We start from the raw sequence: 140,478 nt of genomic DNA, 5'->3' as shown, positions 1-140,478 counted from the left end.
CTTGATACAAGGGTGACAGGGTTTAAGAACTACCCCTTGATACAAGGGTGACAGGGTTTAAGACCTACCCCTTGATACAAGGGTGGCAGGGTTTAAGAACTACCCCTTGATACAAGGGTGACAGGGTTTAAGAACTACCCCTTGATACAAGGGTGACAGGGTTTAAGAACTACCTCTTGATACAAGGGTGACAGGGTTTAAGAACTACCCCTTGATACAAGGGTGACAGGGTTTAAGAACTACCCCTTGATACAAGGGTGACAGGGTTTAAGAACTACCCCTTGATACAAGGGTGACAGGGTTTAAGAACTACCCCTTGATACAAGGGTGGCAGGGTTTAAGAACTACCCCTTGATACAAGGGTGACATGGTTTAAGAACTACCCCTTGATACAAGGGTGGCAGGGTTTAAGAACTACCCTTAATACAAGGGTGACAGGGTTTAAGAACTACCCCTTGATACAAGGGTGGCAGGGTTTAAGAACTACCCCTTGATACAAGGGTGACAGGGTTTACCCCTTGATACAAGGGTGACAGGGTTTACCCCTTGATACAAGGGTGTCAGGGTTTAAGAACTACCCCTTGATACAAGGGTGTCAGGGTTTAAGAACTACCTCTTGATACAAGGGTGTCAGGGTTTACCCCTTGATACAAGTGTGTCAGGGTTTAAGAACTACCCCTTGATACAAGGGTGGCAGGGTTTAAGAACTACCCCTTGATACAAGGGTGGCAGGGTTTAAGAACTACCCCTTGATACAAGGGTGAGCTGACAGAAGGACTAAATCTTACGGTCGCTGATTTGACTTTGTCCAATGCAAACACGTCTTGTTTCTAATCACTTGCGTCTATCCTCATACAATGGAATGGTATTTATTGAACGAGAAACACGTCGATTACTTCCCATGTGTCGCACTGTATTTATTGAACTACAAACCTAACCCTAACCCTTTGTGCCTAAAATCTCCAAAAAAAAAACAAAAAAAAAACAACTCACCTGACTTGTATCTGTCCTTACTTGTGTAGAAACATAGTTATCCCACTTGATTTTTGATTCGAGATTTATTTCATCGTGAAACTTGAAGAAACATTTGTTTAATAATATATCACACGCACGTGAAATGTTTGTGTTGAGTTGTTTTATTGGAGTCGTGTACATCAAGCTGCAACAGGTGTTCTGTTAAGTGTACAACCCACCTGTGCTGTGGAACATCCCTAATCCTAATCCTAATCCTTGTCGTGTGCTCGGCTCATCCGACACGACAACAGTTATGACGTAGTTATGACGTATCCCGTCCTGCTCTACACCAGTCACTCAACTGTCGAGTCACATTTCTCCCCAGTCACATTTCTCCCCAGTCACATTTCTCCCCCGTCAAGTTGCTGTGTTGCTTGACACAAAAGTGCCGAGACGTTGCGACACTCCTGTCAGATGGTACGGTTTCACTTTGATGTGGAGGGTAGGGCGACCAGGGGAGGGGGGTGAATTGAATAGATAACACAGCACACACACGAAAAACGAGTTACGGGTCTTAGACTGGATCACTCTAGCGGAACTTTGTGCCATGTATAAGCCCTGTGTGTTATGACACACATCCACGTATACGTTATGCATGAGTTATTTTCTCCTGGCCTGTTGGAGTTGGCTCCCTTAGCTTTGAACAGTGCGACGACTTGAAAGTAAACAGGTTTCAGGTTTACTTAGTTCCAGCATGTTGACTTAATATCAGGGAAATGTTGTCAATTTTATTTCGACTTTAATCATAACCATTCAGAAATAGAATTGACCCACCATAAATTAATTATTACCGGGATACCAGTAGAGATAATCAACGGGGTGGGGGTATGCTAATATCCCCCCTACCCCCAAACGGACGTATCCCAAATTATTATTATATACATTAACCAAACAGTTATTTTATAAGAGCAACAACTATTTTATATTGTTTGAATAGGGTGAATGATTTCGCATAAACAAATGTTGGCTTAAAATGGTCTGAATAAAAATGTTATGTCTAGCGCTTCAAGAGACGGATAATGGATGGATCTTGTATTTCAGAAGTGGGTCATACGGCATCCCATCATTCACATCCCATACATTTTTCATAAGCTGCCCTTTGAAGAAAGACACAGAAACTGTAAAGGGGAGCAACCTAGTATAATTTATAAATTGATTTCAATTCCATAGTTCTTTCCCTTAGTTTAAGCACTTCGATCAATAAACTGAAAGCCGCTATAAAATAAAGCAATGCGACTATAACTGAATTTTTCTCGTTAAGTGGTACACGTAAAACAACTTCAACGTAAAACAACTGTGCACAACATGGAAATAAACACATGTTTACACACATATAGTATTGTATTATGTGTTATAGTTAATATTGGATCTAAAGGCTTAAGTGTGGCCTACAAACGGCTTCATATTACTGGGGTGACGGGGGGGGGGGGGGGGGGGGGTTGGCTCGCTTAGGGCAATTTAGGCGATGTGTATGGAGGGAGGGGCTCAGAATCTGTGACATTACTCTAAACATTAAAAAAAAATATGTGAGAAACTAAATACCACGGTCTTTTTTTTAGCTTTTCTTTATTAAAATAGTGTAATAAAATTAATTTATGTTTAAATGTTTTGTTATTGAAACCAAGTAGGCTTAGGATTAGCTTACAAGATAATCTTTAATTTGAGTAACAATTCAATTAATTCATCTTTAAATCTTTTCAAGATAATCTTTAATTTGCGTAACCATTCAATTAAATCATCTTTAAATCTTTTGTAAGAAAATGAAATCTTTAAAAAATAAGGAAAAAATAGAAAGATAAGTAACATCGTGAGTAAAATGTTTGTCATACAAATAGGACATGTCGTACAAATAGGACATGTCCTACAAATAAGACATATCATACAAATAAGACATGTCATACAAATATGACATGTCCTATTTGTATGACATGTCATACAAATATGACATGTCATACAAAACGACTACACAGGGGCGTCGCGATTTCGGGTGTCAGCCTGTGCCGTCCGCACCCCCCCCCCACCCGGCCTCGTGACGCCTCTGTATCTACATTAAATTGTCATTGTACAAAACTAGACATCTTATGTGATGGTTGTAATGTGACTGATAACTTCAGTCATGCTTTTAAGTCATATAGCACGTGACTTGCGTTTGACCAATCAAAGAGAGATGCATCGAATGGGTTGTCAAAATAGAGAATGCATAGTAGTCACAATAATAGAACAATAAATGTAATCAATTTTAATTGCTGACCGCATTTCACTGATTTACAAAGTACTCATATTATATTGATACTGACATTTTTTTTTGCTACATGTGAAAACAAGAGTCGTTTTTATTTGCTTGCAAAAAAAAAAAATCTTCCAACATAAAATTTAACAGTTGCATATTTTATTTTTACAAAATATATAAAAGTATGTATTTTTATATCAAATGTTTTACAATCTAAAATTAATGATGCTCCTATTACCATTGCTTTGAGCTTCAAAAATTCATTTCACTTGTGAAAATTCTTGAATTACTGACTTACAGTAGGCCCCTACTTGATGTCATACAAATAATAGATCACATGCCTAAACCAAACCTAAACATAATCCAATAAGTTGTGCTATACATTTTAGAGAATTTGTATTAAAGATTCTGGTATTTTTCCAACAGGAAATTTTGTAGATCAGCCCTAACATGAAGAAATTTATGCCACAAGGTGAGCCCAAGTCGTGTACAGGACAGCTAACCCTAACCCTAACCCTATGCCACAAGGTGAGCCCAAGTCGTGTACAGGACAGCTAACCCTAACCCTAACCCTATGCCACAAGGTGAGCCCAAGTCGTGTACAGGACAGCTAACCCTAACCCTATGCCACAAGGTGAGCCCAAGTCGTGTACAGGACAGCTAACCCTAACCCTAACCCTATGCCACAAGGTGAGCCCAAGTCGTGTACAGGACAGCTAACCCTAACCCTAACCCTATGCCACAAGGTGAGCCCAAGTCGTGTACAGGACAGCTAACCCTAACCCTATGCCACAAGGTGAGCCCAAGTCGTGTACAGGACAGCTAACCCTAACCCTAACCCTATGCCACAAGGTGAGCCCAAGTCGTGTACAGGACAGCTACGAGGGCGGTGAAACAAGGGCAGGTAACTTTTGGCCCTGAAGATAAGGCCAGGAGTTTGCTGATCTTGTCTGCTGTTCCGTTGTTAGGTAAGGGCGGGATCCCAATGATGGAACACATGATGGTGTAGATGTCAACAGCATTGATGTAGTCTACGGTAGATGTGGGTTTAAAACCTGTCGCATAAATATTGATATATTGGAAATCTGATTAGTATATAAAATGTTTTTTTTAACAAGGTCATTGTGATGTCTAAATAATTTAAACAATGGTAGATTTCGCAAAGATAAATAGACTACAGAAATCGTGGAAGTTAAAAAAATATTACTTTGCCAGATTTAAAATTTAAAAAATGTTACTTGGCCCAACAGCGTAAAAGATGCCTCTCATGTCAACTTCGATGTTGTCGTATCCATGACTACCGAGAAATGTGGAGTTGTTTTTCCTGGGATAGGCTCGGAGTGGCTAAAAGCGGAAATAACATTGTATTAGCTGTTTGACTTGTAGGCATTAATAACATTGTATTAGCTGTTTGACTTGTAGGCATTAATAACATTGTATTAGCTGTTTGACTTGTAGGCATTAATAACATTGTATTAGCTGTTTGACTTGTAGGCATTAATAACATTGTATTAGCTGTTTGACTTGTAGGCATTAATAACATTGTATTAGCTGTTTGACTTGTAGGCATTAATAACATTGTATTAGCTGTTTGACTTGTAGGCATTAATAACATTGTATTAGCTGTTTGACTTGTAGGCATTAATAACATTGTATTAGCTGTTTGACTTGTAGGCATTGGGTTAGGGTTAGGGAATAACATTGTATTAGCTGTTTGACTTGCATGCATTGGGTTAGGGTTAGGGAATAACATAGTATAAGCTATTTGACTTGTAGGCATTGGGTTAGGGTTAGGGAATAACATTGTATAAGCTGTTTGACTTGTAGGCATTGGGTTAGGGTTAGGGAATAACATTGTATTAACTGTTTGACTTGTAGGTATTGGGTTAGGGTTAGGGAATAACATTGTATTAGCTGTTTGACTTGCATGCATTGGGTTAGGGTTAGGGAATAACATAGTATAAGCTATTTGACTTGTAGGCATTGGGTTAGGGTTAGGGAATAACATTGTATTAGCTGTTTGACTTGCATGCATTGGGTTAGGTTTAGGGAATAACATAGTATAAGCTATTTGACTTGTAGGCATTGGGTTAGGGTTAGGGAATAACATTGTATTAGCTGTTTGACTTGCATGCATTGGGTTAGGGTTAGGGAATAACATAGTATAAGCTGTTTGACTTGCAAGCATTGGGTTAGGGTTAGGGAATAACATTGTATTAGCTGTTTCATTTGCAGGTATTGGGTTAGGGTTAGGGAATAACATTGTATTAGCTGTTTGACTTGTAGGCATTGGGTTAGGGTTAGGGAATAACATTGTATTAGCTGTTTGACTTGTAGGCATTGGGTTAGGGTTAGGGAATAACATTGTATTAGCTGTTTCATTTCCAGGTATTGGGTTAGGGTTAGGGAATAACATTGTATTAGCTGTTTGACTTGTAGGCATTGGGTTAGGGTTAGGGAATAACATTGTATTAGCTGTTTGACTTGTAGGCATTGGGTTAGGGTTAGGGAATAACATAGTATAAGCTATTTGACTTGTAGGCATTGGGTTAGGGTTAGGGAATAACATTTTATAAGCTGTTTGACTTGTAGGCATTGGGTTAGGGTTAGGGAATAACATTGTATAAGCTATTTGACTTGTAGGCATTGGGTTAGGGTTAGGGAATAACATTGTATAAGCTATTTGACTTGTAGGCATTGGGTTAGGGTTAGGGAATAACATTGTATTAGCTGTTTGACTTGTAGGCATTGGGTTAGGGTTAGGGAATAACATTGTATTAGCTGTTTGACTTGTAGGCATTGGGTTAGGGTTAGGGAATAACATTGTATTAGCTGTTTGACTTGTAGGCTTTGGGTTAGGGTTAGGGAATAACTTTGTATTAACTGTTTGACTTGTAGGCATTGGGTTAGGGAATAACATTGTATAAGCTATTTGACTTGTAGGCATTGGGTTAGGGTTAGGGAATAACATTGTATTAGCTGTTTGACTTGTAGGCATTGGGTTAGGGTTAGGGAATAACATTGTATTAGCTGTTTGACTTGTAGGCATTGGGTTAGGGTTAGGGAATAACATAGTTTAAGCTATTTGACTTGTAGGCATTGGGTTAGGGTTAGGGAATAACATTTTATAAGCTGTTTGACTTGTAGGCATTGGGTTAGGGTTAGGGAATAACATTGTATTAGCTATTTGACTTGTAGGCATTGGGTTAGGGTTAGGGAATAACATTGTATTAGCTGTTTGACTTGTAGGCATTGGGTTAGGGTTAGGGAATAACATTGTATTAGCTGTTTGACTTGTAGGCTTTGGGTTAGGGTTAGGGAATAACATTGTATTAGCTGTTTGACTTGCAAGCATTGGGTTAGGGTTAGGGAATAACATTGTATAAGCTATTTGACTTGTAGGTATTGGGTTAGGGTTAGGGAATAACATTGTATAAGCTGTTTCATTTGTAGGCATTGGGTTAGGGTTAGGGAATAACATAGTATAAACTGTTTGACTTCACCTGTAGGTATTGGGTTAGGGTTAGGGAATAACATTGTATAAGCTGTTTCATTTGTAGGCATTGGGTTAGGGTTAGGGAATAACATAGTATAAGCTATTTGACTTGTAGGCATTGGGTTAGGGTTAGGGAATAACATAGTATAAGCTGTTTGACTTGTAGGCATTGGGTTAGGGTTAGGGAATAACATTGTATTAGCTGTTTGACTTGTAGGCATTGGGTTAGGGTCAGGGAATAACATTGTATAAGCTGTTTGACTTGTAGGCATTGGGTTAGGGTTAGGGAATAACATTGTATTAACTGTTTGACTTGTAGGTATTGGGTTAGGGTTAGGGAATAACATTGTATAAGCTGTTTGACTTGTAGGCATTGGGTTAGGGTTAGGGAATAACATTGTATAAGCTGTTTCATTTGTAGGCATTGGGTTAGGGTTAGGGAATAACATTGTATTAGCTGTTTGACTTGCAAGCATTGGGTTAGGGTTAGGGAATAACATTGTATAAGCTATTTGACTTGTAGGCATTGGGTTAGGGTTAGGGAATAACATAGTATAAGCTGTTTGACTTGTAGGCATTGGGTTAGGGTTAGGGAATAACATTGTATTAACTGTTTCATTTGTAGGCATTGGGTTAGGGTTAGGGAATAACATAGTATAAGCTATTTGACTTGTAGGCATTGGGTTAGGGTTAGGGAATAACATAGTATAAGCTGTTTGACTTGTAGGCATTGGGTTAGGGTTAGGGAATAACATTGTATTAGCTGTTTGACTTGTAGGCATTGGGTTAGGGTCAGGGAATAACATTGTATAAGCTGTTTGACTTGTAGGCATTGGGTTAGGGTTAGGGAATAACATTGTATTAACTGTTTGACTTGTAGGTATTGGGTTAGGGTTAGGGAATAACATTGTATAAGCTGTTTGACTTGTAGGCATTGGGTTAGGGTTAGGGAATAACATTGTATAAGCTGTTTGACTTGTAGGCATTGGGTTAGGGTTAGGGAATAACATTGTATTAACTGTTTGACTTGCATGCATTAATAACATTGTATTAACTGTTTGACTTGTAGGTATTGGGTTAGGGTTAGGGAATAACATTGTATTAGCTGTTTGACTTGTAGGCATTGGGTTAGGGTTAGGGAATAACATTGTATTAGCTGTTTGACTTGTAGGCATTGGGTTAGGGTTAGGGAATAACATTGTATTAGCTGTTTGACTTGTAGTCATTGGGTTACTACTTGAATTGTAGGTATACTACTATTATCAGTAGTACTACTACATAAAATTCTTTCGGGAAACTAAACATTGCATCAGTGACAATTGAAAAAAAAATATTGAGGTTTTTTAAGTTTTAACTAGATTGTAACTATTTTATTAGGCCTTATGAAGTAGTTTTTTTTAAGTTTTAGAATACAAATCAAAATGTAGTTTTTCAAGTAATGCTAAACTATTCAATCAATTCAAGATCTGCTGCGATAGCATAAACAATTTATTATATCAATAACGACAACTCTGATGACCCCTAATCTTTGTACAACTAACATGGATTATGGTCCATCCAACGTCTGCAACACAAGTGATGTCAGCCACGTATTTGCCGTTCTTGTAATGGAACCGCTCAGGTATGTCCGACCGTTGAAACACCTTCATCTGGGGACTCAGGTTGGCGAGAAGGGAATACACCTAAACACACACACACATCAAGGTTGGTGAGCAGGGAATACACCTAAACACACACACACACATCAAGGTTGGCCAGCAAGGAATACACCTAAACACACACACACACATCAAGGTTGGCCAGCAAGGAATACACCTAAACACACACACACACACACACACACCTCAGGTTGGCCAGCAGTGAATACACCTAAACACACACACACACATCAGGTTGGTGAGCAGGGTATACACCTAAACACACACACACACATCAGGTTGGCCAGCAGGGAATACACCTAAACACACACACACACATCAGGTTGGTGAGCAGGGTATACACCTAAACACACACACACACATCAGGTTGGCCAGCAAGGAATACACCTAAACACACACACACACACATCAGGTTGGCAAGCAGGGAATACACCTAAACACACACACACACATCAGGTTGGCCAGCAAGGAATACAGCTAAACACACACACACACACATCAGGTTGGCCAGCAGGGAATACACCTAAACACACACACACATCAAGTTGGCCAGCAAGGAATACACCTAAACACACACACACACACATCAGGTTGGCCAGCAGGGAATACACCTAAACACACACACACACATCAGGTTGGCAAGCAGGGAATACACCTAAACACACACATACACATCAGGTTGGCCAGCAAGGAATACACCTAAACACACACACACACACATCAAGGTGGTGAGCAGGGAATACACCTAAACACACACACATCAGGTTGGCCAGCAGGGTATACACCTAAGCACACACACATCAGGTTGGCCAGCAGGGAATACACCTAAACACACACACACATCAGGTTGGCCAGCAGGGAATACACCTAAACACACACACACACACACATCAGGTTGGCCAGCAGGGAATACACCTAAACACACACACACATCAGGTTGGCCAGCAGGGAATACACCTAAACACACACACACACATCAGGTTGGTGAGCAGGGTATACACCTAAACACACACACATCAGGTTGGTGAGCAGGGAATACATCTAAACACACACACACATCAAGGTTGGCCATCAAGGAATACACCTTAACACACACACACACACACATCAGGTTGGCCAGCAGGGAATACACCTAAATTCTGGAAATGTCAAAAAAATTTCAATAGAAAAATAATGCACTAGGTCTAAGGCAACTCCTAGGCTTGCTAGTCGCTGATGCAGAACTTCACGTTTATAAACCGATTAAGTCACACTTGTTTGATCCCCAGTAAATGCCCCCTACCCCAAAACTCACCTAATTCGTAACGTTAACAGTACACATTACTTTTGTCACTTTTAGAAAATTAGAACATTCTCGCACTTTGACCCCTCACCTAAACGTGTATTACATGTGACATGCACATGTGACCTACTTTATCCCGTGCCCCTGTGTCGGGTGTGTAGATGCTGACCACCGCCCCAACGTCTCGTATGGTCACATACAGCCCAGGGTCGCTGGTCAAGGCAGGGGTCAGGTCAATGGTTCTAGAGGTGTCCACGGGGGTCATGCCGTGGTCAGAGATCAGGATCAAGTTCACCTGGAGGGTCAAGGTGAGATGGATTGACGACAAGGTCAAGGTGAGATGGATTGACGACAAGGTCAAGGTGAGATGAATTGGCGACAAGGTCAAGGTGAGATGGATTGGCGACAAGGTCAAGGTGAGATAGAATGGCGACAAGGTCAAGGTGAGATAGAATGGCGACAAGGTCAAGGTGAGATGGATTGGCGACAAGGTCAAGGTGAGATAGAATGGCGACAAGGTCAATGAAAATGTTTACCTTCTGGCTGACGATCTGGTCAAGAAAACTTGACAACACCGCGTCAAGGTCACGTAGAGTTTGACCTAGTTCAGGTGAATCTGGGCCGTACTGGTGACCCACCGCGTCCGACTTCTCATAGTACACGGCTGTGGGTGAGATCTATGGGTTTAGCCGTACCAACAGCCACAAGATTCGAAAGAAAATAATGTCACACAATATGCAGCAAAAACCCACCTCCACCCAATATAAGTAACAGCCCCTCCACACCCACCAACGACACCCCCCCCTCCACACCAACCAAAATCATAACGACCCCCTCCCCCAACACACACACACGCACATCAAAACAAAACAACCAAAGTACCAACGGACATTCATCGACTCGAATCTTATCAACAGTTAACCGATTCTAAATCTAACCACGACAAAACGGATGGCTAACACCTGACTCTCTGGAACAAACAGGTAGCCTGCAGACAGACAGATAGCCTGCAGACAGACAGGTAACCTTCAGACAGACAGGTAGCCTTCAGACAGACAGGTAGCCTGCAGACAGACAGGTAACCTGCAGACAGACAGGTAGCCTTCAGACAGACAGGTAGCCTTCAGACAGACAGGTAGCCTGCAGACAGACAGGTAACCTGCAGACAGACAGGTAGCCTGCAGACAGACAGGTAGCCTGCAGACAGACAGGTAGCCTTCAGACAGACAGGTAGCCTTCAGACAGACAGGTAACCTGCAGACAGACAGGTAGCCTGCAGACAGACAGGTAGCCTGCAGACAGACAGGTAACCTGCAGACAGACAGGTAGCCTGCAGACAGACAGGTAGCCTGGAACCAATGACAGATCTCTAGTGGATGAGGCAACACATGCCAAGGAAACACGGAGGGCAGGAGGGCAGGAGGGCAGAAGGGCATCAAACGTTGTCTAAATTGTGACAAACGTCTAAATTGGAACAAACGTTGTCTAAATTGTCTAGACGTTGCAATCTATACCCATCTGAGTAGCAAAGTATTTGGGAGAGAGGGGGGGGGGCGCACTAATATATGAAGCAGCGCAAAAAGAAATCCTGCAAATCGACCGTTACACATGCAAGTATTTATCTCAAAGACGTTTGTGTGATGTAAGTTTTCTTTTCTGCTGCAAGAATAATGTAACAAAACCACATGCATGCCTGACGTTGACAAAACCACATGCATGCCTGAGGTTAACAAAACCACATGCATGCCTGATGTTAACAAAACCACATGCATGTCTGACGTTAACAAAACCAAATTCATCTTCAGACTTGACACAGTTTAAGTACAACTCATTACCATCCGATTAGTCTCGACAAGAGCATGCATAAATAATTAAACAAATCTACGTTTTGCTTCAGTCGTTTAAAAATTAATTAACTTATCATTTTTATGACATTACAAAACAATGACTGACATGTGGACAACAACAACCACTGACATAAGTACAACAGCCACTGAAATAAGGAAAACAACAAACACTGACATAAGAGCTTATGTTACCTGTGAAGTTAGTGCTCCCATTATGTTACCTGTGATGTTAGTGCTTCCATTATGTTACCTGTGAAGTTAGTGCTCCCAGTATGTTACCTGTGAAGTTAGTGCTCCCATTATGTTACCTGTGAAGTTAGTGCTCCCATTTATAAGCAAGAGCCTATGTTACCTGTGAAGTTAGTGCTTCCATTATGTTACCTGTGAAGTTAGTGCTCCCATTATGTTACCTGTGAAGTTAGTGCTCACATTATGTTACCTGTGAAGTTAGTGCTCCCATTATGTTACCTGTGAAGTTAGTGCTCCCATTAGTCAGCAAGAGCCTATGTTACCTGTGAAGTTAGTGCTCCCATTAGTCAGCAAGAGCCTATGTTACCTGTGAAGTTAGTGCTCCCATTAGTCAGCAAGAGCCTATGTTACCTGTGAAGTTAGTGCTCCCATTATGTTACCTGTGAAGTTAGTGCTCCCATTATGTTACCTGTGAAGTTAGTGCTCCCATTATGTTACCTGTGAAGTTAGTGCTCCCATTATGTTACCTGTGAAGTTAGTGCTTCCATTATGTTACCTGTGAAGTTAGTGCTCCCATTATGTTACCTGTGAAGTTAGTGCTCACATTATGTTACCTGTGAAGTTAGTGCTCCCATTATGTTACCTGTGAAGTTAGTGCTCCCATTAGTCAGCAAGAGCCTATGTTACCTGTGAAGTTAGTGCTCCCATTAGTCAGCAAGAGCCTATGTTACCTGTGAAGTTAGTGCTCCCATTAGTCAGCAAGAGCCTATGTTACCTGTGAAGTTAGTGCTCCCATTATGTTACCTGTGAAGTTAGTGCTCCCATTATGTTACCTGTGAAGTTAGTGCTCCCATTCGTCAGCAACTGGATACTGTCACCCATGTCTAATCTGAACTCCTCCAGAGTGGGGACGCCCCTGTACTCCCTACAGTAGGTTGGTGTGACGCCCCTGATGGTCACCTCACAGCCTGGCCAGCGGAACATGTAGCAGGTTTTGTTCTGTTGAAAACATGTCGCTGTGTTAGAACTTGTTGCAAACATGTTGCTGTGTTAGAACTTGTTGCAAACATGTCGCTGTGTTAGAACTTGTTGCAAACATGTCGCTGTGTTAGAACTTGTTGCAAACATGTAGCAGGTTTTGTTCTGTTGCAAACATGTTGCTGTGTTAGAACTTGTTGCAAACATGTCGCTGTGTTAGAACTTGTTGCAAACATGTCGCTGTGTTAGAACTTGTTGCAAACATGTTGCTGTGTTAGAACTTGTTGCAAACATGTTGCTGTGTTAGAACTTGTTGCAAACATGTTGCTGTGTTAGAACTTGTTGCAAACATGTTGCTGTGTTAGAACTTGTTGCAAACATGTTGCTGTGTTAGAACTTGTTGCAAACATGTTGCTGTGTTAGAACTTATTGCAAACATGTCGCTATGTTAGAACTTGTTGCAAACATGTTGCTGTGTTAGAACTTGTTGCAAACATGTAGCAGGTTTTGTTCTGTTGCAAACATGTTGCTGTGTTAGAACTTGTTGCAAACATGTCGCTGTGTTAGAACTTGTTGCAAACATGTTGCTGTGTTAGAACTTGTTGCAAACATGTTGCTGTGTTAGAACTTGTTGCAAACATGTTGCTGTGTTAGAACTTGTTGCAAACATGTTGCTGTGTTAGAACTTGTTGCAAACATGTTGCTGTGTTAGAACTTGTTGCAAACATGTTGCTGTGTTAGAACTTGTTGCAAACATGTTGCTGTGTTAGAACTTATTGCAAACATGTCGCTATGTTAGAACTTGTTGCAAACATGTTGCTGTGTTAGAACTTGTTGCAAACATGTCGCTGTGTTAGAACTTGTTGCAAACATGTCGCTGTGTTAGAACTTGTTGCAAACATGTCGCTGTGTTAGAACTTGTTGCAAACATGTTGCTGTGTTAGAACTTGTTGCAAACATGTTGCTGTGTTAGAACTTGTTGAAAACATGTAGCAGGTTTTGTTCTGTTGAAAACATGTCGCTGTGTTAGAACTTGTAGCAAACTTGTCGCTGTGTTAGAACTTGTTGCAAACATGTTGCTGTGTTAGAACTTGTTGCAAACATGTTGCTGTGTTAGAACTTGTTGCAAACATGTCGCTGTGTTAGAACTTGTTGCAAACTTGTCGCTGTGTTAGAACTTGTTGCAAACATGTTGCTGTGTTAGAACTTGTTGCAAACATGTTGCTGTGTTAGAACTTGTTGCAAACATGTTGCTGTGTTAGAACTTGTTGCAAACATGTTGCTGTGTTAGAACTTATTGCAAACATGTCGCTATGTTAGAACTTGTTGCAAACATGTTGCTGTGTTAGAACTTGTTGCAAACATGTCGCTGTGTTAGAACTTGTTGCAAACATGTCGCTGTGTTAGAACTTGTTGCAAACATGTCGCTGTGTTAGAACTTGTTGCAAACATGTTGCTGTGTTAGAACTTGTTGCAAACATGTTGCTGTGTTAGAACTTGTTGCAAACATGTCGCTGTGTTAGAACTTGTTGCAAACATGTCGCTGTGTTAGAACTTGTTGCAAACATGTTGCTGTGTTAGAACTTGTTGCAAACATGTTGCTGTGTTAGAACTTGTTGAAAACATGTAGCAGGTTTTGTTCTGTTGAAAACATGTCGCTGTGTTAGAACTTGTAGCAAACTTGTCGCTGTGTTAGAACTTGTTGCAAACATGTTGCTGTGTTAGAACTTGTTGCAAACATGTTGCTGTGTTAGAACTTGTTGCAAACATGTCGCTGTGTTAGAACTTGTTGCAAACTTGTCGCTGTGTTAGAACTTGTTGCAAACATGTTGCTGTGTTAGAACTTGTTGCAAACATGTTGCTGTGTTAGAACTTGTTGCAAACATGTTGCTGTGTTAGAACTTGTTGCAAACATGTCGCTGTGTTAGAACTTGTTGCAAACTTGTCGCTGTGTTAGAACTTGTTGCAAACATGTTGCTGTGTTAGAACTTGTTGCAAACTTGTCGCTGTGTTAGAACTTGTTGCAAACATGTTGCTGTGTTAGAACTTGTTGCAAACATGTTGCTGTGTTAGAACTTGTTGCAAACATGTCGCTGTGTTAGAACTTGTTGCAAACTTGTCGCAGTGTTAAATAAGAACTATATTTCGGGCATTTCCAAAGAACAAACAATTGCTAACGACAATAAACAAAATATATTTCTTTTATAAAATGGAAAAGGTTAGACCGATAAAAGAACAAGAGACTATGAGGGACTGACCGATAAAAGAATAAGGGACTATGAGGGACTGACCGATAAAAGAATAAGGGACTATGAGGGACTGACCGATAAAAAAATAAGGGACTATGAGGGACTGACCGATAAAAGAATAAGGGACTATGAGGGACTGACCGATAAAAAAATAAGGGACTATGAGGGACTGACCGATAAAAGAATAAGGGACTATGAGGGACTGACCGATAAAAGAATAAGGGACTATAAGGGACTGACCGATAAAAAAATAAGGGACTATGAGGGACTGACCGATAAAAGAATAAGGGACTATGAGGGACTGACCGATAAAAGAATAAGGGACTATAAGGGACTGACCGATAAAAGAACAAGAGACTATGAGGGACTGACCGATAAAAGAATAAGGGACTATGAGGGACTGACCGATAAAAGAATAAGGGACTATGAGGGACTGACGTATAATGAATCGTTTTGTCCAGTTCTCGTTTCAGTTGACATACATTCTTTGGCTAGTTATCTGTGGCTAGTTATCTGTGGCTAGTTATCTGTGGCTAGTTATCTGTGGCTAGTTATCTGTGGCTAGTTATCTGTGGCTAGTTATCTGTGGCTAGTTATCTGTAGTGATTTGTATGATATCAGCGGCTATTGTTAAAACGGTTGATTTAAGCCAGACCCAATCAAAACCGAGTTGATCCCAAGAGAATTGTTAGTTGACCTCCGACCTTGTGCGCTAGTGTGCCCGCCCCTGACAATATGTGTAGCCGACCCCACCCTCGCACGTTGCGAGAACTTACAAGCCGTGTAGCCGACCCCCACCCTCCCACGTTGCGAGAACTTACAAGCCGTGTAGCCGACCCCCACCCTCCCAGGTTGCGAGAACTTACAAGCCGTGTAGCCGACCCCACCCTCGCACGTTGCGAGAACTTACAAGCCGTGTAGCCGAGACCCACCCTCGCACGTTGCGAGAACTTACAAGCCGTGTAGCCGACCCCCACCCTCCCAGGTTGCGAGAACTTACAAGCTGTGTAGCCGACCCCACCCTCGCACGTTGCGAGAACTTACAAGCCGTGTAGCCGACCCCCACCCTCCCACGTTGCGAGAACTTACAAGCCGTGTAGCCGACCCCCACCCTCCCAGGTTGCGAGAACTTACAAGCCGTGTAGCCGACCCCCACCCTCCCAGGTTGCGAGAACTTACAAGCCGTGTAGCCGACCCCCACCCTCCCACGTTGCGAGAACTTACAAGCCGTGTAGCCGACCCCCACCCTCCCACGTTGCGAGAACTTACAAGCCGTGTAGCCGACCCCCACCCTCCCACGTTGCGAGAACTTACAAGCCGTGTAGCCGACCCCCACCCTCCCACGTTGCGAGAACTTACAAGCCGTGTAGCCGACCCCCACCCTCCCACGTTGCGAGAACTTACAAGCCGTGTAGCCGACCCCCACCCCCCCACGTTGCGAGAACTTACAAGCCGTGTAGCCGACCCCCACCCTCCCACGTTGCGAGAACTTACAAGCCGTGTAGCCGACCCCCACCCTCCCACGTTGCGAGAACTTACAAGCCGTGTAGCCGACCCCCACCCTCCCACGTTGCGAGAACTTACAAGCCGTGTAGCCGACCCCCACCCTCCCACGTTGCGAGAACTTACAAGCCGTGTAGCCGAGACCCACCCTCGCACGTTGCGAGAACTTACAAGCCGTGTAGCCGACCCCCACCCCCCCACGTTGCGAGAACTTACAAGCCGTGTAGCCGAGACCCAGATGGGCTCCCCACCCTCCCACGTTGCGAGAACTTACAAGCCGTGTAGCCGACCCCCACCCTCCCACGTTGCGAGAACTTACAAGCCGTGTAGCCGAGACCCACCCTCCCACGTTGCGAGAACTTACAAGCCGTGTAGCCGCCCCCCACCCTCCCACGTTGCGAGAACTTACAAGCCGTGTAGCCGAGACCCACCCTCCCACGTTGCGAGAACTTACAAGCCGTGTAGCCGAGACCCACCCTCCCACGTTGCGAGAACTTACAAGCCGTGTAGCCGACCCCCACCCTCCCACGTTGCGAGAACTTACAAGCCGTGTAGCCGACCCCCACCCTCCCACGTTGCGAGAACTTACAAGCCGTGTAGCCGAGACCCACCCTCCCACGTTGCGAGAACTTACAAGCCGTGTAGCCGACCCCCACCCTCCCACGTTGCGAGAACTTACAAGCCGTGTAGCCGACCCCCACCCTCCCACGTTGCGAGAACTTACAAGCCGTGTAGCCGACCCCCACCCTCCCACGTTGCGAGAACTTACAAGCCGTGTAGCCGACCCCCACCCTCCCACGTTGCGAGAACTTACAAGCCGTGTAGCCGACCCCCACCCTCCCACGTTGCGAGAACTTACAAGCCGTGTAGCCGAGACCCACCCTCGCACGTTGCGAGAACTTACAAGCCGTGTAGCCGAGACCCAAATGGGCTCCCCACCCTCCCACCAGTGGGCGTGGTATTGCTCCTTGTTGGTTCCGATGAGGAAAGATTCGTTCCTGGCAGTGTCATACATGTAGTTCCCAGTCATACCGTGGCTTTCTGTGTGTAGACCTGGGCAAACATACACACTTGTCATTACCGTGTACACAATTGTCATTAGCGTGTACACACCTGTCATTAGCTTGTACAAACTTGTCATTAACCTATAGACGCCTGTCATTAGCATTTACCCTCCTGTCATTAGCATTTACCCACCTATCATTAGCATTTACCCACCTGTCATTAGCATTTACCCACCTGTCATTAGCATTTACCCACCTGTCATTAGCATTTACCCACCTGTCATTAGCATTTACCCACCTGTCATTAGCATTTACCCACCTGTCATTAGCCTTTACCCACCTGTCATTAGCGTGTAGTAGTTGGGGTAGGAGAGGGTGGGGAAGTCACTTTTCATGTACCCACCTGTCATTAGCGTGTAGTAGTTGGTGTAGGAGAGGGTCGGGAAGTCACTTTTCATGTACCCACCTGTCATTAGCGTGTAGTAGTTGGTGTAGGAGAGGGTCGGGAAGTCACTTTTCATGTACCCACCTGTCATTAGCGTGTAGTAGTTGGTGTAGGAGAGGGTCGGGAAGTCACTTTTCATGTACCCACCTGTCATTAGCGTGTAGTAGTTGGGGTAGGAGAGGGTCGGGAAGTCACTTTTCATGTACCCAGCTCGTACTCCAAGGTCACGAACACGCTGGAAACTTTTAAGGTTGAACTGTGGATAAAACAGGTCGATTGGTGTTGCTGGTGTCGCTACGTAGGAACTGTTGCTGTTGATGTTGTCATTGTGGTATTGTTGCTGCTGATGTTGCTACATAGGTATTGTTGCTGTTGATGTTGTCATTGTGGTATTGTTGCTGCTGATGTTGCTACATAGGTATTGTTGTTGTTGATGTCGTTGTGGTATTGTTGCTGATGATGTTGCTACATAGGTATTGTTGTTGTTCATGTCTTTGTGGTATTGTTGCTGATGATGTCGCTACATAGGTATTGTTGTTGTTGATGTTATTATTGTGGTATTGTTGTTGTTGTGGTATTGGTGTTGTTATTGTGGTATTGGTGTTGTTGATGTTGTTGTTAGATCAGTTTTTGATGCTATATACATAAATCACTTTTGAAGATTTAGTGTTATTAATGATTTATAAAATGCGATTAAAACTTTCTCATATAATCCCTAATCCCTTACTTTCTCATATAATCCCTAATCCCTTACTTTCTCGGCATAATCCCACCTAAATCCGTCAAGCAGTACAACCAATAGGGGTTCTGACGTTGTCATGGCAACACATGACCACGTGACACAGGCAAGCATCGCGAGCTCAAATGACGTCATAGTTCAACAGGAAGCTGTTTGCTGTCGTCAATATGTGAAGCAGTTTGCTGTAGACAATATGTTAAGCTGTTTGCTGTAGACAATATGTGAAGCTGTTTGCTGTCGTCAATATGTGAAGCTGTTTGCTGTCGTCAATATGTGAAGCTGTTTGCTGTAGACAAAATCAACACCTGCAGCATGAAAAACTCGGCCTGTCCTCATTATTTGAGTAAGCAGATAATGACCAAGTCAAAAAATCAGTTTGAGTCTTTTAAGTCAGCAGATAATGACCAAGTTTAAAAAAAAAAAAATTAAATCGTGCAGTAATGGACGCAGCAGTGTTTGAAGAGTTGGGTTCGACCAATATTGTTGACCAATATTGTTGACCAATATTGTTGACCAATATTGTTGACTAATATTGTTGACTAATATTGTTGACTAATATTGTCGACCAATATTGTCGACCAATATTGTTGACTAAGAAAAAAAAATTTATTTAGATTCACACATCAACGTGGTCGTAAAATAAAAAGTAATTATAAGAAACTTAAGCCTGGAAATAATTCAGATTAAAAATGTACAACATCAATGTTATAAAAGTTGAAATTCAAGAGAACTCGAAAATATTGTTTTGAGTTTAAGGCTACATTTCTAATTATTTTGATAACGCCTAAGTTATAACCCGAAGCTTCACTTTTGAAGGACGAGCATTGATTGGCTGTACAGTAACTCCGTGATCGATATTCTAAAACAAAGTTAAAAATAAAAGAAAAACCTCATATTAATTTGTACTCAAAAATTTACCGATAAAAATTGTTTTAAATAAAATTACTTTTTAAAACCAAATGTCCTAGTTCAGCCATGATGGTTGTCATTTTGTGTGGTAAAATATGCAAACAACAAAATTGATTTTGCATATTTACTTTCTCGCAATCGGAGTATAGAGTAAGTACTAGTGCGAAAAACTGAAATCGATATTTTCACAAAGCTCGACGTTTCACACATCCCTGATTGAAAGAAACCAATTTTACAATCTTTTCTGTATATCTGTGTGTGTCTCTGTGTGGCTGTGTGTGTCTCTGTGTGTCTCGGTGTGTCTGTGTATATCTGTGTGTGTCTCTGTGTATCTGTGTGTGTCTCTGTGTATCTGTGTGTTTGTGTGTATCTGTGTGTGTCTCTGTGTATCTGTGTGTGTCTCTGTGTATCTGTGTGTTTGTGTGTATCTGTGTGTGTCTCTGTGTATCTGTGTGTTTGTGTGTATCTGTGTGTGTCTCTGTGTATCTGTGTGTGTCTCTGTGTGTCTGTGTGTTTGTGTGTATCTGTGTGTGTCTCTGTGTATCTGTGTGTGTCTCTGTGTATCTGTGTGTTTGTGTGTATCTGTGTGTGTCTCTGTGTATCTGTGTGTGTCTCTGTGTATCTGTGTGTTTGTGTGTGTCTGTGTGTGTCTGTGTATCTGTGTGTGTCTCTGTGTATCTGTGTGTGTCTGTGTGTTTGTGTGTGTCTGTGTGTGTCTCTGTGTATCTGTGTGTGTCTGTGTGTTTGTGTGTGTCTGTGTGTGTCTCTGTGTATCTGTGTGTGTCTGTGTGTTTGTGTGTGTCTCTGTGTGTCTCTGTGTATCTGTGTGTGTATGTGTGTTTGTGTGTGTCTGTGTGTGTCTCTGTGTATCTGTGTGTGTGTCTGTGTGTTTGTGTGTGTCTGTGTGTATCTGTGTATCTGTGTGTGTCTCTGTGTATCTGTGTGTGTCTGTGTGTTTGTGTGTGTCTGTGTGTGTCTCTGTGTATCTGTGTGTGTCTGTGTGTTTGTGTGTGTCTGTGTGTTTGTGTGTGTCTCTGTGTGTCTCTGTGTATCTGTGTGTGTCTGTGTGTTTGTGTGTGTCTGTGTGTGTCTCTGTGTATCTGTGTGTGTCTGTTTGTGTGTGTCTGTGTGTGTCTGTGTATCTGTGTGTGTCTCTGTGTATCTGTTTGTGTCTGTGTGTTTGTGTGTGTCTGTGTGTGTCTCTGTGTATCTGTGTGTGTCTGTGTGTGTGTCTGTGTGTGTCTCTGTGTATCTGTGTGTGTCTGTGTGTTTGTGTGTGTCTGTGTGTGTCTCTGTGTATCTGTGTGTGTCTGTGTGTTTGTGTGTGTCTGTGTGTTTGTGTGTGTCTCTGTGTGTCTCTGTGTATCTGTGTGTGTCTGTGTGTTTGTGTGTGTCTCTGTGTGTCTCTGTGTATCTGTGTGTGTGTGTTTCTGTGTGTCTGTGTGTGTCTGTGTATCTGTGTGTGTCTCTGTGTATCTGTTTGTGTCTGCGTGTTTGTGTGTGTCTGTGTGTGTCTCTGTGTATCTGTTTGTGTCTGTGTGTTTGTGTGTGTCTGTGTGTGTCTCTGTGTATCTGTGTGTGTCTGTGTGTTTGTGTGTGTCTGTGTGTGTCTCTGTGTATCTGTGTGTGTCTGTGTGTTTGTGTGTGTCTCTGTGTGTCTCTGTGTATCTGTGTGTGTCTGTGTGTTTGTGTGTGTCTGTGTGTGTCTCTGTGTATCTGTATGTGTCTGTGTGTTTGTGTGTGTCTGTGTGTGTCTGTGTATCTGTGTGTGTCTCTGTGTATCTGTGTGTGTCTCTGTGTATCTGTTTGTGTCTGTGTGTTTGTGTGTGTCTGTGTGTGTCTCTGTGTATCTGTGTGTGTCTGTGTGTGTGTCTGTGTGTGTCTCTGTGTATCTGTGTGTGTCTGTGTGTTTGTGTGTGTCTGTGTGTGTCTCTGTGTATCTGTGTGTATCTGTGTGTTTGTGTGTGTCTGTGTGTGTCTGTGTGTGTCTCTGTGTATCTGTGTGTGTCTCTGTGTTTCTTTGGACATAATAACTTGAGTACCGTACATCTTAGTTGATGAAATGGCATATAGAAGTATAACATCAAATGTGTAGTTCTGTATAAACTTTTCAGCGATTTCCGGTAACCGGAAGTGGAACTTATTATACTTTCGGTTTTTCAGAATCCTATCAATTGAGTACTATTTCTGATAGGTCATCGAATTTTCATAAATAAGTAAAATATGTAATTCTCTGTTATCTATCAAATTTTGAATAATTTCCGATTATCGGAAGTAGTAATTTACGCTATTTCTAATTTCTCAAAAACATATGAATTTATAAAGTACTAATGATCCGCACTATTATACACACATTGCTTGCTGTTCACTTGGTGCGAAGTTCTCTTTTCTACGAGATTCTATTCTATTTTAAAAAGTTTAAGTAAGTAAATATTGATTAAAAGAATGCCTATATCCCAAGTTGCCATACTTAGTAGTGTTATATAAGAATATTCGAGAAAGTTCAGGGGATATCACTCCCGCTTTATGTAAAATTGTGTTTTAAAACATCAAATACTTCCATGTTAAGCCCGCCATAAACAGTCATGTTTGTATAACAATATTTATTTAAATAACATCGTATAGCCTTTAAAAATATTTCCTTCAACATTTCGAGAGTATTCAAGACCGCGTCCATTGAAATAACTAAGGGAAATAACTCAGTGTTAGTTTTCAGCCTAGTGAACTGCGTTTTGTTTACCAATTTTTACAGGTGGTGTGGATGCTGTGAGGTAATCAAATTCTCCATTTCTGACGACAACAAATTTAAGTACATGGCGCATTATAACAATCACTTATATTGAAGATGGATTTCAACTTATATAGGCCCTCAGTAGGCCTTTATCACCTATAAATCTATCGTTAATATCCATCGACTTGTCTACTATGTAAACCAGGGGTCTCCAAACTACGGCCCGCGGGCCGCATGCGGCCCGCGAGGTCCTCTCATCCGGCCCGCGGAGCTCTTTTTGTCCACGGAAAAAAACGTTTGTTGATGATGGCTAAGGAACTTTGCCCAGAAAAATCAAAGACATGCCTGGAAGAAACTGGCCCCCGAACTGAAATTTGATAGGTAATGCGGCCCTCGGACTGAAAAGTTTGGAGACCCCTGATGTAAACTATAGAAGAACTAAAGAAGGAAAATGGTTACTAGAAAGTATAACAAAGGCTTGTAAAAAACGTTTTATTTCACATTAAAGCAGGAAAGCCAATCACATTGTAAGCATGTGCACTTACTTTTTCCTTATAGATGTTAGTTTTTTAAGGCAACTTCAACTAAACCAAGTAAAAACATTTTAAAGAAGATTAGATAGTTATCTAATATTTAGCTGGTGTGTTTCACACAGCTTGTAAACAAATACAGGTGTGTTGTTCTTACCTGAGTGCTGGGGTCAAGTGGGGAGCTGTCAAACACGGCACAGGTACACGCCGTCTCCTGACACGGCTAATCAAGTCATGGCAGCATAATTACATGGCTAATTAACTTACAGAAGTTAATGAAGGTCAGAGCGGAATAAACATGTTCTCTGGTCTTCTGTTGGAGCTGTCAATCAATGACACGGCCCCGCCCACACATACACACGTGCCAGTGTGTTGTTGCGCTCTGTGAAACTTGCACTTTAAGTTGTTTACAGATATTTGACTCGTAAAGACCACGTGACAGTTCTATCATGGCCGCTACAATATGAAAACAGGATGTGGCTCTCAGCCCATCCGTGGGGGGGAGGGTAGGTCACGGGGAGAAGGTGGAAGGAAGCCAGTGTGTGTATACTGACCTACACAGTGTGTATATACTGACCTACACAGTGTGTATATACTGACCTACACAGTGTGTATATACTGACCTACACAGTGTGTATACTGACCTACACAGTGTGTATATACTGACCTACACAGTGTGTATATACTGACCTACACAGTGTGTGTATACTGACCTACACAGTGTGTGTATACTGACCTACACAGTGTGTGTATACTGACCTACACAGTGTGTATATACTGACCTATACAGTGTGTATATACTGACCTACACAGTGTGTATATACTGACCTACACAGTGTGTATATACTGACCTACACAGTGTGTATACTGACCTACACAGTGTCTATATACTGACCTACACAGTGTGTATATACTGACCTACACAGTGTGTGTATACTGACCTACACAGTGTCTATATACTGACCTACACAGTGTGTGTATACTGACCTACACAGTGTGTATATACTGACCTACACAGTGTGTGTATACTGACCTACACAGTGTGTGTATACTGACCTACAGAGAGTGAACCTATAGACCTACACAGTGTGTGTATACTGACCTACACAGTGTGTATATACTGACCTACACAGTGTCTATATACTGACCTACACAGTGTGTATATACTGACCTACACAGTGTGTATATACTGACCTGCACAGTGTATATACTGACCTACACAGTGTGTATATACTGACCTACACAGTGTGTATATACTGACCTACACAGTGTGTATATACTGACCTACACAGTGTGTATATACTGACCTACACAGTGTGTATATACTGACCTACACAGTGTGTATATACTGACCTACACAGTGTGTATATACTGACCTACACAGTGTGTATATACTGACCTACACAGTGTGTATATACTGACCTACACAGTGTGTGTATACTGACCTACACAGTGTGTGTATACTGACCTACAGAGAGTGAACCTATAGACCTACACAGTGTGTGTATACTGACCTACAGAGAGTGAACCTATAGACCTTCTGAGTGTGTTGTATACCGACCTACAATACGTTAAGCATCGGGTTAGGTCAGGTTAAGCCCGGTTAGGCCCGGTTAGGCCAGGTAAGGCCCGGTTAGGCCCGGTTAGACCCGGTTAGGTTTATTTAACGAACACAAAAATAGTTGAGGGAAAGAACTCGTGGGCAGGGAATCATTTTCTCAAATTAAACACAATTAAACACAAGTTAACACAAGTTAACACAAGTATTAGCTGAAGGATGTGTCTTCAAGTATGTAAACAATGTGAGACGTTTGTTCAAGATTTATTGTCCTGTTCCTGTTTCACGATACCAATCACGATACCACACGACGATACCACACTACGATACCACACATTGACTGATATTCGTCAGAACAAAATCTATTCTAGCGTCGGTGCTGAAAAAAAAACGAGATATTTTTTAAGCTTTATACTCCAGTCTAAGTGAACTTTATACTCCAGTCTAAGTGAACTTTATACTCCAGTCTAAGTAAAACTTTATACTCAAGTCTAAGTAAAACTTTATACTCCAGTCTAAGTAAACTTTATACTTCAGTCTAAGTAAACTTTATACTCCAGTCTAAGTGAACTTTATACTCCAGTCTAAGTAAAACTTTATACTCAAGTCTAAGTAAAACTTTATACTCAAGTCTAAGTAAAACTTTATACTCCAGTCTAAGTAACCTTTATACTCCAGTCTAAGTAAACTTTATACTTCAGTCTAAGTAAACTTTATACTCCAGTCTAAGTAACCTTTATACTCCAGTCTAAGTAAATTTTATACTCCAGTCTAAATAAAACTTTATACTCCAGTCTAAGTAAAACTTTATACTCCAGTCTAAGTAAAACTTTACACTCCAGTCTAAGTAAAACTTTATACTCCAGTCTAAGTAACCTTTATAATCCAGTCTAAGTAAGCTTATACTCCAGTCTAAGTAAACTTTATACTCCAGTCTAAGTAAAGTTATGAAATGGACGTTGGGACATTTTTAAAATACAAATGTAATACAGGCCTAGGCGTCTTGTTTCTGCATTTTTCACAACGTGATCGCTAGTCTGATCTAAACCACAAATTAGTCCTAATGCGTTTTAATTAGTCCTTATGTTAATGACAGTTTCAATTAGAACCTAAGTTTTTGACAGTTTTTATTAAAACATTGCGTTAATGCTCTTTAAATTGTTAGCAATAATAAAATATAATCTTAATTTAATGCAAAGGTTTTAAAATATGGGATAACAAAAAGCTACTTTTGATTTTTTTCAAGAGTCGGTTAATCTTGAGTGATGACCCATTATTTGGGGCGGGGCGGAGTCCGAGAATGGAACACATGATGTTGTAGGGGTCGACAGCATTGATGTAGTCCACGGTTGACTGGGGTTTGAAACCTGGGAACAGAAGTTGCTCTAGCAGTTGCTGAAGTTGTGACAAATCCTATGTGACATTTCGGATGGGCTGTCCGAAAAGTTGGACATAATATGGTTCATCTGTGTGGTAGAATGGTCACCCTTACTTAGGGTGTCGCCTAAGATTGTAAACTTCATTATTGTTTAAGATGGCTTAAACATTAAAAACTTCATTATTGTTCAAGATGGCTTAAACATTAAAAACTTCATTATTGTTCAAGATGGCTTAAACATTAAAAACTACATTATTGTTCAGATGGCTTAAACATTAAAAACTTCATTATTGTTCAGATGGCTTAAACATTAAAAACTTCATTATTGTTCAAGATGGCTTAAACATTAAAAACTACATTATTGTTCAAGGTAACTTAAACAATTAAAAACTACATTTACTTTCCTTTGATGTGATACCAATTTTATTTATCAAATTTAGTCGGTAGCCTAAAAAATGATTTGAGAAAAAACGCGTTTGTTTTTAAATGGCTACGATGATAAGACTGAAACTCAGTGATACGGTGGGTTAGTTTTAAAGGAGTGTTGTTGCCGACCGTTCAGCAGAAATGTGTCGTCTGTGTAACACATATGGTTACCAGCCAAGGGGGGATAAGAATAAAGTTGTAATTCATTGGGTTGCGGCCCCTGTAGGTCCGCAACTGTTGTAGTTTTTTTTTTTTTTTTTTTGCATGCTCTTCGGTGAGCGATTTAACCTGTGTCCCTTGTCATGTGACTTAAGATTATGGGAAGTTCGTGCCTAGCTGTGTCTGAGACCCAAGGCTGCTGTCTGTGGACACGGAGGGTGACGGTACCTAGAGGTAGATCATGACAATGTAGACCTAATGAAGGTAATATTATGTTTTATATTACTGTGCTACTCCTACTAGTGCTGCATGTTGCAGACTAGGGGTGGAGTATCTTTGTTAGATTACTTTTCTGTATTATTCCTGCTAGTGCCGCATGTTGCGCACTAGTTAGGTGTGTAGTATTTATTTAAGTAGTTCTTGCTGTGCTGCGTATTGGCAGTAACATATTTTATTGACCCGTGTATGTTCGTAGCCTACACGTGGTATTGTCATTGATGTAACCTTTTGTTTACATTTGTTTTAGGGCTACAGTTTCCTTATTCATTATTCATCTCTAATCGTCGTTTACTACTGTTCTTCTACATCGCCGTTAATGGCTCGATGTAATGTGAATAAAGTCAATTAGTGGACAACAGCGTCGCTTCAATTTGTCCTAAATCTCAGGGTCAGCCCGTCTTAACCACAAAACCTGAGTGGGTAAAAAAAGCATCCCCACTGAGTGAGGGTTACATCTGCTAGATTTATTTCCATTCAAATACATGGCGGCCAAAATGGGCGGGCTTAGTTAGATGATGTCTAGATTAAGTTATTTTTTCATGTTTTGTTTTTATCCTGTATGCTTTCAAAAAAAAAATAATAATGAAATTATTTTAGTAGGATGCAATATATAATTTTCTATAGTTTACACTACTTTTGAGTAAGTTTACAACAATGTTAAATAAAGCAATTCACATTTTGCTTACTTTTATTATGTTCTGCTTGATATTATCAGCGACTAGATTAAAAAAAAAATGTACAAATGGCAATTTTGCGTCAAATACGAATCGCCCATTCTTAAAATTAGATCAGTATCGTTGAATAATATAAAAAAATAACGATTTTAAGAATATATTTCTGAAATGATCATCAAACATTGTTTAAATAACGAAATCACGGTATCGTCGTTTTCGGCAGCCATCATTATCATGACGACGGTAAAAAATGTAGGTCAAGTGACAACCTGCCCTTACTTTATCTAACACCCAACAACTAGATTATCTCCCTTACTTGGTGCACCAACTAGATTATCCCCCTTACTTGGTGCACCAACTAGATTATCCCCCTTACTTGGTCCACCAACTAGATTATCCCCCCTTACTTGGTGCACCAACTAGATTATCCCCCTTACTTGGTCCACCAACTAGATTATCCCCCTTACTTGGTTCACCAACTAGATTATCCCCCTTACTTGGTCCACCAACTAGATTATCCCCCTTACTTGGTCCACCAACTAGATTATCTCCCTTACTTGGTCCACCAACTAGATTATCCCCCTTACTTGGTCCACCAACTAGATTATCTCCCTTACTTGGTGCACCAACTAGATTATCCCCCTTACTTGGTCCACCAACTAGATTATCCCCCTTACTTGGTCCACCAACTAGATTATCCCCCTTACTTGGTCCACCAACTAGATTATCCCCCTTACTTGGTCCACCAACTAGATTATCTCCCTTACTTGGTCCACCAACTAGATTATCCCCCTTACTTGGTCCACCAACTAGATTATCTCCCTTACTTGGTCCAACAACTAGATTATCCCCCTTACTTGGTCCACCAACTAGATTATCTCCCTTACTTGGTGCACCAACTAGATTATCCCCCTTACTTGGTCCACCAACTAGATTATCCCCCTTACTTGGTCCACCAACTAGATTATCCCCCTTACTTGGTCCACCAACTAGATTATCCCCCTTACTTGGTCCACCAACTAGATTATCTCCCTTACTTGGTCCACCAACTAGATTATCCCCCTTACTTGGTCCACCAACTAGATTATCTCCCTTACTTGGTCCAACAACTAGATTATCTCCCTTACTTGGTCCAACAACTAGATTATCCCCCTTACTTGGTCCACCAACTAGATTATCCCCCTTACTTGGTCCACCAACTAGATTATCCCCCTTACTTGGTCCAACAGCATAAAATATTCCCCTCATGTCTGCTTGATTGTTGTCGTACCCGTGACTGGCGACAAATGTGGAGTTCTTCTTCGTTGGGAAACCGGAGAAAGGCTGAAATACAGTCAACATTGGGGAACCACAACATTGGGGAACAAAAGGGTGAAATACAGTCAACATTGGGGAACCACAACATTGGGGAACAAAAGGGTGAAATACAGTCAACATTGGGGAACCACAACATTGGGGAACAAAAGGGTGAAATACAGTCAACATTGGGGAACCACAACATTGGGGAACCAAAGGATGAAATACAGTCAACATTGGGGAACCACAACATTGGGGAACCAAAGGATGAAATACAGTCAACATTGGGGAACCAAAGGATGAAATACAGTCGACATTGGGGAACCAAAGGCTGAAATACAGTCAACATTGGGGAACAAAAGGATGAAATACAGTCAACATTGGGGAAAAAAAGGATGAAATTCAGTCAACATTGGGGAACAAAAGGATGAAATACAGTCAACATTGGGGAACAAAAGGATGAAATACAGTCAACATTGGGGAACCAAAGACTGAAATACAGTCGACATTGGGGAACAAAAGAATGAAATACAGTCAACATTGGGGAACAAAGGGATGAAATTTAGTGAACATTGGGGAACAAAAAAAAATACAGTCAACATTGGGGAACCAAAGACTAAAACACAGTCAACATTGGGGAACCAAAGACTGAAATACAGTCAACATTGGGAAGCCAAAGGCTGAAATACAGTCAACATTGGGGAACTGAATGTTTCGGTTTTCCAATTAGATTTCGCTTGAAATCTAAAGTGCATCCTTGAGTTCACCCAGCTCTGACGGGTACCTGACTCAGGTTAGGGAAGATAAGGCGGATGGGCATAGTGCTGACCACATGATTGATTCGTTATTCAAAACGTTGGTTATTCATTTTCGATTAATTAATACCACATTCGATTGGGGATTAATAATTATTGATAATCAAAACCACACTCAAGTGAGGGTTAATCATGATTAACCGCAGACAGATCTATTAAAGAAGAGAAATAACTCCAACTGACATGAATTATGGTCCATCCCAGGTCAGCCACACATGTGAGAGGGGAGACATGCTTTCCATGCTTGTAGAAAAACCTGCTGGGAATGTCCGACTTTTTGTAGACTTTCATGTGAGGGCTAAACGTCTTTAGTAGGGTGTACACCTAGTGGGAAATTTTAAAGCGTGATTTACAAACTACTAACTGTAGAGCACGCGATGGTCTACTAGATTAACGAACTCATTGTCTTATTCAATTTTTTTTTTAAATGAATACAATCATGTACATTAAATAGATATATTTTTAAACAGCATTCACATACGATAATGAAACGAATGTCTTTAAATATAATATTGCATGACTATAAATATAATACATACAAGAGTTGATCTCTCATACAATTTCAGTAATGGGAATTCATGTGTAAGTAAATATGAGTACCATCCATTTTACATCAGTACACATACATGCATATACAGATATATATATATATATAGAATATATATATATATATGACGTTGGGGGGGGGGGGGGTTGTGTGGGGGGGTTTGTGTGTGGGGGTTTGTGTTTGTGGGTTTGTGTGTTGGGGTTTGTGTGTGAGGGTTGGTATGTGGGGGTTTGTGTGTGGTGACTTGTGTGGGGGGTTTGTGTGTGGGGGTTTGTGTGTGAGGGTTGGTATGTGGGGGTTTGTGTGTGGTGACTTGTGTGGGGGGTTTGTGTGTGGGGGTTTGTGTGTGGGGGTTTGTGTGTGGGGGTTTGTGTGTGGGGGTTTGTGTGTGGGGGTTTGTGTGTGTGTGTTTGTGTGGGGGTTTGTGTGGGTGAATTTGTGTGTGTACGTGAGGTGTGAATGAGCCCAAGTACACGTGACCTGCCAAGTCCGTTGTTCCAGTGGTCAGCAGTTGCAGGCTCTCGTCTAGAGCATCCTGGAAGTCTTCCAACGTCTGCTCGTATGTAAAGTTACGACAGTAGGTTGGTGTGATGGTCACCTCACACCCCGGCCAATAGAACATGTAGCTGCTTTTCTTCTGGTGCGTAAAAAGTTTGTTCATCAACATAAGTTGGTTCATTCTGGGATTTATTTTTAGATGGAAGGTGATTATTTTACCAAAAGAAAACTACATCAAGTAGCGCCAGATGTTTATTTCAGTGTACATCATGTCACGGAGAATTATTGGATAGAAGTCGGGAAAAAATTAGTTCCAATATTTGGGGTTTTAATGTTGGAATATCAGCATTTTAAAAATACATCAAAACTGATGCGTCAATAAGTATAATAAGTTGCTTGTCAAATAGAGAAAAATTAATAAACACATACACAGCTCACACAAACACAACAATGCACCTGTACACACACAAACAACGGTACCCACCAATGACCCACCTGTAGACCCACCAATGACCCACCAATGACCCACCAATGACCCACGTGTAGACCCACCAATGACCCACGTGTAGACCCACCAATGACCCACCTGTAGACCCACCAATGACCCACCAATGACCCACCAATGACCCACGTGTAGACCCACCAATGACCCACCTGTAGACCCACCAATGACCCACCAATGACCCACCAATGACCCACCAATGACCCACCTGTAGACCCACCAATGACCCACCTGTAGACCCACCAATGACCCACGTGTAGACCCACCAATGACCCAACTGTAGACCCACCAATGACCCACGTGTAGAAATACCAATGACCCACGTGTAGACCCACCAATGACCCACCTGTAGACCCACCAATGACCCACCTGTAGACCCACCAATGACCCACCTGTAGACCCACCAATGACCCACCTGTAGGTATACCAATGACCCACCTGTAGATATACCAATGACCCACCTGTAGACCCACCAATGACCCACCTTTCTCCACACCCACCTGTAAAACAGCTGTAACCCATAGAGGCTCCCCACCGTCCCACCAGTGGGCCTTGAAGGAGTCTTTGTTGATGCCATTGAGGAAAGCCTCGTGTTTGACGTCATCATACATGAAGTTGCCTGTTATACCGTGGCTTTCTGTGTGAAGACCTAGACAAATGTCAAGGACATTGAAAGGTCGCGGGTATACCTGGACACAAGGGCAATACATTTCAAGGTCATTGAAAGGTCGTCTATATACCTGGACAAGAGAGGCAACAAATGTCAAGGTCATGTACAGATCAGTTCAATTTTGCCACATTAGGTGACGTCTAAACATGTATGCTAAACAAATAATACCTGCAAGTGTTGAACCATTTGTTATTCTCGGCTCACCTGTCATAATAGTGTAGTAGTTCGGGAAGGAGAGGGTAGGGTAGTCACTTTTCATGTAGCCAGCTCTTGCACCAAGTGTATGAATGCGCTTCAAACTCTTCATGTCAAACTGGTGATTTTTATATATATCTAATATATAAAGCTCAATTCTGTATGTAAAAATAAATTTGTTTGTCGTGGACATACTTCAATGGATTTAAGTGTTAGACTATTATCGTGCGCATTTGTCTAAATTTATGAGTTAAAAAATTACTATTGAAAGTGTTGGGAAATAATTTTCATTTTTCAAACTGATAGTAATAATTGTCGGCATGTTCATTAAACACAATTTTAAAAAAATATCATCTTTTACAAAAATTCTAATTATGTCTTTATTTAGTCCTATAGCGCAAACTTCCCTTTGATAAAATAGGAAAACACAATTACTTCCCTTTATAATTAGTGGAAAAGAATTTACTTTTTATTACTTTGTTTTGGTGTTGGGAAAAAAATAATTACATAATTAGCGGGGATTGATCAAGAGAAATGTTGTAGGTATTTTACGGATAAGCTTGGAGTATTATAATTGTTCATTTGGTTTGGTTTGGCAACTACGTTCGTTTAAGTGAGTGCAAAAGACTATGAATAAGTTGGGGTACTTTAGTCGTTTATTAAGCTGAAACAGGCGATTCTGCCCCGGGCTAGACTGTGAGCACTTTGCGTTTATGTTCGCGTTTGTGTTTTCATTGTGTTTAGGTTGGGTTTGCGTTAGTGGTTGCGTTTTGATTTGGTTCGTTTTTGTTCTTTCTTTTTTCGTTTTCGTTTGTGTTTTTTTCTTTGGGTTTGTGTTTGTATTTGGGTTTGTGGTTGGTTTGGCGTTTGGATTTGGTTTGTTTTCGTTTGCTTTTTCGTTTGTTTTTTTTTCTTTGTGTTCGTATTGGTGTTTGTGGTTGTGGTTGGGTTTGTTGTTAGGGTTTTGTTTTCGTTTGCTTTTTTGTTTGTTTTTTATTTGTGTTTGTATTGGTGTTTGTGGTTGTGTTTGTTGTTAGGTTTTTGTTTTCTTTTGTATTTGTAATTGTGTTAGCGTTATGTTTGCGTTTTGTTGTTTTGGTTTTGGTTGGTTGTGGTTTGGGTGGGCAATGCCGGGTTTATGATGATTACTAAACACACAGGTAATGGTCTTTAACAGAAAGGTTTTTCACAGAAGCCAGAGCAGGGCCTGACCGGGACGCCTAGTATATATATATATATATATATATATATATATATATATATATATATATATATATATATATATCCAACAAAAACTTACCTTGTCCACGTAGCCCCACCTGACACCATCCAACAAAAACTTACCTTGTCCACGTAGTCCCACCTGACACCATCTAAGAGAACAACGAGAAGTTTCTGGGACTGCAACGGTTTGAGCTCTACACAAGACCACGTGATCCAGGCCAGAAGAAACAAAGCGCGAGCTATCATCTTGTAAAAGCTGGTGAAAATTGAAATGTTTTTTTACATTCTGTCTTCACGTATTTGATATGTCATAGATATTTGCTATAAGTCATGCAACAAACAACACTTATTTTTCGTTAAATAATGGATGTAGTGTAAGATTTTTTTTTAATTCAAACGCATCGTACTAAAAAGAAACCGGGAGTGATCTCCCCTTAACTTTCTCGAATATTCTTATATAGGGAATGGCAACTCGGGATATAGACATGATTTTAATCCATTTTAAATTACTAAAAATTTAAAAAATAGAATAGAATCTCGTAGAAAAAAGATTTGCACACCAAGAGAAAGCACAAGTGCATAATACTGCGGAATATTATTAGTACTTTATACATTCACATGCGTTTTTTGGAAAATCGGAAATAGCGTAAACTACTATTTCCGCTCAACAGAATGTACTCAGAATTTGTCAGAAGGTAGAAAATTAGACCTTTTACTTACATGTGAAATTTCATTTATCTATCTGAAATAGTACTCAAGTTTTGAAAATTCAATGCAGAAAAAAAATTCCACTTCCGGTTATTGGAAATCGCTCAATAGTCGATACGTATCTACGATTTTGATATAATACTTATATATGAAATTTCATCGACCTAGCTGTAACAATACTCAAGTTATCGTGTTTACAGACACACACACATACACACATACATACATACACACACTCACACTCACAGACATACGGACAAGATTGCAAAACTATGTTTTCCGACTCAGGGAGGTGTAAAACGTCGAGATTTGCAAAAATCTTTTTTTTTTGCACGATTACAATATAGGCTGTTGCTCGTAAATTTTAAACTCCACTAATTTCAAATAAAATTATACCACAAAAAAACAGGATTTTTTTCCCTACACATTGATACCAATTTTGTGTCTCTAGCTTAATTAGGAGCTAAGATATGGCCTTTTAAAAATTTGTGGGCGTGGCTAAAACAGCTTAGACCTTCGTCATTCAAGTCTATGTTACGCAAGTAAAAAAGTTGGCACCGATGGTTTTTTTCATTGCATCATCACGGATTCGCATTTTTCGAAAAATTAAAAAATTATAATTGTATTGCATCATCCCAGATTCGCATTTTTTGAAACTATAAAAAATTATAATAAAAAAAGACTTTCTCTATACTTCGTATACACGAGAAAGTAAAATATGTTACTTTAATTAAACGTTAGGGTGTTCGTTGGTTTCAATTGTCAGTAACATTTTATTAACTACTTTATAGTTGGTGATACTACAGGTATTGTAAAGCTACACATTTAGTGAGGCTACATGTATAGTAAGGCTACATGTACAGTGGGGCTACATGTACAGTGAGGCTACATGTACAGTGAGGCTACATGTACAGTGTGGCTACATGTACAGTGAGGCAACATGTACAGTGAGGCTACATGTACACTGAGGCTGCATGTATAGTAAGGCAACATGTATAGTAAGGCTACATGTACAGTGAGGCTACATGTACAGTGAGGCTACATACACACTGAGGCTACATGTACAGTGTGGCTACATGTACAGTGAGGCTACATGTATAGTGAGGCTACATGTACACTGAGGCTACATGTATAGTAAGGCAACATGTATAGTAAGGCTACATGTACAGTGTGGCTACATGTACAGTGAGGCTACATGTACACTGAGGCTACATGTACACTGAGGATACATGTACAGTGAGGCAACATGTACAGTGAGGCTACATGTACACTGAGGCTACATACACACTGAGGCTACATACACACTGAGGCTACATGTACAGTGAGGCAACATGTACACTGAGGCTACATGTACAGTGAGGCTACATACACACCGAGGCTACATGTACACTGAGGCTACATGTACACTGAGGCTACATACACACTGAGGCTACATGTACAGTGTGGCTACATGTACACTGAGGCTACATGTACACTGAGGCTACATGTACACTGAGGCTACATGTACAGTGAGGCTACATACACGATGAGGCTACATGTACACTGAGGCTACATGTACACTGAGGCTACATGTACAGTGAGGCTACATGTACAGTGAGGCTACATGTACAGTGTGGCTACATGTATAGTGAGGCTACATGTATAGTAAGGCTACAAGTATAGTGAGGCTACATACACACCGAGGCTACATGTACACTGAGGCTACATGTACACTGAGGCTACATGTACACTGATGCTACATGTGCAGTGAGGCTACATACACACTGAGGCTACATGTACACTGAGGCTACATGTACAGTGCGGCTACATGTACAGTGAGGCTACATGTACACTGAGGCTACATGTATAGTGAGGCTACATGTACAGTGAGGCTACATGTACACTGAGGCTACATGTACAGTGAGGCTACATACACACTGAGGCTACATGTACAGTGCGGCTACATGTACAGTGAGGCTACATGTACAGTGAGGCTACATGTACAGTGAGGCTACATGTACAGTGAGGCTACATACACACTGAGGCTACATGTACACTGAGGCTACATGTACAGTGAGGCTACATGTACAGTGAGGCTACATACACACTGAGGCTACATGTACAGTGAGGCTACATGTACAGTGAGGCTACATGTACACTGAGGTTACATGTACACTGAGGCTACATGTACACTGAGGCTACATGTACAGTGAGGCTACATGTATAGTAAGGCTACATGTACAGTGAGGCTACATGTATAGTGAGGCTACATGTACAGTGAGGCTACATGTACAGTGAGGCTACATGTACAGTGAGGCTACATGTACAGTGAGGCTACATGTATAGTGAGGCTACATGTATAGTAAGGCTACAAGTATAGTGAGGCTACATACACACTGAGGCTACATGTATAGTAAGGCTACATGTACACTGAGGCTACATGTACAGTGAGGCTATATGTACAGTGAGGCAACATGTATAGTAAGGCTACATGTACACTGAGGCTACATGTATCACTTTAAAAAAAAAAAAAGCAGAATACCCTTTAAAATTTACTATGTGAGTATGGGGGATTCTTTCCCTTTATTTGGAAGTGATCAAAAAGTGAAACTGTAATCTGGAAACGTTGTGTTGATATTCATTCATTCATAATCTCAAATAAAATGTGCAAACCACTCAGTGAGATGTGCTCTTCAGTTATTTAACGTGTAAATCAGCAGTCATTAGCTGCACTATTGTTAGCCTTTTAGAGCCACATGACTTTAAGTTTAAGTCTAAGGACAAAATATAACATGCCTTTTTTCAAATTTGAATATTCTAATAAGAATTTATTTGATATCTTTAGGTTATTACTGAATTTTTGTTGTACATAAACTCACATGTTGTCATCGTTGAATGATACACAGCTATTAATTCAATCCAGCTTCTGATTCTTTGTAAATTGTGGCCATTTGTTGAATTTAACCACTTATAATTGTTCCCCTTTTGAGTTTTTCTTTTGGTTTTTGTACATATCAAACTTAGCTCCATCACATATTTGCCATTATGTAAATTATTATTAACTTAAAATATGTTGTAATTTGTTTTTGGAAACTAAAAGTTTAAAAGAATTTTTTTTTTATAGTTTAAACATGCATAGTTATAGGAAAAACGAAACGTGACGGCACATGGAACATACTAGGCATGCTGCCCAGCTTCGCTTAGGCTTTCGAAAACATTGAGAATTTGAATGCTTAATTAATTCGCCCGAGGGTCGGTCTACGACCTCAGGAGTTATGAAGAGGTTCCTACATGGACATTTTTTTTTTCGATTTATAGCTCTTATAAGGCGCCGGTCAGTCGAAGTCAGTTTTGACCCCCTCATCGTAGACTTTTCGGCCAACCGGCCCCCGTGTTCTGTCGCCCCAAGGCAAGATCCTGCCAAATTTGAAGCGCCTGCGGCACCGGGAAGTGCCCTATCGGACACCCGACAATCTAGATCTAGATCTAGAATCCTAAGGGAATTTATTTTTTAAGTTTAGCCCGAGCATAATAAAAAAAATACATTATCCAAGTTGACTTGCTGTGTCTCGAACCCGCACCACCTGCGTGGTTTATAGTACACTAACATCTCCGCTATTTAGGCACCTTTTAAAATACGGAGAATGAAACACGTATTTTAAAATCTTAACTTACGCGAATATGCCTATTCTTTCGAATTAATTTTTTTTATCCCAAATTAGCCAGTTCCAAACAAAGATTTTGTATAAAATAAATGTAAGCCCTGCTAGGGGGGGGGGGGGATACCTTAAATCTACTCTACCCTTCCCTAGGCTTATCTAACTAACTACCGTCCGGTCAGTGCAAGCCCGGCTAAACCCAGGCTGGTTAATAACCTAACCTTAGTCTAAATTAAAAACAAAAAAACTTTTAACAATCATATAAAATTTATTTAACAAAATATGGAACCAAAAGTTATTATAAAAAAACTAGAATCTAGATCTAGACAAAACAAAACACTCAAGACATACAAAACAAACAGAACTCAACGAAACAAAACATTACGTTTGACCATTTGATGGTGTTGCGCCGACTTATGATGTCTAGGATGGTCCAGGCCCTGACACACAGAAACCTCCCTTCATCCATTCTCGACATCCAAAAGTCCACACCAAACAAAACACTACGTAAAACCACTACGTACAATACGTTACGTATACAATACATTACGTAGAAAATACGTACACAACAAACTTTTTACACCAAACAAAACAATTCATATATAACAAAACAATTCATATATAACAAAACACCCAGCCAAGTTGCCCAAGCAACCTCACTCCACGCGTGAGGTGCGCCACGCGCCCACACAGAAACCGACCCTATCTAAATCTTGCCGCGGGTCAAAAAAAGGAAGAAAATCGTCCGAGCGGTCAATTTATACTGACCGCTTCGGGTGGGGACCCCGTGGCCGTTCCCCATTGGACCACCATGCACTCCCAGATTCGCAACAAATAAAATAATACAAAATAATCCATTCACCCGCTCACATTCACCCCTTTTAAAAATCTTACAGTCCCTGTAAGACAAAAAAATGCATATAACAATCTTAAAATAAAACATGCACCCATCTCTTACATTCGAATACGCCTTTATTTTTTATTTTTCTTCTTTAAATAAAATTGTGGTTATACATTTAAAACATCTAACATATTATTTTCAACAAAAGTCCGTATAAAGTTCTCCATATATCGCTGCCGATTCTGACGTGATGTCCGGCGAGAATATTTTGCGGACAGACAGAGGGAGAGAAGAGCGCACACAGCCTTTTATATATAAGGATAGTAGAAACGAGTCTGAATCCGGAAAAATGCACACAATAAATTGACGTCATTGATTCTCGAGTAAACAATGAATTAAAAGGCCATAGTAATGACGTCATCGATACTCTGCAATAAAAACACTGGCATTACCGCCTAATGGACGCGAGCGAGAAAGTATTCGAGAGACCCATTAGTTACAATTAATATGGTTATAAAATCCAGTATGTCTGCTTTTTTTCGGACTTTACTAAAGATTGGATGTATTTGATGTTTTTAATATTTTCGGTAACTAAATAAAAAGTAAAAAAAAAAAAAGCAAAAAAAACAATTTGGTTTTCACGTGTAATGGCGAAATAAACAATGGCATCCTGCTATTAGATAGGCTGCCATAAATTTTATTGTACACATTGTAAGGTAAAAATGAAAAAAACTAGGTCATGGGGTTTAAATTTATTTGCATTGTTATTTAAAAACTTGATCTGTAAAGTTTTGTAAACAAATAGTTATCGATCACTGAGTTACTGTACAGCCAATCAATATTTGTCTTACGAAAGTGAAACATCAGGTTACAAATTACGATCGATGAAAATAGAAATGTAGCCTTAAACTCAACAAATTAAATTATTTTTACGGTCTAAATCTAAAAAAAAGCACGTTTTTATTCCATGTCGACAACTTGATGGAAGGATTCTCGTCAACTCACTTGCATCCATTCATTTGTCTAATCTTAAAAGTGGTTTGTGTGCATAGTTTCTTTCATGTATCTTTTCTTGTAGGGGCGAAGCCACTCTCCCCCCCCCCCCCCCCCTCCAGGGTAGAACGTCTAATTCCCCCCCCCTAAAAAACCCAAATATAATTTATTTAGAAAAAAATATCATTTTACCAGTGTCGTCGCCCCCCCCCCCCCCCCCCCGAAGAATTGTATTCGCCCTTGCAAAAATTCAAGATCTAGATCTAGATTCATAACTTTTTCTTAAGACAAGTTTTAAAACTTCTTGAAAAAAAATTATGTGATAATTGACCCTAAGGTGAATTTCATGACGTCACAATTAGACCCGCGTACTCTTGCAGTAATTCCACCAAGTACGCCAATTACGGTCCCACTAATCCAGGGATTACATTAAGTCTTATCCGTTCATACCTAGCTAGACTCAATTAAAGACTTCAAGCTGATCTCTTAGATAACAAGCAACTCCACAACTGGGCTTATGGGGTGACTTGCCGTGAAAGTTGGATCAATACGTATTGTTTCATCAGCACAAAGCCTACTATGTCTAATCATATACACAAACCTGCTATTCTTTGACGTCTGCCAGCTCTCTTCTGCCCGAGTTTTTGCACTTGACCAGAGGTGACCCTAGAAATATTCTCAACACATTTACAAATTTGAAAACGTAATACTGTTCTGGAGACGCCTCTGATTTCTAACAGCTTTACCTAAAGTTTTTGTCAATGTTGTGTTGACGGCTAGGAGATTTTTTTTTCCACTTCTTCAAGTTAAGCCAGCAGAAATCTTGTAGTAAACCCACGTCAACGATAATAAATTATGTTCTGTTTCAGTAAACGATAGAGTAGATAACGAAGATAAAAAGAAGATTGAGCCGATATGACAATGTCTGTGTATAGTACAGCCCATTCCGTTAAATACCAGACAGAATAAGAGGAGTCTGCTCATTTGTCTCCATGTCTTAGCACTTGAGAACATTTATAATTTGTATTTCAAATAGGAGATAAGACTATCTTAGTCAGTTTCGTTTGTGTCCATTGGAAAATTCGGTCTCTTGAGAGGTAGGGATGAACACGGTTACACATTTTGAAGTTAGAGTTTGTGTAGCATTACATAACTCAGAGAGTGTACCATGACTAATGAAGGTTGTTGTACAAATTTGTAACATAATTGATTTATAGACAGTGGGTTGACGTAATGGCTTTCTGTATTCAATTCATATCAGTCATCCCCCCTCACTCCTGCTGGAGTAAGGGCCACCAACTACAGCCAGAGTTCTCTGTCCTGCTGGAGTATGGGCCACCAACTACAGCTCTCCAGAGTTCTCTGTCCTGCTGGAGTATGGGCCACCAACTACAGCTCTCCAGAGTTCTCTGTCCTGCTGGAGTATGGGCCACCAACTACAACTCTCCAGAGTTCTCTGTCCTGCTAGAGTATGGGCCACCAACTACAGCCATAGTTCTCTGTCCTGCTGGAGTATGGGCCACCAACTACAGCCAGAGTTCTCTGTCCTGCTGGAGTATGGGCCACCAACTACAGCTCTCCAGAGTTCTCTGTCCTGCTGGAGTATGGGCCACCAACTACAGCTCTCCAGAGTTCTCTGTCCTGCTGGAGTATGGGCCACCAACTACAGCTCTCCAGAGTTCTCTGTCCTGCTGGAGTATGGGCCACCAACTACAACTCTCCAGAGTTCTCTGTCCTGCTGGAGTATGTGCCACCAACTACAGCTCTCCAGAGTTCTCTGTCCTGCTGGAGTATGGGCCACCAACTACAGCTCTCCAGAGTTCTCTGTCCTGCTGGAGTAAGGGCCACCAACTACAGCCAGAGTTCTCTGTCCTGCTGGACTATGGGCCACCAACTACAGCCAGAGTTCTCTGTCCTGCTGGACTATGGGCCACCAACTACATCTCTCCAGAGTTCTCTGTCCTGCTGGAGTATGGGCCACCAACTACAGCCAGAGTTCTCTGTCCTGCTGGAGTATGGGCCACCAACTACAGCCAGAGTTCTCTGTCCTGCTGGACTATGGGCCGCCAAATAAAGCTCTCCAGAGTTCTCTGTCCTGCTGGACTATGGGCCGCCAAATAAAGCTCTCCAGAGTTCTCTGTCCTGCTGTCTAGTCATGATTACTGAGGTTTCTCTGATGTTATTTTTCTACCATCCGCCCCCTGATGTAACCGTCATTTTACGATGACAATAGAGATGTATGACGTCACAGGACCTGTTCTGTTACATTCTATCGCACCGAGGCACTGAAATATCAACATCAACATCAAGTTTTACTTCAGCACTAAAGGGTGACACAGCGACATAACCATTGTACTACAGTCGACAGTCAGGCTACAATTTACCTTCAGTTTCTGTAGACAGTCAGGCTAGTTTTGTATTTAAAATGCTACAATTTACCTTCATTTTCTTAGAGTTCTTAATGTGGTTAAACCATAGACAAACTAGTCACATAACTGACAAACTAGTCACATAGCTAACAGACAAACGTTTACTTCCAGAAAACAAAACATGGATCAACGAATCTTTCTTCTCTTCACCATCATTACCTTGTCAACTGCTGAAGTGCAAACAGGTTGTTGTATTTTCTATCAAACTGTTGTTGCTGTTCTTTCTATCAAACTGTTGTTGTTGTATTTTCTATCAAACTGATGCTGTATTTTCAATCAAACTGTGGTTGTTGTATTTTCTATCAAATTATTGTTGTTGTTGTTGTGTTTTCTATTAAACTGATGTTGTATTTTCTATCAAACTCTATTTTCTGTTATTGTATTTTATGTACTTCTGAGTAGCTTGTTATTAGTTGACCTGAAGCTATTGTACGGCAAATAAAAGTTCCTTTACTAATGGGTTAGGGTTAGGGTTAGTTCCTTTACTAATGGGTTAGGGTTAGGGTTAGTTCCTTTACTAATGGGTTAGGGTTAGAGTTAGTTCCTTTACTAATGGGTTAGGGTTAGGGTTAGTTCCTTTACTAATGGGTTAGGGTTAGTTCCTTTACTAATGGGTTAGGGTTAGAGTTAGTTCCTTTACTAATGGGTTAGGGTTAGTTCCTTTACTAATGGGTTAGGGTTAGGGTTAGTTCCTTACTTATGGGTTAGGGTTAGGGTTAGTTCCTTTACTAATGGGTTAGGGTTAGGGTTAGTTCCTTTACTAATGGGTTAGGGTTAGGGTTAGTTCCTTTACTAATGGGTTAGGGTTAGGGTTAGTTCCTTACTTATGGGTTAGGGTTAGGGTTAGTTCCTTTACTAATGGGTTAGGGTTAGGGTTATTTCCTTACTTATGGGTTAGGGTTAGGGTTAGTTCCTTTACTAATGGGTTAGGGTTAGGGTTAGTTCCTTTACTAATGGGTTAGGGTTAGGGTTAGTTCCTTTACTAATGGGTTAGGGTTAGGGTTAGTTCCTTAGCATTTACCCACCTGTCATTAACCTTTACCTACCTGTCATTAGCATTTACCCAGCTGTCATTAGCATTTACCCACCTGTCATTAGCATTTACCTACCTGTCATTAGCATTTACCCACCTGTCATTAGCCTTTGCCCACCTGTCATTAGCATTTACCCACCTGTCATTAGCATTTACCTACCTGTCATTAGCATTTACCCACCTGTCATTAGCATTTACCCACCTGTCATTAGCATTTACCCACCTGTTATTAGCCTTTACCCACCTGTCATTAGCATTTACCCACCTGTCATTAGCATTTACCCACCTGTCATTAGCATTTACCTACCTGTCATTAGCATTTACCCAGCTGTCATTAGCATTTACCCACCTGTCATTAGCATTTACCTACCTGTCATTAGCATTTACCCACCTGTCATTAGCCTTTACCCACCTGTCATTAGCATTTACCTACCTGTCATTAGCATTTACCCAGCTGTCATTAGCCTTTACCCACCTGTCATTAGCATTTACCCACCTGTCATTAGCATTTACCCACCTATCATTAACCTTTACCCACCTGTCATTAGCCTTTACCCACCTGTCATTAGCATTTACCCACCTGTCATTAGCATTTACCCACCTGTCATTAGCGTGTAGTAGTTGGGGTAGGAGAGGGTCGGGAAGTCACTTTTCATGTACCCAGCTCGTACCCCAAGGTCAAAAACACGCTGGAAACTTTTAAGGTTGAACTGTGGATAAAACAGGTCGATTGGTGTTGCTGGTGTCGCTACGTAGGAACTGTTGCTGTTAATGTTGTCATTGTGGTATTGTTGCTGCTGATGTTGCTACATAGGTATTGCTGCTGTTGATGTTGTCATTGTGGTATTGTTGCTGCTGATGTTGCTACATAGGTATTGTTGTTGTTGATGTCGTTGTGGCATTGTTGCTGATGATGTTGCTACATAGGTATTGTTGTTGTTCATGTCGTTGTGGTATTGTTGCTGATGATGTCGCTACATAGGTATTGTTGTTGTTGATGTTGTTATTGTGGTATTGTTGTTGTTGTGGTATTGGTGTTGTTGATGTTGTTGTTAGATCAGTTTTTGATGCTATATACATAAATCACTTTTGAAGATTTAGTTTTATTAATGATTTATAAAATGCGATTAAAACTTTCTCATATAATCCCTAATCCCTTACTTTCTCATATAATCCCTAATCCCTTACTTTCTCGGCATAATCCCACCTAAATCCGTCAAGCAGTACAATCAATAGGGGTTCTGACGTTGTCATGGCAACACATGACCACGTGACACAGGCAAGCATCGCGAGCTCAAATGACGTCATAGTTCAACAGGAAGCTGTTTGCTGTAGACAATATGTGAAGCTGTTTGCTGTAGACAAAATCAACACCTGCAGCATGAAAAACTCGGCCTGCCCTCATTATTTGAGTCAGCAGATAATGACCAAGTTAAAAAATCAGTTTGAGTCTTTTAAGTCAGCAGATAATGACCAAGTTAAAAAAAAAAATTAAATCGTGCAGTAATGTACGCAGCAGTGTTTGAAGAGTTGGGTTCGACCAATATTGTTGACTAATATTGTCGACCAATATTGTCGACCAATATTGTTGACTAATAATGTTGACCAATATTGTTGACTAAGAAAAAAAAAATTATTTAGATTCACACATCAACGTGGTCGTAAAATAAAAAGTAATTATAAGAAACTTAAGCCTGGAAATAATTCAGATTGAAAATGTACAACATCAATGTTATAAAAGTTGAAATTCAAGAGAACTCGAAAATATTGTTTTGAGTTTAAGGCTACATTTCTAATTATTTTGATAACGCCTAAGTTATAACCCGAAGCTTCACTTTTGAAGGACGAGCATTGGTTGGCTGTACAGGAACTCCGTGATCGATATTCTAAAACAAAATTAAAAATAAAAGAAAAACCTCATATTAATTTGTACTCAAAAATTTACCGATAAAAATTGTTTTAAATAAAATTACTTTTTAAAACCAAATGTCTTAGTTCTGCCATGATGGTTGTCATTTTGTGTGGTAAAATATGCAAACAACAAAATTAATTTTGCATATTTACTTTCTCGCAATCGGAGTATAGAGTAAGTACTAGTGCGAAAAACTGAAATCGATATTTTCACAAAGCTCGACGTTTCAGACATCCCTGATTGAGAGAAACCAATTTTACAATCTTGTCTGTATATCTGTGTGTGTCTCTGTGTGTCTGTGTGTGTCTCTGTGTGTCTCTGTGTATCTGTGTATCTGTGTGTGTCTCTGTGTATCTGTGTGTCTCTGTGTATCTGTGTGTGTCTCTGTGTATCTGTGTGTGTCTCTGTGTATCTGTGTGTGTCTCTGTGTATCTGTGTGTGTCTCTGTGTATCTGTGTGTGTCTCTGTGTATCTGTGTGTGTCTCTGTGTATCTGTGTGTCTCTGTGTATCTGTGTGTGTCTCTGTGTATCTGTGTGTGTCTCTGTGTGTTTGTGTGTGTCTCTGTGTATCTGTGTGTGTCTCTGTTTATCTGTGTGTGTCTCTGTGTATCTGTGTGTGTTTCTGTGTGTTTGTGTGTGTCTCTGTGTATCTGTGTGTTTGTGTGTATCTGTGTGCGTCTCTATGTATCTGTGTGTCTCTGTGTATCTGTGTGTGTCTCTGTGTGTCTGTGTGTGTCTCTGTGTGTCTCTGTGTATCTGTGTATCTGTGTGTGTCTCTGTGTATCTGTGTGTCTCTGTGTATCTGTGTGTGTCTCTGTGTATCTGTGTGTGTCTCTGTGTATCTGTGTGTGTCTCTGTGTATCTGTGTGTGTCTCTGTGTATCTGTGTGTGTCTCTGTGTATCTGTGTGTGTCTCTGTGTATCTGTGTGTGTCTCTGTGTATCTGTGTGTGTCTCTGTGTATCTGTGTGTCTCTGTGTATCTGTGTGTGTCTCTGTGTATCTGTGTGTGTCTCTGTGTGTCTCTGTGTATCTGTGTGTTTGTGTGTATCTGTGTGTGTCTCTGTGTATCTGTGTGTGTGTCTGTGTATATGTGTGTGTCTCTGTATCTGTGTGTGTCTCTGTGTATCTGTGTGTGTCTCTGTGTGTGTCTCTGTGTGTGTCTGTGTGTGTCTCTGTGTGTGTCTGTGTGTTTGTGTGTGTCTGTGTGTGTCTGTGTATATGTGTGTGTCTCTGTGTATCTGTGTGTGTCTGTGTGTTTGTGTGTGTATGTGTGTGTCTCTGTGTATCTGTGTGTGTAAGTGTGTTTGTGTGTGTCTCTGTGTGTCTCTGTGTTTCTCTGTGTATCTGTGTGTGTCTGTGTGTTTGTGTGTGTCTGTGTGTGTCTCTGTGTATCTGTGTGTGTCTGTGTGTTTGTGTGTGTCTGTGTGTGTCTGTGTATCTGTTTGTGTCTCTGTGTATCTGTTTGTGTCTGTGTGTTTGTGTGTGTCTGTGTGTGTCTCTGTGTATCTGTGTGTGTCTGTTTGTGTGTCTGTGTGTGTCTCTGTGTATCTGTGTGTGTCTGTGTGTTTGTGTGTGTCTGTGTGTGTCTCTGTGTATCTGTGTGTGTCTGTGTGTTTGTGTGTGTCTGTGTGTGTCTGTGTGTGTCTCTGTGTATCTGTGTGTGTCTCTGTGTTTCTTTGGACATAATAACTTGAGTACCGTACATCTTAGTTGATGAAATGGCATACATAAGTATAACATCAAATGGTTTTTCAGAATCCTATCAATTGAGTACTATTTCTGATAGGTCATCGAATTTTCATAAATAAGTAAAATATGTAATTCTCTGTTATCTATCAAATTTTGAATAATTTCCGATTATCGGAAGTAGTAATTTACGCTATTTCCAATTTCTCAAAAACATATGAATTTATAAAGTACTAATGATCCGCACTATTATACACACATTGCTTGCTGTTCACTTGGTGCGAAGTTCTCTTTTCTACGAGATTCTATTCTATTTTAAAAAGTTTAAGTAAGTAAATATTGATTAAAAGAATGCCTATATCCCAAGTTGCCATACTTAGTAGTGTTATATAAGAATATTCGAGAAAGTTCAGGGGATATCACTCCCGCTTTATGTAAAATTGTGTTTTAAAACATCAAATACTTCCATGTTAAGCCCGCCATAAACAGTCATGTTTGTATAACAATATTTATTTAAATAACATCGTATAGCCTTTAAAAATATTTCCTTCAACATTTCGAGAGTATTCAAGACCGCGTCCATTGAAATAACTAAGGGAAATAACTGTGTTAGTTTTCAGCCTAGTGAACTGCGTTTTGTTTACCAATTTTTACAGGTGGTGTGGATGCTGTAAGGTAATCAAATTCTCCATTTCTGACGACTACAAATTTAAGTACATGGCGCATTATAACAATCACTTATATTGAAGATGGATTTCAACTTATATAGGCCCTCAGTAGGCCTTTATCACCTGTAAATATATCTTTAATATCCATCGACTTGTCTACTATGTAAACTATAGAAGAACCAAAGAAGGAAAATGGTTACTAGATCTAGAAAGTATAACAAAGGCTTGTAAAAAACGTTTCATTTGACATTAAAGCAGGAAAGCCAATCACATTGTAAGCATGTGCACTTACGACTTTTTCCTTATAGATGTTAGTTTTTTAAGGCAACTTCAACTAAACCAAGTAAAAACATTTTGAAGAAGATTAGATAGTTATCTAATATTTAGCTGGTGTGTTTCACACAGCTTGTAAACAAATACAGGTGTGTTGTTCTTACCTGAGTGCTGGGGTCAAGTGGGGAGCTGTCAAACACGGCACAGGTACACGCCGTCTCCTGACACGGCTAATCAAGTCATGACAGAATAATTACATGGCTAATTAACTTACAGAAGTTAATGAAGGTCAGAGCGGAATAAACATGTTCTCTGGTCTTCTGCTGGAGCTGTCAATCAATGACACGGCCCCGCCCACACATACACACGTGCCATTGTGTTGTTGCGCTCTGTGAAACTTGCACTTTAAGTTGTTTACAGATATTTGACTCGTAAAGACCACGTGACAGTTCTATCATGGCCGCTACAATATGAAAACAGGATGTGGCTCTCAGCCCATCCGTGGGGGGGGGGGGGGGGGTTAGGTCACGGGGAGAAGGTGGAAGGAAGCCAGTGTGTGTATACTGACCTACACAGTGTGTATATACTAATCTACACAGTGTGTGTATACTGACCTACACAGTGTATATATACTGACCTACACAGTGTGTGCATACAGACCTACAGAGAGTGAACCTATAGACCTTCTGAGTGTGTTGTATACCGACCTACAATACGTTAAGCATCGGGTTAGGTCAGGTTAAGCCCGGTTAGGCCCGGTTAGGTTTATTTAACGAACACAAAAATAGTTGAGGGAAAGAACTCGTGGGCAGGGAATCATTTTCTCAAATTAAACACAATTAAACACAAGTTAACACAAGTTAACACAAGTATTAGCTGAAGGATGTGTCTTCAAGTATGTAAACAACGTGAGACGTTTGTTCAAGATTTATTGTTCTGTTCCTGTTTCACGATACCAATCACGATACCACACGACGATACCACACTACGATACCACACATTGACTGATATTCGTCAGAAGAAAATCTATTCTAGCGTCAAGGCTGGAAAAAAAATCGAGATATTTTTTAAGCTTTATACTCCAGTCTAAGTGAACTTTATACTCCAGTCTAAGTAAAACTTTATACTCAAGTATAAGTAAAACTTTATACTCAAGTCTAAGTAAAACTTTATACTCAAGTCTAAGTAAAACTTTATACTCCAGTCTAAGTAACCTTTATACTCCAGTCTAAGTAAACTTTATACTTCAGTCTAAGTAAAACTTTATACTCAAGTATAAGTAAAACTTTATACTCAAGTCTAAGTAAAACTTTATACTCAAGTCTAAGTAAAACTTTATACTCCAGTCTAAGTAACCTTTATACTCCAGTCTAAGTAAACTTTATACTTCAGTCTAAGTAAACTTTATACTCCAGTCTAAGTAAACTTTATACTTCAGTCTAAGTAAACTTTATACTCAAGTCTAAGTAAAACTTTATACTCCAGTCTAAGTAAAACTTTATACTCCAGTCTAAGTAAAACTTTACACTCCAGTCTAAGTAACCTTTATACTCCAGTCTAAGTAAAACTTTATACTCCAGTCTAAGTAAAACTTTACACTCCAGTCTAAGTAACCTTTATAATCCAGTCTAAGTAAAACTTTACACTCCAGTCTAAGTAAAACTTTATACTCCAGTCTAAGTAAAACTTTATACTCCAGTCTAAGTAACCTTTATAATCCAGTCTAAGTAAGCTTATACTCCAGTCTAAGTAACCTTTATACTCCAGTCTAAGTAAAGTTATGAAATGGACGTTGGGACATTTTTAAAATACAAATGTAATACAGGCCTAGGCGTCTTGTGTCTGCATTTTTCACAACGTGATCGCTAGTCTGATCTTAACCACAAATTAGTCCTAATGCGTTTTAATTAGTCCTTATGTTAATGACAGTTTCAATTAGAACCTAAGTTTTTGACAGTTTTTATTAAAACATTGCGTTAATGCTCTTTAAATTGTTAGCAATAATAAAATATAATCTTAATTTAATGCAAAGGTTTTAAAATATGGGATAACAAAAAGCTACTTTTGATTTTTTCAAGAGTCGGTTAATCTTGAGTGATGACCCATTATTTGGGGCGGGGCGGAGTCCGAGAATGGAACACATGATGTTGTAGGGGTCGACAGCATTGATGTAGTCCACGGTTGACTGGGGTTTGAAACCTGGGAACAGAAGTTGCTCTAGCAGTTGCTGAAGTTATGACAAATCCTATGTGACATTTCGGATGGGCTGTCCGAAAAGTTGGACATAATATGGTTCATCTGTGTGGTAGAATGGTGACCCTTACTTAGGGTGTCGCCTAAGATTGTAAACTTCATTATTGTTCAAGATGGCTTAAACATTAAAAACTTCATTATTGTTCAAGGTAACTTAAACAATTAAAAACTACACTTACTTTCCTTTGATGTGATACCAATTTTATTTATCAAAGAGATAAAGAGATGCCTGGAAGAAACTCTGAGAGTATTATTCCTGCTAGTACCGCATGTTGCACACTAGTTAGGTGTTAAGTATTTATTTAAGTAGTTCTTGCTGTGCTACTTATTGGCAGTAACATATTTTATTGACCCGTGTATGTTTGTAGCCTACACGTGGTATTATCATTGATGTAACCTTTTGTTTACATTTGTTTTAGGGCTACAGTTTCCTTATTCATTATTCATCTCTAATCGTCGTACTACTGTTGTTCTACATCGCCATCATGGCTTGATGTACTGTTGAATAAATTCAATCAGTGGACAACAGCGTCGCTTCAATTTGTCCTAAATCTCAGGGTCAGCCCGTCTTAACCACAACTCCTGAGTGGGTAAAAAAAGCATCCCCACTGAGTGAGGGTTACATCTGCTAGATTTATTTCCATTCAAATACATGGCGGCCAAAATGGGCGGGCTTAGTTAGATGATGTCTAGATTAAGTTATTTTTTCATGTTTTGTTTTTATCCTGTATGCTTTCAAAAAAAAAAATAATGAAATTATTTTAGTAGGATGCAATATATAATTTTCTATAGTTTACAATACTTTTGAGTAAGTTTACAACAATGTTAAATAAAGCAATTCACATTTTGCTTACTTTTATTATGTTCTGCTTGATATTATCAGCGATTAGATTTAAAAAAATGTACAAATGACAATTTTGCGTCAAATTCGAATCACCCATTGTTAAAATTAGATCAGTATCGTTGAATAATATACAAAAATAACGATTTTAAGAATATATTTCTGAAATGACCATCAAATATTGTTTAAAAAACGGAATCACGGTATCGTTGTATTCGACTGCCGTTATTACCATTACGACGGTAAAAAATGTAGGTCAAGTGACAACCTGCCCTTACTTTATCTAACACCCAACAACTAGATTATCTCCCTTACTTGGTCCACCAACTAGATTATCTCCCTTACTTGGTCCAACAACTAGATTATCTCCCTTACTTGGTCTAACAACTAGATTATCTCCCTTACTTGGTCCACCAACTAGATTATCTCCCTTACTTGGTCCACCAACTAGATTATCTCCCTTACTTGGTCCACCAACTAGATTATCTCCCTTACTTGGTCCAACAACTAGATTATCCCCCTTACTTGGTCCAACAAAAAACTTGGTCTAACAACTAGATTATCCCCCTTACTTGGTCCAACAACTAGATTATCTCCCTTACTTGGTCTAACAACTAGATTATCCCCCTTACTTGGTCCAACAGCTAGATTATCCCCCTTACTTGGTCCAACAGCATAAAATATTCCCCTCATGTCTGCTTGATTGTTGTCGTACCCGTGGCTGGCGACAAATGTGGAGTTCTTCTTCGTTGGGAAACCGGAGAAAGGCTGAAATACAGTCAACATTGGGGAACCACAACATTGGGGAACAAAAGGGTGAAATACAGTCAACATTTGGGAACCACAACATTGGGGAACAAAAGGGTGAAATACAGTCAACATTTGGGAACCACAACATTGGGGAACCAAAGGATGAAATACAGTCAACATTGGGGAACCACAACATTGGGGAACAAAAGGGTGAAATACAGTCAACATTTGGGAACCACAACATTGGGGAACCAAAGGATGAAATACAGTCAACATTGGGGAACCACAACATTGGGGAACCAAAGAATGAAATACAGTCAACATTGGGGAACCACAACATTGGGGAACCAAAGGATGAAATACAGTCGACATTTGGGAACCAAAGACTGAAATACAGTCGACATTGGGGAACCACAACATTGGGGAACCAAAGGATGAAATACAGTCAACATTGGGGAACCAAAGGATGAAATACAGTCAACATTGGGGAACCAAAGGATGAAATACAGTCAACATTGGGGAACAAAAGGATGAAATACAGTCAACATTGGGGAACCAAAGGCTGAAATACAGTCGACATTTGGGAACCAAAGACTGAAATACAGTCGACATTTGGGAACCAAAGTCTGAAATACAGTCGACATTGGGGAACCAAAGACTTAAATACAGTCGACATTGGGGAACCAAAGGCTGAAATACAGTCAACATTGGGGAACCAAAGGCTGAAATACAGTCAACATTGGGGAACCACAACATTTGGGAACCAAAGAATGAAATACAGTCAACATTGGGGAACCACAACATTGGGAAACCAAAGGATGAAATACAGTCGACATTTGGGAACCAAAGACTGAAATACAGTCGACATTGGGGAACCACAACATTGGGGAACCAAAGGATGAAATACAGTCAACATTGGGGAACCAAAGGATGAAATACAGTCAACATTGGGGAACAAAAGGATGAAATACAGTCAACATTGGGGAACCAAAGGCTGAAATACAGTCGAAATTTGGGAACCAAAGACTGAAATACAGTCGACATTTGGGAACCAAAGTCTGAAATACAGTCGACATTGGGGAACCAAAGACTGAAATACAGTCGACATTGGGGAACCAAAGGCTGAAATACAGTCAACATTGGGAAACCAAAGGCTGAAATACAGTCAACATTGGGGAACCAAAGGCTGAAATACAGTCAACATTGGGGAACCAAAGTCTGAAATACAGTCAACATTGGGGAACAAAAGAATGAAATACAGTCAACATTGGGGAACAAAAGGATGAAATTCAGTCAACATTGGGGAACAAAAGGATGAAATACAGTCAACATTGGGGAACAAAAGGATGAAATTCAGTCAACATTGGGGAACAAAAAGATGAAATACAGCCAACATTGGGGAACAAAAGGATGAAATACAGTAAACATTGGGGAACAAAAGGATGAAATACAGTCAACATTGGGGAACCAAGACTGAAATACATTCAACATTGGGAAGCCAAAGGCTGAAATACAGACAACATTGGGGAACTGAATGTTTCGGTTTTCCAATTAGATTTCGCTTGAAATCTAAAGTGCATCCTTGAGTTCACCCAGCTCTGACGGGTACCTGACTCAGGTTAGGGAAGATAAGGCGGATGGGCATAGTGCTGACCACATGATTGATTCGTTATTCAAAGTGTTGGTTATTCATTTTCGATTCATTAATACCACATTCGATTGGGGAATAATAATTATTGATTAATCAAATCCACGCTCAAGTGAGGGTTAATCATGATTAACCGCAGACAGATCTATTAAAGAAGAGAAATAACTCCAACTGACATGAATTATGGTCCATCCCAGGTCAGCCACACATGTGAGAGGGGAGACATGCTTTCCATGCTTGTAGAAAAACCTGCTGGGAATGTCCGACTTTTTGTAGACTTTCATGTGAGGGCTAAACGTCTTTAGTAGGGTGTACACCTAGTGGGAAATTTTAAAGCGTGCTTTACAAACTACTAACTGTAGAGCACGCAATGGTCTACTAGATTAACGAACTCATTGTCTTATTCAATTTTTTTTTAAAATAAATATAATCATGTACAATAAATAGATATATTTTTAAACAGCATTCACATACGATAATGAAACGAATGTCTTTAAATAAAATATTGCATGACTATAAATATAACACATACAAGAGTTGATCTCTCATACAATTTCAGTAATGGGAATTCATGTGTAAATAAATATGAGTACCATCCATTTTACATCAGTACACATACATGCATATACAGATATATATATATATATATAGAATATATATATATTTATATATATATATATATATATATATATATATATATATATATATATATATACATATATATATATATATATATTTATATGCAGCTTGGGTGGGTGGGGGAGTGTTTACCTTATCCACAGCAGCTGGGGTGGGTGGGGGAGTGTTTACCTTATCCACAGCAGCTGGGGTGGGTGGGGGAGTGTTTACCTTATCCACAGCAGCTGGGGTGGGTGGGGGAGTGTTTACCTTATCCACAGCAGCTGGGGTGGGTGGGGGAGTGTTTACCTTATCCACAGCAGCTGGGGTGGGTGGGGGAGTGTTTACCTTATCCACAGCAGCTGGGGTGGGTGGGGGAGTGTTTACCTTATCCACAGTAGCTGGGGTGGGTGGGGGGGTGTTTACCTTATCCACAGTAGCTGGGGTGGGTGGGGGAGTGTTTACCTTATCCACAGCAGCTGGGGTGGGTGGGGGAGTGTTTACCTTATCCACAGTAGCTGGGGTGGGTGTGGGAGTGTTTACCTTATCCACAGTAGCTGGGGTGGGGTAGTGTTTACCTTATCCACAGCAGCTGGGGTGGGTGGGGGAGTGTTTACCTTATCCACAGCAGATGGGGTGGGGTAGTGTTTACCTTATCCACAGCAGCTGGGGTGGGTGGGGGAGTGTTTACCTTATCCACAGCAGCTGGGGTGGGTGGGGGAGTGTTTACCTTATCCACAGCAGCTGGGGTGGGTGGGGGAGTGTTTACCTTATCCACAGTAGCTGGGGTGGGTGGGGGAGTGTTTACCTTATCCACAGCAGCTGGGGTGGGTGGGGTAGTGTTTACCTTATCCACAGCAGCTGGGGTGGGTGGGGGAGTGTTTACCTTATCCACAGCAGCTGGGGTGGGTGGGGGAGTGTGTACCTTATCCACAGCAGCTGGGGTGGGTGGGGGAGTGTTTACCTTATCCACAGTAGCTGGGGTGGGTGGGGGAGTGTTTACCTTATCCACAGTAGCTGGGGTGGGTGGGGGAGTGTTTACCTTATCCACAGTAGCTGGGGTGGGTGTGGGAGTGTTTACCTTATCCACAGTAGCTGGGGTGGGGTAGTGTTTACCTTATCCACAGCAGCTGTGGTGGGTGGGGGAGTGTTTACCTTATCCACAGCAGATGGGGTGGGGGAGTGTTTACCTTATCCACAGCAGATGGGGTGGGGGAGTGTTTACCTTATCCACAGCAGCTGGGGTGGGGGAGAAAATGTTGGTCACAGCCCCAGCCTCTACGATGATCGTGTACAGGTTCGGCTCGCTGGTTAAGACAGGTGTGAGGTCAATGGTTCTAGACGTGTCCACAGGTGTCATGCCATGGTCTGACACCACCAACAGGTTGATCTGAAACTAAAAGATCAAGTCAAGGAGTCATTCAGTCATGTTGATAAAGTCAAGTTTTCTATGAATCGAGTCATTCGGTCATGTTGATAAAGTCAAGTTTTCTATGAATCGAGTCATTCAGTCATGTTGATAAAGTCAAGTCTTCTATGAATCGAGTCATTCAGTCATGTTGATAAAGTCAAGTCTTCTATGAATCGAGTCATTCAGTCATGTTGACTGATGGACTGTGTAAAGCCCGAAGTGTGTGAGTTCATTGACCTGTTTGTATCTGATGATGTAATCGATGACGTCACCCATCGCTCCATCTGCGTCACGAAGAGTCTGTGCTAATTGTGATGACTCGACGCCATACTGGTGGGCGATAGAATCCGTTGGTAGATAGTACACGACTGCTTGAAGGAATAAAGTGACAGAAACACAATCATTTACAGGGAACATTCAAGGGAACAGTCAAGGGAACATTCAAGGGAACAAATCAATTTTTAAACTTACATGTGTTTTAATGACAGAAGTATTAGACACAGTCAATACGTATGTGTGTGTGAGAGCGTGTAGTACTATGTGCGTTAATCGTTTCGTGTGTGTGTGTGTGTGAGCGTGTAGTACTATGTGCGTTAATCGTTTCGTGTGTGTGAGTAGGTGTGCGTGGGAATTTTAGTGAAGTTATATGTGAATATGTGTTTGTATATGTATCTATGAGTGTGTGTGTATGTTTGTGTAAATATATTAATGTGTATATGTAATTACTATGTGTGTGTGTGCTTGTGTTTGTGGATTTGTGTGTAGTTTTGTGTGTGGGGGTTTGTGTTTGTGGGTTTGTGTGTGTGGGTTTGTGCGTTGGTTTGTGTGTGGGGGTTTATGTGTGGGGGTTTGTGTTTGTGGGTTTGTGTGTTGGGGTTTGTGTGTGAGGGTTGGTATGTGGGGGTTTGTGTGTGGGGGGTTTGTGTGTGGTGATTTATGTGGGGGGGTTGTGTGTGGGGCTTTGTGTTTGTGGGTTTGTGTGTGTGGGTTTGTGTGTGTGGGTTTGTGTGTTGGGGTTTGTGTGTGAGGGTTGGTATGTGGGGGTTTGTGTGTGGTGATTTGTGTGGGGGGTTTGTGTGTGGGGGTTTGTGTGTGGGGGTTTGTGTGTGGGGGTTTGTGTGTAGGGGTTTGTGTGTGGGGGTTTGTGTGTGTGGGTTTGTGCGTGTGGGTTTGTGTGTGTGGGTTTGTGTGGGGGTTTGTGTGGGTGAATTTGTGTGTGTACGTGAGGTGTGAATGAGCCCAAGTACACGTGACCTGCCAAGTCCGTTGTTCCAGTGGTCAGCAGTTGCAGGCTCTCGTCTAGAGCATCCTGGAAGTCTTCCAACGTCTGCTCGTATGTAAAGTTACGACAGTAGGTTGGGGTGACGCCCCTGATGGTCACCTCACACCCCGGCCAATAGAACATGTAGCTGCTTTTCTTCTGGTGCGTAAAAAGTTTGTTCATCAACATAAGTTGGTTCATTCTGGGATTTATTTTTAGATTGAAGGTGATTATTTTACCAAAAGAAAACTACATCAAGTAGCGCCAGATGTTTATTTCAGTGTACATCATGTCACGGAGAATTATTGGATAGAAGTCGGGAAAAAATTAGTTCCAATATTTGGGGTTTTAATGTTGGAATATCAGCATTTTAAAAATACATCAAAACTGATGCGTCAATAAGTATAATAAGTTGCTTGTCAAATAGAGAAAAATTAATAAACACATACACAGCTCACACAAACACAACAATGCACCTTTACACACACAAACAACGGTACCCACCAATGACCCACCTGTAGACCCACCAATGACCCACCTGTAGACCCACCAATGACCCACCTGTAGACCCACCAATGACCCACCTGTAGACCCACCAATCACCCACCTGTAGACCCACCAATGACCCACCTTTCTCCACACCCACCTGTAAAACAGCTGTAACCCATAGAGGCTCCCCACCGTCCCACCAGTGGGCCTTGAAGGAGTCTTTGTTGATGCCATTGAGGAAAGCCTCGTGTTTGACGTCATCATACATGAAGTTGCCTGTTATACCGTGGCTTTCTGTGTGAAGACCTAGACAAATGTCAAGGACATTGAAAGGTCGCGGGTATACCTGGACACAAGGGCAATACATTTCAAGGTCATTTAAAGGTCGTCTATATACCTGGACAAGAGAGGCAACAAATGTCAAGGTCATGTACAGATCAGTTCAATTTTGCCACATTAGGTGACGTCTAAACATGTAGGCTAAACAAAGAATACCTGCAAGTGTTGAACCATTTGTTATTCTCGGCTCACCTGTCATAATAGTGTAGTAGTTCGGGAAGGAGAGGGTAGGGTAGTCACTTTTCATGTAGCCAGCTCTTGCACCAAGTGTATGAATGCGCTTCAAACTCTTCATGTCAAACTGGTGATTTTTATATATATCTAATATATAAAGCTCAATTCTGTATGTAAAAATAAATTTGTTTGTCGTGGACATACTTCAATGGATTTAAGTGTTAGACTATTATCGTGCGCATTTGTCTAAATTTATGAGTTAAAAAATTACTATTGAAAGTGTTGGGAAATAATTTTCATTTTTCAAACTGATAGTAATAATTGTCGGCATGTTCATTAAACACAATTTAAAAAAAATATCATCTTTTACAAAAATTCTAATTATGTCTTTATTTAGTCCTATAGCGCAAACTTCCCTTTGATAAATTAGGAAAACACAATTACTTCCCTTTATAATTAGTGGAAAAGAATTTACTTTTTATTACTTTGTTTTGGTGTTGGGAAAAAAATAATTACATAATTAGCGAGGATTGATCAAGAGAAATGTTGTAGGTATTTTACGGATAAGCTTGGAGTATTATAATTGTTCATTTGGTTTGGTTTGGCAACTACGTTCGTTTAAGTGAGTGCAAAAGACTATGAATTAGTTGGGGTACTTTAGTCGTTTATTAAGCTGAAACAGGCGATTCATTAAACACAATTTAAAAAAAAAATATCATCTTTTACAAAAATTCTAATTGTCTGAAAATTATTTATATTTAGTCCTTTAGCACTTACTTCCCTTTGATAAATTAGGAAAACACAATTCCTTCCCTTTATAAAACATTGCATTAGTGGAAAAGAATTTACTTTTTATTACTTTGTTTTGGTGTTGGGAAAAAAATAATTATATAATTAGCGGAAATTGATCAAGAGAAATGTTGTAGGTATTTTACGGATAAGCTTGGAGTATTATAATTGTTCATTTGGTTTGGTTTGGCAACTACGTTCGTTTAAGTGAGTGCAAAAGACTATGAATAAGTTGGGGTACTTTAGTCGTTTATTAAGCTGAAACAGGCGATTCTGCCCCGGGCTAGACTGTGAGCACTTTGCGTTTATGTTCGCGTTTGTGTTTTCATTGTGTTTAGGTTGGGTTTGCGTTAGTGGTTGCGTTTTGATTTGGTTCGTTTTTGTTCTTTCTTTTTTCGTTTTCGTTTGTGTTTTTTTCTTTGGGTTTGTGTTTGTATTTGTGTTTGTGGTTGGTTTGGCGTTTGGATTTGGTTTGTTTTCGTTTGCTTTTTCGTTTGTTTTTTTTTTCTTTGTGTTCGTATTGGTGTTTGTGGTTGTGGTTGGGTTTGTTGTTAGGGTTTTGTTTTCGTTTGCTTTTTTGTTTGTTTTTTATTTGTGTTTGTATTGGTGTTTGTGGTTGTGTTTGTTGTTAGGTTTTTGTTTTCGTTTGTATTTGTAATTGTGTTAGCGTTATGTTTGCGTTTTGTTGTTTTGGTTTTGGTTGGTTGTGGTTTGGGTGGGCAATGCCGGGTTTATGATGATTACTAAACACACAGGTAATGGTCTTTAACAGAAAGGTTTTTCACAGAAGCCATATATATATATATATCCAACAAAAACTTACCTTGTCCACGTAGTCCCACCTGACACCATCCAACAAAAACTTACCTTGTCCACACAGCCCCACCTGACACCATCCAACAAAAACATACCTTGTCCACGTAGTCCCACCTGACACCATCCAACAAAAACTTACCTTGTCCACGTAGCCCCACGTAGTCCCACATGACACCATCCAACAAAAACTTACCTTGTCCACGTAGTCCAACCTGACACCATCCAACAAAAACTTACCTTGTCCACGTAGTCCCACGTAGTCCCACCTGACACCATCCAACAAAAACTTACCTTGTCCACGTAGCCCCACCTGACACCATCCAACAAAAACTTACCTTGTCCACGTAGTCCCACATGACATCATCCAACAAAAACTTACCTTGTCCACGTAGTCCCACCTGACATCATCCAACAAAAACATACCTTGTCCACGTAGTCCCACCTGACACCATCCAACAAAAACTTACCTTGTCCACGTAGCCCCACGTAGTCCCACATGACACCATCCAACAAAAACTTACCTTGTCCACGTAGTCCCACCTGACACCATCCAACAAAAACTTACCTTGTCCACGTAGTCCCACGTGACACCATCCAACAAAAACTTACCTTGTCCACGTAGTCCCACATGACACCATCCAACAAAAACTTACCTTGTCCACGTAGTCCCACGTAGTCCCACCTGACACCATCCCACAAAAACTTACCTTGTCCACGTAGTCCCACCTGACACCATCCAAAAGAACAACGAGAAGTTTCTGGGACTGCAACGGTTTGAGCTCTACACAAGACCACGTGATCCAGGCCAGAAGAAACAAAGCGCGAGCTATCATCTTGTAAAAGCTGGTGAAAATTGAAATGTTTTTTTATGTTCTGTCTTCACGTATTTGATATGTCATAGATATTTGCTATAAGTCATGCAACAAACAACACTTATTTTTCGTTAAATAATGGATGTAGTGTAAGATTTTTTATAATTCAAACGCATCGTACTAAAAAGAAACCGGGAGTGATCTCCCCTTAACTTTTTCGAATATTCTTATATAGGGAATGGCAACTCGCGATATAGACATGATTTTTAATCCATTTTAAATTACTAAAAATTTAAAAAACAGAATAGAATCTCGTAGAAAAACTATTGCACACCAAGAGAAAGCACAAGTGCATAATACTGCGGAATATTATTAGTACTTTATACATTCACATGCGTTTTTTGAAAAATCGGAAATAGCGTAAATTACTATTTCCGGTCAACAGAATGTACTCAGAATTTGTCAGACGGTAGAAAATTAGATCTTTTACTTACATGTGAAATTTCATTTATCTATCTGAAATAGTACTCAAGTTTTGAAAAATTCAATGCAGAAAAAAAATTCCACTTCCGGTTATTGGAAATCGCTCAATAGTCGATACGGATCTACGATTTTGATATAATACTTATATATGAAATTTCATCAACCTAGCTGTAACGGTACTCAAGTTATCGTGTTTACAGACACACACACATACACACATACATACATACACACACACTCACACTCACAGACATACGGACAAGATTGCAAAACTATGTTTTCCGACTCAGGGAGGTGTAAAACGTCGAGATTTGCAAAAATCTTTTTTTTTTTGCACGATTACAAGACTTTCTCTATACTTCGTATACACGAGAAAGTAAAATATGTTACTTTAATTAAATGTTAGGGTGTTCGTTGGTTTCAATTGTCAGTAACATTTTATTAACTACTTTATAGTTGGTGATACTACAGGTATAGTAAAGCTACACATTTAGTGAGGCTACATACACACTGAGGCTACATGTACAGTGAGGCTACATGTACAGTGAGGCTACATGTACAGTGAGGCTACATGTACAGTGAGGCTACATGTACAGTGAGGCTACATGTATAGTGAGGCTACATGTACAGTGAGGCTACATGTACAGTGAGGCTACATGTACAGTGAGGCTATATTTACAGTGAGGCTACATGTACAGTGAGGCTACATGTACAGTGAGGCTACATGTACAGTGAGGCTACATGTACAGTGAGGCTACATGTACAGTGAGGCTACATGTACAGTGAGGCTGTATGTACAGTGAGGCTACATGTACAGTGAGGCTACATGTACAGTGAGGCTACATGTACAGTGAGGCTACATGTACAGTGAGGCTGTATGTACAGTGAGGCTACATGTACAGTGAGGCTACATGTACAGTGAGGCTACATGTACAGTGAGGCTACATGTACAGTGAGGCTACATGTACAGTGAGGCTACATGTACAGTGAGGCTACATGTACAGTGAGGCTACATGTACAGTGAGGCTGTATGTACAGTGAGGCTGTATGTATAGTGAGGCTACATGTACAGTGAGGCTACATGTATAGTGAGGCTACATGTACAGTGAGGCTACATGTACAGTGAGGCTGTATGTACAGTGAGGCTGTATGTACAGTGAGGCTACATGTACAGTGAGGCTACATGTACAGTGAGGCTACATGTACAGTGAGGCTACATGTACAGTGAGGCGACATGTACACTGAGGCTACATGTACAGTAAGGCTACATGTACAGTGAGGCTACATGTACAGTGAGGCTACATGTACAGTGAGGCTACATGTACAGTGAGGCTGTATGTACAGTGAGGCTACATGTACAGTGAGGCTACATGTACAGTGAGGCTACATGTACAGTGAGGCTACATGTACAGTGAGGCTACATGTACAGTGAGGCTGTATGTACAGTGAGGCTGTATGTACAGTGAGGCTACATACACACTGAGGCTACATATACAGTTAGGCTACATGTATAGTGAGGCTACATGTACACTGAGGCTACATGTACAGTGAGGCTGTATGTACAGTGAGGCTACATGTACAGTGAGGCTACAAACACACTGAGGCTACATATACAGTTAGGCTACATGTACAGTGAGGCTACATATACAGTGAGGCTACATGTACAGTGAGGCTACATGTACAGTGAGGCTACATGTACAGTGAGGCTACATGTACAGTGAGGCTACATGTACAGTGAGGCTGCATGTACAGTGAGGCTACATGTACAGTGAGGCTACATGTACAGTGAGGCTACATGTACAGTGAGGCTGTATGTACAGTGAGGCTACATGTACAGTAAGGCTACATGTACAGTGAGGCTACATACACACTGAGGCTACATATACAGTTAGGCTACATGTACAGTGAGGCTACATGTACAGTGAGGCTACATGTACAGTGAGGCTACTTGTACAGTGAGGCTACATGTACAGTGAGGCTACATGTACAGTGAGGCTACATGTACAGTGAGGCTACATGTACAGTGAGGCTACATGTACAGTGAGGCTACATACACACTGAGGCTACATGTACAGTGAGGCTACATGTACAGTGAGGCTACATGTACAGTGAGGCTACATGTACAGTGAGGCTACATGTACAGTGAGGCTACATGTATAGTGAGGCTACATGTACAGTGAGGCTACATGTACAGTGAGGTTACATGTACAGTGAGGCTACATGTACAGTGAGGCTGTATGTACAGTGAGGCTACATGTACAGTGAGGCTACATACACACTGAGGCTACATATACAGTTAGGCTACATGTACAGTGAGGCTACATGTACAGTGAGGCTACATGTACAGTGAGGCTACATGTACAGTGAGGCTACATGTACAGTGAGGCTTTATGTACAGTGAGGCTACATGTACAGTGAGGCTGTATGTACAGTGAGGCTACATGTACAGTGAGGCTACATACACACTGAGGCTACATATACAGTTAGGCTACATGTACAGTGAGGCTACATGTACAGTGAGGCTACATACACACTGAGGCTACATGTACAGTGAGGCTGTATGTACAGTGAGGCTACATGTACAGTGAGGCTACATACACACTGAGGCTACATATACAGTTAGGCTACATGTACAGTGAGGCTACATGTACAATAAGGCTACATACACACTGAGGCTACATATACAGTTAGGCTACATGTACAGTGAGGCTACATGTACAGTGAGGCTACATGTACAGTGAGGCTACTTGTACAGTGAGGCTACATGTACAGTGAGGCTACATGTACAGTGAGGCTACATGTACAGTGAGGCTACATGTACAGTGAGGCTACATGTACAGTGAGGCTACATACACACTGAGTCTACATGTACAGTGAGGCTACATGTACAGTGAGGCTACATGTACAGTGAGGCTACATGTACAGTGAGGCTACATGTACAGTGAGGCTACATGTACAGTGAGGCTACATGTACAGTGAGGCTACATGTACAGTGAGGCTACATGTACAGTGAGGCTACATGTACAGTGAGGCTACATGTACAGTGAGGCTACATGTACAGTGAGGCTGTATGTACAGTGAGGCTACATGTACAGTGAGGCTACATGTACAGTGAGGCTACATGTACAGTGAGGCTACATGTACAGTGAGGCTACATGTACAGTGAGGCTACATGTACAGTGAGGCTGTATGTACAGTGAGGCTACATGTACAGTGAGGCTACATGTACAGTGAGGCTACATGTACAGTGAGGCTACATGTACAGTGAGGCTACATGTACAGTGAGGCTGTATGTACAGTGAGGCTACGTGTACAGTGAGGCTACATGTACAGTGAGGATGTATGTACAGTGAGGCTACATGTACAGTGAGGCTACATGTACAGTGAGGCTACATGTACAGTGAGGCTACATGTACAGTGAGGCTGTATGTACAGTGAGGCTACATGTACAGTGAGGCTGTATGTACAGTGAGGCTACATGTACAGTGAGGCTACATGTACAGTGAGGCTACATGTACAGTGAGGCTACATGTACAGTGAGGCTACATGTACAGTGAGGCTACATGTACAGTGAGGCTACATGTACAGTGAGGCTGTATGTACAGTGAGGCTACATGTACAGTGAGGCTACATGTACAGTGAGGCTACATGTACAGTGAGGCTACATGTACAGTGAGGCTGTATGTACAGTGAGGCTACATGTACAGTGAGGCTACATGTACATGGGCTCCTTGATAATGTCAGGCTGCCTGATGTTTATTCAAAAACCTAAACGAAGATCAATAACCAATAAATGATCTAAATTAAAAATAAAAGTAAATCCGTTTCCCGGTTTGAAACATTACACGATTATAATTAACTTACCGACGAAACTACTTATCACTTTATTCTTAAATTGATGCACCATATATTATCAAATGATCTAGGAATTGACAATGATTGAAAAATTTCACAATGGTAGAAAATATGCGCACAACGATCTTCATCTATTGACGTTTAGAAATTGTTATGATTTCTGTAACCCTATATGAAATCCTATAGTTTAAAATAAAATTATTATCAACTGATCAATACAACAGATCGATTCGTATGAGTAAATTAAAGTAGGGGCGTAGGCGGAGGGTCGGGCCAGCAAATGTACAAATAACGTCGTGATAATTGTGTATATATATATATATATATATATATATATATATATATATATATATATATATATATATATATATATATATATATATATATATATACTAGACTACCCGTTATCCTTGGATAACTGTGGGTTTGGGGGATCATCCATAAATGACATCACGTCTGTTACTTATCGTCACAAATAAACCAGTCTGCATATTCAAAAGACGTCACACCTCAGATGTTTTTGTCTTTAAAAAACACCGATTTCGGGCGAGCATGCCGCAAACCACACTATCTCCTCATAAGCTTCACATGCCTTATGTCCCGACAAGTTCCGATAGGCAACTTTATCATTCACATGTAAAATAAATGAAATTTCAAATTAAATTTTATCCCAAATTAGCCATTTCTATAGTAAAAAAACAAAGATTTATATAAAATAATTAAGGTCTGAACTAGTTTAGTAAACAAACTCATTATTGGCTTAGATTCTAGATCTAGATTCTAGATAGAGATAGAGATCTCGATTTAGAATCTACGGCTGGCTTAAGTCTAGTTTTTCTTTAGCTCTAAAACTAGAACCTAGATAGATAAATTTCTTTTATTATCGCATTAGATTTGATGATCATTGAAGCAAAAAGAAAAGATTTATATCAAATATTTAAGGACTAAAATAGTTTAATAAAGAAACAAAAAATGTATTGTGTTTTTAGAATTGTTTTTATTTTTTACAAATTAACTTTGATTTGAGCTAGATCCTAGATTTTAGATCTAGAATTGACTTTCCTTTCCTCCGACAGCTGATCTGCAAAATTTATTGCATACTCAAATTAAAAGAACTGTTGAAAATTGACAATTGTGTTGAAACCTAATAAAATAGTAAACCGACAGAAAATTTAGCTTTATAATGCGTTAAACTTTTGAGTGGCCACGGAAGACGCCATTATTGTTGTAAAAATAGGGAATCATGTGACGTCACTCTAAGGTAAGTCCTTGTTTTGAACTTTTATAATTAAAGTGGTATACCTACCAGTGAATATATCAATAAATTAATTAATGTTTTTAAATAAATGTGTGATTAACAGTCTGTCTGAAAACAAAAATTGTTCTCTACCTACATACTATTTTACAGCTCGCCACATGGAGCAGATTCTCTCCAGTAGTCAATCAGACAAACACAAAAAACAAATAAATATTCAAACACGTAAACAAACTTGAGTTTTAGTAGTATAGAGATAGATAGATACACACACACACACACATATATATATATATATATATATATATATATATATATATATATATATATATACATACATAATAGGCAGATAGTCTTTTACATAAAAGCATATAAATTGTTTTATTTTATTTTTCTAAATATATGTGCCTACTTTTATAAACATGTAGGTTACAAGTAGCGTTTTTATGTTTAATTAAAAAAAAATAGCTGCTATCTTTGCATATAATGTTTTGATTAAAATCACCTGCAAAATGCCGCTTACCCTCATGATTAGGTGATTGGTAATATAATTATATTTTAATTAAAATGTAGAAATGTGCTAGGGATTTCGGAACAATTGAAAGAAGAAAAAAATGGAAGACGAGACCTAGACGAGTTAAGCAATGAGAGAATTATAGTGGTTGGACAAGTTTAACAATGATAAGTTGGACGAGTTAAACATTGGGAGGTTGACACACAGACAAAAGAATGCACACAACTGCTAGTCTCCCATTTATTGTGCACCGAATTAAGTCTTTAGTCAGGGGATGTTAGCACGTCAAACATTGGGCTATTGATTTTATTTCTTTAAAATATGTTCTGCAAATTAACTGACGTGGAAACATTTTCATCCGACAAGTTGGAACGTAACGCGGCCAACATGCTTGACAACTTGTCTGACAACTTGTCTGACAACTTGTCTGACAACTTGTCTGACAACTTGTCTGACAACTTGTCTGACAACTTGTCTGACAACTTGTCTGACAACTTGTCTGACAACTGACCCCAACGTCGCAGAGATAGGTCAACTACAACAGATATATCTTACACAGATTAAGGCTACATGACATTTAATATTGTGTGATCTTACACAGATTAAGGCTACATGACATTTAATATTGTGTGATCTTACACAGATTAAGGCTACATGACATTTAATATTGTGTGATCTTACACAGATTAAGGCTACATGACATTTAATATTGTGTGATCTTACACAGATTAAGGCTACATGACATTTAATATTGTGTGATCTTACACAGATTAAGGCTACATGACATTTAATATTGTGTGATCTTACACAGATTGAGGCTACATGACATTTAATATTGTGTGATCTTACACAGATTAAGGCTACATGACATTTAATATTGTGTGATCTTACACAGATTAAGGCTACATGACATTTAATATTGTGTGATCTTACACAGATTAAGGCTACATGACATTTAATATTGTGTGATCTTACACAGATTAAGGCTACATGACATTTAATATTGTGTGATCTTACACAGATTAAGGCTACATGACATTTAATATTGTGTGATCTTACACAGATTAAGGCTACATGACATTTAATATTGTGTGATCTTACACAGATTAAGGCTACATGACATTTAATATTGTGTGATCTTACACAGATTAAGGCTACATGACATTTAATATTGTGTGATCTTACACAGATTAAGGCTACATGACATTTAATATTGTGTGATCTTACACAGATTGAGGCTACATGACATTTAATATTGTGTGATCTTACACAGATTGAGGCTACATGACATTTAATATTGTGTGATCTTACACAGATTAAGGCTACATGACATTTAATATTGTGTGATCTTACACAGATTAAGGCTACATGACATTTAATATTGTGTGATCTTACACAGATTAAGGCTACATGACATTTAATATTGTGTGATCTTACACAGATTAAGGCTACATGACATTTAATATTGTGTGATCTTACACAGATTAAGGCTACATGACATTTAATATTGTGTGATCTTACACAGATTAAGGCTACATGACATTTAATATTGTGTGATTTTACACAGATTAAGGGTACATGACATTTAATATTGTGTGATCTTACACAGATTAAGGCTACATGACATTTAATATTGTGTGATCTTACACAGATTAAGGCTACATGACATTTAATATTGTGTGATCTTACACAGATTAAGGCTACATGACATTTAATATCGTGTGATCTTACACAGATAAGGGTACATGACATTTAATATTGTGTGATCTTACACAGATTAAGGCTACATGACATTTAATATTGTGTGATCTTACACAGATTAAGGCTACATGGCATTTAATATTGTGGTCTTACACAGATTAAGGCTACATGACATTTAATATTGTGTGATCTTACACAGATTAAGGCTACATGACATTTAATATTGTGTGATCTTACACAGATTAAGGCTACATGGCATTTAATATTGTGGTCTTACACAGATTAAGGCTACATGACATTTAATATTGTGTGATCTTACATAGATTACGTTTGCAAGGCTATATGACATTTAATATTGTGTGGTGGCGTATCTACGGAATGATTAAGTGACTCAATAGTATTCGATAGTTCTAATAACGGTAGACAGTAGACTTGTTTCGGTAGGGGGTCGGCGTGGTCGAGTCGGTAAAGCTCTTGGTTGCTAAACCGAAAAGTCTCGAGATCGAACCCTCGGGCAGATGAGGATCGCTAGGGACAGCCAACCTTCTAGGAGAGACAATTCCAAAATCAAACAACTGCTGCCTTGTAGTTTGTTCTTAGTTGGACAAAGGCTATGGAAGCAAATCCAAAAAGAAAAGCAGGCTGAAATCGGAGTCAATGGCGCATAACCAGTTGACACGTAATCCTTGATAGTGATGGAAGCATGGTCGAGTCGGTAAAGCTCATGGCGAGGATAATCGTCCTTCACGAGCTACTGATAGTGTTTCATAGCAAAATATTTTCAGTCACAACATTGCTAGTGTCGAATTTACAAATTATGAATTACTGAAAAATAGGAATTTAACTAAATAGCGGCATATGCCACGTCGCGGGGCAGCTCATATAATTCCAGTTAGTTAAACTAGTTAGTCGGAGTTTGTAGGCCTGCCTGGCTAATGGGAGATTTCTCCTGAACTTCTAATAACAGAAGATCAGGTCATTCAAAATGTTTCACTAACTAGTGGTGTCTCCGTTCCATATTTGGAAGGCCTCATTTGACATCAATTAATTTAGTATCTGCCACTTATTTTACTGAATTTTTATTTGAAATTATGCTCTTAAGGGAACAGCTTGTCAAATTGTTCCAATCCACACCCGACCACTCCCGGAACATACCCAGACCTCAGCCGGACTATACCCGGACCACAGCCGGACCACTGCCGGACCACAGCCGGACCTCAGCCGGACTATACCCGGACCACAGCCGGACTATACCCGGACCACAGCCTGACTATACCCGGACCACAGCCGGACTATACCCGGACCACAGCCTGACTATACCCGGACCACAGCCGGACCACTGCCGGACCACAGCCGGACCACAGCCGGACTATACCCGGACCACACCTGGCTGATCTCCACAAGTCCCAAGACACTCAAATATACGATATTTTAATTGTTTTGAAGACAAATATTGTAAATATAGTTCTTGTAGATTAGATATTTAATCAAATAGGCCATCGTTGTTAGTGTGGTATTAGGACATGGCGTATGACTGCTTTGTTATGGTAGGTAGATAATCCGTGTTTCTAATCCATGTTCTAATCCGTGTTTCTAATCCATGTTCTAATCCGTGTTTCTAATCCATGAATTGTTCGTGCGAAATAAATCAATATAATTAAACAGTTGTGTATTCGTTATCATACAAGACAGACTCGCATACATACATAGACAGAAACAAATACATACACAGAGAGATACGCATAAATACACATACAGACACGCTTGAATACACAGATTCGCATACATACACATACAGACAGGCATACATTCACAGACATACACGCATACATACATAGAGAGACAGACATACATACACATGTTCAAACGCAACAGCGAAAAACAAAATGACAACATACACGCCTACGGATATTCGTGTTACTGTGTAATCAATTTTTGTGTTATCCAAAGGAGAGAGGGTTGGACCAAGTTGAAATTAATTGTGTAATCAATTTTTGTGTTATTCAGAGGGAGAGGGCGGGTTGGTGTGGTGTGAGCCCTACACACCTGACCACGTGAGCCCTACACACCTGTCCAAATGAGCCCTACACACCTGACCATATGAGCCCTACACACCTGACCATATGAGCCCTACACACCTCTCTTTGTGAGCCCTACACACCTGACCACATGAGCCCTACACACCTGTCCACTTGAGCACTACACACCTGACCATATGAGCCCTACACACCTGACCAAATGAGCCCTACACACCTGTCCACTTGAGCACTACACACCTGACCATATGAGCCCTACACACCTGACCAAATGAGCCCTACACACCTGACCACGTGATTCCTACACACCTGACCATATGAGCCCTACACACCTGACCACGTGAGCCCTACACACCTCTCTTTGTGAGCCCTACACACCTGACCACATGAGCCCTACACACCTGACCACGTGAGCCCTACACACCTGACCACAGGAGCCCTACACACCTGAACAAATGCGCCCTACACACCTGACCAAATGAGCCCTACACACCTGTCCACTTGAGCACTACACACCTGACCATATGAGCCCTACACACCTGACCACGTGAGCCCTACACACCTCTCTTTGTGAGCCCTACACACCTGAACTTGTGAGCCCTACACACCTGACAACGTGAGTCCTACACACCTGACCTTGTGAGCCCTACACACCTGACCACGTGATTCCTACACACCTGACCTTGTGAGCCCTACACACCTGACCACGTGATTCCTACACACCTGAGCACATGAGCCCTATACACCTGACCACGTGAGCCCTACACACCTGACCTTGTGAGCCCTACACACCTGACCCCGTGAGCCCTACACACCTGACCACATGAGCCCTACACACCTGACCACATGAGCCCAACACACCTGACCACGTGAGCCCTACACACCTGACCTTGTGAGCCCTACACACCTGACCCCGTGAGCCCTACACACCTGACCTTGTGAGCCCTACACACCTGACCACGTGAGCCCTACACACCTGACCCCGTGAGCCCTACACACCTGACCACGTGAGCCCTACACACCTGACCTTGTGAGCCCAACACACCTGACCACGTGAGCCCTACACACCTGACCTTGTGAGCCCTACACACCTGACCCCGTGAGCCCTACACACCTGACCACACCAGGCCTACACACCTGACCACGTGAGCCCTACACACCTGTTCACGTGGGTGACATCAAGTAAAACAAGGATGACACCATGTAAGATATGGATGACCTGTAGACATACCAATGACCCACGTGTAGACATACCAATGACCTACGTCTAGACATACCAATGACCCACGTGTGGACATACCAATGACCCACGTGTAGAAATACCAATGACCCACCTGTAGACCCACCAATGACCCACCTGTAGACCCACCAATGACCCACCTGTAGACCCACCAATGACCCACCTGTAGACCCACCAATGACCCACCTGTAGACCCACCAATGACCCACCTTTCTCCACACCCACCTGTAAAACAGCTGTAACCCATAGAGGCTCCCCACCGTTCCACCAGTTGGCCTTGAAGGAGTCTTTGTTGATGCATTTGAGGAAAGCCTCGTGTTTGACGTCATCATACATGATGCTATCATGACGTCATCATACATGATGCTATCATGACGTCATCATACATGATGCTATCATGATGCGAACTGACTCGTAATTTGACCACGAACGTTAGACCACGAACGTTAGACCACGAACGTTAGACCACGAACGTTAGACCACGAACGTTAGACCACGAACGTTAGACCACGAACGTTAGACCACGAACGTTAGACCACGAACGTTAGACCACGAACGTTAGACCAGTTATGTTCGAGCTCTCAATGTTATCACTATACAACGACTTATAAGCTTTGCTGCCTCCTAAAAGATAATTGTGTGAGCTTTAATTAAACACATTCACATTATGTACATTCCGCATTTTAAAAAAAAGTGAATTAAATTCTAAATGCCTTGGACTAATGAAATAAACAGCTTGTATCTGACTCACGGACTTAGTACCAGCGTGTACCTGACTTAGTACCAGCTTGTACCTGACTTAGTACCAGCTTGTACCTGACTTAGTACCAACTTGTACCTGACTTAGTACCAGCTTGTACCTGACTAAGTACCAGCTTTTACCTGACTCAAGTGCTTAGTACCAGCTGGTGAGTACCTTGTACTTTGTCTACAGTTTGCCATTTAATGGATGTTTTGTAATTTAAAGAAGTCATTTACATTTCTTTACATTTATAAGTAAAATCTATAATGTATAAAAAAACTATTATGAAAAATGTTCCAATTTTATTGCTCGCTGTTTGTTTTTTGTTTCCTTAAAAAATAATTAAAAATATATAAGCACATATGAAAATGCAACTAGAATTGATTAAAATGTTGTTAGAATTAAGATAAATATTGTGTTTAGTAACTCGAGCAATTAAAGCATAAAGCCAATTAAAGTAAATGTAATAAGGGTGAAATCATGCGGAATCAGAGGGGAAAAGTTGTTCTCAGTTGATGTTTCTGCCTGTGTTGATTCATCAGTTGATGTTTCTGCCTGTGTTGATTCATACCAGACTGCTCCATTTGTGGATGTTGTTGCTTGGATGGATGTATATGATGCTGCTGTAAAGCGTGTAGATAGCACATTTAGGATTGTGGTGACTTCAGGTGACTTTGCTATAGCGGTTTTTAAAGTGTTAGCTTCAGTTCCAGATATTGACTGAGTGGGTGATGTTGTAGTTCCAGATATTGACTGGGTGGGTGATGTTGTAGTTCCAGAGATTGACTGGGTGGGTGATGTTGTAGTTCCAGATATTGACTGGGTGGGTGATGTTGTAGTTCCAGAGATTGACTGGGTGGGTGATGTTGTAGTTCCAGATATTGACTGGGTGGGTGATGTTGTAGTTCCAGAGATTGACTGGGTGGGTGATGTTGTTGATTGTGTAGTAGACGGTGTCATGTTTTTGACTGTTGAGCTTTTGGACTGCGGTGTTATTGGGTAGTTGGGTGTCATTGATGGTGTTATGATAGTTGGTGTAGTTCTTGTCGTAGTTGTATTTGCTGCGGTAGTTGAAATGATTGCATTTAAGCTGTCAGCACCTTTAGAATAGATTATGGGAAAATATAAAAAGAATAAAATGTGTGATGACAGAAAAGCATCTAAAAATGATGCTGCTCATAGGCTTACCTTTCTCCATACATAAGTAAGTGAATTTCTCCGAACACTCCATCTCGTAAAGTGCCAGATTTTTTGTTGACATGACGGCACATGCACTGCTTGTCTTAGGGCCAGCGGTCTGTTGGGTGATGGGCAGTTCATTGACCCCCAGGCCTGTCTCCACCCACCTCCAAACGTCGTCCGTGCTACTTGCACCAATCCAGATGTAGTCTGGGCCCAGAGAAATCAGGCATCAGACAGTTGGCAATAAACAAATTATTATTCCATCTCTTTTGACACAACATTTTAAACCATTTTAGTCAATCAATCCTCTTTAAAAACATTATTTTTAAAAACATACATATGTAATACTAGGACATAGCACTTATGAAATTGTATTAATAATTGTTTCTAAAAAAAAATGCATTTGGACTAAACATCTTATGTTCAATTATTACAAGCCAGTGAATTACATTGATGAGACTACTTTCATCAATTTTATATGAATAATGTGTTTCAAAACTTGATTGGATAATCTTGGCAAACGTGAAAGCAAATCATCAGAATAATGATTTTAAAATAAATATTAGAGGGTATTCCAATTACTGTAAACTCCTGTCTATTGAGTGCGATGGTGTCAATAATGTTTATTTAAGCTCATGTCTACTGTATACGATGGTGTCAAGAATGTTTACTTAAGCTCATGTCTACTGAGTACGATGGTGTCAAGAGTGTTTACTTAAGCTCATGTCTATTGAGTACGATGGTGTCAAGAATGTTTACCGTAAACTCCTGCCGATGATTGCGCCACCTGTGACATTTGATTGGTTGTTCTGATGGAGGCCATGACCCCGCCATAGGACTGACACTTGGCCTATCAAGATAGGGTCAAAGGTTAAAAGTCTATGACAGAATGACACAAGTCTATGACAGAATGACACGTGTCTATGACAGAATGACACGTGTCTATGAGAGAATGACACAAGTCTATGACAGAATGACACGTGTCTATGACAGAATGACACGTGTCTATGACAGAATGACACGTGTCTATGAGAGAATGACACAAGTCTATGACAGAATGACACGAGTCTATGACAGAATGACACGAGTCTATGACAGAATGGCACGTGCCTATGACAGAATGACACAAGTCTATGACAGAATGACACGAGTCTATGACAGAATGACACAAGTCTATGACAGAATGACACGTGTCTATGACAGAATGACACAAGTCTATGACAGAATGACACAAGTCTATGACAGAATGACACGTGTCTATGACAGAATGACACGTGTCTATGACAGAATAACACAAGTCTATGACAGAATGACACAAGTCTATGACAGAATGACACAAGTCTATGACAGAATGACACGAGTCTATGAGAGAATAGTTGTTCTGTTCCACTTCTTACATATAACGCTACAGAATGCCCAAGGAAATATTCTAGTGTAATTAAGTGTAGTAATACTCTAGAAATAAGCAAAACCAATAAGCTTAAACTTATATAAGCACAAGAGGTATCGATGAAACTGAAATAAAGAAGACTAACATACCTTAGCGCTTGGCCATGGGAAGATTGTGGTGAAGTGTTTAAAGCAGTTGCCGTCTGATTGGATTGTCTCTGGCCAAACACAACCTAGAGTATAAGTACCCACTTGTGTCAGTGCACAGGTACCCACTTGTGTCAGTGCATAGGTACCCACTTGTGTGAAGGGACAGGTACCCACTTGTGTGAAGGGACAGGTACCCAGTTGTGTAAGTGCACAGGTACCCACGTGTGAGTTGCTCGTGCGAACTAAAACTACTTTAGGGTATATTTTTTCGTTCACCTACCATCAATACGACTAACAATTTTATATAAGTCAATTCCCATCAATATGCCTAACCATAATTTAAAGTCACCCACCCATTAGTAAAGGAACTAACCCTAACCCTAACCCATTAGTAAAGGAACTAACCCTAACCCTAACCAATTAGTAAAGGAACTAACCCTAACCCTAACCCATTAGTAAAGGAACTAACCCTAACCCTAACCCATTAGTAAAGGAACTAACCCTAACCCTAACCCATTAGTAAAGGAACTAACCCTAACCCTAACCCATTAGTAAAGGAACTAACCCTAACCCATTAGTAAAGGAACTAACCCTAACCCTAACCCATTAGTAAAGGAACTAACCCTAACCCATTAGTAAAGGAACTAACCCTAACCCATTAGTAAAGGAACTAACCCTAACCCATTAGTAAAGGAACTAACCCTAACCCATTAGTAAAGGAACTAACCCTAACCCATTAGTAAAGGAACTAACCCTAACCCATTAGTAAAGGAACTAACCCTAACCCATTAGTAAAGGAACTAACCCTAACCCATTAGTAAAGGAACTAACCCTAACCCATTAGTAAAGGAACTAACCCTAACCCTAACCCATTAGTAAAGGAACTAACCCTAACCCATTAGTAAAGGAACTAACCCTAACCCATTAGTAAAGGAACTAACCCTAACCCTAACCCATTAGTAAAGGAACTAACCCTAACCCTAACCCATTAGTAAAGGAACTAACTCTAACCCTAACCCATTAGTAAAGGAACTAACCCTAACCCTAACCCATAAGTAAGGAACTAACCCTAACCCTAACCCATTAGTAAAGGAACTAACCCTAACCCTAACCCATTAGTAAAGGAACTAACCCTAACCCTAACCCATAAGTAAGGAACTAACCCTAACCCTAACCCATTAGTAAAGGAACTAACCCTAACCCTAACCCATTAGTAAAGGAACTAACCCTAACCCTAACCCATTAGTAAAGGAACTAACCCTAACCCTAACCCATTAGTAAAGGAACTAACCCTAACCCTAACCCATTAGTAAAGGAACTAACCCTAACCCTAACCCATAAGTAAGGAACTAACCCTAACCCTAACCCATTAGTAAAGGAACTAACCCTAACCCTAACCCATAAGTAAGGAACTAACCCTAACCCTAACCCATTAGTAAAGGAACTAACCCTAACCCTAACCCATTAGTAAAGGAACTAACCCTAACCCTAACCCATTAGTAAAGGAACTAACCCTAACCCTAACCCATTAGTAAAGGAACTAACCCTAACCCTAACCCATTAGTAAAGGAACTAACCCTAACCCTAACCCATAAGTAAGGAACTAACCCTAACCCTAACCCATTAGTAAAGGAACTAACCCTAACCCTAACCCATAAGTAAGGAACTAACCCTAACCCTAACCCATTAGTAAAGGAACTAACCCTAACCCTAACCCATTAGTAAAGGAACTAACCCTAACACTAACCCATTAGTAAAGGAACTAACCCTAACCCATACGTAAGGAACTAACCCTAACCCTAACCCATTAGTAAAGGAACTAACCCTAACCCTAACCCATAAGTAAGGAACTAACCCTAACCCTAACCCATTAGTAAAGGAACTAAATCTAACCCTAACCCATTAGTAAAGGAACTAACCCTAACCCTAACCCATTAGTAAAGGAACTAACCCTAACCCTAACCCATTAGTAAAGGAACTAACCCTAACCCTAACCCATTAGTAAAGGAACTAACTCTAACCCTAACCCATTAGTAAAGGAACTAACCCTAACCCATTAGTAAAGGAACTAACCCTAACCCTAACCCATTAGTAAAGGAACTAACTCTAACCCTAACCCATTAGTAAAGGAACTAACCCTAACCCTAACCCATTAGTAAAGGAACTAACCCTAACCCTAACCCATTAGTAAAGGAACTTTTATTTGCCGTACAATAGCTTCAGGTCAACTAATAACAAGCTACTCAGAAGTACATAAAATACAATAACAGAAAATAGAGTTTGATAGAAAATACAACATCAGTTTAATAGAAAACACAACAACAACAACAATAATTTGATAGAAAATACAACAACCACAGTTTGATTGAAAATACAGCATCAGTTTGATAGAAAATACAACAACAACAGTTTGATAGAAAGAACAGCAACAACAGTTTGATAGAAAATACAACAACCTGTTTGCACTTCAGCAGTTGACAAGGTAATGATGGTGAAGAGAAGAAAGATTCGTTGATCCATGTTTTGTTTTCTGGAAGTAAACGTTTGTCTGTTAGCTATGTGACTAGTTTGTCAGTTATGTGACTAGTTTGTCTATGGTTTAACCACATTAAGAACTCTAAGAAAATGAAGGTAAATTGTAGCATTTTAAATACAAAACTAGCCTGACTGTCTACAGAAACTGAAGGTAAATTGTAGCCTGACTGTCGACTGTAGTACAATGGTTATGTCGCTGTGTCACCCTTTAGTGCTGAAGTAAAACTTGATGTTGATGTTGATATTTCAGTGCCTCGGTGCGATAGAATGTAACAGAACAGGTCCTGTGACGTCATACATCTCTATTGTCATCGTAAAATGACGGTTACATCAGGGGGCGGATGGTAGAAAAATAACATCAGAGAAACCTCAGTAATCATGACTAGACAGCAGGACAGAGAAATCTGGAGAACTGTAAATGGCGGCCCATACTTTAGCAGGACAGAGAACTCTGGAGAGCTTTATTTGGCGGCCCATACTCCAGACGGCAGAGAACTCTGGCTGTAAATGGTGGCCCATACTCCAGCAGGACAGAGAACTCTGGAGAGCTGTAGTTGGCGGCCCATAGTCCAGCAGGACAGAGAACTCTGGCTGTAGTTGGTGGCCCATACTCCAGCTGGACAGAGAACTCTGGAGAGCTGTAGTTGGTGGCCCATACTCCAGCTGGACAGAGAACTCTGGAGAGCTGTAGTTGGTGGCCCATACTCCAGCTGGACAGAGAACTCTGGAGAGCTGTAGTTGGTGGCCCATAGTCCAGCAGGACAGAGAACTCTGGCTGTAGTTGGTGGCCCATACTCCAGCAGGACAGAGAACTCTGGCTGTAGTTGGTGGCCCTTACTCCAGCAGGACAGAGAACTCTGGAGAGCTGTAGTTGGTGGCCCATACTCCAGCAGGACAGAGAACTCTGGAGAGCTGTAGTTGGTGGCACATACTCCAGCAGGACAGAGAACTCTGGAGAGTTGTAGTTGGTGGCCCATACTCCAGCAGGACAGAGAACTCTGGAGAGCTGTAGTTGGTGGCCCATACTCCAGCAGGACAGAGAACTCTGGCTGTAGTTGGTGGCCCATACTCCAGCAGGACAGAGAACTCTGGAGAGCTGTAGTTGGTGGCCCATACTCCAGCAGGACAGAGAACTCTGGAGAGCTGTAGTTGGTGGCCCATACTCCAGCAGGACAGAGAACTATGGCTGTAGTTGGTGGCCCATACTCCAGCAGGACAGAGAACTCTGGAGAGTTGTAGTTGGTGGCCCATACTCCAGCAGGACAGAGAACTCTGGAGAGCTGTAGTTGGTGGCCCATACTCCAGCAGGACAGAGAACTCTGGAGAGCTGTAGTTGGTGGCCCATACTCCAGCAGGACAGAGAACTCTGGCTGTAGTTGGTGGCCCTTACTCCAGCAGGAGTGACGGGGGATGACTGATATGAATTGAATACAGAAAGCCATTACGTCAACCCACTGTCTATAAATCAATTATGTTACAAATTTGTACAACAACCTTCATTAGTCATGGTACACTCTCTGAGTTATGTAATGCTACACAAACTCTAACTTCAAAATGTGTAACCGTGTTCATCCCTACCTCTCAAGAGACCGAATTTTCCAATGGACACAAACGAAACTGACTAAGATAGTCTTATCTCCTATTTGAAATACAAATTATAAATGTTCTCAAGTGCTAAGACATGGAGACAAATGAGCAGACTCCTCTTATTCTGTCTGGTATTTAACGGAATGGGCTGTACTATACACAGACATTGTCATATCGGCTCAATCTTCTTTTTATCTTCGTTATCTACTCTATCGTTTACTGAAACAGAACATAATTTATTATCGTTGACGTGGGTTTACTACAAGATTTCTGCTGGCTTAACTTGAAGAAGTGGAAAAAAAAATCTCCTAGCCGTCAACACAACATTGACAAAAACATTAGGTAAAGTTGTTAGAAATCAGAGGCGTCTCCAAAACAGTATTACGTTTTCAAATTTGTAAATGTGTTGAGAATATTTCTAGGGTCACCTCTGGTCAAGTGCAAAAACTCGGGCAGAAGAGAGCTGGCAGACGTCAAAGAATAGCAGGTTTGTGTATATGATTAGACATAGTAGGCTTTGTGCTGATGAAACAATACGTATTGATCCAACTTTCACGGCAAGTCACCCCATAAGCCCAGTTGTGGAGTTGCTTGTTATCTAAGAGATCAGCTTGAAGTCTTTAATTGAGTCTAGCTAGGTATGAACGGATAAGACTTAATGTAATCCCTGGATTAGTGGGACCGTAATTGGCGTACTTGGTGGAATTACTGCAAGAGTACGCGGGTCTAATTGTGACGTCATGAAATTCACCTTAGGGTCAATTATCACATAATTTTTTTTCAAGAAGTTTTAAAACTTGTCTTAAGAAAAAGTTATGAATCTAGATCTAGATCTTGAATTTTTGCAAGGGCGAATACAATTCTTCGGGGGGGGGGGGGGCGACGACACTGGTAAAATGATATTTTTTTCTAAATAAATTATATTTGGGTTTTTTAGGGGGGGGGGGGGAATTAGACGTTCTACCCTGGAGGGGGGGGGGGGAGAGTGGCTTCGCCCCTACAAGAAAAGATACATGAAAGAAACTATGCACACAAACCACTTTTAAGATTAGACAAATGAATGGATGCAAGTGAGTTGACGAGAATCCTTCCATCAAGTTGTCGACATGGAATAAAAACGTGCTTTTTTTTAGATTTAGACCGTAAAAATAATTTAATTTGTTGAGTTTAAGGCTACATTTCTATTTTCATCGATCGTAATTTGTAACCTGATGTTTCACTTTCGTAAGACAAATATTGATTGGCTGTACAGTAACTCAGTGATCGATAACTATTTGTTTACAAAACTTTACAGATCAAGTTTTTAAATAACAATGCAAATAAATTTAAACCCCATGACCTAGTTTTTTTCATTTTTACCTTACAATGTGTACAATAAAATTTATGGCAGCCTATCTAATAGCAGGATGCCATTGTTTATTTCGCCATTACACGTGAAAACCAAATTGTTTTTTTTGCTTTTTTTTTTTTTACTTTTTATTTAGTTACCGAAAATATTAAAAACATCAAATACATCCAATCTTTAGTAAAGTCCGAAAAAAAGCAGACATACTGGATTTTATAACCATATTAATTGTAACTAATGGGTCTCTCGAATACTTTCTCGCTCGCGTCCATTAGGCGGTAATGCCAGTGTTTTTATTGCAGAGTATCGATGACGTCATTACTATGGCCTTTTAATTCATTGTTTACTCGAGAATCAATGACGTCAATTTATTGTGTGCATTTTTCCGGATTCAGACTCGTTTCTACTATCCTTATATATAAAAGGCTGTGTGCGCTCTTCTCTCCCTCTGTCTGTCCGCAAAATATTTTCGCCGGACATCACGTCAGAATCGGCAGCGATATATGGAGAACTTTATACGGACTTTTGTTGAAAATAATATGTTAGATGTTTTAAATGTATAACCACAATTTTATTTAAAGAAGAAAAATAAAAAATAAAGGCGTATTCGAATGTAAGAGATGGGTGCATGTTTTATTTTAAGATTGTTATATGCATTTTTTTGTCTTACAGGGACTGTAAGATTTTTAAAAGGGGTGAATGTGAGCGGGTGAATGGATTATTTTGTATTATTTTATTTGTTGCGAATCTGGGAGTGCATGGTGGTCCAATGGGGAACGGCCACGGGGTCCCCACCCGAAGCGGTCAGTATAAATTGACCGCTCGGACGATTTTCTTCCTTTTTTTGACCCGCGGCAAGATTTAGATAGGGTCGGTTTCTGTGTGGGCGCGTGGCGCACCTCACGCGTGGAGTGAGGTTGCTTGGGCAACTTGGCTGGGTGTTTTGTTATATATGAATTGTTTTGTTATATATGAATTGTTTTGTTTGGTGTAAAAAGTTTGTTGTGTACGTATTTTCTACGTAATGTATTGTATACGTAACGTATTGTACGTAGTGGTTTTACGTAGTGTTTTGTTTGGTGTGGACTTTTGGATGTCGAGAATGGATGAAGGGAGGTTTCTGTGTGTCAGGGCCTGGACCATCCTAGACATCATAAGTCGGCGCAACACCATCAAATGGTCAAACGTAATGTTTTGTTTCGTTGAGTTCTGTTTGTTTTGTATGTCTTGAGTGTTTTGTTTTGTCTAGATCTAGATTCTAGTTTTTTTATAATAACTTTTGGTTCCATATTTTGTTAAATAAATTTTATATGATTGTTAAAAGTTTTTTTGTTTTTAATTTAGACTAAGGTTAGGTTATTAACCAGCCTGGGTTTAGCCGGGCTTGCACTGACCGGACGGTAGTTAGTTAGATAAGCCTAGGGAAGGGTAGAGTAGATTTAAGGTATCCCCCCCCCCTAGCAGGGCTTACATTTATTTTATACAAAATCTTTGTTTGGAACTGGCTAATTTGGGATAAAAAAAATTAATTCGAAAGAATAGGCATATTCGCGTAAGTTAAGATTTTAAAATACGTGTTTCATTCTCCGTATTTTAAAAGGTGCCTAAATAGCGGAGATGTTAGTGTACTATAAACCACGCAGGTGGTGCGGGTTCGAGACACAGCAAGTCAACTTGGATAATGTATTTTTTTTTTATTATGCTCGGGCTAAACTTAAAAAAAAAAATTCCCTTAGGATTCTAGATCTAGATCTAGATTGTCGGGTGTCCGATAGGGCACTTCCCGGTGCCGCAGGCGCTTCAAATTTGGCAGGATCTTGCCTTGGGGCGACAGAACACGGGGGCCGGTTGGCCGAAAAGTCTACGATGAGGGGGTCAAAACTGACTTCGACTGACCGGCGCCTTATAAGAGCTATAAATCGAAAAAAAAAAATGTCCATGTAGGAACCTCTTCATAACTCCTGAGGTCGTAGACCGACCCTCGGGCGAATTAATTAAGCATTCAAATTCTCAATGTTTTCGAAAGCCTAAGCGAAGCTGGGCAGCATGCCTAGTATGTTCCATGTGCCGTCACGTTTCGTTTTTCCTATAACTATGCATGTTTAAACTATAAAAAAAAAATTCTTTTAAACTTTTAGTTTCCAAAAACAAATTACAACATATTTTAAGTTAATAATAATTTACATAATGGCAAATATGTGATGGAGCTAAGTTTGATATGTACAAAAACCAAAAGAAAAACTCAAAAGGGGAACAATTATAAGTGGTTAAATTCAACAAATGGCCACAATTTACAAAGAATCAGAAGCTGGATTGAATTAATAGCTGTGTATCATTCAACGATGACAACATGTGAGTTTATGTACAACAAAAATTCAGTAATAACCTAAAGATATCAAATAAATTCTTATTAGAATATTCAAATTTGAAAAAAGGCATGTTATATTTTGTCCTTAGACTTAACCCTTTATTTACTGAATTATGTTCTGAATGAAATTTTTACTTAAACAATGTGTTACTATATTGCTTTTGGCACATTCAAAGCATATCTCGCAGGAAATTTTGTTTCATAATTTTTTAATGGCCCAAACCTATATTGGTACTTATAAGTACCGTCAGGAATGTAGGACATTTTTTTTTCAAAATTTTTTTTTTACAAAACAGGAACAAACGATACAATTTACTAACTAATAACATGGCAATCATTATAACAATCACTTTTTGTAATTTTCACATGTAAATACAGCACAAAAGTATATTTTGAGTACGATTTTTACTCGATTTTCTATCGGAACACATCTTAGACCTCAAACACAGTAAAAGTAGTCGACATTTCAAGCTCCCTCAATCTTGTCTGTGGTTTTCTGGTGTAGCAACGGTTGCCGGAATGAACATGCTTTTGCTAGAAGCTTCCAAAAGCTAGTAATATGAGCCACATAAACAAAAGCCTAGTCATTCAGCACACAACTACTAATAATGCTAGTATAATTGTAGCCTACTAGAATGTTATGACAAGTCTACACTACAGTGCAAAGTTCATAAATAGAAGTGAGCTCAATATGTTTAGGATAACCGTAGTGGCCTACTCTTGTTGGGTTACTGATTAAAATTTATCTTATAGGTCTATACTATATGCAGAAGTATGGACTATTACTAGTCTACACGTATACATTACGTAAATGCTAGTTGTTGTAGGCAAGATACTTTATCGAAGTAAATATAACTAACAAATTAAATCTTACAACTAGAACTAGGCTTTGGTATACAAAACCTTGTAAACTAAACCTTGTATACTAAACCTTGTAAACGAGCCTTCAACTGATACCTTTATTCTTGTTATTTTTTACTACTAGAAATTAACATGTAATTACAATATCTCTTAGGAAAACCATATGCTAACCTTCTTATAAATGTGTAAATATCATTTTTTGAGTACATTTCGATAATTAATCATCAAGACAATATTTATATAAATCCACATAAAAAATCTGCCATTTTCTAAAAATCCTAAAAAATGACCGTGTGCCCTGACGGTACTTATAAGTCCACTTGTAAACATCGGTCTAATACAAAGACAATTTGATTAAAATTGTATAACTAGAAGTTAAATGCGTTTGCCTGACTATTGGAGATGCCAATAAAAAATATTTGGGGATGAAAACTTCAAGAATAAGGTAAAACAAAGGGAAATCAAGAACGTGTGTGAGAACTGTACAGAAAAATTGTGAACTACCGATACAGCTAGACATTGAAAATGGTGTCACACCAGTAATTTAAAAAAAAAATTGATCCCTCCGACTACCGGCGACTCAGAGGAGATAATACTATTAATTACTTCAATAATTTTAAAAATTCGTATTAAATGAAAAATAATACAGGCACTTAATTAAAGTGGTACTTATAAGTACCGTCAGTAGATAAAGGGTTAAACTTAAAGTCATGTGGCTCTAAAAGGCTAACAATAGTGCAGCTAATGACTGCTGATTTACACCTTAATTAACTGAAGAGCACATCTCACTGAGTGGTTTGCACATTTTATTTGAGATTATGAATGAATGAATATCAACACAACGTTTCCAGATTACAGTTTCACTTTTTGATCACTTCCAAATAAAGGGAAAGAATCCCCCATACTCACATAGTAAATTTTAAAGGGTATTCTGCTTTTTTTTTTTTTAAAGTGATACATGTATAAACAACGGATGTAAAAAATAACTTGTCATGACTTGCGGCATCAATATTTAATACAATAATACAATTACAAAACCTGTGACATTCTGCCGGAATGGCATATAGACAATATTTTTAATCCATTTTTAATTGTTTAAACTTTTTATAACAGAATAGAATCTCGCAGAAAAAAAGAATCGCGCCCCCATTGAACGCCAAATAAAATGTGTAGTGCGGGATATAATTATTACTTTATAAATTCACATGCGTTTTTAGAGAAATCGGAAATAGCGTAAAATATGACTTCCGGTTGACGGAAGTTACTCAAAATATGTAGGAAGGCAGAGAACTAGATCTTTTACTTATATGTGAAATTTCATTTATCCATCTGAAATAGTACTTAATTGATAGGCTTTTGAAAAATTGAACGTAGAAAAAGTTCCACTCCCGGTTATCGGAAATCGCTAAAAAGTTGATACAGAACTACAAATTTGATATAATACTTATACATGAAATTTCATCAACCTAGCTGTAACGGTACTCAAGTTATCGTGTTTACAGACACACACATACACACACACACACACACGGACAAGATCTCAAAATTGTATTTCCGTCGAGATTTGCAAAAATCTCTTTTTTTTTTTGCACTATTACAATAATTTCTCTATAGGCCTACTGTGTATACGGGAAAGTGTGTTTTCTCTAAAGTAAAAGCGCTCCCAACAAATTTACACAACTACTAAAAATTGTGTGTATAGTTTACACTGTTTTCAAGCTTTTCTCTAACGTGTACAAAATATTAAATAACGCAAGTTGCAAAATATATTGAACTGATCAATGTCAAATAATATCTTCGCTCAGATTCCAAGTAAAATTGATTTCATTTTAATAACAGTAGGGTATAAAAAACTAATTAATTCAAATCTTTTATTATTTTGCCAGGGGAGGTAATTTAAAAATAAATTCAACTCAAGCAAGAGGCCTAATAAAAATAAACCGGGAGTGATATCCCTTAAATTTTCTCGAATATTCTTATATAAAACGAAAGGGGATGACAACTCAGGATATAGACATGATTTTTAATCCAATTTTAAGTATAATTAAACTTTTAAAAATAGAATAGAATCTCGTAGAAAAAAGAATTGCACACCAAGTGAACGAAAAAAAATGGGTATATTAGTGCGGAATATTATTAGTACTTTATAAATTTGGGACATCGGAAACAGCGAAAATTACTACCTCTATGATAGAAGTCAGCAAATTAGATCTTTTACTTAAATCTGAAATAGTACTCAAATAATAAGCTTTTGAAAAATTGAAAGTAGAATAAGTTCCACTTCCGCTTATCGAAAATCGCTCAAAAATTAATACGGATTTACGATTTTGATATAATACTACTATATGAAATTTCATCAACCTAGCTGTAACGGTACTCAAGTTATCGTGTTTACAGACACATGCACAGACACACACACATATATTCACACAGACGTATGGACAAGATTGCAAAACTAAGTTTTTTTCGACTGAGGGATGTATAAAACGTCGAGATTTGCAAAAAAATCTCGTTTTTTTTTTAAAACTTTCTTTTTGCACGATTACAAGACTTTCTCTATACTTTGTGAATACGATAAAGTAAAAATGTGAATGATAATTCCACGGGCGTACAAGATGGCATTACTGTTGGAATATTATAATTAGCATGCATTGATATTTAAGTTTTGTTTATGTTAAGCGTTTGCGTTAGCGTTTTCGTTTGTGCTTTTTGTGTTTGCACTTGTGTTTGCGTTGTGTTTGCGATTTTTTGTGTGTTTGTGTTTGTTTTTTCTGTTTTGTTTGTGTTTGAATGTTGCGTTAGTGTGTGAATTGCGTTTGTGTTTGCGCTTTCTTTTGTGTATTGCTCTTGTTTGAATTGTTTTTGTGTTTGAGTTTTGTTTTGTTCCCAAGTTTGTACATTTAAAAAAGATACACCGTGGCGGAGCACGGGTATGCAGCTAGCCATAATATACTGAAACAATTTTATGATGTCCAAAACTTATGAAAACATCTTCAAATAAAACTATTTCTATAAAAAAGAAGTATTGAAATGACGTTAATAATAAAAGTAGCTGTAGTATAAGATCTAGGTTAAACTTACATTTGTGATGACTTAACCCATACAATAGCATACAATCCCATACATTCATATACAATCCTATAAAATGCAATCTTTAGGGAATTTCAAGAGCAAAAGTTGGCTCATGAGGAATAGTTGGTTTTGTTATTTCATTAGTGAGTTGCCATTACAAAGAAAAGAGCAATAGTGCTGCTTGTGTAATTTTGTTGTTGTTGTTGTTGTTGGTGGTGGTGGCATTGGTGCTGCGGTAACTGTTGCTGTTGTACTAGTTTGATTAAGATGCATTTCGTGACTGTGTGGGCTTCCTAGAATTCCACATCGAGATGTTTTAATGATCTGGTGAAGACTCGCCCACATCCTATTGTCTATTTTATCGTACAAACTGATGGCTAGCAATCATCTCCAACAGATCTCTCACTCACGTTACACAGGAACTACGCCACAAAACATATGTGTATGCTATCTGTTTATTACATATAGGTTTTCAAAGCAAACTATTTTAATTACTAATATATTAATACAAATTTAATACAAATTAAAACATTAATATATAAAATTGCATAGAATTAAACTTAATTTTACATTCAAAGGTTTGTTAGATTAGTTTTATAATCTTCTATATTGATATAAAAAAACCATCTAAGATATATCACCAATCTAAGATATACCACCAATCTAAGATATACCACCAATCTAAGATATATCACCAGTCTAAGATATACCACCAGTCTAAGAAATACAACCAATGTAAGATATACCACCAATCTAAGATATTCCACCAATCTAAGATATACCACCAGTCTAAGATATACCACCAATCTAAGATATACCACCAGTCTAAGATATACCACCAGTCTAAGAAATACAACCAATCTAAGATATACCACCAATCTAAGATATACCACCAATCTAAGATATACCACCAATGTAAGATATACCACCAATCTAAGATATACCACCAGTCTAAGATATACCACCAGTATAAGATATACCACCAGTCTAATATATTTTCACCAATCATCAGAATGGTTAAAAATACTTTAATACTGTTTCAGTCGTTAACGGCTACTAACATAATGGAAAATCTAAAATATTTTTTACTGGATTTATTAAAATATTCTTTTACTAAAGTTATTAAAATATTTTTTTTACTGGAGGTATTAAAATATTCTTTTACTAAAGTTATTAAAATATTTTTTAACTGGAGTTATTAAAATATTCTTTTACTAAAGTTATTAAAATATTTTTTTACTGGAGTTATTAAAATATTATTAGATGTTTATGACGTTGAGAGCTGAGAAAATTAAGACACATTTTGTTTATTAATAAATATATGTTTAAAGTTAGAAAAAAATAGTTAAAAAAAAGTTCTTAAAAAGCGTGAACATTTGTTTTATTAATTTTATAAATGTAAGCAATAATATATATACATATATATATATATATATATATATATATATATATATATATATATATATATATATATATATATATATATATATGTCTATATAAAATATAATATATGTAAAAAAAAAATAAAAAAAAAAAAGTTGCGCCAAGCTAAAGTTTGTGTATAAGTGTGTGTGTGTGTGTTTGTGTGTATGTGTGTGTGTATCTTTTTACACCTCTATCTACCGGTAAAACACAAATCTATGATCTACTTGAATACAAATTTGTAAATATTTATATTATTAGTTAATACAAGGAATTAAATTCTTCATATTGACAATGATATCAAACTACATTTAACTTTTAGTTTCTTAAGTTCTTTTAAAAAGTATATATTAGAAATAAAAAAGTAAATTATTGATGAAATTCAAGTGCATTAGCTCACATAGAGAAGACTTGTATCTAAAATAAAGCTAACACGTCCATCTCTGGGTGTTACTTCTTAAGTTTCACTCCAACAAAATTCAAACTAAAGTTGCCTCAAAGTTTGTGCTTTTAGAGATTTAAATCGCTAATACATTTTTGCAAACTCACACGTTTATAAATTAAAAAAAAAAAACAACTTCGAATTAAGCTTTGACTAAGATTCAACTAAAATATCAGGTAGTATGTATCGCCAGGTGTGTGTGTGTGGGGGGGGGGGATAGGTGAAACTAGGGCGTGGCCGCGAACACCAGGGAAGCAAGGGCAGGGAGGGCGATCAAGAGGAGGAAATTGACCATCGTGGACACGGCTGCTGAGTTTCCAGCCGCCACGGTGGTCGTCGTGGTGGTCGTTGTTGGTTTGGTGGTGCTGGTCGCCTTGGTTGTGGTGCTGGTAGGCTTGGTGGTGCTGCTGTTTGAGGCTGAGGTTGATGCTTTTGTGGTGCTAGCTGAACCTGATGTTGAAGCAGTCGTTGGCTTCGTCGTCGTTGGTGCTGCTGCTGTAGTTGGTGCTGCAGTTGAGGTTGGTGCTGCAGTTGAGGTTGGTGCTGCACTTGTAGATGGCGCTAAAGTTGAAGTTGGTGCTGCTGCTGTAGTTGGTGCTGCTGTTGTAGTTGTTGGTTTAGTTGTAGTGGTTGTAGGTGTTGTAGTTGTGGTAGTGGTCGATGTTGTAGTTGTTGGTTTAGTTGTGGTGGTAGTAGGTGTGGTAGTTGTTGTTGGTGTAGTTGTAGTGGTTGTTGGGGTCGTAGTTGTAGTAGTTGTTGGTGGTGTAGTTGTAGTTGTAGTTGTTGTGGTAGTTGTACTTGTGGTCGTAGTCGGCACTGAAAAAGTAAAAAAAGTAGTTGTGAGATTTAGACGAGATTTTTAAACACGGCTATGGAAGCTTATATCTTGATGGAGCCCATATATAGCGTGTAGAGGTAGTCAACATAACGAGTAGAGGTGAAGAGGTAGCAGAGGTAACAGAAGTAGCAGAAGTAGCAGAAATAGCAGAGGTAACAGAGGTAGCAGAGGTAACAGAAGTAGCAGAGGTAACAGAGGTAGCAGAGGTAGCAGAGGTAACAGAGGTAGCAGAGGTAACAGAAGTAGCAGAAGTAGCAGAAATAGCAGAGGTAACACAGGTAGCAGAGGTAACAGAAGTAGCAGAGGTAACAGAGGTAGCAGAGGTAGCAGAGGTAACAGAAGTAGCAGAGGTAGCAAAGGTAGCAGAGGTAGCAGAGGTAGCAGAGGTAACAGAGGTAGCAGAGGTAACAGAGGTAACAGAGGTAGCAGAGGTAACAGAGGTAGCAGAGGTAACAGAGGTAGCAGAGGTAGCAGAGGTAACAGAGGTAGCAGAGGTAACAGAGGTAACAGAGGTTGCAGAGGTAATAGAGGTAACAGAGGTAGCAGAGGTAACAGAAGTAGCAGAGGTAGCAGAGGTAGCAGAGGTAGCAGAGGTAACAGAGGTAACAGAGGTAGCAGAAATAGCAGAGGTAACAGGTAGCAGAGGTAGCAGAGGTAACAGAAGTAGCAGAGGTAGCAGAGGTAGCAGAGGTAACATAGGTAACATAGGTAGCAGAAATAGCAGAGGTAACAGGTAGCAGAGGTAGCAGAGGTAACAGAAGTAGCAGAGGTAGCAGAGGTAGCAGAGGTAACAGAGGTAGCAGAAATAGCAGAGGTAACAGAGGTAGCAGAGGTAGCAGAGGTAACAGAGGTAGCACAAACAGCAGAGGTAACAGAGGTAGCAGAAGTAGCAGAGGTAACAGAAGTAGAATAGGTAGCAGAGGTAACAGAGGTAGCAGAAATAGCAGAGGTAACAGAGGTAACAGAGGTAGCACAAATAGCAGAGGTAACAGAGGTAGCAGAGGTAGCAGAGGTAACAGAAGTAGAAGAGGTAGCAGAGGTAGCAGAGGTAACAGAGGTAGCAGAAATAGCAGAGGTAACAGAGGTAACAGAGGTAGCACAAATAGCAGAGGTAACAGAGGTAGCAGAGGTAGCAGAGGTAACAGAAGTAGAAGAGGTAGCAGAGGTAGCAGAGGTAACAGAGGTAGCAGAAATAGCAGAGGTAACAGAGGTAGCAGAGGTAGCAGAGGTAGCAGAGGTAGCAGAGGTAGCAGAGGTAGCAGAGGTAACAGAGGTAGCAGAGGTAACAGAGGTAGCAGAAATAGCAGAGGTAACAGAGGTAGCAGAGGTAGCAGAGGTAGCAGAGGTAGCAGAGGTAGCAGAGGTAACAGAGGTAGCAGAGGTAACAGAGGTAGCAGAGGTAACAGAGGTAGCAGAGGTAGCAGAGGTAGCAGAGGTAACAGAGGTAGCAGAGGTAACAGAGGTAGCAGAGGTAACAGAGGTAGCAGAGGTAACAGAGGTAGCAGAGGTAACAGAGGTAGCAGAGGTAACAGAGGTAGCAGAGGTAACAGAGGTAGCAGAGGTAACAGAGGTAGCAGAGGTAACAGAGGTAGCAGAGGTACATGCTATACGCTACTGTTCAGGTAAACAGATGCTAGATGGCGGGATCAAGCTTGTTTTATTCTGAATTATAGATTTACTTTACTTAATACAAATAAACAATCTTTCAATCAAACCACAACAATCTTTCAATCAAACCACAACAACCTTTTAATCAAACCACAACAACCTTTCAATCAAACCACAACAACCTTTTAATCAAACCACAACAACCTTTTAATCAAACCACAACAACCTTTCAATCAAACCACAACACAATCTTTCAATCAAACCACAACACAATCTTTCAATCAAACCACAACACAATCTTTCAATCAAACCACAACACAATCTTTCCATCAAACCACAACACAATCTTTCAATCAAACCACAACACAATCTTTCAATCAAACCACAACAATCTTTCAATCAAACCACAACAATCTTTCAATCAAACCACAACAATCTTTCAATCAAACCACAACAATCTTTCAATCAAACCAGAACAATCTTTCAATCAAAACACGTGTCTGTCACGTGATGACCTGGGTGATCAGACGATTGAGACTCACGTGGTTCCATACACAAGAAGGGGTAGGTGTAGGTGCAGTAGTCGTCATAGAGTTTCTTGGTGACGCCGTCAATTTCCACACAGTCGTAGGCGTTAGGGTAGACTGGCCAGGGGCAGTAGTCGTCCCACAGGAGGTTGGCCGAGATCTGCGTGGCTGTGCTGTTGTCTTCGGCCCACACGAAGGTGCCCTCCACAGCAATATCGTTGGCGCCACACCAGACATAGTCTGTCCAAAAGTTGGACCTTCTCCGTTAGACATTTAACGATTGCCGTTTTCTAATTACAGTTAAATATTAAATAAAACAAATGTCTAACAGATTGTTAATCAAAGATTGCAGAAGAAACGATGATGGTTCCCTTCATCAAGACGGACAGAACATTTTTGTTAGTTAAAAACTACAAACTTTTTGAGTGGTGAGAAAACTATATGTTGTGTTGACTGTAGTTACAATACACAAACACTAGTTTAAAAAACCTTTAGTGTTGTCTAACTAAACTGCTTTACTTGTAAACCATGGACAACATTTTACAGCTTTGAGTTAGGTGAGAATGCTTCACAGTGTCCTACATTTAAAAAATAACGGCTTACAGTTAGTTCCGAACAAAGTCCTACATTAAAACAAACGGCTTACAGTTAGTTCCGATAAAGTCCTACATTAAAACAAACGGCTTACAGTTAGTTCCGAACAAAGTCCTACATTAAAACAAACGGCTTACAGTTAGTTCCGATAAAGTCCTACATTAAAACAAACGGCTTACAGTTAGTTCCGAACAAAGTCCTAGATTAAAACAAACGGCTTACAGTTAGTTCCGAAGGTTGGGACCAAGACGTTAAGCTGGTTCTGTGTCGTGATTGTGGCGAGAGCTCCACCGATAGCCACACAAGACGACTGAAAGAAGAGAACACGTTGCTAATGTTCTGTGAACATGTTGCTAATGTTCCTTGAACATGTTGCTAATGTTCTGTGAGCAAGTTGCTAATGTTCTGTGAACATGTTGCTAATGTTCTGTGAACATGTTGCTAATGTTTTGTGAACATGTTGCTAATGTTTTGTGAACATGTTGCTAATGTTCTGTGAACAAGCTGCATTGTTGCACAAACTTTTTTTTTTAAAACATGTTCCGATTGTACAGGAACAATGAAAACTAAAGTCGAACAAATGTGCAATAAAATGTAAACACTGTGAGATAAAATGTTAATATTGTGTAATAAAACATAAAAATGTAAACAATGTGAGATGAAATGTAAACAATATGAGATAAATTTAAACAATGTGAGATAAAATGTAAACAAAGTGAGATGAAATGTAAACAATGTGAAATGAAATGTAAACAATGTGAGATGAAATGTAAATAATGTAAGATGAAATGTAAACAATGTGAGATGAAATGTAAACAATGTGAGATGAAATGTAAACAATGTGAGATGAAATGTAAACAATATGAGATAAATTTAAACAATGTGAGATAAAATGTAAACAAAGTGAGATGAAATGTAAACAATGTGAAATGAAATGTAAACAATGTGAGATGAAATGTAAATAATGTAAGATGAAATGTAAACAATGTGAGATGAAATGTAAACAATGTGAGATGAAATGTAAACAATGTGAGATGAAATGTAAACAATGTGAGATGAAATGTAAACAATGTGAGATGAAATGTAAACAATGTGAGATGAAATGTAAACAATGTGAGATGAAATGTAAACAATGTGAGATGAAATGTAAACAATGTGAGATGAAATGTAAACAATGTGAGATGAAATGTAGACAAAGTGAGATGAAATGTAAACAATGTGAGATGAAATGTAAACAATGTGAGATGAAATGTAAATAATGTGAGATGAAATGTAAACAATGTGAGATGAAATGTAGACAAAGTGAGATGAAATGTAAACAGTGTGAGATGAAATGTAAACAATGTGAGATGAAATGTAAATAATGTGAGATGAAATGTAAACAATGTGAGATGAAATGTAAACAATGTGAGATGAAATGTAAACAATGTGATATAAAATGTAAACAATGTGAGATTAAATGTAAACAATGTGAGATAAAATGTAAATATTGTGAAATAAAACATAAAAATGTAAACAGTGTGAGAAAAATGTATACAATGTGAGATGAAATATAAACAATGTGAGATTAAATGTAAACAATGTGAGATGAAATGTAAACAATGTGAGATGATATGTAAACAATGTGAGATGATATGTAAACAATGTGAGATGAAATGTAAACAATGTGAGATGATATGTAAACAATATGTGATGAAATGTAAACAATGTGAGATGAAATGTAAACAATGTGAGATGATATGTAAACAATGTGAGATGATATGTAAACAATGTGAGATGAAATGTAAACAATGTGAGATGATATGTAAACAATGTGAAATGATATGTAAACAATGTGAGATGATATGTAAACAATGTGAGATGATATGTAAACAATGTGAGATCAAATGTAAACAATGTGAGATGATATGTAAACATTGTGAGATGATATTTAAACAATATGTGATGAAATGTAAACAATGTGAGATGAAATGTAAACAATGTGAGATGAAATGTAAACAATGTGAGATGAAATGTAAACAATGTGATATGAAATGTAAACAATGTGAGATGAAATGTAAACAATGTGAGATGAAATGTAAACAATGTGTTACCTTTGCTTTAGCCCAGGTGACAGCTGTTGTGTTGAGCTTAAAACATCTCCCATCTACATATATGGAGCCGCTCCACATGCAAGTACCTGCGGTCAATCAAGTGGTCAAATGTCATCAGTGGTCAAATGCATCAGTGGTCATGGGGAATGGACATTAGTTTAGACATTGGACGGATGTCATCAGTGGTCATGGGGAATGGACATTTGTTTAGACATTGGACGGATGTCATCAGTGGTCATGGGGAATGGACATTTGTTTAGACATTGGACGGATGTCATCAGTGGTCATGGGGAATGGACATTTGTTTAGACATTGGACGGATGTCATCAGTGGTCATGGGGAATGGACATTGGACGGATCGAAAATTCCAGTAACTTTTGTCACCTGGTGACGTCAAGTTAGTTGTCCTGCTTTGTTTTCATGAATCAAACGCTCAACATATAGTTTATGCCTCTACATATATTTAGAATTAAAACGATTATTTATTATATTCTATGTAGCTCTATGTACAACACATCCACAGTTGATAGATTTAGATTTCTGTTCGTAAAGTCGATACACAATAAATTAAAAACTTATTTCTCCTGTTCTAATATAATGACTACATGTAGCCAGTGGCGGAACTAGAAAAAAAGGGCCACCCCGCAAAATATTTTTTGAGGCCCCCTATATATATATATATATATATATATATATATATATATATATAGTTTTAACGATACGCCCGTTTGCTATTTTTATTTGGTTCTAACACTAGATCTATAATCAATTTTCAACAGTTCTTCTAATATGAGAATACAATAAATTTCTCTTGTTCTACAGATAAGCTGTCAGAGGAAGGGAAAGTCAAAGTAGAATCTCGATCTATACTTAAAATTAAACCAAAATTAATTAGATAAAAATAAAACGATTATAAAAACACAATAAATAATTGAGTTTATTTATTAAACTATTTTAGTCCTTAATTATTTGATATAATACTTTGCTTTTTGCTTCACGGATAATCTGATTCGAGAATACAATGTCTTTGTCTAGAGCTACGGATAAACTAGACTTAAGCCCTTAAGGCAGACCTATATATCTAGATTCTAGATCTAGAACTCTAGATATCTAGATATAGCAGCATTCTAGCTCTATCTAGATCTAAAATCTATGCCAATAATGAGTTTCTTTACTAAACTATTTCAGGCTATAATTATTTTATATAAATCTGTGTTTGTTTTGCCATGGAATTGGTTAATTTGGGACATGCTTTAATTTGAAATAATAGGGCTTATTAGCGTAACTCAATTTTCTTAAGAAGTAAAGAATCCGACAATTTTGCACTTAATCGGAAGTACCCAGCTAGATGTCAATGGTAAATTCTTTTTTTTTTTTTTTTTTTTTTTCAGATTTGAGTGACAAAGTTGCCTATTGGGACTTGGTGGGACACGGCGCAGGTGAAACAGAGTTCACCTGTTTCTGTGTCCTCAGCTTATGAAGGGATAGTGTGGTCAGACCCATGCACAGCCGAAATGGTTGTTTTTAGAATACAATAACACGTTGCCAGAGGTGTGACGTCTTTTTGCATGTGGGGTCTGACTTTTTGTAAAGATATGCGACAGTGGGAAGGGAAGGGGTAAGACATGGATGACCCCCGAAACACACGGTTAATCAAGAATAACGGGTAGTCTAGTAATATGTAATACGAGCCGGCCCGCGGCATAACATACGCCGCTATTTAGTTGTTGTTTTTTCTACTTTTCAGTAATTCATAATTTGTGAATTCGACAGTACCAACGCTGACACTGAAAATATTTCTTTAAAACACGAAACCCCCTTTCCCCCCCCCCCCCCCACGTGAAAGCAGCCTCCTCTTAGTTACCTCCTCTAAGTTTAAAATCGTTTCAAACTAAATTATCTGCCCCTATTGGCCGTCACCAAACCCGTCTCTATGATTGTAAAATGTAAACAGCGTGAACCACAGCTCACCAAACCATGTGAGGGGGTGGGGTGGGGTGAGGGGGTGGGGTGAGGGGGTGAGGTGGGGGGGGGGTGGGGTGTGGTAGCAATAGAGAGGAAGAGAGGGGACTAAGGCGAGGTTGCAGCTTGTTTTCTAACGGCTCCCAGAAGAGAATTATATATATATATATATATATATATATATATAATATTTAACACGTCATATAATGACTACATGTAACACGGCATAACTTTTAAAACTTTACTATTGTTAGCAAACGTTATTTTAATCTGTGGTATATGATATCTACATTTTTTGTAGAATTGTGACGTATGTTATCGACATATTGTTGACCAACTGTGACGTATGTTAAATGTGACGTATGTTATCGACATATTGTTGAACAACTGTGACGTATGTTATCGACATATTGTTGACCAACTGTGACTTACCTGTTTGAGACTGCACCGCCGTATAGAAGAGAGCGAGCGATACAAACAGCAGACCGAACTTCTTGACGTCAAACATCTTCACAATCTGCTCGAAAACCCCAGAGGCCACTGCAAGTCTAGACAAATACCTCAAGACGATTTCACGAACCTTTGAAAGAAAAAAAAACGGTCCAGAAGTAAATCAAACAGTGGAATTAACATAAGACGAACGTAAACTTTAAAAAGCTGGGTGAAGTAGTTTCGACGTACGTGAGGTCTGCCGACTGGTGCTTGCTGTCTGGTGCTTGCTGTCTGCCCCTAGATGTGGCTAGGTTTATATACTCGAGGATATCCGCCCCAACCCCACTGGACAATCTTCAACCTGATCTCGAGAATTGTAACCCCTGGGGCTGGACGACACACACGTCATATCTTTGTTTCAAGTCCGACATGAGAAGGTCTATTGTTGAGTAACAGGATAATCCTAATCTTTTAATTATCTACCTTTACAATTGATCTCACAATCGTGATAGTTTTTAAAATCCATGATCGATTTCTGACCTGAGATTTTATGTTCCGAAACAATCACATTTTTTATATTAATTAGAATTATCACATTCACATCTTAGTTCCAAGTAGCTATAGTTAAAGTAAATGTTGTCCAAGTAAATGTAGTCCAAGTAAATGTTGTCTAAATTAATGTGGTACAAGTTAATGTAGTGCGAAATGTAGACTTCATTAATATAGTCCAAGTAAATGTTGTCTAAATTAATGTGGTACAAGTTAATGTAGTGCGAAATGTAGACTTCATTAATATAGTCCAAGTAAATTTTGTCTAAATTAATGTAGTACAAGTTAATGTAGTGAAAAATGTAGACTTCATGAATGTTGTTCAAGTATATGTAGTCTAAAAGATCATTGAACCGGTTATAGTCAAGACGTCGATTTGTGTACGTCGTAAAATCAGTGATAGAAGCAATAATGCACAATTTCAACATTGCAGGGTCGTTTATTAAATGCGTTTTATTTATTTAGCAAATGATTTGAGTCTTATATAATAGCAACATAACTTGACACCATTTCAACATGTTACAACATCAACTTGACACCATTTCAACATGTTACGAAATAACTTGACACCATTTCGACATGTTACAACATAACTTAACACCATTTCAACATGTCACTCTATCAATATGTCAACACTTCATCATCTCATTACACCAACATGTCATTATACAAACATCTCATTACACAAACATGTCATTACACCAACATGTCATTACACCAACATGTCATTACACAAACATCTCATTACTCAAACATGTCATTACACCAACATGTCATTATACAAACATCTCATTACACAAACTTGTCATTACACCAACATTTCATTACACCAACATGTCATTATACAAACATGTCATTACACCAACATGTCATTACACCAACATGTCATTACACCAACATGTCATTATACAAACATCTCATTACACAAACTTGTCATTACACCAACATTTCATTACACCAACATGTCATTATAAAAACATGTCATTACACCAACATGTCATTACACCAACATTTCATTACACCAACATGTCATTATAAAAACATGTCATTACACCGACATCTCATTACACAAACATGCCATTACACCAACATCTCATTACACCAACATCTCATTACACCAACATCTCATTACACCAACATGTCATTATACAAACATGTCATTACACCAACATGTCATTACACCAACATGTCATTACACCAACATGTCATTACACCAACATCTCATTACACCAACATGTCATTATACAAACATGTCATTACACCAACATGTCATTACACCAACATGTCATTATAAAAACATGTCATTACACAAACATGTCATTACACCAACATGTCATTATACAAACATCTCATTACACAAACATGTCATTATACAAACATGTCATTACACCAACATGTCATTACACCAACATGTCATTACACCAACATTTCATTACACCAACATGTCATTACACCAACATCTCATTACACAAGCATGTCATTATACAAACATGTCATTACACCAACATGTCATTATACAAACATGTCATTACACCAACATGTCATTATAAAAACATGTCATTACACCAAAATGTCATTACACCAACATCTCATTACACCAACATCTCATTACACCAACATCTCATTACACCAACATCTCATTACACCAACATCTCATTACACCAACATGTCATTACACCAACATTTCATTACATCAACATGTCATTACACCAACATGTCATTACACCAACATTTCATTACACCAACATGTCATTATACAAACATGTCATTACACCAACATGTCATTACACCATGTTATTACACCAACATGTCATTACACCAACATGTCATTACACCATGTCATTACACCAACATGTCATTACACCAACAAGTCATTACATGACACCCGTATGACCTGACTTCAGTATGAGACAATATCAACTTGACAAGACATCACATGACATTAGCCTAACATGACATGACACGGATATTATTACATCAACATGATATGACACGACATCATATGACATCAACCTGATATAACTTGACATTACATCAACATGGCATGACGCATGACCTTCTATTTTGACCACTGAGTTAATATCTTCAATATTTCTGCTGTAGTTTGTAGTCTGTAACATATAACACCTAGCCGGTAACCTGTAACCTGTAGCCTGTAGCCTCTAGCCTGTAACCTGTAGCCTGTAGCCTGTAACCTGTAGCCTGTAACCTGTAGCCTGTAGCCTGTAGCCTGTAGCCTGTAGCCTGTAGCCTGTAGCCTGTAGCCTGTAGCCTGTAGCCTGTAGCCTGTAGCCTGTAGCCTGTAGCCTGTAGCCTGTAGCCTGTAGCCTGTAGCCTGTAGCCTGTAGCCTGTAACCTGTAACCTGTAGCTTGTAACCTGTAGCCTGTAGCCTGTAGCCTGTTACCGGTAGCCTGTAACCTGTAGCCTGTAGCCTGTAGCCTGTAACCGGTAGCCTGTAACCTGTAGCCTGTAACCTGTAGCCTGTAACCTGTAGCCTGTAGCCTGTAGCCTGTAGCCTGTAGCCTGTAGCCTGTAGCCTGTAGCCTGTAGCCTGTAGCCTGTAGCCTGTAGCCTGTAGCCTGTAGCCTGTAGCCTGTAACCTGTAACCTGTAGCCTGTAGCCTGTAGCCTGTAGCCTGTAGCCTGTAGCCTGTAGCCTGTAGCCTGTAGCCTGTAGCCTGTAACCTGTAACCTGTAGCCTGTAGCCTGTAGCCTGTAACCGGTAGCCTGTAACCTGTAGCCTGTAGCCTGTAGCCTGTAACCGGTAGCCTGTAACCTGTAGTCTGTAACCTGTAGCCTGTAACCGGTAGCCTGTAACCTGTAGCCTGTAACCTGTAGCCTGTAACCTGTAGCCTGTAACCTGTAGCCTGTAGCCTGTAACCTGTAGCCTGTAGCCTGTAGCCTGTAGCCTGTAGCCTGTAACCGGTAGCCTGTAGCCTGTAGCCTGTAACCGGTAGCCTGTAACCTGTAGCCTGTAACCTGTAGCCTGTAGCCTGTAGCCTGTAGCCTGTAACATGTAGCCTGTAGCCTGTAGCTAAGTACATATAACCGCACCTCTAGATCTTGGGATTATCGAACAATTATCTTCTGAGTGGTTTACTTTGTTACGTTAGTGTTACTGACACATTGATTTTAAAATATGTTGCAGCCAGGATTAAGTTATGTAACAACCAGGTTTTAAATTCTGCAACCAGGTTTTAAATTCTAGCAACCAGGTTTTAAATTTTGCCAACCAGGTTATAAATTCTGCCAACCAGGTTTTAAATTCTGGCAACCAGGTTTTACATTCTAGCAACCAGGTTTTAAATTCTGGCAACCATGTTTTAAATTCTGGCAACCAGGTTTTAAATTCTGCCAACCAGGTTTTAAATTCTGGCAACCAGGTTATAAATTCTGCCAACCAGGTATTAAATTCTGGCAACCAGGTTATAAATTCTGCCAACCAGGTTTTACATTCTAGCAACCAGGTTTTAAATTCTGGCAACCATGTTTTAAATTCTGTCAACTAGGTTTTGAATTCTGGCAACCAGGTTTTAAATTCAGGCAACCAGGTTTTAAATTCTGGCAAACAGGTTTTAAACTCTGCCAACCAGGTTTTACATTCTAGCAACCACGTTTTAAATTCTGGCAACCAGGTTTTAAATTCTGCCAAACAGGTTTTAAATTCTGGTAACCAGGTTTTAAATTCTGGCAACCAGGTTTTAAATTCTGCCAAACAGGTTTTAAATTCTGGCAACCAGATTTAAAATTCTGCCAACCGGGTTTTAAATTCTAGCAACCAGGTTTTAAATTCTGGCAACCAGGTTTTAAATTCTGGCAACCAGGTTTTAAATTCTGGCAACCAGGTTTTAAATTCTGGCAACCAGGTGTTAAATTCTGGCAACCAGGTTTTAAATTCTGCCAACCAGGTTTTAAATTCTGGCAACCAAGTTTTAAATTCTGGCAACCAGGTTTTAAATTCTGGCAACCAGGTTTTAAATTCTGGCAACCAAGTTTTAAATTCTGGCAACCAGGTTTTAAATTCTGGCAACCAGGTTTTAAATTCTGGCAATCAGGTTTTAAATCCTAGCAACCAGGTTTTAAATTCTGGCAACCAGGTTTTAAATTCTGGCAACCAAGTTTTAAATTCTGGCAATCAGGTTTTAAATTCTGGCAACCAGGTTTTAAATTCTAGCAATCAGGTTTTAAATCCTAGCAACCAGGTTTTAAATTCTGGCAACCAGGTTTTAAATTCTGGCAATCAGGTTTTAAATCCTAGCAACCAGGTTTTAAATTCTGGCAACCAGGTTTTAAATTCTGCCAACCAGGTTTTAAATCCTAGCAACCAGTTTCGGTCTTAAGTTTCGCCATGGATCACATTATGGGTAAAAGTAGCTACACTCTATATAAGTCTACACGCTGGGTAAAGGTAGCATGTAGCTACACTCTATATAGGTCTACATGCTGGGTAAATGTAGCATGTAGCTACACTCTATATAGGTCTACATGCTGGGTAAAGGTAGCATATGGCTACATATTTTGTGAGATTGAACTTTAAAGTTGGTTCAAATAATTGTTATGCTAAATAGTAAAATGTAAAGATGTATTTGCTAACAAATTTTATTTACAAAAAGAAGCCTACACTTGAAAAAAATGTAAGTAAACGTTTACAATTGTTGATATTGATAAATTGATAAGTTACACATTTTATGAGCATTGATTTTCTTAACACTTTCTATATTTCTGTGCTTGTTTGTTTGTGTGTGGATTTGTGGACATTCTCTAATTTGCTTTTGACCAACATTTTTGCAGCGCTTTCGTTCTAGTTTTCAAGGTACGTTCGTGTGTTATGACAGCGCTAAAATATCCAATTAAAATAATAACAACCTTTTTTGTAATAATGCACTAAAAAGTAGAAAATAAAGTATACGCTATTATTTAAATAACTATAAAAAAATATTTGGCCACTTTAGTATCTATTGGATACCTTTACTAATGTTAAGGAAGACACCCACGCTTTTCTTTATAGTTTTTTAAATAGAAGTCTATAATTTATTTTCTCTTTTTTTTAGTGCATTAGTACATAAAAGCTTGTTATTAAAACGTTTTTTATGAAAAACATTTTAGTAGGCCTACTTTACATGTTTTATTTACAGTAGAATTACATGACTAAAAACCATTGCGCACCTATTGAATGTGATGACGCGTGTCTAATATTGCGGAATAGTTTGATGAGTCAGCCTACTGATTTGGACAAAATTTTAATTAATTCATAAAAAATTAATTAGACACCCAGAGTCAAATTTAATGTCATGTTGCATTGTTTTCATGTCTTGACCCACGTACCAACGACGAACCGTATCTGTCAGTTAGAAGTGCCTGTAATTTAGCTCGGACGTTTCGATGTAGACAGACTGACGACAGACTGACGACTAAAGACAGAGGAAGTGAGTTAAAAAAACAACCTTGTAAAACATTTCATTAAAAACGTTTTTATACACGTTTTTATGTAATAATGCACTAAAAAGTAGAAAATAAATGATACACTACTATTTAAATAACTATAAAGAAAAGCGTGGGTCACTTTAGTATCTATTGGGTACCTTTACTAATTTTTAGGAAGATACCCACGCTTTTCTTTATAGTTATTTAAATAGCAGTGTATAATTAATGTTCTACTTTTTAGTGCATTATTACATAAAAGCTTGTTATTAAAACGTTTTTTATGAAAAAAAAACATTAATTTCTTTACATGTTTTATTTACACTAGGGTTGCATGACAAAAAACCATTGCGCACCTATTGAACGTGATGACGCGTGTATAATAGCGCGGAATAGTTTGATGAGACAGCTTACTAGTTTGGACAACCTTTTAATTAATTCATAAAAAATTAATTAGGCAACCAATTAAGTCAAATTTAATGTCATGTTGCATTGTCTTCATGTCTTGACCCACGTACCAACTACAAACCGTATCTGTCAGTCAGAAGTGTCAGCAATTTCGCTCGGGCGTTTCGATCTAGACAGACTGACGACTGACGAGGAAGTGAGTTAAATAAAAGCTTGTAAAAAAAAACAAATTGGGTTTTGAATAAGTCATTCAAAATTACAATTATTACATTATTTAATTCAGAAAAAAAGGGGATACCAAGATGAATGCAGGGTAACAGCAGTTACCTGTTAGTCATGGGAGAATGATTACATCAACAGACAAACTAACATCTTCATAAATTAAGACATTCAAACTTTCAAACTGAGCATTATCAGGTGGATTAGCAGCTTTACCAGGTGTATTAACACAATGAAACGAAGTGTCACCCTATGCTGGCTTGTAAAGAGTGAGCCTGCTTTGACGGATGTATTTATTCTCTGTGTGTGAGTAACTATCGATGTCCACTGAATTCAGTGTTTCATTTTTATTTTTGTTTTTTGTTTGTTGTAGACATTAAACTACTTTCTCCCACCCCCCCACCCCCCGCCGAAGAGATGCCTGGAAGAAACTCTGCTCCTGGGGAGCAAAGGATCACAGCTACACCTCTTCTGGGGAGCAAAGGACCGCAACTACACCTCTTCTGGGGAGCAAAGGATCACAGCTACATCTCTTCTGGGGAGCAAAGGACCGCAACTACACCTCTTCTGTGGAGCAAAGGATCACAGCTACACCTCTTCTGGGGAGCAAAGGACCGCAACTACACCTCTTCTGTGGAGCAAAGGATCACAGCTACACCTCTTCTGGGGAGCTAAGGGTTATAACTACAGCTCTCATGGGTAGCAATGGGCTACAACTACACATCTCCTACGAAGCTAAGGGTTATAACTACAGCTCTCATGGGTAGCAATGGGCTACAACTACACATCTCCTAGGAAGCTAAGGGTTATAACTACAGCTCTCATGGGTAGCAATGGGCTACAACTACACATCTCCTAGGAAGCTAAGGGTTATAACTACAGCTCTCCTGAGGACTAAAAGAAGGCTACAGCTTTCTAATCGACAGTTCTCTTCAATAATATTTCAACAGTTGCAAGCTATCATTCAAGCTCAATTTTCTTGATAAATGTCCGTTACGTCACTAGATTTTGTTTACAATAGAAGTCGTTAGCTGTTCCACGTGTAAGGTACAAATATCCAATTCTGGTTCAAGGACGACGAGTTGCATGGTTCCAGAACTGGACCGAGATCTGCTGCCGCCACACACAGCTCGCTCTCCTGGTGGATGATCTGTGTCTGGAGGCCAGAATACACGTCACAGTACATCAATGTCACATGTTGCAGTTGTTCATGTCATATGTTGCAGTTGTTCATGTCATATGTTGCAGTTGTTCATGTCATATGTTGCAGTTGTTCATGTCATAAGTTGCAGTTCTTCATGTCATAAGTTGCAGTTGTTCATGTCATAAGTTGCAGTTGTTCATGTCATATGTTGCAGTTGTTCATGTCATATGTTGCAGTTGTTCATGTCATAAGTTGCAGTTGTTCATGTCATATGTTGCAGTTGTTCATGTCATATGTTGCAGTTGTTCATGTCATAAGTTGCAGTTGTTCATGTCATATGTTGCAGTTGTTCATGTCATATGTTGCAGTTGTTCATGTCATATGTTGCAGTTGTTCATGTCATATGTTGCAGTTGTTCATGTCATATGTTGCAGTTGATAATGTCATATGTTGCAGTTGATAATGTCATATGTTGCAGTTGATAATGTCATATGTTGCAGTTGTTCATGTCATAAGTTGCAGTTGTTTATGTCATAAGTTGCAGTTGTTAATGTCATAAGTTGCAGTTGTTTATGTCATAAGTTGCAGTTGTTAATGTCATAAGTTGCTGTTCATGTCATACGAGTTTTAAATATAATAGTGCTATAAGTTGTACAAATCTATGATATCTTAACAAATTCCAAAAACAAATCTAATATCTTAACAAACAATTCCAAAAACAAATCTAATATCTTAACAAACAATTCTAAAACAAATCGAATATCTTAACAAACAATTCTAAAAACAAATCTAATATTTTAACAAACAATTCCAAAAACAAATCTAATATCTTAACAAACAATTCTAAAAACAAATCTAATAACTTGACAAACAATTCCAAAAAATCAAATCTGATATCTTAACATGTGAGTCTTTTCCAACAGTTTCAGTTATGATGCACATGGAGCAGTAGGTCAAATAAATCACTGACCTGGTTATAGATCCAGCCGTCAGCTGCACCCATGTAACAATCTTCAATCTGTAGGTGAGCACTGTCTGCACTGTCTGCACTGTCTGAGGCTACCACACAGTGCATCGTCGCCCTCAACAGGCCATCAGTGTGTAGCGAGAAGCCCTGACAGACCAACATCATATTCAGATGACAGACCAACATCAGACATTACATCAAACACCGACATCAGACATTACATTAAACACCATCATCAGACATTACATCAAACACCAACATCAGACATTACATCAAACACCAACATCAGACATTACATCAAACACCAACATCAGACATTACATCAAACACCAACATCAGACATTACATCAAACACCAACATCAGACATTACATCAAACACCAACATCAGACATTACATCAAACACCAACATCAGACATTACATCAAACACCAACATCAGACATTACATCAAACACCAATATCAGACATTACATCAAACACCAACATCAGACATTATATCAAACACCAACATCAGACATTACATCAAACACCAACATCCGACATTACATCAAACACCAACATCAGACATTACATCAAACACCATCATCAGACATTACATCAAACACCAACATCAGACATTACATCAAACACCATTATCAGACATTACATCAAACACCAACATCAGACATTACATCAAACACCATCATCAGACATTACATCAAACACCAACATCCGACATTACATCAAACACCAACATCATACATTACATCAAACACCATCATCAGACATTACATCAAACACCAACATCAGACATTACATCAAACACCAACATCAGACATTACATCAAACACCAACATCCGACATTACATCAAACACCAACATCAGACATTACATCAAACACCATCATCAGACATTACATCAAACACCATCATCAGACATTACATCAAACTCCAACATCAGACATTACATCAAATACCAACATCAGACATTACATCAAACACCAACATCAGACATTACATCAAACACCAACATCAGACATTACATCAAACACCAACATCAGACATTACATCAAACACCAACATCAGATATTACATCAAACACCAACATCAGACATTACATCACAGACCAACATCAGACATTACATCAAACACCAACATCAGACATTACATCAAACACCATCATCAGACATTACATCAAACACCATCATCAGACATTACATCAAACACCAACATCAGACATTACATCAAACACCAACATCCGACATTACATCAAACACCAACATCAGACATTACATCAAACACGTACATCAGACATTACACCAAACACCAACATCAGACATTACATCAAACACCAACATCAGACATTACATCAAACACCAACATCAGACATTACATCAAACACCAACATCAGACATTACATCACAGACCAACATCAGACATTACATCAAACACCAACATCAGACATTACATCAAACACCATCATCAGACATTACATCAAACACCATCATCAGACATTACATCAAACACCAACATCAGACATTACATCAAATACCAACATCAGACATTACATCAAACACCAACATCAGACATTACATCAAACACCAACATCAGACATTACATCAAACACCAACATCAGACATTACATCAAACACCAACATCAGACATTACATCAAACACCAACATCAGACATTACATCACAGACCAACATCAGACATTACATCAAACACCAACATCAGACATTACATCAAACACCATCATCAGACATTACATCAAACACCATCATCAGACATTACATCAAACACCAACATCAGACATTACATCAAACACCAACATCCGACATTACATCAAACACCAACATCAGACATTACATCAAACACCAACATCAGACATTACATCAAACACCATCATCAGACACTACATCAAACACCAACATCAGACATTACATCAAACACCAACATCAGACATTACATCAAACACCAACATCAGACATTACATCAAACACCAACATCAGACATTACATCAAAGACCAACATCAGACATTACATCACAGACCAACATCAGACGACAAACCAAAATGAGAAATTAAAGACTTTAAATACCTTGAAACAAGTACCCCCCTCCCCCACCACCACCCCCCATCCACCCACCTGGATATTCAGAGGCTGGTCACATGACCTCAGGTTGAGGGGCCCTCTGTCCTGGTACATGAAATTGGCCGTGTCAAAACAAGTGTTTGTTGCTGGGTTCATGACCTGTAGACACACATGGCACTTACAAAGGCCACTCGTGGTCAATTTATTCATCCCATGACCCGTGGTCATTTCATTCATCCCATGACCCGTGGTCATTTCATTCATCCCATGACCCGTGGTCATTTCATTCATCCCATGACCTGTGGTCATTTCATTCATCCCGTGACCCTTGACCCATGACCCGTGCTCAATAGATTTAATCAAGACCGGTGGTTTACTGCTCCCAGTGGTGACTAGACTTTGTACTCAGATGTCAGACACACTAGATGTCAGACACACTAGATGTCAGATGTCAGACACACTAGATGTCAGATGTCAGACACACTAGATGTCAGATGTCAGACACACTAGATGTCAGATGTCAGACACACTAGATGTCAGATGTCAGACACACTAAATGTCAGATGTCAGACACACTAGATGTCAGATGTCAGACACACTAGATGTCAGATGTCAGACACACTAGATGTCAGATGTCAGACACAATAGATGTCAAATGTCAGACACACTAGATGTCAGATGTCAGACACACTAGATGTCAGATGTCAGACACACTAGATGTCAGATGTCAGACACACTAGATGTCAGATGTCAGACACACTAGATGTCAGATGTCAGACACACTAGATGTCAGATGTCAGACACACTAGATGTCAGATGTCAGACACACTAGATGTCAAATGTCAGACACACTAGATGTCAGATGTCAGACACACTAGATGTCAGATGTCAGACACACTAGATGTCAGATGTCAGACACACTAGATGTCAGATGTCAGACACACTAGATGTCAGATGTCAGACACACTAGATGTCAGATGTCAGACACACTAGATGTCAGATGTCAGACACACTAGATGTCAGATGTCAGACACACTAGATGTCAGATGTCAGACACACTAGATGGCAGATGTCAGACACACTAGATGTCAGATGTCAGACACACTAGATGTCAGATGTCAGACACACTAGATGTCAGATGTCAGACACACTAGATGTCAGATGTCAGATGTCAGACACACTAGATGTCAGATGTCAGACACACTAGATGTCAGATGTCAGATGTCAGACACACTAGATGTCAGATGTCAGACACACTAGATGTCAGATGTCAGATGTCAGACACACTAGATGTCAGATGTCAGATACACTAGATGTCAGATGTCAGACACACTAGATGTCAGATGTCAGACACACTAGATGTCAGATGTCAGACACACTAGATGTCAGATGTCAGACACACTAGATGTCAGATGTCAGACACACTAGATGTCAGATGTCAGACACACTAGATGTCAGATGTAGATGTCAGACACACTAGATGTCAGATGTCAGACACACTAGATGTCAGATGTCAGACACACTATATGTCAGATGTCAGACACACTAGATGTCAGATGTCAGACACACTAGATGTCAGATGTCAGACACACTAGATGTCAGATGTCAGACACACTAGATGTCAGATGTCAGACACACTAGATGTCAGATGTCAGACACACTAGATGTCAGATGTCAGATGTCAGACACACTAGATGTCAGATGTCAGACACACTAGATGTCAGATGTCAGATGTCAGACACACCAGATGTCAGATGTCAGATGTCAGACACACTAGATGTCAGATGTCAGATGTCAGACACACTAGATGTCAGATGTCAGATGTCAGACACACTAGATGTCAGATGTCAGATGTCAGACACACTAGATGTCAGATGTCAGATACACTAGATGTCAGATGTCAGACACACTAGATGTCAGATGTCAGACACACTAGATGTCAGATGTCAGACACACTAGATGTCAGATGTCAGACACACTAGATGTCAGATGTCAGACACACTAGATGTCAGATGTCAGACACACTAGATGTCAGATGTCAGACACACTATATGTCAGATGTCAGACACACTAGATGTCAGATGTCAGACACACTAGATGTCAGATGTCAGATGTCAGATGTCAGACACACTAGATGTCAGATGTCAGACACACTAGATGTCAGATGTCAGACACACTAGATGTCAGATTCAGACACACTAGATGTCAGATGTCAGACACACTAGATGTCAGATGTCAGACACACTAGATGTCAGATGTCAGACACACTAGATGTCAGATGTCAGACACACTAGATGTCAGATGTCAGACACACTAGATGTCAGATGTCAGACACACTAGATGTCAGATGTCAGACACACTAGATGTCAGATTTCAGACACACTAGATGTCAGATGTCAGACACACTAGATGTCAGATGTCAGACACACTAGATGTCAGATGTCAGACACACTAGATGTCAGATGTCAGACACACTATATGTCAGATGTCAGACACACTAGATGTCAGATGTCAGACACACTAGATGTCAGATGTCAGACACACTAGATGTCAGATGTCAGACACACTAGATGTCAGATGTCAGATGTCAGACACACTAGATGTCAGATGTCAGACACACTAGATGTCAGATGTCAGACACACTGGATGTCAGATGTCAGATGTCAGACACACTAGATGTCAGATGTCAGACACACTAGATGTCAGATGTCAGATGTCAGACACACTAGATGTCAGATGTCAGACACACTAGATGTCAGATGTCAGACACACTAGATGTCAGATGTCAGACACACTAGATGTCAGATGTCAGACACACTAGATGTCAGATGTCAGACACACTAGATGTCAGATGTCAGACACACTAGATGTCAGATGTCAGACACACTAGATGTCAGATGTCAGACACACTAGATGTCAGATGTCAGACACACTAGATGTCAGATGTCAGACACACTAGATGTCAGATGTCAGACACACTAGATGTCAGATGTCAGACACACTAGATGTCAGATGTCAGACACACTAGATGTCAGATGTCAGTCACACTAGATGTCAGATGTCAGACACACTAGATGCCAGATGTCAGACACACTAGATGTCAGATGTCAGATGTCAGACACACTAGATGTCAGATGTGAAATACACTAGATGTCAGATGTGAAATACACTAGATGTCAGATGTCAGACACACTAGATGTCAGATGTCAGACACACTAGACGTCAGATGTCAGACACACTAGATGTCAGATGTTAGACACACTAGATGTCAGATGTGAAATACACTAGATGTCAGATGTCAGACACACTAGATGTCAGATGTCAGATGTCAGACACACTAGATGTCAGATGTCAGACACACTAGATGTCAGATGTCAGATGTCAGACACATTAGATGTTAGATGTCAGACACACTAGATGTCAGATGTGAAACACACTAGATGTCAGATGTCAGACACACTAGATGTCAGATGTCAGACACACTAGATGTCAGATGTGAAATACAATAGTTGTCAGTTGAAGCTGACACGTTAGACCAGAATTTCTAGAGCTAAGCTCGACCAAGATGACGTGACTGACCCTCCCCCAGGCCAGGACCTTCTCGTCGTACACGTTAAGCTCAGGCCAGACGTTGTACAGGTACCAGCTGAAGTCTCGACACTCTAGGCGCACTCGGATGTCATCTCGCTCGCTGACGTCACCGACATCTAGGTCCTGGTTGATGGGTCAAGAATTGATTTAAAAGAAAGTTACCCCATTCTAGGTCCTGTTTGATGGGTCAAGAATTGATTTAAAAGAAAGTTACCCCATTCTAGGTCCTGTTTGATGGGTCAAGAATTGATTTAAAAGAAAGTTACCCCATTCTAGGTCCTGTTTGATGGGTCAAGAATTGATTTAAAAGAAAGTTACCCCATTCTAGGTCCTGTTTGATGGGTCAAGAATTGATTTAAAAGAAAGTTACCCCATTCTAGGTCCTGTTTGATGGGTCAAGAATTGATTTAAAAGAAAGTTACCCCATTCTAGGTCCTGTTTGATGGGTCAAGAATTGATTTAAAAGAAAGTTACCCCATTCTAGGTCCTGTTTGATGGGTCAAGAGTTGATTTAGAAGAAAGTTATCCCATTCTAGGTCCTGTTTGATGGGTCAAGAATTGATTTAGAAGAAAGTTACCCCATTCTAGGTCCTGTTTGATGGGTCAAGAATTGATTTAGAAGAAAGTTACCCCATTCTAGGTCCTGTTTGATGGGTCAAGAATTGATTTAGAAGAAAGTTACCCCATTCTAGGTCCTGTTTGATGGGTCAAGAGTTGATTTAAAAGAAAGTTACCCCATTCTAGGTCCTGTTTGATGGGTCAAGAATTGATTTAAAAGAAAGTTACCCCATTCTAGGTCCTGTTTGATGGGTCAAGAATTGATTTAAAAGAAAGTTACCCCATTCTAGGTCCTGTTTGATGGGTCAAGAATTGATTTAGAAGAAGGTTACCCCATTCTAGGTCCTGTTTGATGGGTCAAGAGTTGATTTAGAAGAAAGTTACCCCATTCTAGGTCCTGTTTGATGGGTCAAGAATTGATTTAAAAGAAAGTTACCCCATTCTAGGTCCTGTTTGATGGGTCAAGAGTTGATTTAGAAGAAAGTTATCCCATTCTAGGTCCTGTTTGATGGGTCAAGAGTTGATTTAGAAGAAAGTTACCCCATTCTAGGTCCTGTTTGATGGGTCAAGAGTTGATTTAGAAGAAAGTTATCCCATTCTAGGTCCTGTTTGATGGGTCAAGAGATGATTTAGAAGAAAGTTACCCCATTCTAGGTCCTGTTTGATGGGTCAAGAATTGATTTTAAAAAAAGTTACCCCATTCTAGGTCCTGTTTGATTGGTCAAGAATTGATTTAGAAGAAAGTTACCCCATTCTAGGTCCTGTTTGATGGGTCAAGAATTGATTTAGAAGAAAGTTACCCCATTCTATGTCCTGTTTGATGGGTCAAGAATTGATTTAAAAGAAAGTTACCCCATTCTAGGTCCTGTTTGATGGGTCAAGAATTGATTTAAAAAAAAGTTACCCCATTCTAGGTCCTGTTTGATGGGTCAAGAATTGATTTAGAAGAAAGTTACCCCATTCTAGGTCCTGTTTGATGGGTCAAGAATTGATTTAGAAGAAAGTTACCCCATTCTAGGTCCTGTTTGATGGGTCAAGAATTGATTTAAAAGAAAGTTACCCCATTCTAGGTCCTGTTTGATGGGTCAATAATTGATTTAAAAAAAGTTACTGAGGTCGAAAAGAATGTTACCCGCATGACCTACATACAAACCAGAGGTCGAGAAGAAAGTTACCCCCATGACCTACATACAATCCAGAGGTCGAGAAGGAAGTTACCCCCATGACCTACATACAAGCCAGAGTTCGAGAAGAAAGTTACCCCCATGACCTACATACAAGCCAGAGGTCGAGAAGAAAGTTACCCCCATGACCTACATACAAACCAGAGGTCGAGAAGGAAGTTACCCCCATGACCTACATACAAGCCAGAGGTCGAAAAGTAAGTTACCCCCATGACCTACATACAAGCCAGAGGTCGAGAAGGAATGTACCCCCATGACCTACATACAAGCCAGAGGTCGAGAAGAAAGTTACCCCCATGACCTACATACAAGCCAGAGGTCGAGAAGGAAGTTACCCCCATGACCTACATACAAGCCAGAGGTCGAGAAGAAAGTTACCCCCATGACCTACATACAAGCCAGAGGTCGAGAAGGAAGTTACCCCCATGACCTACATACAAGCCAGAGGTCGAGAAGAAAGTTACCCCCATGACCTACATACAAGCCAGATGTCGAGAATTTACCCTCATGTTTGGATGGATGCTGTAGAGAAACCTGGTGTAATTCCCCATCCAAACGACGGCCGCCCGCTTGTAGTTGAAGTCCTCTATCGCCTGCCGCCCGCCCGGAAACGTGTAGGGCTGCCCACGTGCTATGTGACCTATTTTAGAGCAAGGCACATGCAGAAGGCGTCCACCACACAACCACACCTGGAAGATGATAGCTCAGGTGAAGTGACAAAAAATAAAGCACGTTTCTGTTTTTAATAGCTTCACAGTGTTCATAAGTTCCATTATTTTCCAGCTTTAAATAAATCTTTTTCAGCATTATTAAGGGTTAGCCCATGATTTCACGAATTTTTTTCTAGATCATTCTTTATATCATTCTAACTATTCGTCATACAATTACATGACATACACTACCTGATACATTACCACCCACCATAAAAATGACCCACCCTCCCCTGTACATGACCCACCCCCCCCTGTAAATCTGTAAATGACCCACACTTCTCTGTACATGACCCACCACCCGCCCCCCTGTACATGACCCCCCCCCCCCCTTACATGACCTACCACCCCCCTTACATGACCCACCCTCCCCTGTACATGCCCCCCCCCGTACTCACCCTCCATGACATCTCAATGTTCTCCCCACCCCAAATGCTCATGCCCTCATCATAGCCGCCTAGTTCCATGAAGTAGTTTCTGTCCACAGCAAAAGCTGAGCCCACCATGGACGGTCCCCTAGAACCAGATGGACACATCTTGACAGCTTTACAGTACAGCTTTAAATGTTTACAAGTTTGGTTTTCAGCTTTAGAACTAGGTTTTCGTCCGCCAACAAAATACAACTTTCAAAGAACGCTATACTGAAGTAGAACTGTTAAAAATAACGCTTAACGACAAAGAACTGAAAGGGGATGTATGGGTTGGATGAATAGTGGTGAATGTTATTTGTTCTTGGTACCCTATCCCGTTCGTCCTTGTTCAGTCCACGTGCAATGAATTGTAATAGTCCGGTTGGTACCAGTTTATGAAAACGTGTGTGATTGCCTCAGTTTCGTCCAGATCAAGGCTAGTATAGGTTAGGTCTATACTACTGTATCATAGTTTTACTAGCTTGTGTATTTTGTGTTTAGAATAGACTGTGTTAGGTGTAGATAGTGTAGATACTATTAAATTCTTTTAGTTTCAACGAGTCTTTGTTTCATTCAGTCTTGTTTTGAAACCTGTTTGTGCGTGTTTGTCTGTTTGTCTGATATGTTGCGCTACGCGTCGGATCACCCGAAAGGCGTGTCCGTGTGTTCACAACAAAATGTTTTATATAACACAATAACGACGTACAAATCGATAAATAGGTAAGAATACGACAGAATCGTTGGAACAAATGAAAATCATGTAGTCCAAGGTAGATAACTGAATTTGGCAATAGACGTAATACAACAGCAGAGTGCATTCAACTTTCTTTTAACAGTTTATTTCATATGTAACCCATTAAACTAAAATGACAATTTTATAGAGTACCTCTGCTAAACTTGGCATCCATTGAACTAACGTGACAATGTTAAACAGTATCTCAGCTAAACCTAACACCCATTGAACTAACGTGACAATGTTAAACAGTAGCTCAGCTAAACCTAACACCAATTGAACTAACGTGACAATGTTAAACAGTATCTCAGCTAAACCTGACATCCATTGAACTAACTTGACAATGTTAAACAGTATCTCAGCTAAACCTAACACCCATTGAACTAACGTGACAATGTTAAACGGTATCTCAGCTAAACCTAACACCCATTGAACTAACGTGACAATGTTAAACAGTATCTCAGCTAAACCTAACACCCATTGAACTAACGTGACAATGTTAAACAGTATCTCAGCTAAACCTAACACCCATTGAACTAACGTGACAATGTTAAACAGTATCTCAGCTAAACCTGACACACTAACTTACTCTCGGGGATCGCGCGGGTCTGGGCCGATTAGATCGTCAGGAAATAATCGTTCAAAGAACACCATGTTCCACGACCAGCCATATCGAACATGAAAATCCTTGTAGTATCGATACTCAAATGTGTCGTGCTGGATGTAGTCGAGCGATGCCATGGCCACAACTGTCTTGTCTTTGGCGATTTCATGCAACAGCGGGGGGAGCCTGGTAATTTGATGAAGAGGTGGATGACATTGTAGACGATAAGGCAGATACCATAGTAGCTATAGTAACCTTACTATGACCTACCAGTTCATGTTTACCTCCGACCTATGACCTACCAGTTGATGTTGACCTCCGACCCATGACCAACCAGTTGATGTTGACCTCCGACCTATGACCTACCAGTTGATGTTGACCTCCGACCCATGACCAACCAGTTGATGTTGACCTCCGACCCATGACCAACCAGTTGATGTTGACCTCCGACCTATGACCTACCAGTTGATGTTGACCTCCGACCTATGACCTACCAGTTGATGTTGACCTCCGACCCATGACCTACCAGTTGATGTTGACCTCCGACCTATGACCTACCAGTTGATGTTGACCTCCGACCTATGACCTACCAGTTGATGTTGACCTCCGACCCATGACCAACCAGTTGATGTTGACCTCCGACCTATGACCTACCAGTTGATGTTGACCTCCGACCCATGACCTACCAGTTGATGTTGACCTCCGACCTATGACCTACCAGTTGATGTTGACCTCCGACCCATGACCAACCAGTTGATGTTGACCTCCGACCTATGACCTACCAGTTGATGTTGACCTCCATGTGACTATCCAAAAAGACTAGAACATCCCCTGTAGCTTTACGAGACCCGCGCATGCGCGCCTTAGTGAGACCGACCCGCTGGTGGAGTCTAATGACTCGCACGAGACCGTGGGGCAGATGTGTGTCTAGGTACTCGTCCAGGTAGTCGTGCAGGTTTTCTGGGGAATAACAACACCGTAGTAGCACATTACAACACCGTAGTAGCACATTACAAAACAGTAGTAGCACATTACAACACAGTAGTAGCACATTACAAAACAGTAGTAGCACATTACAACACAGTAGTAGCACATTACAACACAGTAGTAGCACATTACAACACTGTAGTAGCGCATTACAACATCGTAGTAGCACATTACAAAACAGTAGTAGCACATTACAACACAGTAGTAGCACATTACAACACTGTAGTAGCGCATTACAACACAGTAGTAGCACATTACAACACAGTAGTAGCACATTACAACACTGTAGTAGCGCATTACAACATCGTAGTAGCGCTTTACAACACCGTAGTAGCATATTACAACACCGTAGTAGCACATTACAACACCGTAGTAGCACATTACAACACCGTAGTAGCACATTACAACACCGTAGTAGCACATTACAACACCGTAGTAGAACATTAAAACACCGTAGTAGCATATTACAACACCGTAGTAGCACATTACAACACCGTAGTAGCACATTACAACACCGTAGTAGCACATTACAACACCGTAGTAGCACATTACAACACCGTAGTAGCACATTACAACACCGTAGTAGCACATTACAACACCGTAGTAGCACATTACAACACCGTAGTAGCACATTACAACACCGTAGTAGAACATTAAAACACCGTAGTAGCACATTACAACACCGTAGTAGCACATTACAACACCGTAGTAGCACATTACAACACCGTAGTAGCACATTACAACACCGTAGTAGCGCATTACAACACCGTAGTAGCACATTACAACACCGTAGTAGCGCGTTACAACACCGTAGTAGCGCATTACAACACCGTAGTAGCATATTACAACACCGTAGTAGCACATTACAACACCGTAGTAGCACATTACAACACCGTAGTAGCACATTACAACACCGTTGTAGCGCATTACAACACCGTAGTAGCACATTACAACACCGTAGTAGCACATTACAACACCGTTGTAGCGCATTACAACACCGTAGTAGCACATTACAACACCGTAGTAGCACATGTCTGATCACTCTACATGAGTTCACGTGTCTAAAAAGTTGAACTGAAGATGGCAGCTCTAACCCAGTTAAAACACTGGCAACTCAATCGAAAGCCATCCCTGGTGTAAATGATTTGCTCTAATTGTGCTCATCATTTTCTAACTGCCATCCATGGTCAACGAACAGTCAAGGGCGGTAACTTGGTATTTTCAACAAATATTTGATTTACTTCTCTTTGGAAGTGCTTGTATTTGCAGTCAAAGATGTCATAAAATTCCACCCAATAATGCGATTAAAACATTTTCTTGGCTAAGAATACAGAGTACATATCCCAGTGGGATTAACTGAATCCCGGCATCTTAGTATGAGCACACACCGAAAACCACCACCAAAACTTTAATAGGTCAATTCAATTTTAATCTTTCCAAATTGTAGTACATCGTGATAACGTAACTTGAATGTTTGTTTCGTTTCTTTGTTTCTTTGTTTCTTTGTTTCTTTGTTTCTTTGTTTCTTTGTTTCTTTGTTTCTTTGTTTCTTTGTTTCTTTGTTTCTTTGTTTCTTTGTTTCCTTGTTTCTTTGTTTCTTTGTTTCTTTGTTTCTTTGTTTCTTTGTTTCTTTGTTTCTTTGTTTCTTTGTTTCTTTGTTTCTTTGTTTCTTTGTTTCTTTGTTTCTTTGTTTCTTTGTTTCTTTGTTTCTTTGTTTCTTTGTTTCTTTGTTTCTTTGTTTCTTTGTTTCTTTGTTTCTTTGTTTCTTTGTTTCTTTGTTTCTTTGTTTCTTTGTTTCTTTGTTTCTTTGTTTCTTTGTTTCTTTGTTTCTTTGTTTCTTTGTTTCTTTGTTTCTTTGTTTCTTTGTTTCTTTGTTTCTTTGTTTCTTTGTTTCTTTGTTTCTTTGTTTCTTTGTTTCTTTGTTTCTTTGTTTCTTTGTTTCTTTGTTTCTTTGTTTCTTTGTTTCTTTGTTTCTTTGTTTCTTTGTTTCTTTGTTTCTTTGTTTCTTTGTTTCTTTGTTTCTTTGTTTCTTTGTTTCTTTGTTTCTTTGTTTCTTTGTTTCTTTGTTTCTTTGTTTCTTTGTTTCTTTGTTTCTTTGTTTCTTTGTTTCTTTGTTTCTTTGTTTCTTTGTTTCTTTGTTTCTTTGTTTCTTTGTTTCTTTGTTTCTTTGTTTCTTTGTTTCTTTGTTTCTTTGTTTCTTTGTTTCTTTGTTTCTTTGTTTCTTTGTTTCTTTGTTTCTTTGTTTCTTTGTTTCTTTGTTTCTTTGTTTCTTTGTTTCTTTGTTTCTTTGTTTCTTTGTTTCTTTGTTTCTTTGTTTCTTTGTTTCTTTGTTTCTTTGTTTCTTTGTTTCTTTGTTTCTTTGTTTCTTTGTTTCTTTGTTTCTTTGTTTCTTTGTTTCTTTGTTTCTTTGTTTCTTTGTTTCTTTGTTTCTTTGTTTCTTTGTTTCTTTGTTTCTTTGTTTCTTTGTTTCTTTGTTTCTTTGTTTCTTTGTTTCTTTGTTTCTTTGTTTCTTTGTTTCTTTGTTTCTTTGTTTCTTTGTTTCTTTGTTTCTTTGTTTCTTTGTTTCTTTGTTTCTTTGTTTCTTTGTTTCTTTGTTTCTTTGTTTCTTTGTTTCTTTGTTTCTTTGTTTCTTTGTTTCTTTGTTTCTTTGTTTCTTTGTTTCTTTGTTTCTTTGTTTCTTTGTTTCTTTGTTTCTTTGTTTCTTTGTTTCTTTGTTTCTTTGTTTCTTTGTTTCTTTGTTTCTTTGTTTCTTTGTTTCTTTGTTTCTTTGTTTCTTTGTTTCTTTGTTTCTTTGTTTCTTTGTTTCTTTGTTTCTTTGTTTCTTTGTTTCTTTGTTTCTTTGTTTCTTTGTTTCTTTGTTTCTTTGTTTCTTTGTTTCTTTGTTTCTTTGTTATTTTGTTTCTTTGTTTCTTTGTTTCTTTGTTTCTTTGTTTCTTTGTTTCTTTGTTATTTTGTTTCTTTGTTTCTTTGTTTCTTTGTTTCTTTGTTTCTTTGTTTCTTTGTTTCTTTGTTTCTTTGTTTCTTTGTTTCTTTGTTTCTTTGTTTCTTTGTTTCTTTGTTTCTTTGTTTCTTTGTTTCTTTGTTTCTTTGTTTCTTTGTTTCTTTGTTTCTTTGTTTCTTTGTTTCTTTGTTTCTTTGTTTCTTTGTTTCTTTGTTTCTTTGTTTCTTTGTTTCTTTGTTTCTTTGTTTCTTTGTTTCTTTGTTTCTTTGTTTCTTTGTTTCTTTGTTTCTTTGTTTCTTTGTTTCTTTGTTTCTTTGCTTCTTTGCTTCTTTGCTTCTTTGCTTCTTTGCTTCTTTGCTTCTTTGCTTCTTTGCTTCTTTGCTTCTTTGCTTCTTTGCTTCTTTGCTTCTTTGCTTCTTTGTTTCTTTGTTTCTTTGTTTCTTTGTTTCTTTGTTTCTTTGTTTCTTTGTTTCTTTGTTTCTTTGTTTCTTTGTTTCTTTGTTTCTTTGTTTCTTTGTTTCTTTGTTTCTTTGTTTCTTTGTTTCTTTGTTTCTTTGTTTCTTTGTTATTTTGTTTCTTTGTTTCTTTGTTTCTTTGTTTCTTTGTTTCTTTGTTTCTTTGTTTCTTTGTTTCTTTGTTTCTTTGTTTCTTTGTTTCTTTGTTTCTTTGTTTCTTTGTTTCTTTGTTTCTTTGTTTCTTTGTTTCTTTGTTTCTTTGTTTCTTTGTTTCTTTGTTTCTTTGTTTCTTTGTTTCTTTGTTTCTTTGTTTCTTTGTTTCTTTGTTTCTTTGTTTCTTTGTTTCTTTGTTTCTTTGTTTCTTTGTTTCTTTGTTTCTTTGTTTCTTTGTTTCTTTGTTTCTTTGTTTCTTTGTTTCTTTGTTTCTTTGTTTCTTTGTTTCTTTGTTTCTTTGTTTCTTTGTTTCTTTGTTTCTTTGTTTCTTTCTTTGACAATGCAGGCTGATTTAATATTTTTTTCCATTGGATGCTTAATTAATAGTTATACAATTAATTTAAATTGCCCCTATTTACCACATTATTTTACGCGTTTTATCGAGTTCATTTGGTGCGAAAATTGTTTTAGTCTTGAAACTCTATTGTATTAATTCTTACAAGCTTTTATTTAACTCACTTCCTCTGTCGTCAGTCTAGACGGAAACGCAGGAGTGAAAATTCGGACAGTTCTACTTGACCGATACGATTCACAGTTGGCACGTGGGTCAAGACATGAAGACAATGCAATCTGAAACTAAATTTGACTTAATTGGATGCCTAATTAATTTTTTATGAATTAATTAAAATTTGGACCGAATTAGTAGGCATGTCTAGCCAACCACACCACACGCGTCATCACCTTCAATAGCTTCAATGGCTGCGTTCAAAAACCATTGCGCGCCTACTGAACGTGATGTTCGGTAGGCGCGCAATGGTTTTTAGTCATGTAACTCTATTGTAAATAAAACATGTAAAGTACTGAAAAAAAAATTCATAAAAAACGTTTTAATAACAAGCTTTTATGTAATGATGCACTAAAAAGTAGAAAATAAATTATAGACTACTATTTAAATTACAATAAAGAAAAGCGTGGGTCTCTTCTCAAATATTAGTAAAGGTATCCAATCGGTACTAAAGTGACCCACGCTTTTCTTTATAGTAATTTAAATAGTAGTCTATAATTTATTTTCTACTTTTTAGTGCATCATTACATAAAAGCTTGTTATTAAAACGTTTTTTATGAATTTTTTTTAAAGTATTGAAAACAAAATGCATACAAACTTTTTAGTAAAAAGCTTTTATAAAAATGCACTAAAATGAGTATACAAATGATTTTCTATAAATTAAAAATAATATTGAACAACCTGAAAAGTGAACGACCGTCTGACCATTGAGAGACATTTTTTTTTAAATGTCAAACTACTGATGAAGATTTAATATTTTTAGAGAGGGCACAAGTCCCAGGGGAAAAAAAAAAGCCTACCTAAAGTGCTGGCATCGTCCACTAGGATGATCTCTCGAATGTTCCGCCGCGGACTTCTGTTGAGCAAGCTGTAGACGGTCCTAAGCAGGACGGAGGGCCACTCGTTGTGGAAGGGGATGATGACTGAGGCGGTGGCCAGTTGCTCTGTCGGGTACTGAAGCTGCTCGCATCTGTCAGCAGTTGGATATGACAAGCACGTTCGTGTCAGTCATACACCGTCAGTATAACGCTGTCACTCATACATTAACACGACTGACTGACGGACTGGCTGACAGACTGACTGACTCACCCGACCGACCCACTGGACCGACCCACTCGACTGATACAGTAGAAAGACTGATTCGCTAGACTGAAAAACTTGACTGACTATCTAAGCTTACTGACGAAATAGACTGACTATCTAAGCTTACTGACGAAATAGACTATCTAAACTGACTGACAAAATAGACTGACTATCTAAGCTTACTGACGAAATAGACTGACTATCTAAGCTGACTGACAAAATAGACTGACTATCTAAGCTGACTGTCGAAAAAGACTAAGTTCGACTGACAAAATAGACTGACTATCTAAGTTTACTGACAAAATAGACTGACTATCTAAGCTTACTGACGAAATAGACTAATATCTCAGCTGACTGACAAAATAGACTGACTATCTAAGCTGACTGACGAAATAGACTGACACACTAGCATGACTGTCACACTAGACTGACTGACACACTAGTATGACTGTCACACTTGACTGACTGACACACTAGCATTACTGTCACACTTGACTGTCTGACACACTAGCATGACTATAAAACTTGACTGACTGACACACTAGCTTGACTGTCACACTTGACTGACTGACACACTAGCTTGACTGTCACACTTGACTGCCTTACCCCAGACTGACTGACACACTAGCATGACTGTCACACTTGACTGACTGACACACTAGTATGACTGTCACACTTGACTGTCTGACACACTAGCATGACTGTCACACTTGACTGTCTGACACACTAGCATGACTGTAAAACTTGACTGACTGACACACTAGCATGACTGTCACACTTGACTGCCTTACCCCTAGACTGTCTGACACACTAGCATGACTGTCACACTTGACTGTCCGACACACTAGCATGACTGTAAAACTTGACTGACTGACACACTAGTATGACTGTCACACTTGACTGACTGACACACTAGCATGACTGACACACTTGACTGACTGACACACTAGCATGACTGTCACACTTGACTGACTGACACACTAGCATGACTGACACACTTGACTGACTGACACACTAGCATGACTGTCACACTTGACTGACTGACACACTAGCATGACTGTCACACTTGACTGACTGACACACTAGCATGACTATCACACTTGACTGACACACTAGCTTGACTGTCACACTTGACTGCCTTACCCAATGATCCGTGAATCTGGCACCAGGCGGTTGAGAGGTATGACGTCACTAGCTAGGGTATTGATGTTGTACTCAGCCATGGCCCGACCGACTAGCTCCACCAAGGTCAGGTTCACCTGGGTCAGGTCCACCTGGGTCACGTCCACCTGGGTCAGGTCAACCTGGGTCAAGTCCACCGCCCTCCCCATCTCGCCAGGTGCCGACACGTTATTTGACCCATAGTCGTCTACCAGAGAGTTACCTGTCCGTGACCCGGCCCTGTACTCCTGTAGAGAGATGATGCGTCGTGCGCTCAGTTCCTGTACTCTCGTAGCCTCGTCTTGTGGCTGCTGGGGTTGATGCTGATCAAATATCTCGTCATATTCTGGGCTCCTCTGTGTGGACCACTGATGGTCTGTCGATCTCAGATCTGCTAGACCACGAGTTGTAAACTGTCTGGACAGGATGTGCCGTCGCGTGATGGCACCGTGCCAGAGCACGTGCACCAGCAGGCAGACGTGAAAGGCCACGAGTGCCAGCAGGAACCACACAGCGTGCTGCAGCAGACGTTTGGTGACGGAGCGGGAAAAGTATTCGACAGTTTTCAGCCGTATCAAGGAACACGAATCACAAGAAGCAGGAGTCATGTCAGAATGACATAGGTAGCTGTTAGATATATCATGAGTGGATGGTTTCTGGCAAATTTTGAAACGATTTTCGGAAACCGGAAGCGGTACTTTACTCTTTTTACTCGTGAACCCTTCAACTTGAGTACTATCTCCGTTACATAGACAACATTTCATTGGTAAGTATAAGATCTAATAGATGAATATTACTTTCAATTTATACACACGTTTTTTATTGTTCATTTGCAGAGTTTCTTCCAAGCATCTCTTCGGGGGGGGGGCTGAGACCCCCCGAAAAAAGTCTACCGCCCCACCCCCAAACGAAATGGATTTTATATAGTAAACATATACTTTTACTAGTGTCCGCCCCCCCCCCCCCCCTGAAAAATGTTGATTGCCCCCTGAAAATTTAAAGTGCCCCCCCCCGGAGAAAAAAGTCTGGAAGAAACACTGTTCATTTGGTGTACGACTCTATGTAATCCTAATATATAATGGGCCACGTTCGCACTTCTCTCTCTCTCTCTCTCTCTCTCTCTCTCTCTCTCTGTCTGTCTGTCCGCAAAATATTTTCGCCGGACATCACGTCAGAAAATGCAGCGATATATGAAGAACTTTATACGGACTTTTGTTGAAAATAATATGTTAGATGTTTTAAATGTATAACCACAATTTTATTTAAAGAAGAAAAATAAAGGCGTATTCGAATGTAGAGAAACAGTATTATTTATGCAACCGGAAAAGCATTTAAAGATGTGAAAAAGAACGCATAAAACTGTGACGTCACTAATGTTTATGCATTAACTAATGACGTCATCTGCCGTGTTTAGAATAAAAAGAAATGAACTATTTCATTCAAATTTGATTTAGATCTACGTACACTATGAAATGTATACAATACAATTTTTCCGGCCTAAACTCATAAAATTTATTTTATTTATTTGGATTCTAGATTGTAGATCTAGACTAGATCTAAATCTACGCAATAACTAGACGTGTAGACGCTAAGATCTAGATTTAGACTCTAACTACTCTAGAATCTATTCCAAAAATAAATTTCTATATTAGGCCTAAACTATTTCAAGACTTAATTATTTTATACAAAATCTTTGTTTGGAACTGGCTAATTTGGGATAAAAAAATTAATTTGAAAGAATAGGCATATTCGCGTAAGATAAGATTTTAAAATGCGTCTTTCATTCTCCGTGTTTTATAAGGTGCCTAAATAGCAGTGTACTTAAAATGACAGTGTACTTAAAACCACGCAGGTGGTGCGGGTTCAAGACACACCAAGTCAAACTTGATTATCTATTTTTTTTTATTTTGCTCGGGCTAAACTTAAAAAAAATTCTAATAGGATTCTAGATCTAGATATTCTAGATCATCTAGATCTAAATATTATAGATCATCTAGATCTAATGAAAAACTAGACTTACACAGATGTAGACCCTACCTAGATCTAGAATCTATTCAAATAATACATTTCTATATTAAAGTATTTCAGACCTTAATTACTTTATTGAAATCTTTGTTTATCTATGCAATTTGCTAATCTCTATAATATAAAAGCAAAGTTGTCGGGTGTCCGATAGGGCACTTCCCGGTGCCGCAGGCGCTTCAAATTTGGCAGGATCTTGCCTTGGGGCGACGGAACACGGGGGCCGGTTGGCCGAAAAGTCTACGATGAGTGGGTCAAAACTGACCTCGACCGACCGGCGCCTTTATATGAGCTATAAACCGAAAAAAAAAAATGTCCATGTAGGAACCTCTTCATAACTCCTGAGGTCGTAGACCGTCCCTCGGGCGAATTAATTAAGCATTCAAAATTCTCAATGTTTTCGAAAGCCTAAGCGAAGCTGGGCAGCATGCCTAGTTATATATATTTAAAAATGTAATACACGAGAAAGATTAAGGGAGATCACGCTTTACTTTAATTTATTAAACACAATTAAGGGAATAAGGAAACAAAAAATTAAGCGGGAGTTGTCTACCCTGAACTTTCTCCAATATATTTATAATAAGACTACTGGGGGATGGCAACTAGGGATATAGACATGATTTTTAATCAATTATTAATTACTTAGACTTTTTAAAATAGAATAGAATCTGGTAGACTAGAATAGAATTACGCACGAAGTGATTGTGGGTCGGCCAAAGAGATCACGGAGAAGAAACGGTAGAGGCCACCGTAGAGGTCACCGTAGAGGTCACCGTAGAGGCCACCGTAGAGGACGAGACAAGGACAGCTGGGCTTACATGGCCACAGATAAAGGGTCAGCCCAAAACCGAATCCGCTGGAAAAGTGTTGCCCTCTGCTCCCCAGGGCTAGAGAGGAGAAAAAATGATATGATGATGATGTTGATGATGATGATGGTGATGGTGATGATGATGTTTCGGACAGAGTGACGACAGAGGAAGCAAGTCAAATAAAAGCGTTTGAAAATATGCGCTTTTTTCAAATTTTTGCATACCAAGTATAGTGCAATATTTTGGACCCTTGTAGAATTCAGACCAGTAGCCTGGCAGTAGCCCTATTAAAATGTGTCGTAATCAAAAGTTTTAATATGTACTAAATTATAAGCAATGTAAATTTGATTGCTATAAATACATAAATAAAATGCCTTAGCATTTTTAAAAGTGCGAACAAATTAAAAAACGGCTGATTTTTTTCGGATTTCCAATGACAACCGAAATAGTTATTAATACTTTATTTTGCTGTTTAGTACTTTACTTTTATGTGCCACACATGGCGAAAGTATTTAAAAAGGGATTAAGGTGTTCAAATGAAAAAAAAAAATGGAAAAAAAAAACTAAGCATATCCCCTTAAAATGCATTAAATGTAAACCCTCCTTACCGTGAATGAACTAAGAGGCATACAGATAACCCAACACGGCAGTCCACTTGACAATTGGTTGGTTGGGAAACTCAATCAATCGGTTAGTGAGTCGAGCCGACAGAATAGCAGCTAACAGCAACAGGCAACTTCCCACGGAGAGATAGACCAATGACCCAGATCTAATTCCGTTAACATTTCTTATCAGACGATGGGCTCAGAGAAAAAAAAATAAAACTCGATTCGCTTTTGCTTGAAAGACTAATAGAGACCAAGATAAATTCAGTTCAGAACCGTACAAACTATAGACTTGCACACAGCGAATTCCGTAGACGGTTTTCAGACAAGATGCTCCTATGGTTGACCACATTAAGTTCAGACCGTACAACTATAGACTGCACACAGCGAATTCCGTAGACGGTTTTCAGACAAGATGCTCCCTATTGGTTGACCACAATTAGGTTCAGAACCGTACAACTATAGACTGCACACAGCGAATTCCGTAGACGGTTTTCAGACAACATGCTCCTATAGTTGACCACATTAAGTTCAGACCATACAACTATAGACTGCTCACCAGCGAATTCCGTAGACGTTTTTCAGACAAGATGCTCCTCAGAGGGCGTAGCGAGGGAGGGGCGGGGGGTGCGGACCGCACCGGATGACACCATTTAGGGGTGTGACACCAAGGCAAAAAATAGTTAAAGATATATTAGAGAAAAATATTGAGGGGGGGGGGTGTGCAAAATCGAAAGTTCGAGGGGGGGGGGGGGGTTGCAAATCGAAAAGTTCGAGGGGGGAGTGCAAATCGAAAGTTTGAGGGGGGGTGCAAATCGAAACTTTAAAGTTTTTTCCCCCGGGAAGAGTCGCTACGCCTCTAGGGGGGTGACACCATTAAGTGCCGCACCGGGTGACACCCGACCCTCGCTACGCCACTGGGTATCTGGTTTCAGTATTTTATAGACTAATTACAAAGCTGGAAACCGAGAGTATCGGATAGGACTTGATCACGTTACGTTGGAAAACTATGGATTTACTGTTCAGTGCAACGTTGTTTTTTTAGACAATAACACGTGTTGTAGACAGTAGATGTCATGTCAAAATGCTGTGTATTTAAAGGTAAATGTCGTGATTCATGACACTTTAAGGTAGTTGTATAAGTATAACTAATTGGTATTTCAAGTTGTGTAAGAATAATGAACTTCTAATTGTGTCGGAATACTTGATGCTTTAAATATGTTAAAAATTATGGGGTATATCTAATTGTCTGTGTAAGAACAGAATTCTGTGTATATCTAATTGACTGTGTCAGAATTCTTGATTCTTCTGTGTGAGTTAAAAGTGAGGACTAGGCGTGTCGAAGCTTATTGGTTTTTTGCTTGTATCATTTCTCCAACCCTAATTCTCTCTCTGAACCTAACTATAGCTCTGAACCTAACTATAGCTCTGAACCTAATAGCTCTGAACCTAACTATAGCTCTGAACCTAACTATAGCTCTGAACCTAACTATACGCTCCTGAACCTAACTATAGCTCTGAACCTAACTATAGCTCTGAACCTAACTATAGCTCTGAACCTAACTATAGCTCTGAACCTAACTATAGCTCTGAACCTAACTATAGCTCTGAACCTAACAATAGCTCTGAACCATAACTATAGCTCTGATCCTAACTATAGCTCTGAACCTAACTATAGCTCTGAACCTAACTATAGCTCTGAACCTAACTATAGCTCTGAACCTAACTATAGCTCTGAACCTAACTATAGCTCTGAACCTAACTATAGCTCTGAACCTAACTATAGCTCTGAACCTAACTATAGCTCTGAACCTAACTATAGCTCTGAACCTAACTATAGCTCTGAACCTAACTATAGCTCTGAACCCTAGCTCTGAACCTAACTATAGCTCTGAACCTAACTATAGCTCTGAACCTAACTATAGCTCTGAACCTAACTATAGCTCTGAACCTAACTATAGCTCTGAACCTAACTATAGCTCTGAACCTAACTATAGCTCTGAACCTAACTATAGCTCTGAACCTAACTATAGCTCTGAACCTAACTATAGCTCTGAACCTAACTATAGCTCTGAACCTAACTATAGCTCTGAACCTAACTATAGCTCTGAACCTAACTATAGCTCTGAAACTAACCCAAGATTAAGCTTACCTCTAATCCAAGCCATAATCCTAGTCCGGTTCTGTGCCTAATTCAAGCCATAATCCTAGCCCGGTTCTGTGCCTAATCCAAGCAATAATCCTAGCCCGTTTCTGTGCCTAATCCAAGCCATAATCCTAGCCCGGTTCTGTGCCTAATCCAAGCCATAATCCTAGCCCGGTTCTGTGCCTAATCCAAGCCATAATCCTAGCCCGGTTCTGTGCCTAATCCAAGCCATAATCCTAGCCCGGTTCTGTGCCTAATCCAAGCCATAATCTTAGCCCGGTTCTGTGCTTAATCCACGCCATAATCCTAGCCCGTTCTGTGCCTAATCCAAGCCTGAGTCTAAATCACAACCCTTACACCATTAACCAAATCGACAGCACGAAACCCGTTCATTAGATGCTATTAATTAATTAGCCGGCTTTCTTATTAGAGCCTAATTCTTTAATCACGGCCACAGTTGATGGCATTCGTGTGTACACTTTTAAAAAAATTCTATAGTCTAAGTTCGCACTGTTTACATTTACATTGGCTTCTGTAAATAATTTGATAGCTTATCAGAAAGAGCACGCCAGTATGTTCAACAAAGACAAACAGAAATACAACTTTGAGCTCGCTTCAGTTTAGCCTAATGCGCATTTGCTTGTAAGGAGAGTTAGAAGGGGGCTTAACTCAAAAATTTCTTTATTTTCCGAGTTGTGCTTTATAAAAAATGATAATTTAATTAAAGATGAAGTTATAGTTATCATGTTTGTGTTTAATATTTAATTATTTCTGGTAATGTATGCATTGATCTTACAAGTAATAAAGCACTTTTTAGACCAGTCTGTTAATTCTATTACAGCAATCATTCAGCTTTTAGCTATAATACAGTAATCAGACAGCGGCTAGCTGTAATACAGCAAGCACTTTAGACCATTAACATATAGTATATGTGGCTTCAAAATAGCATCATTTGAAATAATCGTTTCGTCAGTATAAGGTTAAGGTGATTGTATTTGGGATGATGGGTTAGACTTTGTGACTTTATTTTAGGGAGGAGGGGGGAGGGTCTGGCTTTTTTGTGACATCTAGAGTACATAGGTTGCTGAGTAAATAGTAGAGGTGGGCTAAAATAGCATGACATCATTTATAGACTACCCATATGGCGCTTGATTTGTATACAATATAAATATATATATATATATATATATATATATATATATATATATATATATATATATATATATATATATATTATACACTCTTCTAGAGGGAGGGGGAGGGGCTTGCCAAATGGTCAAATGATCTCAGGACAAATGATCTCAGACAAAATATCTCAGACAAAATATCTCACACCTAAATTTTAATAGTGTATTGGGTGACTTTAGTTGATCTGAACAATTTTTATTAACTGTCGTATGGTTTTGTTTAATATGTTTAATATTGTTTATAGGCCCATATAATAATTGTAAGAAATGTTTGTCGTATAAATTTATCATATTGCACTTTTAAAATTGTATATTGCATTTTAAAATTAGGATTATTACTATAGAATATTAAAGAAATTGTTCGATAGACAGCGTAGGCGGGCTTGCCAAACATGAGACAATCCAACCATGTCAGGTGGACGAAACTAGATCAAAGAGGATGAAATAACAATAGAGAAACACTTCGTATCAAGGTGGCAGCCCGCTTTGATGGTAGAGACATGCCTTAAGGGAAAGACATCCGCCATCCATGAACAATACAACTAATATTAAATTCAATAGTTATGCGTCGGTCACACCTTATTTAAGAAAAACAGCGGTCATGTCGAGCGAGAGTTCACACAATACATGATCACATAGTATTGGAGAGGTGTGATCATAACGATGTACTGTCAGCAAAGAAACGTCAACGTTATGTTTGTGTTGATCATGCAATAAAAACAATAATTTTACGTTGCGAACCTGGAGACCCATTAACATTTTTGAAAGATATTTCGCATGTTTTAAACATTATTGTTGTATAGCTACCGTTACTTTATTTTATACATTATCATTTATCATACCTTTCAGGCTAAAGGAGAAAGTTTGTTTTAATTTTTATTTTTTCAAATCAAAGGCCATTACAAAGAAATAAATCTTTTGATGGTTTGTTAAGTTTAACAAATTCATTTTATTCACAATTATGATGCGTAAAGAAAGTAAACAAAACCATATTGAAAGTCAATTTAAAAAAAATTTCAAATGAACTAAAATCATTGTACATACTATCAACATTTTGCTGTGAGATATTTTGTCTGAGATATTTTGTCTGAGATCATTTGTCCATGATATCATTTGTCCTGATATATTTTGTCCTGGTATCTTTTGTCCTTGAGATCATTTGTCCTGAGATCATTTGTCCTGAGATCATTTGTCATGGAACCATATATATATATATATATATATATATATATATATATATATATATATTATACACTCTTCTAGAGGGAGGGGGAGGGGCTTGCCACGCCCACCATCGAAGCACATCTACCGCCCAAACCCTAACCCTCCCCCCGAACGAAATATTTATATATAAAACATATACTTCAGCCAGTGTCCACGAAAATTTAAGCCACCCACCCCTCGAAGTAAAATGTCTGAAATAAACCGGGAGTGATCTCCCCTAAACTTTCTCGGATATTCTTATATAACTTGGAATATAGACATGATTTTTAATTACTTAAACTTTTAAAAATAGAATAGAATCTCATAGAATGCCCAAACAAAATGTGCATAATAGTGCGCAATATTATTAGTACTTCATAAATTTACATGCGTTTTTTGAGAAATCGGAAATAGTGTAAATTAGTACTTCCGGTCAACAGAAATTACTCAAAATATGACAGAAGGTAGAGAATTAGATCTTTTACTTACATCTGAAATTTCATTTATCTATCTGAAATAGTACTCAAGTTATAGGCTGTTTAAAAATTCAAAGTAGAAAAAGTACCACTTCCGGTTATCGGAAATCGCTCAAAAGTTGATCAGGATCTACGCTTTTGATAAAATACTTATATATGGAATTTCATCAACCTAGCTGTAACGGTACTCAAGTTATCGTGTTTACACACAGACAGACACACAGACAGACACACAGACAGACACACAGACAGACACACAGACAGACACACAGACATACGGACAAGACTGCAAAATTATGTTTTTCCGTATCATTGAGGTGTAAAACGTCGAGATTTGTAAAAATCTCGTTTTTTTTTTGTACGATTTTTAGACTTTCTTTATACTTCGTATATACGAGAAAGTGAAAAAACACTGTCTGTTAAGATGAAGTCAATACACTTGTCGCGTTATATGTCTGAGCTTAGCGTACATAGACTCCCGTCTCTGTAATATATTCTTAGCTTCCGGCGTGGCCTACCACGTTCGTATGCTATTAGAGAGGAACAAGGGGAAAAACCCCAGAGACAAAAACAACTAGAGAGATGCCATTAGGTGACTGACCTTCATCTGGGTCTAGCGAGGACCTGTCCGTCCCCTCTCTGAGTCTGGGCTGGCAGGATCTGGTGATGCCGTTGTGTCCACAAGGGTGTTGATGTGGAATTTTCAGGGCAATTATCGAAAGAGAGAGGGACGAGTGTAATTTTTTTTCTTGCTTGTGTTGTTTTGGAATTTTTAGGGCAATTATCGTAAGAGAGAGGGACGAGTGTAATTTTTTTTCTTGCTTGTGTTGTTTTGGAATTGATAATTCACTTGAGTGAATCTAATTTTAGTTTTGTTCTGTGATTGTGTGGCTATTTCTTACACAATTGAGAAACATGAAAAATGACAACGGGAATAATTTAAAACAAAAAGTGGGATCAGTTTTTAATTTTTTGATATAGCTAACAACAATTTTTAATATACTTTACATCGCGTATTTTTTTTTCTTTTAAAAGTTAGTACAAATGTGTATATTTATTTAATCACTGTTTGCATAATTCTCATCGTTGTTGGTTGTTTAGGTTATTAAAATTTTATTAAGGATTCTTTTAATTGATTTGATTACAAATAAATCGGGATATATTTCAAACCTTTAATTTTTAAGTGGAGTTAAAAGTAAATATTTTATTTTAAAACATTTATAGATGCCTTGTTATCGGTGATACTTTCTCAAATAGCGAATAGAGAAGAAGAGGGGTAGAGAAAGGTAGAGAGCAAGAGAGAATGAGAGATAGAGGGCGACAAAAAGAGAAAACAAGGGGGGGGGAGAGGTTGAAAGAGAGAGAGATAGAGATAGAGAGAATGAGGGAGAGAGAGAGAGAGAGAGAGAGAGATAGAGAGAGAGAGAGAGAGAGAGAGAGAGAGAGAAGGCGACAGAAAAAGCAAACAGTTTCGATTGATCTAACTCATGTCAGGGCCACATATCTGACTTCATTATTTCCCTTATTTTGTTCCAGTTCTAGTTTGAAACTTTTCAAGTCCACTGATTGCGGCGCTCCTCCCCCCTCTCCTATTATTTGCCCCTTCCCCTACCCCGTCACTCCACTCGCTTTTCAAATCTTATTCTGTTATTTTAATTTGGGTTTTTCTAAACATTATTTATCTGCTACATTAATATAAGACCATTGTTAGTTGTATTATAGCAGTAACTATTCATTTATCAAATAGTATTCACCGCTTCACCTCATAGTAGTTACCGCATTAGTGTCACCGCCTTACACAGTTGCAGCTATCTCACCACTAGGTGATCACCACTATCTCACCACTAGGTGATCACCACTATCTCACCACTAGGTGATCACCACTATCTCACCACTAGGTGATCACCACTATCTCACCACTAGGTGATCACCACTATCTCACCACTAGGTGATCACCACTATCTCACCACTAGGTGATCACCACTATCTCACCACTAGGTGATCACCACTATCTCACCACTAGGTGATCACCACTATCTCACCACTAGGTGATCACCACTATCTCACCACTAGGTGATCACCACTATCCCTTCATAGGCCGAGGTCACCGAAACAGGTAAACTCTACTTCACTTGCACAATGGACAGTCAGGTGCGAAAAGAAACTCTACATATAGTCACTTGTTAACTTGCCACCATACTTCTTTTGTAGCAAAAATCTTACTTAAAGGTGTCCAACTTTTTATCTTAAAGTTACTTTAAAGAATATATTAATAAACCACATCCCCCCTAACAACGAAATCAGATTTCAGATTTTATTACATAAGAGAGCTAAGCCTAACCCTTTGATCTACAGAAACAAGAAAAAGAAAGTTGTATTTATATTTTCAAGCGTATCAAATTGCTCTGTCGTTGACAGGAAGTCAACCTTCGTCTTGTAACTATCATTACAGGCGAAACTATACACAGAATGTGACTTGGCCTTTGAAAAATATGTAATTATATATCAAACATTAAAATTAATGACGCCTTCCCAATTTTTTAATTTACTGTATAACTAACAGTTTATGTAAGAAAATAAATCACTTATTTACATACATTGTATTTTAATATCAGAGGGGTGTGTTATTCAAAGACACTTATTGCACAGTCTTAACCTACCTCTAAGGAAAAGAATTCTGCAAATGGTTTTTAAAACATGCAAAAAAGTGCATATAGTAGCTTTAGTAAAAAAAAATTAATCATAAGAAGAACTAATATTTTAGCCTTAAAGTAAACGCAAAAATAAAATAAAAATAAAATTAGCCTGATTTGTATAAAGTGCTATAGGTTGTTTCTGGAGTTGTTAAAAACGTATAAGCAAAAGTCTTTCATTATAAATGTACAAAATCATTCTTTTGAATACCACCATTTAAAGTATATTGTTTTTTTTAATTCAAAGAAAAACAACAACAATAACAACAACAACAACAATAACAACAACAACAACAACAATAACAACGACAACAACAACAACAACAACAACAATAACAACAACAACAACAATAATAACAACAACAACAGCAACAACAACAACAACAACAAGAACAACAACAACAACAAGAATTACAACAACAACAAGAACAACAACAACAATAACAACAACAGCAACCAATAAATCGGGAGTTTGGAGCAACGAGTGCAGAAAGTTAGGTTATCAAACTTGAGACTTTCAGCAATTTTCTAATTTATCAGGGGAAGCAACTTATTGATCAGCGATGACGTCATCGATCAGACAATAGCCACTTCACCCTCCCCTCCCCCACCCCGGGGCTCTAGAAGATGGAGCACCAGTTGCCCGAGTGTACAGCCGGAACGTGAGTACAGCTTCTTTCAAAAGTTTAAAATATTTTTTTCTACTGGCGGGCGCTCGCGTCGATATCGTGATGTTGTTGTTAGCGGCAGTGGTAAACACGACCACAGAGGAAAGCAAATATTCAAGGGTTGTTATTTTGTCTGTTATTAGCCTCTCAACGATTTGCTCCTCCCAATTATTCGCCCTCTCCCGCTTTTTTCCATTCCCATGATTTACTTCTATCATGATTTGCCCCCTTCGATGATTTGCCCTTTTCAATAATTCCCCCCCCCCCCACCCCCTTCCTCAATGATTAGCCCGCTCCGATGATTTGCTGCTTCATGATTTCATCATCATGTTTTCCCGTTTCTGTCCAAAACACATTGGGCAGATGAAGTAGAGTTAACCTATTTCATTCACCTCGGTAATGTCACTTAAGAGGCCATCAGAGCTGCGTGGACTCATGGATTTGAGCCCGGAATCGAACTTGAGACTTTCGGGTTAGCAGTCTAGCGCTCTACCGCTAGGCCACGCAGCCCCCTCTCATGATTTGCGTGCCTCCCAATATTTCCCCCCCCCCCCACCCACCACCAGCTTTCTAATCTCATTATGTAATTATGTTTCTTGGGTTAAACATTGTTTATTATGTGATTTTAACATCAGACCATGACTAGTTTAATTAATAATGTTAAGGTTTGTTTTACTTAACGACATCCCTTGCCTCAACCTACTCTAAACCCAACACTAAAATGAACCAATGTCTTAACTAAAGCTGAAATTTTACCTTCATTTTAGCTTTCTATTTCATTTATGAATTTTTTAAAGCTTCGTGAAAAAAAATCTAAGCGATAGGTTTTTAATTGTACACAGCAAAAATAATAATAAGATCATTTTTTAAAATTCAAGTAACGTATATTTTGGCAAATAACAGTATGTAGCGGAATCGCTACAACATTCAAGTTTGTTGTATTTTGTGTACTCATGTATTTAATGGCATCAGTGTAATGTATTGTGTGTAACTGTGTGTATTATCGTAGATCATGGGTAGAAATAATGTGTTAGTTGAAGTTGTATAGGGGGCATGCGTAAGTCAATGTCTATTGACAGCAGGGGCGGAACTACAGTGCCGCCAGACCCCGCAATGCGGGAGGGGGGGGGGGGGGCGGGGAGGGGGGGGCAGGCCGTTATGGGCCCACAGCCAACCATAATCCATTTTTAGCGCAATTTCCATTCTGGAGAATTGCGTTTATTAACCCGTCATTTCTGGATGGATAAATGGATGGATGAATGAATGAATGTGTGTCCGCAGCTTTAAGTTGTATCTCCTCCTCTACGAAGCAATATCGAGGACTAGTTCCAAAAGCAATTATGTTAAGCAAGTTACGAGGATGAACATAGGCTATAAAAATTCCGGGTTTCTTTCATAGATTTCCCGGAAAAGCCAAGAAACCTCAAAAAATGCAGTTTTTGGCCCATATCTCGGCAACCAGACCACTTAGCGACTTGAAACATGTACCAATCGATTCCTGCTATAATTTAGAACAATATTGCCGAACAAAGTTTTCAAAAATATCCTTTCGTTCGGTCAAAAAAAAATTTTTTGAATTAATTAAAATTTTGACCGAATTAGTAGGCATTTTTATCCAACCACACCACACGCGTCATCAGGTTCAATAGCTGCGCGATCACGTTCAATGGCTGCGACATCACGTTCGGTAGCTAGGCGCGAAATGGTTTTTAGTCATGTAACTCTATTGTAAATAAAACATGTATTTTAACCAATAGTTTTACTAACCCTGCTCTTGATCTACGCTACGACAGAGCTATTTTTAGATAACATAAGGAAATTGCGCTAAAATTGTCACTAGACTTTTTAATTACCTTGTTTTTTTATAGTTAAAAGAATTAGTTTCTTGTAAAAATCAAACAGATCTAATACAGTAGTGATGTTCTACAGTAGCTAACACACGCTGTTTCGTAAAGGAAAAAAATTGTATAGCTACATGATTTGTAGTGTGAAAGATAGGCAAACGTTCGAACCACTTGCATGACTCATTTCCCTTTTTTAAATAGTCAAATATGTGTGCTCTTAATTAAGAAACTTTTTTTTTTGCACTAAACAAATTAAAAAGCAATTACTTCTCTTATTTTTTATTTTAAATAAACACATAATAAAGAATGACAGTATAAAAAGGAAATATATTAAAAACTAAAAATATAAATACAAAAAACTTTAAAATAAACATAAGGCGAGAAACCATTGCACTTACAAAGCTTTCACACTTCATATTCTTTTACCGACTTGTAAATTAAGGTGTTCTATATAAGACATTAAAACAAAGAATTCCATGACAGGCTAATAGCGCTCACACAAATGATGAGTTGTTGTCACATGTTTTAATTAAAAATAAAAACTAAGAAATGTAATTTTTCAAATTTCGAACAAGCCCTTATTGAGTATTCTACGTTCATATTTTCGTATTTAGTTTATATATATATATATATATATATATATATATATATATATATATATATATATATATATATATATATATATATATATATATATATATATATATACATATGGGGCCCAAACATTTTTTTTGCGGGATGGCCCATTTTTTCTAGTTCCGCTGGAATTATGGATAGACCTAGAAGAACACGAGAGGGTAGCTGTCTTGTTTATATGGTTTGCCCGTAAAAAGATATCCTAATATAAATGGGGGATGGGTAATGTGGTTGGTGGATAGATAATTGTATTGGCTACATAACTTAATCAATTATTCATGAATTTGGTTCATGTCTCGGACGTGTAGCATATGCATAACTCCGCCCAGTTCTATAGAGTACAAACCATTATTTTGAAAGATATTTCTGAGAGCAGAGGCGTAGCGAGGGGGGGGGTGCTTACCGCACCGGGTGCCACCATTTAGGTGTGGGGAGTGACACCAAGGCAAAAAATAGCAAAATATATTGAGGAAAATTTGAGGGGGGGGGTGCAAATCGTAAGTTTGAAGGTGGGGGTGCAAATCGAAAATTGAAAGTTTGTCCCCGGGAAAGGTCGTTACGCCTCTGGGGGGTGACACCATTAAGTGCCGAACCGGGTGACACCCGACCTCGCTACGCCACTGACGCTCCTATAGTTGAACACATCAAGCAAACACAAATACATTTTGTTGATATTTTTTTCGGCCGCTGGAGTTTTTAACTTGTCTGGCGGTTCTCTTTCTTGGTACCGTCAGAATTTTATTGTTGTTTTGTTATTTTATCTGATTGTTTTACTTTTATTTTGGCTGACATGTTTCATTGTTGTTTTTTTTTTTTTTGTATATCGTGTGTAAAATTCCTTAAACAGACACAGTTCTCTGAGTTAACCTTAGTACTTTATTCTTCTATACACGAGCTCAGACAACACGTCCTGTGTCTGACTCTAGCTTTCGTTAACTGACTACATGTAGGGTAACCCGGGGTAATTCCATACACTACTTTTCTAAAAAATTGTAAAAAATCTAAAATCAACACTACCACAATATAATATTGAGGGTAAAACTAGACATGCATTACTTATATGATGGCAAACAAATATAAAGATAATTCACAAAATAAAATACAATTTTTAAATATTTCACTTTTATTGCAAAAACATGGCAAGTGGGGCAATTCCACACACATTATGAAAATTTTAAAATTCATGTATTTTAAAATGTGTAAAAAAACATTTTTCCCATTGGAAACAATTTTGCATGTGGACAACCAGTCTTCATCACTGGGTGAGGAGAAAGCCTCAATTTCTTCCTCCTGAATTCTACTCTCATCTGTCATAGGCCGAAGTTATTCGTTTATAATTGTGGACCATTCTGAAATAAATACAAAATTAAATGTTAGAAAGTCTAATTACTAATGTGTGTATGGGGATGTTTAGCTCTAAATATTGCATACATTATAACAAATAATATAGGTACAGTAAAAATAATAATAGATAAAGAAATAAAAGAAGTATGTGGCAATTTTACTTAACTTTAATAGCAGAGTCTTTTTAAAAAATAAATAGTACTAGATCTAGTACTATTCAAGTATTTTTTAAGATTAAATCATGAGTTGTGAATTACAGAATTAGCCACAACCATTTGAAATGGTTTAAAATAAAAGCTAAACCCTCTAAAGAGTATAAAAAGCAACATGGGACATTCTAAACTATAGTGTATGGAATTGCCCCACACCATGTGTGTGGAATTGCCCCACACCTACTATTGAAAAAAATATGCTTTCCTGTTCTAAATTAAAGGCTGAATCTAGCATCATTAACTGTTACTATTAACAAAAATGATTAAGCTTTCATATAATCAATAAATAATTGACAACAATTAAAAATAAGACAAAAAAAAAAAATATTTTAAAAAAAGTGCAGGGGTTGTACTTACCTAAGGATGTTTGAAGATAGATGCAGATAAAATTAAAATCATTGCTCTGAATGTAGGTGAATCCTTCTCTAACAGTATCAGAAAGTACAAGAAATGACCTCTTAGAAACAGGGAATAGTAACTTTTAATTAAACTTTACTCTCATTAAAAATAGAGAGTATCCAATATATAGTGTGTGGAATTACCCCGTGTGTGGAATTACCCCACCTTACCCTACACATCTACTACACATCGCGGATGATACAGAGAACATTCAAGGGTCGTAACCGTGATACAAGGGACGTAACAAACAACAAGATTGTACCTTAGGTGAGTCAAGAACAAGATTGTACCTTAGGTGAGTCAAAGAACAAGGTTGTGTGAAGACACATTAAAGAATCCCAAGTTAAACGTAAAAACACGTTCATCAGAAGTAGGACGTGGCCTAGATGTCGAGCACTACACTGCTAACTCGAAAGTCTCCAGTTCGAATCCGAATGTCTGTAGACCGTCCCTGAGTCCACCTAGCTCTGATAGGTACCCAACTCAGATTAGTGGGGGAAAAGGCGGCTGGTTCAAAAAGAAAATTTTGTTTTTTTATGTTAATTAAAAATGTTACTCAATTTTTTATCTGACCGTACTGGCATTTAACTTTTAAACATTTTGCTTAATATATCTTAGCAGAGAGAAGAGAGAGAGAGAGAGAGAGAGAGAGAGAGAGAGAGAGAGAGAGAGAGAGAGAGAGAGAGGGAGAGAGAGAGAGATGTTTTTTGAGGGTTTGGGGGATTCAAGTTCCACCACTGGTAGAATAGCTTCATGGCTTTCCTTATATACGCTGGCTATTTCCTGGCTTTTCTGTCTATATATTGTAAAAAGAAAGTTATAGTTATGACATTTGACTCGACAGCCTGGTCTGTAGTGACTACCAATGTTATATAGTGACATTAGCTGTATAGAAATGTAATGCTAAAATAGTATCTGCAAACATACCAATGTTATATAGTGACATTAGCTGTATAGAAATGTAATGCTAAAATAGTATCTGCAAACATATCAATGTTATATAGTGACATTAGCTGTATAGAAATGTAATGCTAAAATAGTATCTGCAAACATATCAATGTTATATAGTGACATTAGCTGTATAGAAATGTAATGCTAAAATAGTATCTGCAAACATATCAATGTTATATAGTGACATTAGCTGTATAGAAATGTAATGCTAAAATAGTATCTGCAAACAATCAATGTTATATAGTGACATTAGCTGTATAGAAATGAAATGCTAAAATAGTATCTGCAAACATACTAATGTTATATAGTGACATTAGCTGTATAGAAATGTAATGCTTAACTTAAATAGTATCTACTAAAAGTATCTACTAAGTATCTAAAATAGTATCGTCTTCTTCACCAGTGCTGCCATTTGGGCCCAATGTGGGTAAATAATACATTCTTCTACATCTTTCTTAAGTTTTAAAGTTGAATAGTACCGTTTTTACAATTTTTGTCCAAATTTTTGTACTCATATTCAATAATTACTCAATATAACCATACTTTTTTGGTTATGCAAAAGTTAGGACTTTCAACGTAACGCCCAAAATTAGACATCTATTGTCGTTTGTGATGAAACTTGACTAACTCAGGATAACCAGTTACTGACATTAGTAAATCGTGTGGGATACAGTCAAACATTAAATGAATTCAAATGTATTTATTGATAAATTGAATGCAGGAAATTACCACACATTTTCCCCAAACGATGACGCGTATTTGTTTGTAAAATTCTGTGTATGAATTTTCGGCATTCAACTAATTAAGATTATTACATTAAATATTACTACTACCGAAATTTTAGATATTTGAAATGAAAAATTGTTTAAAGTAGGTGTTATAGTTATACAAAAACAAACTACAAACAGAATCTTGACTAAACTCTGACATGAGAAGAATTTTTCTTTTTAAAGATGAATACAATCATTAGCAAAAAATGATACAAAGCACATTTTTTTCTAAATTTTTATTTCAGGTTTGCAAATTTTAATAACAAAACTTTAAAGTGTTAATACTGCCGTTTAAACACAGCTAACGAAACACAGCTGATTAAAGACGGCTAATTGAACAGAGCTAATGAAACACAACTAATTAAAGACGGCTAATTGAACAGAGTTAATGAAACACAGCTGATTAAAGACGGCTAATGGAACAGAGCTAATGAAACACGGCTAATTAAAGACGGCTAATTGAACAGAGCTAATGAAACATGGCCGGCAAGACAGGGCGGAGAGATTCCCCTACCCCAGGTGTTGATGAGTCCTAACGTCGTCATCGAGCCAGTGATCAAACAAATCATGGGCAAGTGTTTGCTTTAAACGAAACACGTGGTTAGAGTTGTGGCAGCCACGTGACTCACGGGAAAATAACATACAATGGCATACAATGTGTTAGAGTTCTCATATTTGTCAGACAACCATATAGCGATGTGGCATCTGTCATAAAAAATCTGTCGCGCGCACACATACAAATTGCGACGTGTATCTGAACAGTTATGTCACACATAAATCAATATGAGTTTTATCATAAAATGAACTAACCCCCCCCCCCCCCCACATACTGTGAATGTTATCTAAACATACTCGTCACGTAGAAGTGGAACATGTTAACTAATGGAAAGGCTAAAAAAGAGGTAGAATAAATCGGTGTATTCTTATGGACAAAAATTTCAAAATATAGGGACCTTTAA

General features: G+C 39.0%; 8 protein-coding genes and 1 long non-coding RNA gene across 22 annotated transcripts in view; 1 reads left to right on the top strand and 8 right to left on the bottom strand.

Moving 5' to 3' along the window:
• The window catches only part of LOC131947846 (uncharacterized), a 35,371-nt gene extending 33,947 nt beyond the window's left edge, over positions 1 to 1,424 (bottom strand). The window contains exon 1 of one of the 4 annotated variants that reach the window (XM_059309212.1): positions 994 to 1,424. The gene's annotated coding sequence lies outside the window, so the exon portion shown is untranslated. The remainder of the gene's footprint in view (positions 1 to 993) is intronic. The other 3 variants (XM_059309214.1, XM_059309213.1, XM_059309215.1) reach the window with 3 other exon arrangements.
• Positions 1,425 to 2,650: 1,226 nt separating this feature from the next.
• LOC131947833 (glycerophosphocholine cholinephosphodiesterase ENPP6) lies at positions 2,651 to 23,179 on the bottom strand. 10 transcript variants are annotated; one of them, XM_059309170.1, is made up of 11 exons: positions 22,962 to 23,179; positions 18,650 to 18,920; positions 18,043 to 18,151; positions 17,351 to 17,499; positions 12,550 to 12,715; positions 10,217 to 10,344; positions 9,811 to 9,975; positions 8,282 to 8,422; positions 4,483 to 4,588; positions 4,097 to 4,299; positions 2,651 to 3,716 (listed from the first exon to the last, which is right to left on the bottom strand). In XM_059309170.1, the coding sequence occupies exons 2-11, from the start codon at positions 18,767 to 18,769 to the stop codon at positions 3,705 to 3,707; spliced, it is 1,299 nt and encodes a 432-aa protein (XP_059165153.1). In that variant the 5' UTR covers positions 18,770 to 18,920; positions 22,962 to 23,179; the 3' UTR covers positions 2,651 to 3,704. The 10 variants fall into 10 exon arrangements, with proteins under 10 accessions (XP_059165153.1, XP_059165158.1, XP_059165160.1 ...); XM_059309175.1 differs by having other exon boundaries at positions 2,651 to 4,299; positions 18,650 to 18,810; positions 18,863 to 18,920; XM_059309177.1 differs by lacking the exon at positions 22,962 to 23,179 and adding an exon at positions 22,820 to 22,933 and having other exon boundaries at positions 2,651 to 4,299; positions 18,650 to 18,810; positions 18,863 to 18,920.
• Positions 23,180 to 25,460: 2,281 nt separating this feature from the next.
• Positions 25,461 to 33,273, bottom strand: LOC131947817 (glycerophosphocholine cholinephosphodiesterase ENPP6-like). Its single transcript, XM_059309154.1, has 8 exons — positions 33,146 to 33,273; positions 31,811 to 31,919; positions 31,437 to 31,585; positions 30,385 to 30,573; positions 29,573 to 29,713; positions 28,496 to 28,601; positions 25,592 to 25,729; positions 25,461 to 25,471 (listed from the first exon to the last, which is right to left on the bottom strand). Exons 1-8 carry the CDS (start codon positions 33,269 to 33,271, stop codon positions 25,461 to 25,463), a joined length of 969 nt encoding a protein of 322 aa, XP_059165137.1. The 5' UTR covers positions 33,272 to 33,273.
• Positions 33,274 to 41,006: 7,733 nt separating this feature from the next.
• On the bottom strand, positions 41,007 to 47,562 carry LOC131947835 (uncharacterized). Of its 2 annotated transcripts, none has more exons than XR_009387927.1 (4): positions 47,371 to 47,562; positions 43,856 to 44,022; positions 43,269 to 43,377; positions 41,007 to 41,490 (listed from the first exon to the last, which is right to left on the bottom strand). It is a non-coding gene; the product is annotated as an uncharacterized LOC131947835 (long non-coding RNA). The 2 variants fall into 2 exon arrangements; XR_009387928.1 differs by having other exon boundaries at positions 43,856 to 43,996; positions 47,371 to 47,561.
• A 563-nt stretch (positions 47,563 to 48,125) lies between these two features.
• Positions 48,126 to 63,898, bottom strand: LOC131947834 (glycerophosphocholine cholinephosphodiesterase ENPP6). Its single transcript, XM_059309182.1, has 11 exons — positions 63,755 to 63,898; positions 59,303 to 59,438; positions 57,009 to 57,117; positions 56,635 to 56,783; positions 55,982 to 56,147; positions 54,965 to 55,095; positions 54,542 to 54,712; positions 52,875 to 53,015; positions 50,963 to 51,068; positions 49,269 to 49,405; positions 48,126 to 48,249 (listed from the first exon to the last, which is right to left on the bottom strand). The coding sequence occupies exons 2-11, from the start codon at positions 59,426 to 59,428 to the stop codon at positions 48,244 to 48,246; spliced, it is 1,242 nt and encodes a 413-aa protein (XP_059165165.1). The 5' UTR covers positions 59,429 to 59,438; positions 63,755 to 63,898; the 3' UTR covers positions 48,126 to 48,243.
• Positions 63,899 to 71,603: 7,705 nt separating this feature from the next.
• Positions 71,604 to 78,379, bottom strand: LOC131947850 (uncharacterized). The gene is made up of 6 exons (XM_059309221.1): positions 78,068 to 78,379; positions 76,411 to 76,484; positions 73,955 to 74,037; positions 73,175 to 73,265; positions 72,422 to 72,622; positions 71,604 to 72,333 (listed from the first exon to the last, which is right to left on the bottom strand). The coding sequence occupies exons 2-6, from the start codon at positions 76,472 to 76,474 to the stop codon at positions 71,669 to 71,671; spliced, it is 1,104 nt and encodes a 367-aa protein (XP_059165204.1). The 5' UTR covers positions 76,475 to 76,484; positions 78,068 to 78,379; the 3' UTR covers positions 71,604 to 71,668.
• An 8,859-nt stretch (positions 78,380 to 87,238) lies between these two features.
• Positions 87,239 to 95,917, bottom strand: LOC131947814 (uncharacterized). The gene is made up of 6 exons (XM_059309151.1): positions 95,890 to 95,917; positions 95,641 to 95,788; positions 93,247 to 93,332; positions 91,376 to 91,463; positions 90,575 to 90,799; positions 87,239 to 88,402 (listed from the first exon to the last, which is right to left on the bottom strand). Exons 2-6 carry the CDS (start codon positions 95,714 to 95,716, stop codon positions 87,813 to 87,815), a joined length of 1,065 nt encoding a protein of 354 aa, XP_059165134.1. The 5' UTR covers positions 95,717 to 95,788; positions 95,890 to 95,917; the 3' UTR covers positions 87,239 to 87,812.
• A 583-nt stretch (positions 95,918 to 96,500) lies between these two features.
• On the top strand, positions 96,501 to 103,004 carry LOC131947816 (Kruppel-like factor 18). Its single transcript, XM_059309153.1, has 5 exons — positions 96,501 to 96,515; positions 99,384 to 99,593; positions 99,699 to 99,887; positions 99,993 to 100,496; positions 102,690 to 103,004. The coding sequence occupies exons 1-5, from the start codon at positions 96,501 to 96,503 to the stop codon at positions 103,002 to 103,004; spliced, it is 1,233 nt and encodes a 410-aa protein (XP_059165136.1).
• Positions 103,005 to 103,195: 191 nt separating this feature from the next.
• On the bottom strand, positions 103,196 to 124,666 carry LOC131947832 (inactive polypeptide N-acetylgalactosaminyltransferase-like protein 5). Its single transcript, XM_059309169.1, has 11 exons — positions 124,395 to 124,666; positions 121,537 to 122,181; positions 120,111 to 120,280; positions 114,992 to 115,169; positions 114,195 to 114,395; positions 112,861 to 112,978; positions 112,256 to 112,441; positions 109,999 to 110,133; positions 106,474 to 106,578; positions 104,352 to 104,495; positions 103,196 to 103,393 (listed from the first exon to the last, which is right to left on the bottom strand). Exons 2-11 carry the CDS (start codon positions 122,160 to 122,162, stop codon positions 103,265 to 103,267), a joined length of 1,992 nt encoding a protein of 663 aa, XP_059165152.1. The 5' UTR covers positions 122,163 to 122,181; positions 124,395 to 124,666; the 3' UTR covers positions 103,196 to 103,264.
• Positions 124,667 to 140,478: the final 15,812 nt, after the last annotated feature.

This window comes from Physella acuta, unplaced genomic scaffold (assembly GCF_028476545.2).
Source record: "Physella acuta isolate Inbredline_101_S28 unplaced genomic scaffold, ASM2847654v3 ptg000608l, whole genome shotgun sequence".
NCBI classification, from domain to species: domain Eukaryota; kingdom Metazoa; phylum Mollusca; class Gastropoda; family Physidae; genus Physella; species Physella acuta.
The sequence above is the reverse complement of the archived record's forward strand: the minus strand, read 5'-3'. Positions and strand labels throughout refer to the sequence as shown.

Bases quoted from the DNA above. Each gene is read 5' to 3' on its own strand.
- LOC131947833 (XM_059309170.1), bottom strand. From the start codon at position 18,769: ATGACGTCATTTGAGCTCGCGATGCTTGCCTGTGTCACGTGGTCATGT. The intron at 18,152-18,649 runs GTAAGGGATTAG...TTTTATCCACAG, and splicing joins GGTGGGATTATGCCGAGAAA to TTCAACCTTAAAAGTTTCCA. The intron at 9,976-10,216 runs GTAAACATTTTC...TTGACCCTCCAG, and splicing joins ACCAGATCGTCAGCCAGAAG to GTGAACTTGATCCTGATCTC.
- LOC131947817 (XM_059309154.1), bottom strand. From the start codon at position 33,271: ATGATAGCTCGCGCTTTGTTTCTTCTGGCCTGGATCACGTGGTCTTGT. The intron at 28,602-29,572 runs GTCAGTTGGAGT...ACTGTATTTCAG, and splicing joins TGGGATGGACCATAATTCAT to CCTTTCTCCGGTTTCCCAAC. The intron at 25,730-28,495 runs GTAAGGGGGATA...TTCTGTTCCCAG, and splicing joins ATTTTATGCTGTTGGACCAA to GTTTCAAACCCCAGTCAACC.
- LOC131947834 (XM_059309182.1), bottom strand. From the start codon at position 59,428: ATGATAGCTCGCGCTTTGTTTCTTCTGGCCTGGATCACGTGGTCTTGT. The intron at 53,016-54,541 runs GTAAACACTCCC...ATTTCCCACTAG, and splicing joins CCCCAGCTGCTGTGGATAAG to GTGTACACCCTACTAAAGAC. The intron at 49,406-50,962 runs GTAAGGGGGATA...TTCTGTTCCCAG, and splicing joins ATTTTATGCTGTTGGACCAA to GTTTCAAACCCCAGTCAACC.
- LOC131947850 (XM_059309221.1), bottom strand. From the start codon at position 76,474: ATGGATCAACGAATCTTTCTTCTCTTCACCATCATTACCTTGTCAACT. The intron at 73,266-73,954 runs GTATGTTAGTCT...CTATCTTGATAG, and splicing joins TCCCATGGCCAAGCGCTAAG to GCCAAGTGTCAGTCCTATGG. The intron at 72,623-73,174 runs GTAAACATTCTT...CTCTGGGCCCAG, and splicing joins ATCATCGGCAGGAGTTTACG to ACTACATCTGGATTGGTGCA.
- LOC131947814 (XM_059309151.1), bottom strand. From the start codon at position 95,716: ATGTTTGACGTCAAGAAGTTCGGTCTGCTGTTTGTATCGCTCGCTCTC. The intron at 93,333-95,640 runs GTAAGTCACAGT...GATTGACCGCAG, and splicing joins GGCGGTGCAGTCTCAAACAG to GTACTTGCATGTGGAGCGGC. The intron at 88,403-90,574 runs GTGAGTCTCAAT...TTACTTTTTCAG, and splicing joins CTTCTTGTGTATGGAACCAC to TGCCGACTACGACCACAAGT.
- LOC131947816 (XM_059309153.1), top strand. The intron at 99,594-99,698 runs GTATTAAATTCT...TCTGTCAACTAG, and splicing joins TTATAAATTCTGCCAACCAG to GTTTTGAATTCTGGCAACCA. The intron at 99,888-99,992 runs GTTTTAAATTCT...TCTGGCAACCAG, and splicing joins TTTTAAATTCTGGCAACCAG to GTTTTAAATTCTGGCAACCA.
- LOC131947832 (XM_059309169.1), bottom strand. From the start codon at position 122,162: ATGACTCCTGCTTCTTGTGATTCGTGTTCCTTGATACGGCTGAAAACT. The intron at 115,170-120,110 runs GTAGGCTTTTTT...GTTATTCCCCAG, and splicing joins GGACGATGCCAGCACTTTAG to AAAACCTGCACGACTACCTG. The intron at 106,579-109,998 runs GTCAGTCACGTC...GTGTGTCTACAG, and splicing joins AGGTCCTGGCCTGGGGGAGG to GTCATGAACCCAGCAACAAA.